We start from the raw sequence: 112,312 nt of genomic DNA on the forward strand, positions 1-112,312 counted from the left end.
ACAACGACAACGTAGTTATTGTGGGGGTGGAAAGGAGCCCAGACAGCAGCCAGCCAGGAAACTCGAGGCATCGATTATTTGTACTTGCGGTGTGATTACATTACTGTCCGTGTCAGTATGGGAGGTCGCTTCTTCTCCCATGTTGGCCACACTGTCTGGAGCTCCCTTGCCCCAGCCATGCGTGCTATCGACTCCCTCCCCACCCCTACTTGAGTCTTCTCTAGACTGACTCCAGGGAAAATGCGTCCACAGTGGACTGTGCTGCCTCTTTCAACATCAGTTCATGACGTTACGCATAAGGATTATCATTTGTAATCAAACTTCATTTTATTCAGCACCCTTCAGAATAACATAGTCACAGAGCGCCTCACATGTTAACATAACATTACATCATTAATATTTGAGAGATACACAACGTAATAAATTAACAAAATTAAGAATATGTTAAAGAGATTATAAAACACGTACTGTATTTAGTGGCGCTGGCGTAAATGCCTTGGCAACTCGCCTTACATCACAGCCCATCTCAACCAATTCAACGCTTAGCGAAAGTGCAGCCAAGGGAGCCTTCACGTAACGCCAAGCCGTTTAATGTTTGTATCCCACAGTCTAAAATAATAATGATGATGATTATAATTTAATTTCCTATAGAGTCATTCATGCTAATTGCATCCCACAACGCTGCACACAAATTATATCTTAGGGCCAAATGATAAGCAGTTGTGTTTGTTAGAGCCGCGACCTCTTAGAATGCTTCCCGCGTGACTTGGATCACATCGCATCTCAAATATTCGAAAGGGCACCCCCAGCGGCAGCTATCCTTGTGTGTCACAAGGTGACCCGCAATCGGGCGCGAGTCTCCAGTCGGTGTGGGGGCGATGGTCGCTGCCGTGTGTGATCTCAATGAAGTAATCTGCGGTGGATTTTTTTTCAAACTTTGGACCGGCACACATGGAAAGGCCTGCTCTCGTCGAAGGACTTCGACAGATCTTGAACGTGCACTGTCGAGCAGACGCGACGCGTAGTATTTGTGTGGTGAAATACACCGGCAGGAATAACCAGGGCGGCCGCCGAGCCAGATACCGCGAACTTTTGCAACATGCACGAACGCGCTACCCCTGGGCCATGGCACAGCGCCCAGGGCGAGGTGAGGAGGGGTTCCGTTTTGAAGGGGGTAGCAGTGCACCATGGTGGTGGTGGTGGTGACGGTGGAAGGTGTGGGTAGCGGCAGTGTCGTGGTTAGCGTGCCGCGCTACGAACCCGCCCACACGAGTTCGATTTCTGCTCACGGTCAACAATACCAGTGACGGTTATCTGAAGCGGGCCTGGGACTCCCCTAGGTCGACTCAGCCTCAAATGAGTAACTAGTGCTGTGTAAACATCGCCACTGGGGGAGACCAAGGCGGTCGGGCGTGGTGCTGGCCACCCGCCCCCTCGTGTGCCACAGGTGCTACTCGCTAACAGCACTTGCCCCAAGTCTGTAAAGGCTACACGTGGGGTCTTTGTCTTTGGTGGGAGGTATGTACGGGGAGAGAGGAGGCTTTTGTATACGAGACCCGGGGAGGTAAAGTGAGAGAGGGAGTGAGTGAGATGGGGGGTGTAGGTGGGGGTGAGGGTGCATGGAAACCAAATGAACAGAGCTCGGATAGAAACAAAACAAGAGGGAGTGTAAGACAGAGTGAGCTGGTAAAATAAGATGAATCATCATTAACATCCTTATCCGATATGATCAAGCCACTGCTGGATGAAAACCTCCCCTAAGCCAATCGTCATATCCCAGGGTCCTGGGATGTAACAATCCCCCCTAGTACCTTGCACACGAGCCGGATTCATCGCTCCATCTCCACGGGTATCGAACGTCCTCTCGGACGCGATGCCTTCTCTGGCTGCCACTCCGTTGTTAGTCTCGACCACGGGACACCATCTCACTCTATCGCCACGCGCCCTGCCCACACAAAGCCACTCGACGTCTCCTGACGGTGCTAGCCATGCCGGGAGGGTTTAGGGTGACTGTCATACAGGACACTTGTAAAACCAGTGAGCGAGGGAGAGTGAAGAAAAACAATTGAATGATTGCAGAGGGGGAGGGATCAAGAGCTTAGAGAATACAGCTTAGAAATAAGCGGATTTAGCGTTGTGTGTGTGTATATATACACACACACTAGTGGGGAGCGGTAGTGTAGTGCTTAGCGCACTGCGCTACGAACTCGGCCACTCGCGTTTGATTCCCGCTCACGGACAGTGGCGAATATTTTTTACCAGTTCCTGGGCCTTCCCTTAGGTCGACTCGGCCTGAAATGAGTACCTGCTGCGGTGTGTAAACATCGGCACTGGGAAGACAAAGGCGGCCCAGCGTGGTATTGGCCACCAACCTCATCGTGTGCCGTCCCAGTCTTCACGAACAGGACTTGCCCCAACAGTTTGTTGGAGGCTATCCAGGGGATCTTTGTCTTCGTCAAACCAGGGCATCGGGTTTGGATTTCCAGTCCCGGCTAACACTGATGGCGAGTGTTCTCAGAACACATCCTGAGCTTCTCCTGGGTCGGTGCAGCCTTAAATGAGTATATGGTGCGAATGAAAAACAAAGGCGGTCGTGCGTGGTCCTGGCCAGCACCGCATTCACTCCACACGTCCCTGCCCACAGCACTTAGCGACAGAGAGATCTTTGTACGCAGCGGAGTGCTTAATGTGTGCTTGCATACACACGCACACACTGTGCGTATAGTGTATAAGTGAGTAATAATAAAGGCAAGGGTTTTGCCAGGCAAGCCTCACAAAGTCTTAAAAGTGTGTGTTTTTCCCCAGAAAGGTCATGCATTGGGATGTTTGGGCAATGTCAATGACTAGTGTTTTTTTGGCTTCGTGGCGGCCTTTCGAAACCAAGTGTCCGGGATGGTGGCACTCAGTACTGTCTACTCCCGGCTACACCTTGTAGCAATCACACCTCCTCTGCATGTGCCTACGCGTGTGACGCAATGGTTGTGTGCGTGTGTCTTTGTGCACGCATGTGTGAGTACAGCGTATGCGTTTAGTAGATTTGCAGAGCATCACCATCATGGTTTGTCTAGAGCCACCCTAATAACAATCACACACACCACAAAGCGCCACAGGAGACAAAGGCCCTCCGTACAGACATTTTAACAGAGCGTTAGGGCTGTTAGCGAGCACCTATTAAAGCCGGAACGGCACACGAGGGAATGGGTGGCCAGCACCACGCCCAGCGCTGATGTTTACACACCGCACCAGGTAGTTATTTTAAGGCGTAGTCGATCTTCAGAAAATCGTCACCGACGTTGGCCAAGGCGACCCCACGCGCGCAGCACGGAGTGGACGCGCGCCCTCCTGCAGAGCGACAGCTGCAATCGCCGCCGGTTGCTGCGGTGATGCTCGCGTGACCGTGAGCGTGGCTGTGCGCACGGGGGGGGGGGGGCGCTTGGGGAACGAGACTCTTTGGCAGCTCGAGGAAAGCCGCCCTCGGAACCAACGGAGGAGCGTAGGGGAGCGGCGGGCGGATACAGCACGGCGAGGTGACGAGCACAGGGCGCAGGGCGCGTGCGCTGCATCTGACAGTCGTCGCAGTCGTTTCACGCGTAACACGTTGGGCCATCTCGTGACCTCCTTCCAACGAGTTTCGACCCTCCACGTGGCCTCGAAGTGCAACTAGCCTGGCACAAGCGCTGTCCATGGAGGCGTCACCACTACCACCTCCCTATATTGGCGAATTGCGGCTGCTGTATGTTAGAACATTTTCCGTGCCATTCCAGCCTTAATAGGTGCTCGCCAACAAAGCTCTTGCATCGACGGTCTGAAAGAAAACTTTACTCGAGGAATATTTGTAAACATGTATCATGCGCGTGGGCATGCACGTGTGCGCGCGCCATTGTGAGCGCATGTGTATAGGAGTGAGTATGTACAAACGAGCGAGTGTAGTGCATGTGTAGAGTGCAGGGAGTGAGTGCGTGCGTATGTATCAGTGAGTGCGTCGGCCGATGCACACCATATCCTTCATGAAATGAAAATTAAAGGCAGAAGCCAGAGGAGTGCGCTTGTGGCCATGCAACCGAAACGTCGGCCCGCACAGTGAACCCACGGTGGTCTGCGATCCTTCAACGGGAGAGGAAAAACAGCAAAACGACACGAACTCTCTCTCTCTCCTGAAGCTCTCTTGTCGTGGCGAGCAGCAGACCTCGATGTTGACATTCAGCCCATGAACACATAATCATTTTAATAGGGAGTACATTAGGTGCAAGTGAGTGCCGTGCATAGGTGGGAGTGAGTGCGCGCGTAGGAATAAGTAAGTGCGTCGATGCTCGTTGTGGGGGAATTCCGGGGAGGCATGCAGGGGGAGCGAGGGGGAGCTTGAGGGTGGGGATGGGGAGGAGGAGGAGGAGGAGTCCGTAGGATTTACTCGAGAAGAGTGACGGGCGCGAGCCACACTGCCCGATGTTGTTCCGTTGTAAAATAACTTGGACGTCAAAGGAATGAACACAGTGATTCATTGACGCGTGGAAGCAACGGATGTTATGTTATAATCTATAACCGTAGCACTTGCATTCACATTGCGCCCGCAACATATCGAAGTAACGTCTCGGAGCGAATTTGTTTGCTTTGTTGAATGCCCGGGGGATGGCATGCGGTCCCGGTGAACTGTCGGGCTGGGACTGAGGCTGCAGAGAAGCGGGGCCGGAATGAGCACGGAGAGGATTCTCGACGGAGACTCGGACGACGGCGTCCTGGTGCACGGTAAGTGCGCGGGGTCGTCACGCGCCACTCACGTCGCGCGTGTGTGTGTATGTGTGCATGTGCATGTGTGTCTGTATTTGTGTGTATATGTGTATGGTAGTGTATGTGTGTGTATGTGTATGGTAGTGTATGTGTGTGTATGGTAGTGTATGTGTGTCTGCATGTGTATGTATGCTAGTGTATGTGTGTGGAGCGGTATGTAGCGGTTAGCGCGCTGCGCTACAAACCCGGAGATCCGAGTTCGATTTCTGCTCACGGCCAACATCAGTGACGATTATCTTAACCAGTCCTGCAATGAGTACCTGATGCAGTGTGTGAACATCGCCACTAGGGAGACAAAGGCGGCCGGGCGTGTTCCTAGCTACACACCCCGTCGTGTGGCCTTCACAGGTGCTCGCTGACAGCATTTGCGCCAACAGTGCGCTCAGGCTACACGGGGGATCTTTGTCTGACTGCACAGTTGCAATGCTATCCGAACCTGCTCTGGGCAACGTTCTAGGACAGGTAAAGTTTTTTCAAGCTCCAGTCGTAGCGACGCCACCACGGCGACATCTGCTCCACTTATAACCAAAGTAGCTGCGTTGAATACCAACAGACGAGACACGTGCACGCTCGACGGCTGCGTCCGTGCGTAGAGACGGGTCACTGCGGCTCTGACCTCGAGTCACCAGCATGCCGCTGCCCTGCAACAACAACAACAAACTCATCACATTCGTCAATAACACTATTTTAATAATATTTAGATATGTTGTAGTAAAATAATATTTTTTTGTATTTAATGTACTAATAAGAAAGGTCATTACTGCAACGTCACCTACTACTTTATCTATCAAATATATACATACCTCTTAAGGCCACCGTGTTCTTGACCAATGTTTTGAGTTTGTGTTGTTATTGGTGCTTTTGCACCACTACTACTGACGCAGCCAGCAGCAGCACCACTACACGTTGTCTTCAGTATTCAAGAGAGTAGTTCCTTAAAGCTAACACAGGTTAGTGCAAGTCACACGTCCACTCATGTTTGTTGTCCTGCCCCCGCATCTCCTATTATCACGGTTGGTTACATATGGTGCGGAAAAAGTTCAACATACATACGTCATCCCTCCATCAGATATACAACTTACATTTTCCTCTGACCTCACGTCACTCTCTCTGATTCCCATTCCCTGTCCACTGAACCCTAACCCCCACACAGCCCCCACCACCTCCCCTCTTGCTCCCACACATTTACGGACAGCTCGACAAACAGAGCGAATGTATTTGTGACGGTCCTCCAAAACGCGGCTCCCACATTATCATTCCCCCTCGACGCTGAAGTCGATCGCTGCGTCTACTTGACCTAAATGACCCCGAAGTGTGACGATCTGTCCTTGGTGGAGAGCGAAGAGGTGACAGGGATGAGGGGTGGGGGAGAGAATGGCAGAGGGGACCATGGGGATAAGAGAGCATTTCAGAGAAGGGACGAGAGGAGAGAGCTGTGGGTGAAGGATGGAGCTGTGTGTGCAGAGAGCTGTGGGTGAAGGATGGAGCTGTGTGTGCAGAGAGCTGTGGGTGAAGGAGGGAGCTGTGTGTGCAGAGAGGTGTGGGTGAAGGAGGGAGCTGTGTGTGCAGAGAGCTGTGGGTGAAGGAGGGAGCTGTGTGTGGAGAGAGCTGTGGCTGAAGGATGGAGCTGTGTGTGGAGAGAGCTGTGGGTGAAGGAGGGAGCTGTGTGTGGAGAGAGCTGTGGGTGAAGGAGGGAGCTGTGTGTGGAGAGAGCTGTGGGTGAAGGAGGGAGCTGTGTGTGGAGAGAGCTGTGGGTGAAGGATGGAGCTGTGTGTGCAGAGAGCTGTGGGTGAAGGAGGGAGCTGTGTGTGCAGAGAGGTGTGGGTGAAGGAGGGAGCTGTGTGTGGAGAGAGCTGTGGGTGAAGGAGGGAGCTGTGTGTGGAGAGAGCTGTGGCTGAAGGAGGGAGCTGTGTGTGGAGAGAGGTGTGGGTGAAGGAGGGAGCTGTGTGTGGAGAGAGCTGTGGGTGAAGGAGGGAGCTGTGTGTGGAGAGAGCTGTGGGTGAAGGAGGGAGCTGTGTGTGAGAGAGCTGTGGGTGAAGGAGGGAGCTGTGTGTGCAGAGAGCTGTGGGTGAAGGAGGGAGCTGTGTGTGGAGAGAGCTGTGGCTGAAGGAGGGAGCTGTGTGTGGAGAGAGCTGTGGGTGAAGGAGGGAGCTGTGTGTGGAGAGAGCTGTGGGTGAAGGATGGAGCTGTGTGTGGAGAGAGCTGTGGGTGAAGGAGGGAGCTGTGTGTGGAGAGAGCTGTGGCTGAAGGAGGGAGCTGTGTGTGGAGAGAGCTGTGGCTGAAGGAGGGAGCTGTGTGTGCAGAGAGCTGTGGCTGAAGGAGGGAGCTGTGTGTGGAGAGAGCTGTGGCTGAAGGAGGGAGCTGTGTGTGGAGAGAGCTGTGGCTGAAGGAGGGAGCTGTGTGTGGAGAGAACTGTGGGTGAAGGAGGGAGCTGTGTGTGGAGAGAGCTGTGGGTGAAGGATGGAGCTGTGTGTGGAGAGAGCTGTGGGTGAAGGATGGAGCTGTGTGTGGAGAGAGGTGTGGCTGAAGGAGGGAGCTGTGTGTGCAGAGAGCTGTGGGTGAAGGAGGGAGCTGTGTGTGGAGAGAGCTGTGGCTGAAGGAGGGAGCTGTGTGTGTAACGGAGGTGCAATGAACGGACTGGAGCCCTGACCTGTCTCGGCATGTTGTGAGGAGAGTGTCCGCTACACATAACCCATTCCATGCTCATACAATCTTACAATTGAGTACCTGGTGCGGTGATTTTACCGCCCATTCTCTGTTCCCATACCTGCCCTGTCTCCCCTGCCCCGAATGTACCGAACCCTCTGCTACCGTCCCACATCGCCTGGCCTAGATCCCGGACTGACCAACGTGGGCGTCGTGAATGAGGGAGCAGACATCGTGAGTGAGGAGCAGGGGGAGAGGGAGCCGGAGCAGAAGGAGGTTGCGCCCGTAGAGTTGCCTCGAGGCCTGCCGTCACCTCAATCTGCGCTGCCACGGGTACGACGTCATGACGCCGACGTGTGACGTCACTAAAGACACATCTCGAGTTGCGCTGCGTCCACAATGGCGATGGAGAACAAGAAGAAGAACCATTGCCCCCGAAACTCCGACTCTTATTTTTTATTTTAAGGCTACAGAGTTGGCCCTGCGAGGTGCAGCGTGTTATTATTATGATTATATTTTAATATGGTTATAACATTCCATTGTGAGTGACATGGGGAGCCTGTGTATACTGCACAGCATACAAATTAAACGGTTAACTTCGTGGAATATATTGCCGATCAGAAACCATGCCATTGATCCGTAAAACTGAGTCACAGTAGCAGTGTTATTGGAGATTGAGATCGGGAGTAATGAAAGTGCAATAGATCATGGAGTCTTTGTGATGAGGAAATAATACTCCAATGTTATAATGCCTTTAGATGAAAGGTGATGGCTGATTCTGTGAATTTTGCTGATGTACCTGAGAGAGATGTGGGTTTTTCGTAATGTTTATAAATACATTTGTGTTTGAAGGTGAAGCTACAAGTGAGCCCGTGGCCTCGTTGTGTGTAAGCCGCATTCACATCACACGAGGTGTTGTGACACACGGCAGGGAGCGGTAGTGCAGTGACGATTATCTGAACCGGTCCTGGGCTTCCCCTAGGTCGGCTCAGCCTCAAATGAGTACCTGGTGTGAAGTGTAAACAACACAACTGAGGAGTCAAAGGCGGCCGGGTGTGGTGCTGGCCACCTACCCCCTCGTGTACCATGCCTGCCTTCATAGGTGCTCGCTAACAGCACTTGCCACAACCGTCTGTTGAGGCTATTCAGGTGATCTTTGTCTTTTTGTATTTTAGGGTCCTATTTTGCCTCTCCAAAAGGACACTGTCTACTTCCGCGATGGGATCCGTAGAATCGACTTCATTCTCGCTTACGACGATGAGAATAATTCTCAGGGGGCCATCAAGAATCAGGTAAGACTGCCTGCTCCCATCGTCACCACCTCCCTCCCTCCCATATCCGCCAGCACACGCATCCTGCACCATCACCCAATCAGTAACTTGCACCCACCAAACCCTCTCTCTGACTCTAACACTGAGTTGTTATAGTTTTAGTTCCCCCCCCCCCACCCCAGTTTTATCCCAATTGTGCTGTCAGTGACATGTCATGAGATGGACACTAAAATATTTCAGATGTATCTGCATTCCGTCATATGTTAAAGAACAGCCCGCGGAAGTGTATATCACAGAACTACCTCCGATATCGTGATCCCTGGTCGACACAGTGGAGGGAAGCATAGTTAAGGTTGCATGAGTCAATGCTGGTGAATTGCCAGACGTTAAAGGCTCGGGCCCTCTCTTCAAGATATAAGTCTAAGTTCGATTCAAAATTCTATCACACATATCATTGAGTTATTGCGGAAAAATAACAAAGTTGATCAATAGAAGATGTCTTCTTTACATACATACCTCTCCTTCCTATATCCGTCTCTCCACATGGGTAGTATTGAAGTAGTTTAGTGATGTTACGCTCCACGAACGTTGTCAGCTGTGACTCGGAGTACGGGAAATGTATTCACCTCTTGACTCGCACAGTGACAAGAGAACGTGGTTTTTGATATCACATGAGACGTGGTATAACATCAAGTGCCGGACTTTGTTTGGCAGGAGAAGAGGTCCAAGTATCAGGCGAGTTTAATGAAGATGGGTCTGGAACTGGAGATTGAGCCCAAGGAGGTACGTTGCCTTTGTCTCTGAGCTAAATAGTATAGATACAGTACAGTAAGTCCTCGTTTAGCATGGTACATGGGTTCCTGAAAAGTGCCACTTGAAGCGAAAAATGTGCTCAATAAGGTAAAGTTAAATTTTGGAGACATGCGATGTCCACACACTATACAATGGTGGGACAAATAATTGAGGGTTCATAGCCGCGCTACCGTACCATTCCGCGTACTATGTCCTACCGCTCAGCCGCACAGCTCAAGGAAGTAGTTCATCCTCAACCGCTCTGAAACCGCGTTATAACGGGGCGCGTTCCGCATTACAACAGGCGTGTTCTGTGTTATACGCAAAAAGTGTTACAAAAATAGAAGAACCAAGTTATAGCTAAAACGCGTTGTGTGAACACACTTTTTCATGAGAACTTTACCATTTACTGTAGCCTTGAATTGCGTATTCGGGAAATGGATTGTGATTTTACGCAGTTTTAGTCATATCTTTCAATTGTGATATAAGAAGCAATATAAATAAAATAGGCTACGTTTGCTCTCTTTGACAGGAACGCGGTTTAATTTAGAAAGTGAATACTACTATTTGTTTTTTACCAGGCAAGGCCCACTGACCTATAGAGCTATTTTTTAGAAGCGACTTGGCCATAAATGATAGCTCAACGAAGTGGGCTTATCGCGTGGGCATTTATAGCAGCCAAATACTCTAAAAGCGTGATGTTGATCCTAAATGTGGAGGGGAAAACCGGAGGACCCGGAGAAAAATCCACACGACCACGGGGAGAGAGAGAACCTGAACTCCACATACTCCGAACGTGAATTAGCCCCGTAGTTGAGTTTTATACGGCACGACCGCGGCAAGCCACGCGCACCGATGCCGAGTTTTGACGCTGACCTTAAGTGCCGTTCACCAGGAGTCGGTGAGCGGACGCACCACCTACGTGAAGGTGCATGCGCCGTGGACCTCGCTGACCACCTACGCCGAGATCCTGCACATCCAGGCAAGGCGCCGACGATGATTGTGACGATGATTGTGACGGCGATCGCGATGGTGATTGCGGTAATATTTATGATGATATTTGTGATGATGATTGATGATGAATGTGACGATGGTTTCGATGATTGTGCAGCTGATGATGGTGATAACAACGTCTCGCCTCGCACGTTGTTGACAAGCCTCAGGCCCGCTGAGGCTTTGCTACTGCTTCTATACGTCCTTGTGACTCACGGAATATGTGATCATTATTGACTCGCAATAACTTACTGTATTGTCGATGTGTATTCTCTGTTAATAGTCTCCGCTGCCTTGGGTGGAGACTAGTTGTGATGATGATGATGATCAAGATGATTTTGATTGTGACGATTCATAATGAGAATCATAATCTTTATTTATCCTGGAGAAAGCGAATGAGCTAGGAAGCTCTTCTTTCACAGATGTCCAGTGGGGGTGGTTCAGAACGTTGCAACAACAACCAGGACAAAATACGATTGGAGTGCAAAGCATAGGCAAGCTAATCAAAGCACTAAAAATAAACACGTTAAATAGATAAAGTATGTAAGTACAAATTGAAAATGTATATATTTCTGCTTCTGATAATTGTGATGATGATGTTATGATGATCATGATTGTGATGATGATGATGATGATAATAAACGTACCGCATGCTGGGACATCGAAATACATAATCTGGAAAGAGAAATACAAAGCTTAGAAAGAATACGCATATTAGAAACATCACGTTGTCTGTTCATGAAAGTTAGTGGTCGAGGGCAGAACGCGTCGCTAGAAGGGGCGATGGTTGCTGGCCGAGACTAAAGGTTGAGTGGCAACCAACAGAGAGACCACTCCTAAATGGATGTCCATCGTAGAGATGTAAAGATGAGACTGGCTCATGTGCAGGTGCCCATGATAGGAGCATCTCGTTAAGGAGCATAAACCATCACGCAAACTCCGGTCATCCTCGCAGCAACTTTTGGTTCACCATTTAACAAAGATGGTTACTGCATCGCACGCTTTCAGATGTGCTTCTGCGGCCATCTGGAACGCTCTTCCTTCCGATATTATGGAAGCCACTGGCGCTATGCACTTTTAAATCTAGACTAAAAACTAATTTCTTTAGAAGTGCCTTTTATGTTTAGTTTGTTGTCCTTCCCCTGTACCTCTGATTACCACGGTTGGCTACATATGGTGCGACAGAAGGTCAACATACATACATAGAGGCAAGGGTGAGGCTACGTGAGTATTTGGCATGGAGGCAGAGGAATAAGCTGTTGGCAGATGCATTGCGGCAACGTACGGCCGTGGCAGATACCTCTGACACTGAGATCTTCAGTGGCAGTGGATTGATCGTGGCTGATAATGATTACAATGATGAAATGTAAAACAGACGCATTATCATGCCACGTGCTCAAAGCAAATGATTTAACAGATTTAACAATCGAACAGGTGCCACTCAAGGAGAGCGACCTCACCCGGGTGTCGCGCTCACAGCATGGACTTCTGGACTACCTGAGCAAGCCATTCCGCCTGAAGCCAGGAGCCGTGCCTGAACAACCCGAATACTTCACGTCGCCGTTCAAGCATTCGCAGCAGGACTTCTACTCCATCACAGACCATGAAGTCCTCATCCCGCCAGCCATACGTAGCCAAATCGTACGCCCAACACGTGTCAAGTTTGCCCGGGGTTAGGATTTAGCTGTCAGGTTAAGATGTGGTCCTGTTGGGAAAAAATTCAAATTTCCGGGAGGCTCAACCATGGCACGTGGTGAGCTAGAAGCCATTATCTCCGTGAGCCCGGCCTATGCCCACTCAATAAATCAAACCGAGAATGACCGATCTCGTTCTGATATCAGCCCTTTTTACTCTTCTGTCAACCCCTGCAGACACAATACACAGTGGAATCTGTAATCCATGGCTCACCCAGCACTGTGTATGATGCGTGCTCATGCAGGTCTACTACATGCTGCTCCAGTGTGGCGTCTCGCAGGGCAGTAAGAAGACGTTCAACTATAACCAGATGATGGACAATGGCTGCTACACCGTTGCCTACCCACTGCACGATGTGAGTCGGGAGTCGGCGGCGGTGGTTAAACAAGGTCATGCGGCTAGGGTTGGCTGGTTCCATTGGGGAACACTTTTCGCACAACACGGAACGCGCATCGTTATAATGCGGAGGGCGCCCCGTTATAATGCTGTCTCTGAGCGGTCAATGATGAAGTACTTTTGAGCTGCATGGCTGAGCGGTACAGTGATACAGTACGTGGAATAATGCAGCGACGTGGTGGTGTACCCTCAGTTATTTGTCCCGCCTTCTCACTGTGAGTGAGTAAGTAGTACCTCGTGTCTTGACACACTTTATCATCACCTATGGGGACATGTTTTCACTGAACGTATTTTTCACCGAATGCAGGAACTTTCCAGGAAGGCATCTGCTACCACGTACGACGAGGACTTGCTGTGCTCGCTCACCGCTGCAGCTGTGCCTCAGGGTCACAGTCATTGATGCCCGTGAAATATCTGTGCAACTTATAAATCGCATTATCGTTATTGTTATTTAGAGAATCCGTCGAATAGATTTCCATCCTGCTCTACCCACAATACCTGCCAATTGGCTACCTGAGGAGGGCCCATTCATATCGCCGGGTGGACAGATGTGCGTTGGTGATCACAGACACTTGCTCCATCGTTTCAACTGCCACACCAGTAGACCGAACCGGCCACCTCTGCATTTCAAGTCCATTGCGGCACTAACCATGCCTCCACGGCCAGGGTTTACTGTGGGGCAGTGGGGGGTGAGTTGGTCATTAGTGAATGTAGTGTGCACCGTGTGCCCGTGTGTATGTATGCATGTACAACTTCTTTCGCACCGTACGTAGCCAACAGTGCTGCTAATCGTAGGTGTGGTTAGTGATTGTGATTCCCGTGTCAGAGTCAGTACGAGTACCCGCCAGAGGACTCGAGCGGTCGGGGCGACCGCAACACGTTGTGGCGCGAGTGGGCGAGACCCAGGCGCTTCTTCAAGGAGCAGCCCCTCGACCTTGTGCGGTGAGGTCACGCGCTATCCACTGCTGGGCGAAGGCCTCCCAACGCCGTCTCCCGTGACGGCCACAGTGGAGCTTAGTCTCGACCAACGACCATCATCATAATCCATTTTGGGGACGTGGGCCCACCTCTCTTCACAGTCAAGATTAAATACAAAATTAGATGCATTTAAATAGCATTGTTTGATTCGATTAGTGTGTGACATGTGTATATGAGAATAGCGTGTAATGGGATTCGGTTTTATTATTCGTCTAAATACAATTGCATCTCAAGATAATGTTCATAAACATATGTACAGTATATTGATTTTTGCGGCACAGGAGCGGTAGCGCAGTGGTCAGCGCACTGCGCTACGAACTTGGCCACCCCAGTTCAATTCCCGTTCAAGGCCAAACCCATTGACGATTATCTGAACCAATCCTGGGCCTGCCCTAGGCAGACTCAGCCTCAAATGAGTACCCGGTGCGGTGTGTGAACATCGCCATTGGAGGGGCAAAGGCTGCCGGGCATGATTCTGGCCACTCCACCCCCTCGTGTGCCATGCCGGCCTTCATTAGGTGCTACTCGCGAACAGCACTTGCTCCGAAAGTCTGTGAAGGCTATAAGGGGGATCTTTGTCTTTTGTCGCCGGCACAGCTCGTACTTTGGCGAGCAGGTGGCTCTGTACTTCGCGTGGCTCGGCTTCTACACCAAGATGCTGAGCGTCGCTGCGCTCGTTGGCCTCGCGTGCTTCCTCTTCGGAGCGGTGAACAAAGAGCAAAGCTTCTCCAAGTATTCGCCAAACACGCGCGCATTAACAAACGCACGCAAGCACGCACGCCCATGTACACACACGGGTGCAGATACAGAACACAAGGGTACAGCTCTCCTGCGTGGCAATGCGCACTGTGAAATGAGTGACAGCGAGCACCTACGAAGCGTACATATGCAACGTACATATTATGTAATGTATGTTATTTGTATTTTAATGGGATGCTGCCGTGGTGTAACTGTTAGGACACTGGAGTTGCAATCCAAAGGTCGCTGGTTACATTTCCCAGCATCGCACTTTAAACAATTGGCAACATTTCTAGCTCCCCGGCTTTGTTTGCCAAGCAGTATACAATACATGGAGACGCCACGGCTATGCGTTGGCATGTCGCTTGTGGAGTGGTAAAGTTATGAACTCTTCCAAGACGTTGGGCCAGCGTGGAAGAGTAGGCCTATATCCCTCGAGAAGGGCACTCTAGTTTCTCTGCTCGGGTGGAGGTCTTTCCAGGAGCAGTGACGCTGAGCAAGCAATTTCAAGGCTGCACCTTTAACTTTTCCACACTAGACGTGCATAATGCACATACATACAATGCATGTGTAGTTGATACAAACGGGAGGAAACTTTCTTTGAGGCAACACATTTATTATAACATTAACGCGTATAGAACACAAAGGGGTAATGGCCCCTTCCACCCGATACGCTTGGGAGGTATCTCCTCTGGGCGAGAGTGCCTCTCTCTGGCTACGTTCTAACCCTACACCGGTGAAGCTTGAGTCGTCACTGGTTAAGCTGGAGCCGACCCTAGCCACGGGGTTCGGCTCTGCTCCTTGGGCTCTTCTCTTCGAGTCTTCAGGAGGCTCTTCAACTTCAGGCGGACTACTGCCGGGACTGTTCAGAGGTCCGACTTTTATACCGAGCCGTGGCTGACTCCGTCCCCGGCCACACCTTCCTTCTCGATCCTTCCAGCAGGGCCTGGGGGTGACGTCATCCCCCAGCCCCCCTCTTGGGGTCTGCACCAATGGGCATGCCGTTCCTTAGGGGTTTCCGTTGGGCCACGTGGGCCATCGTCCCTTCACACTGGGGCTCAGCCCTCTTGCGCCCCCTATTGACACGTGGCCGGTACTACCGGCTGAGAGGATTGGAGATGGCGCATCGCGCCCAATAATATCCCTACACATGTATACAATGTGTGTGTGTATACAATGTGTGTATGTATACAATGTGTGTATGTATACAATGTGTGTATGTATACAATGTGTGTATGTGTGTATGTATACAATGTGTATGTATACAAAGTGTTTATGTGTACAATGTGTGTTTGTGTACAATGTGTGTATGTATACAATGTGTATGTATACAATGTGTGTATGTATACAATGTGTTTGTGTACAATGTGTGTTTGTGTACAATGTGGGTATGTATACAATGTGTGTTTGTGTACAATGTGTGTATGTATACAATATGTGTATGTGTACAACAGAGGTGTGGACTCGAGTCATGTGACTTGGACTCGAGTCAGACTCGAGTCATGAATTTGATGACTTCAGACTCGACTTGGACTTGCATAACAATGACTTTGTCCCACCTCTGAGGTGTGGACTCGAGTCATGTGACTTGGACTCGAGTCAGACTCGAGTCATGAATTTGATGACTTCAGACTCGACTTGGACTTGCATAACAATGACTTTGTCCCACCTCTGGTGTACAATGTGTGTTTGTGTACAATGTGTGTATGTGTACAATGTGTGTATGTGTACAATGTGTGTATGTATATAATGTGTGTATGTATACAATGTGTGTATGTGTACAATGTGTGTATGTATACAATGTGTGTATGTATACAATATGTTTGTATACAATGTGTGTATGTATACAATGTGTGTTTGTGTACAATGTGTGTATGTATACAATGTGTGTTTGTGTACAATGTGTGTATACAATGTGTGTATGTGTACAATGTGTGTTTGTGTACAATGTGTGTATGTGTTTATGTATACAATGTGTGTATGTAAGTTGAACTTCCTTTGCACCGTAGGTAGCCAACCGTGCTAATCGAAGGTGCGGAAGGAGGGGAAAGACAATCTCCTAATGACGTAAAGATATCCTCATCCAGCAGTGGATTGACAAAAGCGATGTTCACATTCCTGCAAGACATGCATACAAAGATGACACACTTCTGATGCTAACGAAAATGAAAGTTACAATCACGTTTCTTGGGTTAGATCGCGCAAGCGTGAATGTGTCGTAAACCCCCCTCTACACTCCGGTGTGCTGAACTCGTACCTCATTTGCACTTTATTTTTGTTTACGTGTCAAACCAATTCACTGTGTCGGGTGGAGGTAGGTTCACGACACATTTATATTTACGCGATTTTTAGCCAAACAACCTTATTTTGAATAGTATTGGTGGCAAAAGTCTACGTGTTAAACTGAATACGAAACTGTTTGCTGCACGTCAGCACCGTATTACATTGGCAAATGCCAGAAGGTGGCACCGAGCCTGTGGCCTGACCTTGTTTCAAGGGAGGCGCACCAACATCCAGGGGGAGGGGGCAGCCCCAGTCGGTGTTCGGCGCTGACGCTCGCCCACGTTCAACTCTCACGCGCGCGCCCGTCGGTCGTGTGCCTCGGTCGTGTGCGTCGTGTGCGAGCGCAGCGACGAGTTGTGTGACGACGCGCTGAGCGGGGCCCTCGTCATGTGCCCCCAGTGCGACAAGACGTGCACCTTCTGGATGCTGAACAGTACCTGCGAGTCTGCCAAGGTGTGGCGCGCGCCGCAGGCGTTCCCTGTGCTCTGTCGATTGGGGACGCACGCTGGTCATTGGCGCTGTACTCCACCAGGAGAAAAGAAAATACAAATCTGTTGAGATTGTAGCATCATTAGCAATAATTAAATTGTAGCACATCACGCTCTTTATGTAGGTGTAAAAACTATAACGAACCTCCTGCCAGCCGCACAGACGCTTGGGGAAAGTTCTGTCAGCGAGCACCTACTATGGGCAGACAGGCACGCGAGGGGGTGGTGTGGCTAGAGCCACTCATGACCGCCTTTGTCTCCCAAGTGCTGGTTCTTTAAACGACACTCCAAATACTCAGTCGACCAAGGGGGATGCCCAGGAGAGGGTCAGATAATTACCATCGATGTCCAGGAATCAAACTCAGGTAGCTGGCTTCATAGCGCAGTGCGCTCACCGCGATGCCACCACTTTCACTGGGCGTTAAGGGGACGTCCATAAATGACGTCATGCACCGAGGGTGGGGGGGTCAGACATTTGTGACGATGTGTGATGAGGGGGGGGGGTATATGCACTACATTGACAATAGTTTAAAGCGATTTGAAGCATGTGTCTTTTTTTTGGGGGGGGGGGGCAGAGCTTTGTGACGTCATATTTGAGGGGGGTCTGACTTTTTGTGACGCCGTGTGACTTAGGGGGGTGGGGGTCAAAAATCGTCCAAAATCGCGTGACGTCATTTATGGACGTCCCCTTGTGTTGTTGCAGAATTCCTACATGTTTGACAACCCGGCCACCATATTCTTTGCAGTGTTCATGGGACTTTGGGGTGAGTGATGCTGAACACTGGCACACGTTTCACGGACACAGTGCCACGTTTCAACGTGTTTGTGCTGACGATGATGAACGGCATACCATCGTGTCTTGCAACGTCCTTATCCAACGGCCACGTGTATGTATTGGCCCATTTGTCAATCCACTGCTCGATGAGGGCTCTCCCACACCTTTAAGGCGTTGGGGGCTATTTTAATATACGTCCCTGCGTGGCGAGTGCGGGTTGGTGAGGGTTGGGTGCAGGGTGCAGCACACCGACGTTTCCCCTGCGCGTCTCTGCTCTGATCACCCGTAAAGCGCAGCCTGCAGACGACTATGACAGCCGAGCGTGTTGAACACGTCGGCTTTCGCGACCAATAGTGTTCATACAGGTTTTGGGGTTAGATCGCGTACATATAAATGTGTCGTTAACCGACCACCACCCGACACAATTAGTAAGGTGTGTGACGTAAACAAAACGTGCCAATGAGTGACTACTTCAACACAACTGTGTGTTGGAGAGTAAACCCACAACATTTACAGTCAGAGTACGACGTTTCTATGGTGATTACAACCAGCTCCATCAGGCGAATTGCCAGAATTCTGAAGAAGTCTTCCTGCTTCTGAAAGGCATGGCAGCAACCACCAATGCGAGCGCTTTCCCGACTCAATTCTGCCGAGTTTCCGAGTTCCGATGAGGCACGTCGTGAGTGATCCAATGACCACAGCTGAAGGCTCCGAGTAGTCGTGATCCCTGGTGCCCCGTGCCAATCAAACTGCGCTTTGAAAAAGACACATGCCAGAATGCGTTAGGAAACATCTAAAACATCGAGCATAGTCGGTAGAGTTACGTGACCGTTGAAAGTGAGCCCTCCTGGCAGCCATGGTGTTCCTGGAGATGTGGAAGCGCTCCCAGGCGTCGCTGGCGTTCCGATGGGACCTGACGGCAGCCGCGCAGAGCGAGCCGCCGCGGCCCGAGTACGAGGCTCGCTGCTCCGGCAAGAAGCTCAACGTCGTCACCATGGTAACTCTTCCTTCCATCACCACGGTGACCACCTCATCGCACACACCTCTGTCTTGTGCAATTGCAAGTGTTACAATTATTTTCAATTTAAAGCTTTCGTGACTGCAATGATTCATATTCTTGGTTCTTTCGGTAAAGTCACGTAGAAGGGAAATAATTAAATAATAATAATAATAAAATGTCGTTAGATATAAATGTGTCTCCACAAATCTGGCTGTCGCCTGATGAAGCTAGTTGTGATTACTGGCGAAACATCGTATTCAGATTGTAAATGTTGTTGATTTGCTCTCCAACACACCGGTGTGCTGTACTAGTGACGATCTGGCATGCTCTGTTTACGTGACAAACTTCACTAATTGGCTGTGTCGGGTTGTGGCGGGATTAACGACACATTTATATTTGTGTGCTCTAACACAAAAAAAACTATATTATGGATGTACAATTCTACTTTTTTTCTCTTCTTCATACTTTTCTGACTTTTCCGCCAATTTTATTCTGGTTTTGCTATCGGCGTCTTCTCTGAACATTCGCAGAGCAGTGCATCAATGACCCCCCTTCGAGATTGGTCCTTTCGCAGTAGATATTTCAGAGTTACTGAAGATCCCTTTCAGTGACCTCTGAACATACACTAGGGGGCAGCACGTTCCCACCCACCCGCCTATTTCCTCCAGACGGTCAATACGATACCGTATAATACAAGTCTTTTGGGTTTGATCGCGTAAATATAAATGTGTCGTTGGGTGGTAGCATGTTTAACGACACATTTATATTTAACCAAAGAAAAACCTGTGTTATGGATATTGGTCGCGAAAGCCTACGTGCTAAACGGACGGCACCGTATGTATCACGTGACAGCACACCCTGATATATAGTTTATTTATTAAAGCTGAAATGTAGTCAAAGGACGACTCGTGTAGCCAAGCTTAACGGGTGCGCTCAGTAATCAAAGACAAAGACCCCCCCCCCCCCCCGCATGCAGCCTTAGCAGACGTGCTGGGCAAGTTCTGCTCGCGAGCAGCACCAATGAAGGCCGGGCACGGTACACCAACCCCGACCGCCTTTGTCTCCCCAGTGGCGATGTTTACACACCGCACCAGGTACTCATTTGAGGCTGAGTCGACTCAGTAACCACACTCAACGTGACGGTCTCCCCTATCCAAACTGGGTTCTCCTCTCATCTGTGTGTGCACTGCGGGTACAGGAGGAGGAGCCCCACGTGCCCAAGACGACCCTGGGGCTTCGCTACTGTCTGTCCGGAGTCACGGTGGTCTTCTGGGTGAGTCCACCCATCCAGCAGCAACACTTACATTGAACCAATCCTCCTGATGCAGTCACATAATGACCAAGTCAACTGCAATGCTCTCGAATCTCATCAGATGTCGGAAGCTTATCAGCGTTAAGCCTGGGTGCTGCGTGTGATGGGTAACCATCGTGCACAAAGCTGGTGTCGTAGGCTCCTGCGGGGCTGTGTGGTGGACAGCAGAGGGCAATGGAGCAGAATCTGTACTTGTACTGATCAGCATGCTGGAGAATGGGCACGTGACCCCCACGACCCACACAGGTGTGGGGAGGCCGTCATCCAGCAGTGGATGCACGGCTCTTACTGTACATGTGTACTTGACCCAACCCCAGCAGACACACTGTTCTCTGCCATCAGGGTTGGCACTCATACTCCCGGCGAACCTCTGCATGACGATGACACGTCAGGGTCTAGAACTCTGAATGATTATATAATTACATTCCTCTGTCCATCTAATCAACTGAAATATCCACGGCTGGCCCCAAGGCAATGAATGGCGCGACGTTTTGATGATTTGTGGTTGTGCCGTTTATTGAGTTGTCATGAGCCGTAACTTATCCTCAAAGCTGAAATGTCGTCAAAGGACGACCTGGGGCGCCACGGTGCCGAGATGTTAACTACCTCGCCTGATGTACAGGAGGTCGTGGGTTCGCTCACGACCCTGACACCTGTCAATTTAGAGTTTGCATGTTCTCCCTCTGGTCGCATAGATTTTTCTCCGGGTCCTCCGGATTTCCCTCCACATTTAGAATCAACATGCGTTTAGAGTATTCGACTGCTATACATTTCCACACGATCAGTCCCTTCGTTGATCTGTCATTTGTGGCCTGGTCGCTTCTGATAAAAGATCTATATAGCTGAGTGGCCCTTATCTAAAAAAAAAGAAGTACTAGTTTTATCCGAGCCTTGACCTGAAAGGCTTCCGGCCTTGGATTGGGCTTGTGGATTTTGGCCTCAGCCTCGTGGATCCCGGCCCTAAATCTGACTGTGTCATGCCGAGCCAGAAGTGAATAATAAAACTTTGGCATCACAAGACATCTAAAGCTGGCTTGGGGCCAAGCAGAGATGAGGGGGAGGGGAGAGTTAATGATTGATGCCATACGTTGTGCCAGTCAATCTAACTGGGGGGGTGCCAGCGTCATACATTAATTGCGTCTGCAGCATGGCTCGGGTTCTGCAGTGAAAAAAACCAAACTGGCGCTTCCTGAGCTGTCCTGGCACAGCTTCAGCGTGGCTTGGTTGTACAGCGGAAAAACCCAGGTACAAAGCTAGGGTCAACTTCACCCACTCCCGGATTCCTCGTGTTCCTGGCAGATGCTCCTGATCATCGCGAGCATCCTGGGCGTCATTGTGTACCGCCTCTCCATCTTCATCATCTTCGCCTCGAGTATTCCCAAGCAGGTGTCTGAAATCAAGGTGATCGGCACGTTGCTCACGCCGCAAATGGCCACCTCCATCACGGCCTCCGTCCTCAACGTCATAGTCATCATACTCCTCAACAAGTGCTATGACAGGCTGGCTCTTGTCCTCACCGACCTGGGTAAGTTGTATCTCCATCGTGGTTTTCATCAGAAGTTTATTGTCTGACTGAAGCCCTTTGAACTATAAAGATTTTTTCAAAGGCGACTCGGATGGCAGGCAACATCAAAGCATTCCACTATTACATATTTATACGAGCAATTATATTTTTTGTAGGTTGTCTGTTATCATCGCCTGTTTAAATAGTGACTGTTTTATGTCAGTATCTTGGGTTTAATCGTGCAAAGGCTTTCATGGCAGTTACATCGCTGTGAGATGCCATGAACTAACCATTTCCATTTGTATGCGCCAGTAGCGGACAACTTTTTTTGGAACAGCGCCCCCCCCCACCCCCCCACCCCCACTAGTCTCCACACGCCCCACCCCCCGCCCAACTGAACATTTTTTTACTTTAAAAGGTAAGGCCCACTGAGTTATACAGCTCTTTTTCAGAAGCGACCTGGCCACAAATGATAGCTCAACGAAGCGGCCTATCATGTGGACATTTATAGCAGCCAAATACTCTAAATGCATGATGTTGATTCTAAATGTGGAGAGAAGATTCCACGCGACCACGGGGAGAACATGCAAACTCCAAATATACAGCAGCAGGCATCAGGGTTGGGATTGAACCCACAAGCGGCTTGATATACCAGGCGAGGGAGTTAACATTTTGCCAGCGCGGCGCCCCTACTACTGTACGGCAATTAAAACTCTCAATTGGTGTGCGTGGGTTGCTCAAACATATCGACCGAACCACAGTGTAAATTCTCTCTGCTGTTCGTCCCTCATTTAGCTTGCCACTCAATTGTTAGTCTCTACTGCTGGCCAACATCCCTTCTAACGACGCGTCTTGCTGAAGCCCACTTTACCTATCGTTCAACATCAAGCATCCCTTAATGTGTTACCATCCTAGCTTAAAAGAAAATACTTAACCATCTCTGGAAAGTACTCGTGAATGATTGGAAGGAGGCACCTATCTACCAGTTATTGCCCATGGGCAGTTTTCACCAAGAACCAATCATAATAGGTTAACACTTAAAATGGCAGCAGCAGCTGCTGCAGGTATTTAAAAAAAGTCTATAGAGTACATCATATTCCGTACAACAGCGGCATACAAAACTTCAAGTGTTGGTATGTCCCTCTGACCCATTCCCGCCCCTACTGGACATCTGTAAAAATAACTTTATAGGTCATCGGATTCCTCCAGTCTAACTAAAAATTATTTTTCTGAAACATCTTGGAGATTCACTCCACATCTCCTGAGCTGTTTACTGGCTATCTAAACATGTTACACTCTACAATGTTGCAAATCCTGCATATTACATCATCACTCATTTTCTCAGCCTATGTATCAGTACAAAAATAAACACCAATGTGCATTTTGTACCCCTGTTGGGTTCACGTGTCCACGTGTGACCTTTGTTTCCATGCCCGCAGAGATGCCCAAGACGCAGGCAGACTTTGAAAATCAGCTGACGCTCAAGAAATTCCTCTTCCAGTTCATCAACTACTACTCCGCTTGCTTCTACATCGCATTCTTCAAGGGCAAATTCATCAGCTACCCCGGGGACTATGTGTACCTCGGCATATGGAGAAACGAGGAGGTGTGTGGGTCAGTGGTGTTGGGCCACGTAGTTCCATGCTGTTTGGGTCACATTCAACCACATTTTTTATGTTGTAAATAAATTAGAGCCACAAAAACGTCTTTGTGGGAAATTGGAGTGTGGCAATGTATGCCTGCGAGACATAAACTATATTGTGGCACCACGGTGGTGAGATATTTACGACCTAGCCTGGTATACAGGAGGTCGTAGGTTCGATGCCAAACCTGACGCCTGTTGTATATTTGGAGTTTGCATGTCTCTCTCCCTGTGGTTGCGTGGATTTTTCTCCGAGTCCTCCAGTTTTTCCCTTCGCACCAAATGTTTGAATAAAATAAGACGATAATTAGAAATGTATTCAATATCTTTAGTGCCCATACTCTTTGGTTCTTTCGGTGATGTAACATAGGTGAAAAATAATAAATAATAAATAGAAATAAATCAATCACGACGTTTCAATTGCAACACAAGCAATCATCATCAGTGTTGAAATTGAAAGTCGCGATCTATTTATTTATTTATTTCCACCTACGTGACTTTACAGAAAGAACCAAAGAGTATGGATCCTTGCAGTCACGAAAACTTCAAATCTAGAATCTTTAGTGCCCTTGTAATGCCTTGCCATGTTTCACTACTGTAGACGTTATGATGACTAATTATTAATGGACCAATATTTAGTGATAACTTTTTAGTTTGTTCTTTTTAGTCTTGGTGCCACTTCTTAATTTGTTCATTATTTTTTGAGTTCACTTGTATACATAATTTGTATACATAATTTGTATACATAATTAATGTACATCGTTATGGGATGCTATTAGCATGAATGACGCTATATAAAACGAAAGCATTATTAAGGTTGCTCTTAATCTACTCTACATTCCCTACAATCCATCTAGTGTTCCCCAGCCGGATGTCTCGTTGAACTAACTACTCAGCTCACCATCGTCATGGGCGTCAAGCAGATCTTGGGCAATTTCCAGGAAATCATCCTCCCGTGAGTAGTGCTTTCGCTTGAGCCGGGATATCTGATCGTTTAAGCGAGTGTACTTCACTCATTGTCAGAGGGGTGGGGGGGGACACTTTCGCAGAGGACGCCAAAGGGCTTTTTGGCGTCCTCTGGTCTACCACAAACATCGTGGTTAATGCAGACATGATTCCTTGTAAAAGGTTTCAGTTTGGTGTTTTAACATCTTAACACCTGTTTTGTTGCCAAAAAAAAGGGGAAAAACCTACTATCATATTTTGGTACTGGCAAAGGAGATTCCATGATGTAGATTCTGATTCTGCTTCTGGTTTAGATACCACTTGCCACTAATCCGTGCCCAGGAAATAAAGAAGTCACAAAGGTTCAGAGCACCATGTGAGAACCTCTGTGGACACTGCTTACAACAGGGTGATCAACTGATGTAGCGCCTTTAGAATCATGAGGGCAGCGTCCATTCCAGATGCCACACATTGTTTAAGTGTGCTCGGGAACACGCTTGCAAATTGGCTGGCATGAGTGATGCTTCACCCTGCGTATGCCTACTGCTGCCAAGTACTGAGAGGAACAGAACACTGCAGTACTACGCAGTTTTCAGCAGTAAGAATGATAGCCACTGCAAATTAATCATCAATTAGTTACTAATTTAAATGCTCAAAGGGGTGTGTGTTATATTTTGTCCCTTCCAGACACACTCTGCTAAATTTAACTCTAGTCAACTGTCCTGACAATGTTGGTATAATGGGGTTGTCGTGCCAATCAGACACTTGCTGGGCATTCAGGCAGTTCCATCGTTTTGAACTCGCAAAGCCCGTGACCGACATGGGGAGTCCTCCACCCCACAGTGGGTTGACAGAAAGTTGTCCGTTACATCGCTACTGCGTCGGCTTTGAGTGGTTGTTCTGGAGATCTCCCTGATGTGGATTTCGGGCTGTACCACGTGTTATTCAGCGTAACGTCGGACGTTTCATTGTACGTGCTGAGAGCTTGAAGATGCGGTAATGAGCTATGGAACAGCTGACCGAATTTGTGCACTGTATGCGTGCATTACGCGTGCCTGGGTGTGTGCGTCCTCCCTTCGCCAATCTTCAGGTGGTTCATGACTTGGTGGGCCCAGCGTCGAGCTAAGCAGCGCCCGCAGGATGTCTACACGCGCTGGGAGCAGGACAAGGACCTGCAGCCACAGAGCAAGCTCGGGCTCTTCAACGAGTACCTTGAGATGGGTACAATGAGCTCACGGGAGCACACCTGCCGAGCCAGTGTGGTTTTTTCTCCCTAATTTCACCTGAAAGCAAAACGATTGGGTGTCATTTGTATTAAACGTCGAGTTGGTGGAGGAAGGGATTTTGCCGCGCTCTCCACTATCCCGTATGTCGAACTTCTTTCACATGGTACGTAGCTCACCGTGCTAATCGTAGGTGCGGGGGGAGGACAACAAACTAAACACACAGAAAATAAGAACAGATACTACACTTGATCTTAGCCAAAAGGCAGATATGGCAGTACAACTGTTGTGAAATCGCCCATGCAATCACTATCCAGGCTCAAACCTACCTTGATTCCAAGGTCCAATTAGATTGAGTGCATTCTGGGTGATTTCGTTAAAGGCACAAATCTATGCATTATACACCGAAATCGCGGGTTTTCCTAATTGTGGAATGTGACCATTCGCATCAAATTTATTGAGGTAGTTCACTCGACCGTTGACGGTTGACCGCGACATTCCTGTATAGTACGCTTCTTAACTCTACTGCTCGCGATGATGCAGCCGCAGATAAATACACACGGCATCTTGTCTCCATCTTGTCTCCCAAGTGGCCCATCGTTGGGTCCCAGTTCACGTATATTTTTTAAATGTCAATATATTTGAAGGACTCCTTTACTAAAATTACATTGAACCAATTAGATAATTGGTTTTGCTTTTAATAATATCCCCCCCCCCCTCCCCCACAATTGTATCCCAGTCATCCAGTTCGGATTTGTGACGCTCTTCGTGGCGTCGTTCCCTCTCTCTCCACTGCTCGCGCTGCTCAACAATATCATGGAGGTTCGCGTCGACGCCTGGAAGCTGGTCACGAAGACGCGGAGGCCCGTCGTGTCTCGAGCAAGTGGCATCGGAGCCTGGGAGGACATCTTGGGCGTCGTGGCCACCCTGTCCGTTCTCACCAACGTGAGTCGCACCGATCGTCCGCTCGCCACTTCGCTCGTTCTCTCTCTCTGCCCTTTCGGCAAGCTCGTGAGTGTGACGTGGAGCATGAGCAGCGGGACATCCGCAAGACTGTCACTTGGGGCAGTTGATGGACAGCCGCGAGGCTGTCAGTTAAGGCCGTTAAAGCTGTTATGGCGGTTAAGGCAGTTAATGGAGTTGAAAAGCAGAAAGAAAGGGGTGAAATGGCAATTAGGGGGAGTTGAGCCTGGATAGGAGAGGGAACGGCTGGCTTGTGAGAGCTCTACATGAAGTTATAGAATAATAGGAATGATAAGAGTAAAAGTGTTATATGTTACCGATTGTTCCAATTGTGGAGCAGTAGATTTTTATTAAATTATGCTACCCATTTGGGTTCAAACATACACCATTCTCATAGTCTTCTCTTACTATTTATATATCTAGTAAAATTTAAGCGACTCGGTGAATGGGTTAACGTTGGGGCCCCTAGACCGGTTAAGATATCACCCACCAGTGATGTTAACCTTGGCTGGGTATTGAACTCGGAACCACTGCGTCTCGGAGCCCATTGCCCTAACTGATGTGCCAACGCTCCATCCGTGGCCGGGAATCAAACTTAGACATCCCGCAGTACGCTCGTCACTGTGTCACTGAATCAACTGCAATGCCGGGAGATCAAACCGGCGACCTCTGGATTGTAAGTCCTTGTGTTAATCATAAACGCCGTGGCAGCATGCCCCAAAATTGTACTTGCGACAGTGTATTAAATTACTTCGGGTGAGTTTATGGGGTAATGGACATTGGGAATGGGTGGTCAAGTCGTAGCATAGCTAGGTGACATCGCTGACGCTGCATGTACACGTGCAAATTCCACAGGTGTGCATCGTGGCTTTCACGTCGGACATCATCCCACGCCTCGTGTACTACTATGGCTACTCGGCAGGGCACGGCACGGGTTTTCCCACCATGCGCGGGTACAATGAAAACAGCCTCTCCGTCTTCAACATCAGCGACTTCCAGGAGCAGAATATTCCCGACGAGCTGCCGCCCTGGTTCGACCTGGCGATCCACACCACCTGCAGGTGGCTGCCTCTAGGCGCCCTCCCTGACTTTGGGGTGTGCTCTCCTATCCGTCGTGACGTCACTTCCGGGTGTGCTGCTCTATGGATGTCGCAGTTGATTAATGCCCTGAAGCGTGGTCAAACATAACCCCCACACAGCCGTGGGAAGGCCTTCATCCAGCAGCCGATTTGAGAATGAAATGTGTGCGTAAATGTGCACAATTGTACCTTTTCAAAAATGCTCAGTACAGCCGGTGCGTGCTTGCTTGTGGTTGCGTTTGTACGTGCGCAGATACAGGGATTATCGCTACCCCCCTGGCCATCCTCAGGCATACTCCCTCAACATGCAGTACTGGCACGTACTAGCGGCCAAGCTAGCCTTCGTCATTGTCACGGAGGTATGTATTTGCATACAAGACACAGACAAAGAGCCCCTGTATAGCCTGAATCGACTGTTGGGGCAAGTGCTGTTAGCAAGCACCTAAGAAGGCCAACACGGCACACGAGGAGGTCGGTGGCCAGCACCACGCCCGGCCGCCTTTATCTCCCCACGTGCACATTTGCATATCCCTTACAAGTTAAAGGTGCAGCCGAGCAATTATTTGCTCACACTGCTGCTGGTAGAAGGACCTCCATTTGGGGGAACTCAAGAGAGACCTTCTAAATTGTATTTGGCTTGCTCTTCCACACTGGCCAGATGACTTGGTAAGAGGTACGATTACTCACACTTAATCACACCGAATGCCCACCGACCTTCTGATCCACTGGTTGGGGTGTACCTATTCATACTATAAAGACCGATGGTCGAGTGACACCAATGTAAACTCTACAAGGACGAGTGACATTAGCACGTAAACTTTAGAGACGCATTATCTCGTAACACTAATGTGTAGACTGCAGAAACTCACAGAATACTGGCACACAATGCGTTTTCACTACAACGCGGCTCTCCCATGAGGGAACACTTTTCGCACAACGCCGAACGTGCGCACCATCATAACCCATAAAGCGCACCGTTATAATACGGAACGCACGTCGTTATAATGCGGAACGCGTGCCGTTATGAAGCGGTATCTGAGCGGTAGACTGAAGAACTCCTTTTTGAGCTGCATGTCTGAGTGCTACAGTGACACAGTACGTGGAATAATACAGTGACGCGACGGCGTACCCTCAGCTGTTTGTCCCACCATATCGCTGTGCATGCGTCACTACATTGTTTACTTGGAAATCGTCGCTTAACGCGTTTTTCTCTTCACGCGGTACTTTTCACGTTTAGCGCATTTCCAGCGTAAAACGAGGACTTACCCTGTCCTGTACATGCAACTTCTTAAGATTACGAAAGATCCTTTTTCCGCGTGACGACGATGATGCGTGCCTGCGTGTGCGCAGCACGTCGTATTCCTCACCAACTCCTTCATCGCCTACGTCATCCCGGACATGCCGTCGCACGTGCGCGCGTGCGTGCGCCGCGAGCGCTTCCTCGTGCACAAGATCCTGGAGCAGGCGGAGTTGGGGCGGCTCCGCGACTCGCTGCTCGCCGACGCGCCCGGACCCTCGACGCCGCCGTCCACCCCCAGACCCACGCGGAGGGTCAGCAGATGGAGCCGGCCCCGCTGCTCCGCACTCATCGGAGGGAGGACGAGATCCGGACAGGTAGACGAGTAGGGCAGAGAACAGGAAGGCAAATTGAAAGTCCACCTCCCCCCAAAGAGATGTGAGGAGGGACGGACGACGAGGAGAGGTTGACTTTATTTGCATCTTCTCACTGGAATTCCAATCTCAACAAACTGGTGTAGAGCAGGTGGTCGACCTGCTCGCCGATTTCCATGTGGACAAAGACTCACAAAGGACCAGGACAACAATACCTCGTAAAGCCTTAACAGACTCTAGATTTGAAGCTTTCGTGACTGCAATGATTCATATTCTTAGGTTTTTTCGGTAAAGTCACGTAGGTGAAAAATAATAAAATTAATAAAAGTAAAATAAAATAAAAATTAAATAAAAATCACGACGTTTCGGAGGCAACACAAGCTTCCGTCTTCAGGTGGAACCGTCACAGCACGCTTGCTGTATCAAGTAACAGACTGTAGGAGCAAGTGCAGTTAACGAGCACCCATGAAAGACAGCATGGCATAGTGGCGATATTCACACATCGCATCAGGTACTGACTTGAGACTGAGTCGACCTAGGGGATGTCCGGGATCGGTTCAGATAATCGTAGTTGGGGGTGGCTGCGAGCGGGAATCGAGCCCGGACGACCAGGGTTCGTAGCGCAGCGCGCTAACCACTAAGTTACCGCTCGCCAACACGCATGCACATGTACACACGAAAATGCAGAGATACGTGGAAAAATACACAGACACACGAGTACTCTGCACATATGCACCGATACATACACTCACATACACTCACAACACAGACACAAACATTAATACAGAGGCACATGCACACAGATTCATGCACATACAAAGACAAACACACTTGCACACATATATACTCAGACCCGACGCAGAAACGTGCGTACATGATACAGAATCCACACAGAGAGATATGAACCCATAAACCACGAAAACCACGCATGCACACAACAGACACAAATATGTACAAACACAACAACTTTGCTTAACACGTAGGCTTTCGCGACCAATTTTATTCATAATAAAAGTTTTTGGGTTAGATCACGTAAGTATAAATGTGTCGAAACCCTCCACCACCCGACACGGCCAACCAGTAAGGGATTTGTCACGTAAACAAAACGCCAAATAGTGACTACTTCAGCCCACCGGTGTGATAAAGAGTGAATCCACAACATTTACAACCTGAGTACGACGTTTCGCTGGTAATAACATCCGGCATCATCGGGCGATTTTCCAGAATATTCTGTCGTGGATTCACTCTTCAACACACCGGTGGGCTGAAGAAGTACACTACACTATACACTACTATACACTACTATACACTACACTATACACAACACTATACACTACATTATACACTACTATACACTACACTATACACTATGCTACACACTACTATACACTACACTACACACTACTATACACTACACTATACACAACACTATACACTACACTATACACTACTATACACTACTATACACTACACTATACACTACACTATACACTACACACTATTATACACTACACACTGCTATACACTACACTACACACTACTATACACTACACTATACACTACACACCACTATACACTACACTATACACTACACACTACCATACACTATACTAGTAACTATTTGGCGTTTTGTTTATGTGACAAATCCCTTACTGATTGGCCGTGTCGGGTAGTGGAGGGTTTCGACACATTTACATCTACGCGATCTAACCCAAAAATCTTTATTATGAAGAACAACTATGCTGTTAGGGGTTGGTTGTGGCCAGAGCTATAACTACACCCCCACATTAAGCTGACCCTTGTTCCCTGACGGTGGTCGTCCGGACCAGATAACACCGGGTATAAAAACAAGGTTTAGTTTTCAGAAGTCTATTGTCATATGCGTGTGAGTGTTCATTGAGGTGTGTGAATGTTATGCTTGTGTACGTATGTGCGTTGTTAAAAGGCTTGGCACTTGTTGAGCCAAAAGCCTCTGCGCCTAAACCTGCATAATATTTATATATGTTTATTATCACTATTCTTGGGAACAAATATATATGCATCATTGTCACTGTTTATATCAGCGAACTAGTGTTTGAGAGTTCCATTGTGTTATTGTGAAAGATCTGAGCCCCTTTATACTGTGAGCACATCACACAACTGCTCTCCTGTCTCTGCACTGGCCACCAGTCCAGTATCGAGTAGACTATAAGCTCCTGCTGCTGCTGCCGCTGCTGCTGCTCCTGCTGCTGCTGCTCCTGCTGCCCTTACAACGTGCTCAATGCGTTAGCCCCACAATACTGGCAGGAACCGATCCATCTTCATACTACAATCAGGTCCCTTCTTCTCAGGACTCCGAGAACAAGGCTCTGTTCCTGCAGGGGTCGTCAGGATATACGATGGGACAACGCTTTGGCAATGAGACAATCGGAGTCGTTGGCTTTGAGTCCCGAGTTCTGACCGCTGACCCTGGTTCTGTTTATTTCCTGCTTTCCCTGACATGGCGCTTTGGGGCTACGGATGAAATGCAACTTACAAGTGTAAATTAGTCTTATTCTTATTTATATTAAGCATTGAAAGTTGCATGCAGGTAGAAATGGAGAGGTAGAAATGATCTTCTTGGTTCTTTCGGTAAAGTCAAGTAGAAGGGAAGTAATAAAATAATAAAAATAAAACATAAAATAAAATAATTCTCACGACGTTTCGGCTACAACGCAAGCAGCCGTCTTCAGGTGAAGAATGAGACACTGACCAAGCTAGGTAGAAATGAGTGAACGTGGATTCGAGAAGAGACGCAGGTTAAACACACCACATTGACTTGACATAAAGCGTAAGTGGGCTCAGGCAGGGCTCGTTACCAGTAAGGCAATATAGTTACCAGTAAGGCAATATAGTTACCAGTAAGGCAATATAGTAACAACGGACTGGGAGACAAAGGGGAAGACAGATGTGAGGGTGCAGGTCATGAGTGCAATGACCCAGCAGTTGAGCTGGGAACGATTACCCCGAGAGGACGACGGACCAAAGACAAAGATGCCCCGTATCGCCTTACGCAGACTTTTAGGGACAAGTGCTGTTAGAGAGCAACATCGAGGGGGTCGGTGGCCAGCACCACGCAAGGCCGCCTTTTTCTCCCCAGTGGCGATGTTTACTACACAGCACCACACCAGGGGCTCATTTGAGGCTGGGGCAACGCATCGTAGGTCGTACAACCCACATTTACGGCCCCACAGCACTCTATCTATCTCTCTCGCTGTTGTTTAATGAGTCACCACACCTACCCCCTCCAGCACCAACAGACGATCCACATCCACCCCCCTCGTTCACATAGCGACGGCTGTTCTCGCGGTGCATGACCTTACCCCTGGCCATACATCACAGGTGAGGAACACCGACACGGTGACGCTGAGTAATATATATATTTTTTACAAGTAAGATTTTTAAAAGTGGATGGTGGCTCCGAGACGTTAGACTGATGAGCTGGCATTGCAGAGATCCTGGGTTTGAATCAAGGCATGATGCGTGTAATTACGGGTTCTCAAGTAAATTATAGTGAGTTGATGATCTCAGCTCTGTCACCGATGGCTGCACCAAAAACACCCCGTTGTAAATTTGGTTAGGTGGGCCAAATTAAGATCTGAGAAATATCGAGTTGATCGTCGTGTGACGAACACTACTCTCATGTGCGGAGCGCGTGGGCCAGTGCTGCCCCATACGACGACTGTGTGAACTCGAGGTCACCTGGAGGGATCTGGGAGGTAGCTTGGCGCGGTGGGTCGCACTGCCCCGTGAGCGATCCGAATGGACACCAATATCCACTCTCAGGATAACATTGAGAAAAGTAAACTTATAATACCACGAGTCAAATGAGCTATTGATTGAAATCGTACGGATGCAACATAATTAAAAGTGTCGTTATACTGCTCACATCGACATGTGCAGCTCGTTTCTGTTTACACTGCTGGATGAGGGCCTGCCTGCGCTGATTTGACCATTATTCGCCATGCTGGTCAGTGTGAGTTGAAGGCGGGCAGCATATACATGTTAGCTTAGAAATACCGTGCAACAATCTGTGTATCTGGAAGTATGCTGCCTACAGCAGTAGCACGCGCAGCCTCTAGCACCAGCTTCATGCACGGTAGTTCCCCATCAAAGCACTATGCAGGCTCAAACCTGCTTAGCTTCCGAGATCGGATGAGATCATCCATATTTATGTTTATATGGTTATAGGGACAAAGCGAACAGAGTCTATTAATTACAATAAGACAACACACGGTGTGGTTCATTTTTATTATTTAATCATCCAGGAAAGCCTCACTGAGCCTAAATACCCCTTTGCAGGAGGGTCCTGCCTGGCTTACCTAATTAAATGTTTTGAATACTTTATATTTTGTAGAAAACCACTTGGCTCAATCAACTCTTCAAATTCCAGTAGTCAGTGGATGGATGTTGGGGGATGACAACTCCAAGTCCGTCTACCACGGATTTAGCACCAATGAAGATCAATTGTACTGTGTGGACAGTGGCAATTGTGGTAATAATTGCACGTGTTCATCAGCTGGTCTACCATGTACTGAACAACGTGCACGTCTAAATTTTGTGGAATGTAACAGGATCACCATACCAAACCAGAGGACGACGACGGTGATGATGACAATGTCGATTCTAACTATAAAGGTGGTCTCCTGTTTACGACGGTCAGACTGACGACGATCCACATTTACGCCGTTTACATGCCACCGTGGGTCGATTTACGACGCAGAAACTCGACTTACGACATCATTCCACTCGACTTACGAACATATTCGACTCGACTTACGACATCATTCGACTCGACTTACGAACACATTTGAACGCTCAGACTGGTTCCCGATGTTACTTGCCGTAGAGCTTTTGTTATTCTCAAGCCTTTCTTGTGGATTTTACCGATCAAACCCCGTTAGATATGGCTGATAAAAGGACAGATACATCGGCAAGGGATGTTTCTACTGTTCCTGTTGTACATGGGAAAGTAGGGGTCCGATTTACGACTACAGGGTTCCCAGGAATGCATTGCATCGTGAAAGCCCTGTTGCAATGGCATAACAGTGACTGCGTTGGAACTTGTGATGTCAACATCAGTTGCCATCTAAACGTGTTGTCTCTGTCTTTGTTAGTCGATGTAACATGATGTAACAATATATTAAATGTACCAAGTTAATTGTATATATGTGTATATTTTCATTAAACCAAACAGGGTGTCTAAATGCCTGCGGAGTATGTTCTCATTTAATATAGTACTGAAGCTAATGTGGTACAGTGATTGTTAACATCCTTGCTTGCAATTGTTAGCGTTGGATACCAAACCCCATTAGATATGGCTTATACAATTCATTCTGTTTGTAGATGGAACACGAATATTCAAGCTCAGACATGCTGCACTTTCCTCGAGTAATGACGGTTACATCTTTAGAGCTACTGCTGTTCGAAGTTAAACCCTCTGAAATTGTAAAACATCGACATGTTTTACACAGTTTACCACAAACGCAGGCACTGATGTCTCTCACATTGTACAATTTGAATTCCTGACCCCAGAATTTGTACTAATGCATACATTGATTTTCGTTTTCTAAAATATTCATCCTTATATTGTCACTTTATTGACATGCGTATTCACGTTAAAATACATTTTCCATGCAAAGAGTATAGCAATAATGGTCAAGTTCAAACCTACCGATTTTTATGGTTATGCATCATACGTTTGAAACTATTTAAGAAACACAATCTTGTTTTAATTGCAACGTTATTGCAAATTTGACGAAACATATTTCGAATAGTTATTTTTTTTCCACGTTGTTACAAATTTCACTCCAAAACGAAAGTTCCAATATATTTGAAATGACAATACTTGGATTTCTGACTCCTCGAATTAGTTCCATCAGATACTTTATTCAGCTACTTGCAGTGAAATTGAATATTGCTGTTTCCGTCATTGCTTAGAGCCCAGGTTTATAGAGCATTTGAAATATTTTGTTACCATGGTAACTATGCCGTTTAAACGTAAAAGTTCCATTAGTAAGGGGGGGAGGTCGAAACGAACGACGGAATCGCAGCCAAAGGAGGGAAACGGCTGTGTGTGCAGAAGCTATAGATTGCCGAGAGGGCCTTCGCCCGGCACTGGATAGATTATGGCTGCTGACGCTTAAATCGGCCTGTGCGGCACACGTTCCACTAACTCAAAATCACTGAGCCCAGCCAACGACTGAGTCGTTGGCGCAGTCACCGGGAATGTTATCGCAGTGAACGTGAGAGCCGAGCGTTCTCTGAAGCGGGGCCATTGGTGCCAAGGGTGAACGTTCAAGGGTAGCCAATGCATCAACTCGGCTCCTTAAACTGCGGGGGAGGGGGGGCATAAATAGAGCAATGACCCTACCTTGAATGACACCAACGTCATTGAGATGCCATGTGCTAACAAGTAGCGTGGGGGTATCATTTTCCTTACTGAGGTACATCCTTCTTATGCAGTATCTTTACTTTCACTCCTATTACCTTGCATTGCTTGAGAGTTTAATTAAGTGGATTATGCACATGCTAGTTTATGCACATGCTAGTTTCAGTGAGCTCACTATGAACAGATCCACCCATAATGCAGTGTGTACGAACATTTTATGTTACTTTTAATTTAAAAAATGTATATTTAGTCGGAGTACTGTTCGATAAGTATTGATGGGTTTGTCTTTTAATCAATAGTTACAAATAGGTAACTATTCATGTGCCTGTTAAAAAAAACTGTTCAGGATTTTTTTGGATGAATTTAAATCCCAACTGTTGTTTTTGTTTCCACTAAAGTCTACGGTGGCATTTACGAATGTGTTTGGTGGGTCACACATTAGCACCAAACCTAAGCTCTAAACCAACAATTAACGAACAGAGATGATAAACAGGGCTGACCCGATAACTCACCAATGCCATACCTGTGTCTGATCTCCTCTCATTGGCACGTCGATGTCCGGTGGCAGTTTCCGAAGGATATAAATATATAGACACGTGGCAATGATGTTTGCAGTGACGGATATAATACCGTGAGTTTGCAGCTCTTCGGTGCGAAGCTTCACGCGGCCCGGGCCGTGGTGAAATGAAGTCGCGGTTCGCGTTCGCCGCCATCGTGCCGTGTTGTGTGTTCACCCCACACCTCTACTGTAGGAAGTTCACCATCGGGGCAATTGGTTGAGGTTAATTGTTTTTACTGATTGAACAAGGGTCGGCTTAAAACTATTTTTAAAAAGCTTTTAGACACTGTTTTACTCGCATCATCGGCCGAACTTGCTACTCGTTGCTAGCGATGCACAGGGTTTTTGTTCACATTAACTCGACACCTCCGATTAACACGGTAGGCGACGCACGGTGCGAAAGAAGTTAAACATCCATCCATACAACACTTTGGTCACAAACACTGCCTTAAAAATAAAAAGAAGAATGTATCCAGTCATGGGCGACGGGAGGTGGGTGGGGGAGGGGAAGGAGTCCCAGAACGAGTTCAGATATTTTTCGCCATTGATACGAGACTTGCGTTAACCACTTGCGCCACCGCTCCAGTAACACACACACATATTAAGTATATACCTCTTAATTCCCACACATGTCGCTGGTATGGGCTGCTTCTGCCGTATAATGTCTTTACGACGCCTCTCGTGGTTTTTACTTATTTATTTTTATTCTTTATGGCCGGGGGCTGTTAAAGGCTCGACTTGGCCGGGTCCCTTGACAAGTCGGAGGGCAGCAGCGGACGTGCCGGTGAGAGGCCGAGCGCGCCGAGCGAGGCTTGCGATCGGTGGCGGCACCCATCGCGGCTTTAAAGATCCCACGGTAATCATCTCGAGCCGTTCTCGACTAAAGCCACTATCATACAGACTCCCCCTGTGCATCATCAAAATTGTCATTATTTACAATCATCACAATCATTATTAGGTCATTGCTCATCGGTACTGTTATATTTCGTGATTGATAACATATTTTAACGCGTTTGTGTGAGTATACAGCAGCTAGATTATAGCTTTCAGAATTGTTCTATGTTTTATTTATGTAGAGTTATGTTTGTAGTTTAAATGTACCGTTGCCTCATTAACATCGTTCACTTGTGTGTCAATTAGTTAATTCAGTTGGTAAACAAAGTGTGTTAATAGGGACTACACAAATAACGTTTTGATGGGATGTTGTGTTTGTTGTTTGCAAGCACACTGGGCTCTGAGCCTGGCACCTGAGTTGGATTCCCAGCCACGTCGAAAACATTCGCTGCGAGTGATTATCTAAACTCGGCCGAACTCACTCCCTTCAACCAAACAACCCGCACTGACCAGGTGAAGTATGCTCTTTTTATTTTGTTGAGCGCAGACGAATTAAGTGGGTCGGATTAACGAATTGAATTGTTAACTTCATTGTACGGCCATTTGTGCCAACATTCTTGAGTAAAACATTTATAATGCGGATTGGGTGGTACATTGAGTGCAGTGTGTGTGCGCGTGTGCTTTGGAACAGAGTGCTGTGTGTGGCCCTTTTCGTCATCGCCGTGCTTTGTAATCAGCTGCTGCGTCCCATGTCGCCCTGTGCCGGCTGGCGACAGGCGGCCGCTGGCTCGAGTGCTCACGGGAAGAGCCGCGCGCTGTCACCGCGGGAGCCCGAGACGTCGGCAATAGCAGCAGCAGCACCTCGACATGGACGAGCAGCTGCTCGTGCGGCTCAACATCTCCACGTCATGTGTTCACGAGCCGCCCACCACGGGCGAGCTTGTCCGAGGTGAGCCTCCCCAAACACGCGTCACGTACGGACGTTGAACCTCTTTCGCTCCGTCGGTAGCCCACCGTCCGTATCGGAGGTCACGCACAGACTTGCAGCCCCCGCGTCCACGCCACCGCTGAAGGAGGAGGAGGAGGGGGGCATGCACGCGCGCCGTGCGTGTCGCTGGAGTTTGTTTTCACCGTAATCGATCACGCTCGTTCAGCGCGGGTTAGTGAAGGCATGGAGCGTAGCACACCGGTGGATTCTACTGCACTGCCCCCCTGCTGACGACGTAGACCCCCCCCAGCCATTCCGTAGAAGCGGCAGCAGCAGCAGCCGCCTACACAACACGTGGGGTCGCCCATCCAAGCGCTGCAGGATTAGCCCTCGAGACGTGACGCGTGGTTTAGCCAGTAGGCCTTCAAGCGCAACGATCCCCGTTTGTCACCATGCGGACAAGTAGGGGACCGTGGTTTCTCGGGCTGTAGTACTGCCATACGTGTTGATTGGCACGAAGTCCGACGTTTCGTTCCACGTGCTCGGAAGCCAAAACAAGTTCTGCGAAAGAAATCTCTTGCACCGCCGTTGTTGGCTACACGGCGGTCACAATCGACGCTTTGTGAGATTTGAGAATGGATTCTTGGTCTCGTGACAAAATGTTGATTGTCCGTCGGGAATAATGTCACGGGGGGAAAAAAGTGAATGTGTTAAAACATTCCATAATCATGAGCCAATTCACCAAAAACGATGCGCATCGACTGTTTCATCCAAGCTTGATTAATCTGGTCCCATACACTGAAATAGAATATAAATTAAACGTTACTGTACTCGGGTAAACACGTACACATTCATATATACGGATACGTTGGCTTTGCAACGCGCACACAATACAAAATTCTCACCGCTGCATCTTTGCAAAGAGAAGTCCAACTTACAGTGTACCTAATGATAAAGCCTCTCCGGACTTTGAGCAGAAAGGCCGTCTACCTCGTATTGGTCTTACAGCCACCTGCACCATCGCCTCAACGTCTCCATAAATTACGTCCCATACTCGTGGTGCATCCCCCGCAAAGACGCAGATTCTCCCTGCAGGCGCTACACATTGTGTAGGAAAGTGCTGTTAGCGAGGACCTGAAGGCCAGCACAGTCCACAAGGGCAGCCAGCACCACGCCCGATCTCCGTTGTCTCCTCACTGGCATTGTTTACACACTTTACTGGGGTATTCATTTGAGGCTGAGTCGACCTAGGGGAGGCCCAGGACCGGCTCAGATAACTGTCAGCGCATCGTGCTAACTGCTACAATACTGCTACCCACAGTGCGTTAACCAAACACACACTGATATTGTCATGGATGCACTTTTATCGCAACTATGCACTAGTAGAATTTAACTAATCTGTACCGCATTAGGGACCGTCCATAAATGACGTCACGCACCTAGGGGGGGGGGAATCAGATATTTGTGACTATGTGTGACGAGGGGGGGGGGGGTTGAGGAATGTGGTCACAAAAGAAAAGTGTGTGGGAATAAATAGCCATTTTCTATTCTTTTGAGGCATAAGCAATTAGAACATAACACTTACTACTTAGGAACAAAAATTGTGTTACATTCATAATGATAATTAGAAGGCTGATTATAATCAACCATCTATTTATCATTATGAATTAAACACAACATCCAACTGTTGATTTGGCTGTGTTACCTAGCATGGCTTGACTAGTTATATGTGGATATTTTACGGATCACATAGAGGACATGTTGTGACGTTAATGAGGTTGACGTTGACCCAAGCGAGGAGATTAACGTGTTATATTAGCCGGGGAGCCCTGCTGACTTTACCAGCTGAGCTATGGGAGGCTGAACATGCATGGCATTGTAATGATTAACTTGGTCCCCGTGCCGTTCACCCAGAGCTCCAGTGAGTTTTCAAGAGCACGAGTGAACTTTAAACGGAATGCTGAAAATATGACTCATCCTTCGGAAATCAGCATCTCCATTAGTAGTCAGTTATCCGATGTTGTTGTTTTCTTCCCTTGCAAACGCGTATTTCACGTCGTGGATTAAACGTGCTCCTCGTCACAAGGTCACCCGAAACGCAACCGCATCTCGTCAGATCTCGGAAGTTACGCAAGGCTGAGCTTGGCTAGCGCTCTGATGAGTGACCACCATTAAACCAGAGGTGGTATGACGTTAAAGCAGAGGTGGTATGACATGAAATTAGAGGTGATATGACATGAAACACATTTGGAGGTCACTACTGGACAGGTTGGTGGGGTTCTTTGCAAGGGCCCCCAGTGAAGAGAATCTGCCAAAGATATGACGCATGTAGAAAGTCATCGTCCTTTAAAAACGGGGCAGAGATCTAACCCTTGCTGCAAGCTACTGGCCAATATCGCTGGCTCTCAGTTTTGCTTCAAAGGCTTGGAACGTCTGATCCTCCGGTGTACATCACCACAAGTAGAACGCATCCTGAGTGTCCACCAGACTGGGTTCCCACGAGGCCGCAGCATGCATGATCAAGTGCTGGCACTAAGTTCATCGAGGTCGGTTATGACAAGAACCTGAAGACAGGGTTATAGTTCTTTCTCGATCTGGCAACAGCCTACGACGCAGTCGGGCATACCGACCTCCTATTGGAGATGTCTGCCGATAGGTGGTTCATGTCACCGAACTCCTTCTTCGTGACAGGAGGCTCAGACGAGGCCCTGCTCAAGAGGTTTCCAAACCGGCCAAGGCCTCCTGTGTGCAGCAACCCTGCACAGTTGAGGCTTCCGCGCCGTGCGTTGTTGAAGACTGCGTACGCTACCGAAGCCTTAGAGGCGGTCTGAGGACGACACCGGATTCTGCAAATGATGATAAATAAAATGTTTATGGACCCCCATAATAGTTATTCTTGTTACTCTTCTCTGGTTCCCTCACTTGTGTGCGCGTGCATGCAGACATGGACGCGCTCAACTGGGCGATGATCGTCATCTTCACCATCATGACCACCATCATCACAGTCGTCTACGCTGAGGAGGTGCGCTACATCTCCAACAAGGTGCCCTGCTCGCGCAGACGCAAGACGCTGATCTGGGTCAACGGAGCCCCGCCGGTACAGTGATGTCACATTTGAGAGAACATTAAAACAACAACACACAAGACACGTAGAGTCGCCATCTCTGAGGTTACGACAACAACAAAAACGAGACACCTAAAGGAAAGGAAATATCTCACAATGCCGAATGAGATGAGAGATACACGTGAATACGGTGTTCTTAGTGGTGTAATACTGCACGACTGACAAATAACCAGGATTCTTAGTGTCCCTGGACGACTGATAACGATCCTCCCCGGGCAGCTACCAAAGAAGACAATCCTGGGAATAAATAAAAACAGAACAGATGGCAACCCAGCCTACACAGCAACCCTCCTACATAACAACTCCACCCACACAGCAACCCCACCCACACAACAACCCCACCCACACAACCCACCCACACAACAACCCAACCCACACAACAACCCCACCCACACAACAACCCCACCCACACAGCAACGCTACCTACACAGCAACGCTATCTACACCACAACGCTACCTACACAACAACGCTACCCACACAGCAAACAACTCAGCATTCTTTGTATTGAACCTGGAAGGGATTAGCCTTAAGGATATATGTAAGATAATAGTAACTGTTATCATTCATAAATAGAGAACTCAAATTACTCAATTTAAGATTTTTTTTTCTGGAGGACCCTGTCCTAAAATGTTCAGGTTTTAACCTCATCCGTGGATGCGTGGCACAGGTGGTGGCGCTCACCTCGTGCATCGGGCTCTGGGTCCCACGCTCGGCCATGTTCACCGACTTCGCCTCCTCAATGTGAGGCTGCGTCCCCCGCACCCCCCCCCCCGCTCCCCATCCCCCCCCCCCCCCCCCCCCCGCTTAATGCATCTGGCCTGAGGTAGGATGAGAGGGGTAGAGACCCAAATCACACAGATTCACACCCGGCACCATTCCACACGCGGCACCATTCCACGTTCAGCAATACTGATTAGTAGAGCAAGATACACAAAAAGCTAGGCCAATGAAATGTCTTGAAAGGTACCGAATTAAAATATGGAAACACCAAACATCTGAAATCTGGCGAAGTTTTAAATGAATGAAGAGCCATCCGTCATTGGTTAAGCAGCCTCCCCACACCGTATCAGAGTGGCTCAGGCAGGCATCGGGCTTTTTATTTCGTCACTTGCTCTCTTTTTGGCACTTGTATTGGTTTTGTTGTAACTTGCTGAACCGTCCCTACTGGACATTTTTCAAAAAGAACTTCACAGCTCATCGGATTCCTCCAATCTAAATAAACATTCTGATTCTAATTAAAGTATTCTGATTTTACAGGGGCGGGGAAGGGGCGGTGATAATTGGATAGAGAGCCCCATTTCATTCCTTGCACCAGGACCTGATGCCAACCACAGTGGGTACTTCACCGGTATCATATTAAGAGTGATGGACACGCAATGAAGCGTAAAACGAGTGGATGGAACGACCCTAAGCTCGGTTAGCGCAACTAACTCTGCCTTGTCTTCCCTATGCCCCCATTCCCCATGGGTCGTACCGCTCCCGTGGATCAGATATTTCGCCGTGTGCATTCACCAGTTCATGATTATGATCATCGCTGAGTACGGAGGTGAGGAGGCAATGATTACTCGCTTCAAGGGCATCCCAATAAAGACAAGCACCGGGCCCTGCTGCTGCTGCTGCCTGTGCCTGCCCAACACCACCATGTCCCGGTTAGACTCTAAGACTTGTTTTATTTTTGTTTGTCTTTTTTCCACACTGTTTTCCCGATTGTGCAATCGGAGTCACGGTATGAGTCACAGTAACCACTCGGACGTCTCCAAGAGCAGTGCAAACTTTCCACATTAGAGAATGGCCCGAAGATGTGGATATTATAGAGATACTTCTGAAAACTATTTTAAGAAATCTCTGGCCGGCACAGGATTGGGACAGCACTTTTCCATGCACTGTGGCACTGACAGCAAGGTCCATCACGTGGCAGTCAAAACAATATGTAAACATTCTCAAGAGTTGAAAAATTAGCCAAATGTAAGTGCATAAATCATTTAAAAGTGAGGGCTTTTTTGTGCAGTCATTGGTGATGGGACTGAACCCATTAACTCTCTCAAACCCAGGATCTCAGCGGTGCCAGCTCAGCGTTCCGACGTCTGAACCACGCAGTGCCCATTCCATTTTCAGATTTAGGCTTTACCGGTTCTCGGGCTAGGATCCTGGACTGGAGGTAGGAACACCCCAGAGATTAGGTACCATGGACAGGGCCGTCCATAGGGGGTTGTGGGGCCTGGGGCAAATCCCACCGTGTGAGCCCCCGACGCCTTCAAACTAACTTGGTAGTATCACATCTGACACCGTGACGTCGAAGCGCGAGGCCCCCCAAAGCACGGGGTCTGGGGCGGTCGCCCCAATTCGCCGTACCCTAGGGACGGCTCTGACCATGGACATCGAGCCAGTACCTCCTCTTACTAGGGGCTACCCTTATATTCAAGAGTCCAATCTCGTTTTTCACCCTCTTGTTTGTTTTGTTCCTCTCTCTTCTGTCTGGTTTGTGCATTTGTGTTTGCTTTGTGAAACATGACAATATCATAATTGGTTCTTTACCCTTCTATCTGGCAACAAAACTGACAGATAGAAGGGTAAAGAACCAATTATCATATTTTTACTGGCAAATGAGGTCCCCATAGTGTAGATGACAATATCAGTTCACAAATTATTTGCAGATATCACACGCCACTGATGTTAACCGTAGTCAGATGTTGAAGTGCTTGTCAACACTTTTTATTCCATGGCATTCGCTTTCGAGCAGATTTCACTTTATGTTCATTATTTAATTAAATACGCTATGCCCCACCAATTCACACAGGCGGACATTGAGGATTCTCAAGATGGGGACGTTCCAAGTGGCATTTTTGAGGCCGGTTCTTCTCTTTCTGGGTGCTGTGCTGTGGACGAACGGGAACTTCATGCCGGGCGTGGTGAGTGGCGCTCGCAAGTGATTTGATGAGCCTTTCTTGCAATGGCCCTCCATCTTCATTCAGAACTAGAAGTTTTTTTAATTGCATCAATTAATTCGTTAATTACAATAACGCAAGGCCTCTACCACCAAATGGATAAAGGTAAATGTGCAGCCTTGCAACTGCTATGCTCACGCCACTGCTGGCAGAAGGTGCCATGTGCCAGAGTTTGCTCCAGAGAGCTCCTCTGGAGAGAATTTTGGCCTCCTCTTCCGTGTTAAGTCAGATGTCTTTATTATTGTTATTAGGGTTCTGGGCCTAGCTTCTTAGAGTCCGGTCAGGGCGACTCGACCACACTGTTGCTGACCGCATGTTGCAGCGTGAGTTAATGTGGTGCAATGTTGGCGCAGGGCATGGGGGGGGAGGTTAGCTGCTACACCACCGACCCTGGCAGGCACAGAACCTGTTGACCCCCCCCTCCCCCCCCCCCCCCCCCCGTGTGACTTGTCGCACCAGTTTAACTTCTGCAGTGTGATCAACTGCAGAAGCTCCTCCGCGGGGATGCCACAATCGAACGGCGGACAGCTGGCGCAGCTGTGAGGACGATGACCGCTGCGCGATTTCGCTGTTCTCATGAATGCCCCTTTGACTGGCGGTGTGGTCATGGATGATTAACAAAACCTTTGGACCGGGGTCGTTCACGAGTTTGATTCACAGCAGGACAATGACCCTGTTTTGTGCCATTAAATATATTCTTGTTTCAGGAGGGGCCACTCCTGCATGCCAGTCACTCTTTTGACAGCCATATTCTGATGTCTCAGAGCTGGAATCTAACAAAATTAAGTGCTCAACCAAACGTATTGGGCTCGAAACTTGCCTCTCAATCGATCTATCGACTATAATTGTGGACTGAGCTCCACTGCCACACTGCCACCTTCTGGCCAGCTCTCAGCTGCCAGGAAAGCCATGCTGGTGTCTGAACACTTTATCCGGAGGATCCTAATTATATTGGAATATTGAGACCAAACCCAGCTACATTTCATGTTTTTTTCGCTCTCGGATTAAATGAGAGGACCCACAGCAGACCAACGGGAGAACGAACCAACTCCACACAGCCAATTGCCCGTGGTCTGTTTCCCATTCACAGATGACGGTGGACAACGGATATCTCTGGATCACCATCGTCTCTGGCACCGCCACTGTGTTATCGCTCTACCCCATCGGCATCCTCTTCAACCACGCCCGCTTCAACCTGGCTAACCAAAAGATCATCCCCAAGTTCGTCCTCAACCAGGTGATAGAAGGAGCGACAGTGGCGCCCTCGCCCAACCCTCAGCGCTATCAATGTCGCCGTCCGTGACCATTGCCAGTGCCAGCAACAGCGATCGTGAAGGCTGCCATATATTACAATGAAGCCCTCATCGAACGCGGTAGCTGTGTTTCTGGATAGTGCCCCGTTTTGAACGAAATGAGCTTTCAGCAAAACAGAACCAAGATCCCGTCAGGCCAGCAGAGCAGTCTCTAGGGTACGGTGAATCAGGGGTGACTGCTCCGAGCCCCACGCTTTGGGGGGCCCCGTACTTCGACAGGTGTTTAGTTGCAAAGCGTCGGGGAGCCCACACAATGGGATTTGCTCCAGGCCCCACACCCTCAATATGGAGGCCCTGCCAGTGAGTACCGATGTCTATAATTTAGGCTGCTGGAGGCCATGATGCTGGTCATCGTTGGCAGTGTGTGTGATTCTCCACCCAACCGTCTGGACTGCTTTGCCGACCCCGACTTAACTCCCTGTCTGCTGCCCACCCCCTCCATTCTCTCTCCCCCCCCCCCCCTCTGATCGTCCCTGACCAACACAGAGCGTCCTGATCCTGTGCCAGCTCCAAGGCTCGATCTTCACCACGTGTGCCAACATGGGCTCCCTGACCTGTGTGCCGCCATTTTCCGCCAGGGCCCGCGCTTCGTGTGAGTGTCGCTCGCACCGCATCACTCTCACCTCGCCCCGCACGCAGACCAACACACAGCCGCCCCTTGCGCAAAGAGCGAGCACCGATTCAGGGGCTGGAATGGCACACGGGGGTGGCGTGACACCAGCACTACGCCAGGCGACCTTTGTCATCTCCAATGCTGTTGGTGACAAACCTCACCAAATACTCCTTTCAGGCTGAGTCAACCTAGAGCGGGGGAGGGCAACTCCGCTTCAGACATTCACCACTGATGTCAGCCGTCGGTCACGGAAAATGAAACTGGGATAGCCGGTTCATAGTGCAGTGCCAGGGGCACGGGAACCTTTACCTTTACTTCATAGAGATCTGATCGGGCTTCAAATGCATTACCATTGGCGGGCCATACATTAACACGCACTTTAACATATATTAACATACCCATTAACACACAGCTCATACACTGATGTCACTGCAAGAGCCCCTTGCAGTAATAACAGGGACTGAGTGCACTCAAATTAGGTCGAAATTTTCCCACTTCATTACCCGATTAGTGCAGCTAATAGGCTTGCGGGCCGTTTTGTGGTGGTGGGCCTCCTGTGTTGTGGACCGTATCCGGCCTGTGGGTCTTAGGTCCCACTACCTATTCAACCACCACCTTCACAACCACCTCCACAACTACCACCACCACCACCCAGAGCTTTCTCCCTGTGCGACCATGCGTCCCATAACACGTGGCCTTACAGACATGCACCAGCAGCTGCTGGTGGTGGAGATGTTCGTGGTGGGGCTGCTGGCTCGTTGCTACTACCGCAAGCGCTACTGGAACCGAGCTGGTGGACGGTCCTGAGATTGAACTCCTCAAGGCAACGACGGAGACCAACGGGGCCACGGGAGAGGCCACCGCCATCCAGAGGACATAACGACGAGGCGAGAGACGACGGTGGTGGCAGAGATGATGTCACAGTCAAGATGTGGACAATGAAGTCCTTTTTCCATATCGAGCTCATGTTTAGTTGGTGACATGTAACTAACTGAACAACCGTCACTGGTAACTGATGCTCACGTTTTTCATCGCTTCACTTCGTAATGTTAATGTACAGCCGTTTTGTCTACCCACTGCTGGATGATGACCGCCCCCACGACTTTCGAGTCGTGGGGGTGTTATTTGACCATAATTCGCCATGCCGGTCAGTGCGGGTTGATGATGTACTTGTACGGCAGTTGAGCCCGCTGCTTTGTCCTCCTGCTGACTTCTTTCACTTTCCCTTCTCGCCCAAATACTTTTGTAGTATTCTCCCGAGCGCGATCCGCGTCGAGCTGTAACACGGAAGAACTTTACCCGAGAGCTCGCCACGAGCAGCGCGCCACCCTACAATCAAAGCATGATTTGTTTTGTAACATCTCATAGCCGGAATTATTTATTCAATATTTACGTATTTTTATTAGGACCCAGCACGTGGCTTCGGAGCGCCATACAGAGAAAAAAAAAACTTTATTGAATCTAACATATCATAGGATGTAAGTAGGGTTTTAGTTTCTTTATAAATGGAGAATCTCAGCAGCCACATGCAGTTCTTTAGGCAGAGCATTCCAAATATGGGGGCAAAGAACCAAACATTCTGGCGCTCCGAAGAGTTTTTGCCAAGTAAAAAGCAAATTGAATGTGGTGGATCTTTCATCCACTCGTTGACCGCGGGGATTCTCCATTCATAAAGAAACTAAAGAGCTACTCACGTCCTATGATATGTTAGATTAACTAGAGATGTTTGTTTTCTCTGTACAGCGCTCCGAACGAAGCCACGTGCTGGGTCCTAATAAAAACAGAAATAATAAATTAATTACGCCGGCTATGAGACATTACAAGAAGAAAATTATCCTTTGATTGACGTGGACGATTATTATCATTGAAGCAATGACTTCTGACGTAGCCCTGTGACGTCTTCTTTAGAAAGTTTACAGCGATTTGTAAATCTTCGCGTTTTGCGTGCCACGGCGTTTTTTCCTTTAAGCTTGCTCAATGTTTCGTTGGATTCTTGTGGGTATCCAAGCGCCACCGTTTCGCAAGATGTCGAACATCAAACGAAGAGGTTTACAAGCGTTTATAGCAAGGGCGTGGACAGTTTTACTCAACCGAGGTACGAATAACACACGAGTGCAATTTGGTTGGGTCACTCATTAACGCACGCCTGAACAGTTTGGAATAATTACGTGAAAGTAACCTGCGTGTCGACCGAGTGTAAAGAGGCTATTGAAGTGACTGAGAGAAGTGGCTAAGAGCACTAACATTTGAAACACAGTGTTGTTGCCATAGGATTATAATATTCACAAACAGTGCCCGATTAGTGCGGCTAAGATTCTTGCAGTGGCAGGGGTAAATACCACTGGTCGCTTCAAAGTGGCAGGACTTCGTGTATTCATGGGCCGTGTGAAACGAAGTGGCGGGTCATCTCTGGCCCACGGACCGTAGATTCCCACCACACCTGGTCGACCGGGGCTGGCCGTGACTGGATAGAGGTGGGGATGGGTAGAGGAGCCGGGAGTGCAGAGGCGGAGCCAGGATTTTCAGGTAGAGGGAGGCAACCGCTCCAGCAATGAAGTAAGGACTTGTCCCCGGGCGCTTCTGCAGCCATCAATCGAAGGTCGAATTCTAACCATCTGTGATCGTCATCGCGCTCGCTGAAGGTGAATGCCTTCAGGGAAGTCGTGTACTCTATACGCAACTGCGCACAATTCTGAGTCACTTATATAACTGCGTTGTTGTTACTTATTGCCAATTATGGACTCAGACTATTGTCTTATCATCTCATAGAGTCCCTGGCACGTAATAACATGCAACACGGTGGGAGTGGGGGTCGCAAAATGCCGATTTATTACTAATAAACCCCAATGATCCGATCGAAATTAAGGGTTTCGATCGGATCATTGGGGGGGCACGTGCCACCCCCCCCCACCCCCCACTGGCTCCGCCACTGCGGGAGTGTACGCGGAGTTTTAAGGCCCGGGAGACGGGGATCATTGTGATGGACGTGAAGCTTAGCGTTAGTCAAGGAGCAATTCTTCACCCCCGAATGATTCCATGAATTGTCACGATTTGGGGTCATCAATTGATTGATCAGAGTGAATATATTTACTGTGCACACCATTCTTATAACGCAATGTTACATCTATAAATGCGATGTGTGTTTACAAACGGGCATCATCTGTCAGTACAGGGTGATAGCTTCCGATATCTGACGAGGTTTCTAGACAACCGACTTGTCTTTGTCGAGACAATATACATATCGTATATATATAAAAGCTTCCATGAGAGTAAAATACATTTTACTTCGAAGATATATTTTTGAGGCAAGATCGAACTTTCCTGGTACGCCAGCTTGTGCAGCAGCCAATGGCGTAACGATGCATCGGTTCGTCTATTTATATCGATTATCTGAGCTCTCGATACACCAACGAGGTCCCTGCGATCTATCGGATCGCCGCCTTCGTACTTCGAGGTCAAGGCCCATCTCCTGTCGGGGTGATCGGCTATTGCGAGTGCACTTCCCAAGATTTGTACCGCTTTGCCTTTGCTAATTAAGGCAGTCAGAATCGTTAGATATATTTATGTCGGTCTTGAATACTCATCTCTTTAAATTGGCCTCTATCCTATAGTTTCTGGCCCTTTACCCTGCAGATTCTGCTTATTTCCTTATTTCTATAAATGGTGGCGCATTGGGATCTACGGATGAAATGCGCCTTGCAAATGTAAATTATTAATTGTGTGCATACGAATTGGTGTTGGTCTTTAGACTATTGGAGTGAACAAAGCTTGAGAAGTAATACAAATGAGCCAGTAAAAAAACAGGAAAAGAATGATCGATTTCTGGGTCTATTCATCACCTCGAATCAGGAATCTTTATGCCTCGATCATAGGAAGTGTAACTTGCGATATTCAAAACGTTTAGTGTAGTACATTTAATTGTCTTATCTGTTGCCTGCGTTTGCATCGCTTGTGTTGACTGTTTTTTTTAATTGCCTCGATTTATAATTAACATAGCTCAGCCAATTTCACAACTGTGTTAATGAAAATACAATTACCACGCGGCCATTAAAGCTATCGAATTTCTGGGAGGATCAATGAGGACACGTGGTGAGCTGTCTGCTCCTCCCTCCATTAGCCCTACCCACTTTTGCATAGCCACGCCCACACGATCGCTAACACCGCCCACAGAGCGAGCGGATTGGCCCTGCCGACTCCACTTCCAACCCTGCCGACCCCACTTCCAACCCTGCCGACCCCACTTCCAACCCTGCCGACTCCACTTCCAACCCTGCCGACTCCACTTCCAACCCTGCCGACTCCACTTCCAACCCTGCCGACTCCACTTCCAACCCTGGCCACGACCCGGATAGCCCCGCCCACTACCGGGGTAGCCCCGCCCCTTTCTATCATAAGTCCCGAGCATGAAGTCGAAAAATGTGAAGAATAGAAATCGATTCTCACTCATGTTTCGTGGGGAAGAGGGGACAACATTTATGAAACCGGGAAAGTTCCGGCTAAGCGAGCAAGTGTTGTCTAGAACTTTACGGTTGTGAAGGCTGAGAGACAGTATCCTCAAATGAATCCTCTAACCATGGATCGATTTATGGGTTCATATTTTTTCAAGGAGCATAGACCACACAAATTCCAGTAATCCTCGCAGCAGATTTTGGCTCGCAAAGATTGTCACCGCATCACGTGCTTTCAGATGCGCTTCTGCGGCCGTCTGGAACGCTCTTCCTTCCGATATTAGGAAGCCGCTGGAGCTATGTACTTTAAATCATCGAGAATGAGTACAGTTTTTTTTTAGAACTGCTGTTTGTGTTTCGTTTGCTGTCCCTTCCCCTGCATCCTCCGATGAGCATGGTTGGCTATGTACGGTGCGAAAGAAGTTCAACATACATACCTATCAATTCTTCAGGTTTACGATTCCAACTAAGAATTCCAATTCATATATGTTGTGTAAAGGGGGAGCAGTGGCGCAGTTGTTAGCTCATTACACTACCCCAGAATTGTCAACACCACCACATTCCACGGCTTAGCGAGTTGGGGGCAGGGGCGAGCGTAGCTCATTACATATCCAGCAGACTCGTGTGGTTTTGTGAACAGCGTTGCATTAATTTTTTTTTATGAGATGTTTTTGTATGTGCTCGAGATTGAAATTTCTACTCGATACTGTACCAATTAGGAATCCAGGGAGCATCCATTTCACTTAATGCCTTTGACATTAGTAAATAACAAGTCGGAGTAGAAATGCATCTGGTTTCACAGCTGTGTGCAGGTATCCCTCGATTTACAAACGTTCGGTTTACGAAATTTCACGTTAACCCAATTGACAAATTATGGACACCTTCCCATTCTCGAATTTCCGCGTGAACGAAATTTCACTCCGGTCGGGGCCGTGACATCATCGAGCAAGAGGCCACGGGGAGGCTGCGGCATTCGTCCACGGCAGCGTCACGGTATCCCGGCAGTCAACAGCAGTTAACGCCTCCTCACCATCTATCCAGTCATTGCGAAATGCAGATCGTTTAGGGAGTTCCCTAAAAAGGTGAATTAGTTGTTTTAATTATCATTTAATCGTTTTAATATTAATGTTCTTTATTATAATTTTTGTATTGTGAAAAGTGATCTTGGTATATATTTTAGGTTAGGAGTTGGAATGACCGTCAGAAACACATCCCTCGTTAAGTATTCAATTAATGGGGACAGGCCATTCCGATTCACGAAATTTCGTTCGATGCGTTTTTCTGTAGAACGCATTCCCTTTCGTAAATCGAGAGATACCCATATGTATATGATCCTCTAGTGAGTACAGAACTACATTTCCCTGGTGGAGAATAAACAATACAAGTTTGTTGTCCCCCCCCCACGGCCCCCCCCGCATTTGATTGACTTGAGATGTCAGTAATGGTAATAACAGAACCGTGCATCTTGACACAAGCAGCAAACTCGGCAGACACACCGCAAGCTCGCAACACAACGGCACACCACCCGTTCGATCCTTTTATTTGGTTTTAAGTACTGCTACTATTCACTTAAGGGAAAACACAACAGTCCTTAAACCTGTAAATTGTGAAAATCAAAAGTATAGCCAGACCAAACCTAGGTAAACAAAAAAATCAACAATCAGCCGTATAGCAAAGATATATAGACATTTGCATCAAAGTAGAACAAATGATGTCCAGTGGTCAAGATGCTCGTCGTAGGACAAGTGAAATCTTGATTACGTAGCTCCTTGTCTCCACACTGTGTCAGTTATGGGTGTTGTTTAGCCATACTTCACCACGCTGGTCAGTGTGGGTTGGTGAAGGGGTGGCGGCCCATCACACTGATGTTAGCCATAGCCGGGAATCTAACTTGGGAGGTCAGGTCCATAGGTGCAGTACACAAACCAATTTGCTAGCATCGACCCCTTCCTTTACCATCTTAATTCCTCTATAATCTAGGATCAAATCGGTTTCTAGTTAGTTTTACTGTACAGCCTTTATCGCATCAATCTCCACGCAATAGTCCCCATTTCTTTTATCTCTTTATGCTTTTATGTCAAAGGTTACAGAGCACACTTGACGTGAACGCCATTCAAACGATCCTGGTGGCTGCTATCGAGCTCCCGGTCTGTCCCGTAGCCTCGTGGTCTCGGTGTCACCTAAAAAACACTGCCCTCGACAACTGTTTGAGGTCGTCAGGGAGGGGAGAACCACATTCACTGTCATCCCTTTCTAGCGGGGCGTATTATTCTTGGGAGAATGGGGGAGATTTCGAATGAAACAGAAACCGATTAGACTTTTAAACTATTTGTATTTTACCAAGGCCCGCTGAGCTATAGAGCTCAACGAAGTGGCTTATCATGTGGAAATTTAAAGCAGCCAATTACTATATGTTTGTAAATGTGAAGGAAAAAATCGGGTGATCTGGAGAAACATCCACCCGACCACGGGGAGCACATTCAAAACCCCAAATATCCAGGTGTCAGGGTCGTGATCGAACCCACGACCTGCACATTAAATGAGGGAGATGACATCTATGCATTTGCTCTACATTTTCTGCACCATGCATCAGCTATAACCCTCCAGATTATTGTAGTTTTAAAAAGGTGAATTATATAGGTAACAAAATAAACTCAACACATGTCAATAACTGTGGCTTTAAATGTAATAAAAATATAATAGGGCATTTTTGGACAATGGCCACAGAAGAATGCCCTGAAACGTCACGTATTATGGTTTTCCTTTTAAAGCCACAGAGGTCTTATTGACTAATGCGTTAAAGTTTTGCTGTTGCAAGCTGTGCTCATGTCCCACTGTCAACATAGCAGAATCAGCAGCATCACCAACTAATTTGTTGAACGTATCGGTAAAGTCGTGGATTCGACTGATAAAAAAAACCCCAGCACAAACTAAAACAAATTCATGTCGACAATGGAATCCAACGGCTCCATTCCATCAGGTCGCGAATTCGTCGTTGGTGACGACGTGGTGATACTGGGGCCCTGCGGCGCGGTGGCGGTAGACTTTCACTGCGGCCACGCACACGGCAGCGACGGCCAGGGCGGCAGCCAGGGCGTACACCATGCCCGCCAGCGAGCTCAGCACCCCAGAAGCTGCGGTGGAAAGAGGAGGGGCGGTAACACCAGCAAAAAAGCACACAAGCCAGCCAGCATAGAGATGTGAGACTCTTCATCATCATTGTCATCATATTTATCCGTTATTTTACGTGTATCAGTAATACCCAAAGGACTGCAATTGCACATTTGTTCACATTTTACGTGAGATAGTACCATGGTTATGAGATGGGAATTGTAGCGAGACATTTTATAATTTCAAACCGTATTGTACTAAAACTGCCTTGTACCATAAATTCTATCTTAATATCTCTTAATTAAAAGGGTAATTTCTGCATTAGAAATTAGACGAGCAATGGCAATTGCATCATTGTGTTTATCACCATCCCCGACAGCAAGCAGTTCCACGCCTTTCCACTTTAACACGTAGGCTTTCGCGACCAATATCATCCATGATAGAGGGATTTTTTTGGGTTAGATCGTTTTAGATCGCAAAAAAAAAACGTTTACACTTGCTGCGCAGACACGGTTTACAAGTTCATAATTCTTCCCATGGCACATTAGCAAGGCCGTCCATAGGGGATTGTGGGGCCTGGGCAAAATCTCAATGTGTGGGCCCCCCAATGCCTTCAAACTGACCCAGGTAGTATTATTGACACCGTGACATGGAAACGCGGGGCCCCCCAAAGCACGGGCCCAGGACAGTCGCCCAAATTCCCCGTACCCTAGGGATGGCTCTGCATACGAGTGCAGTGTCATATTGGCAGAGGGTGGTATTGTATTGACGATTCGTTTGGTAAGTCAGGAGGATGCTCACCCTGGCGCGCCTTGTGGAGCAGTAGGGGGCCCTGGGAGAGGCCCACGTTGTGCTCGGCGTACTTTTTCTGGCCGGAGAGGTCGCGCACGGACCGTTTGGAGCGCACGCACCCTCGCTGGCACCGCGAGTACCGGTCGGAAGAGTCACAAACGCGTACGGAGCACTCCAGGTACACCTACGAAGGATGTAGGTGACCAGCCGCGAGATGTTTCAAAGCATGTTACCATTAGAATGTTAGTACAAATAATGATAATTTTGTTTACCTGGAAATTAACGAGTGGATATGATTGAAGAACTGACCGAAGATGGCTGCAAAGTTGGGCTCATGATGGTTCAAAGAAAAACACAAAGTCAGGTTGAGCAGGTTCGCTGAATGAGGATAACATTTCCGTTGCAGGGACCCACAACTGGAGCACGGCAGGATACGTGGAGCCTGGCCAATTGTTTGGGGAAAATAAACAAGTGGACGAGAGCAGGATGGGGTGATTTTGGAGTGGTAATTATAAGTGTGGTACCATCATGTCTAAAATGTAGTTCAATTGGTCAGAGTTTAAAACTAATGAGTCCAGGTTGATGTGCTACACTGCCCCTTGCGGACAAGCACTGTTGAACTTGGGCAAAAAGCAGAGGAATGTTGACTTAAAGCTTTCGTGAATGCAGGAATTCGATCGCAACACAAGCGGTCGTCACACGACCACTTGTGTTGCGATCGAAACGTCGTAGTTTTTTGATATTTGTTTGTTCTTTCCTTTGAACCTATCTACGTGACTTTACCGAAAGACCCAAAGAATAAGCAGAGGAATCCCACGTCAACGGTGCTGTTCATTGTTCATAGAGGGGTCACAGTCGATATTTCTCTGCCCCTGTCCAAAAGTTGAGGGGGGACAGGGGGTGGCAAACCCCCCCTCCATCCCCGCCCTCCTCCCCCCGACATCTTTCTGTTTCCATGGGGGATGCACACCTGAGAGCCGGCGAAGAACTCAACGCTCTGGAAGCTGAAGTGCTGTCTCTTGTTGTCACCGCTGTAGTAGTTGTTGTAGGATGGGTCCTCTTGACATCTGCAGTTGGTAGATTCACAATGTAAGTTATAGACAAAGATCCCACGTATAACCTTAATAGGCTGTTGGGGCAAGTGCTGTTCGCGAGCACATATGAAGGCTGGCACGGCACACACGGGTGTGGGTGGCCAGTACCACGCCTGGCCGCCTTTGTTTCCCTCTAGTGGCGAAGTTTACACACCGCACTCGGTATTCATTTGAAGCTGAGTCGACATAGGGGAGGAATAGGATCGGTTAAGATAATCGTCACCGGTGTTGGCCGTGAGCTGAAATCTATCTCGGATCGTCGGGTTCATAGCGCAGTTTACTAACCGCTACAATACCGCTCCACCTTGAGTAAGTCACATACACACGCGTGCACAAAATTGCAGGTTCATCACTTCACACTCCGAGGTCAAGGAATCATTTGATGGAATCCACTCTAACCTGGAGTGGCATTGCTCTCCTTCAAAGCACACAAGTGGAGAAGTCAAAAGGCAAAGCCAGTGCACCAGAACAACAACAACAACACTCAGGGAGGCTCCTCAAAGAGGGCAGCCACCACGCTTGCACTCTGCTGTTCTACGGGCCGAATGCGCGGGACTTGTGTGGGAATGATTAGCTCTTGCAAAAAAGCCGGGTATTTGTGAAAAATAGCTCCATTAAGTCATCGCATTCCTCCAATCTAAGTAAAGATTCGAATTCTTGATTCTGAAGCCGAGTGCCGAATGGCAGCTGCTGATAATCACCGGATAGCTAACACCAACAATTGTGGTCAGACTGTCCACGCTAGTTGGAATCGCCCCACTGGATATCAGGAGGATGGTCACAAGCAATTGCTACATGGCCACACCTCCAGCTGTACGCCGCCTGAAATCGCGGAAACGGTTCCTAACCGTAGCTGATCCACAAAAAAAACCCCACCTACGGCTACACGAATAAGAATATAGCGTGTACACACGGCTCGACACAAGAGGCAAGGGCGAGTCACGACGCACATTGACACTGCCCAAAGCCTCACAGAAAAAGATCGGTCGAACTAGAGATGTATGAATTGCCCCTTCGCACGCGAGTGAGAAAGTCACAAGGTCATAATGCAGATGTAGGGCTACTCTAATAACACTGACACGTTTGACCGCAGTGAAACACGCGCCATGGAGTGTCTAGTCTAAGTACAGATTCTGATAAAGACTCTAAAGATTCGATCTATTGCTCTGGCGGTTCCTGGACGAGCCGTGCACAGCGCAGAGGGCCTTGCTCGGGTTACAGACTGGGCCATATCATCATGTGCCATGGTCTATCCACTGCTGAAGATATCACCATCACTATTATGTTCCTGTTACTGGATAAACCTAGAACTGTGGAGGCAAGGCACGAGAAAAATAAATCAAAAGTATAAAATGTATGGGTGCTTCAGGTTGAGTCGATATGCAACCAATATTTTAACTCGTGATTGTGGACCGAATGAATTATCACAAGAGTGCCATCCATGCTGATCAACAGAGGTGACAAATGCGTGTTGGTGTCTTAAAAGAAAACAAATGAAGCACAGCTTGGGGTTGCCGCATGTACCCGTGTCTAATGATGAAGTAGGAGTTGCTGTCGTCCGCGCCAATGTAGGGGGACGCCTTGCACGTCTCGAGGAAGAGCTGCAGGCTGCCGATGTAGGAGACGAGCAGCACCTTGTGAAGAGGAACAATCGATGCGGGGTGAGATCGCATGAGAATTTGACGGAAGATTTACACCCTGCATTTGGCGCATCACGTGCAGTCATGGTAATGCTCATAGACTCTAAAAAATATAATTCATATGTTTTTATTATTGTTATATTTGTATTACAACAAAACTCGAGCCTGACATACCACGCTGAAAAATTGCAGTAACAGGGTATCGAAATTCGTGATCATCCATTCCGGCACGAAAAATGTAGAAAATGGAAATAAGGGTCCCCCAAATGACATTTTAATTAAAAGTTTAATTGATATGAGAGACGAATAATATTAATGATAAAACTTGTCAAATTATCATATTCAAGTTTTATCCAAAATACTGTAATGTGAAAAAGCCCCCCAGTGATAAAGAGTAAAGCCTTTGCGGCCAAGTCATGATGTCATACAACGTCACATTTCACCAACCATATGATGTAATCTTGTTTTGCACCTCGGTATATAACGTATACTAATTATAGTAATAATGCTCATTCCTTTGTCAATCCAGAAGTAAATTGGTACATACATACGTGGAGTTTTGATAACGAACGATTTGGCAATTTTGGTCTAATTTTATTCAACGTTCATGTCTTTGACACCATTGTATGGAGTGCTCAGATGGTACGGCTCATGCTTGACCACGTGTGATGTAGCAATACATCCAGAAAAAGAGGTCCCGAGTGAGACATACATCTGATCGTCAGGCCGACTTCCTACATATTGCATAAATGACGGTCTTAGGTGGACGGCTATCCTAGTCTGTTTACATTTCTCACTCTAGTCTAAAAACCCCTCCATGGCCTTGCCCCACCTTATCTCGCTTCTCTCGTCTCTTACTCTGTCCCATCTCGTCCTCTACGCTCCCAGTCTCGGCTGTCTCTCTCTGCTACGCCCCTAAATGGGTCGCTTGTGCCAGCAAGAAGGCTCATCGTGATGATGTTTGAGGAGGAATCGCCGTGTGACAGCGATGAACTAATCCTACCCACCTCTGTGTAGATCCGGCTCCCGAGATCCACCTCCAGTGGGTATGAGTAGACGGGCTGCGAGAAGCTCTCGTCCATGTACAGCTGGATGCTCAATTCGAAATTGCCTGAGCTGTACCTGTCGTGCACCCTGTAGTGATCGATACAAATCACAACTTCGCAGTGAGCTTGTTTAAAAGTTTTACAAGAGCACAAGTCATTACCACCAGATAGACATTGGCTGACATTCGAGGAATACCACCACACTTGCAGTGAGTGCAGTCACCTACTACCTAGGCCGTGTGATAGTTGGATTCCAGGAGAGATTGGAAATTGTTGACGCCAAAGCTGCTGCCATTTACCTGGGTGCAAAGCTCGCTACGACGCTGCCAGTGGAGCCGATTTGACAGTGCAAGGGGATGCGCAGTTTCTTGGCCTTGGTACCGGGCACGTAGCCATACGCTGTGTTCGTGTAGACGATGGTGTCGCCCTGCACCTGGGTAGAGGAGAGGGAGCGAGAGAGATATTGAGTGTTGATAGAGCCCTAGGCTTTCAGGATGTTAGGTTTGAACAATCTCAGATATGCGTGTTGTGTGTGCGGTGGGGCGTCTCCAGTCTCGGGTCCCGGACAAATACCTCGGCCCTGGTGCCACAGGCATGCAGATCGCTGTGCAGGACCAGGTACTGCCCTGAGATGTAGCCACTGCACGAGGGGTCCTCCAGGTGAATGGAGTATGGGGAGAGGTGGAGTGAGTTGAGCAGTGCTCAGAGAGATCAGCAGCTCCAGGTACTGCGACGTGCAGTTGAATACCTCGTTTTCTGCGCGCAAGAGTGAATACGCCGCTTTGTTAACGAGGAGCAGAAGATGGCGGCCTTGACACGCAGGCCCCACTCCGTGAAGCGAGACATCACCACGAATCTCATCGTCAATGCCGGCAACCGCACATCGATCCACGGTCTCCATGCCTGACCCTTCAGAGCGTCCGACAATTCAAGCCACCATAAACTGTGCTTACAGGACCAAGAAATACCTTCTCAGATAGGTGCCCCCAACAAGGAAAATTGAGGGGGATCTCGTGAACGTTGTGAAGATGTTTATCATCGACGTCCTCACATCTCCGAGAAATCCACAGGCTACAGTGACCAATAGGACCAGCCGCTATTCATACCCATGGGTACAACCTCACGACTACCATGGAATATGGCCTGGCCCCATAGACGTCTGATTATTATGGTACTTTATTTGTGTAGGACTCGTACTAATGCGACAGCTTCTCGTCTTTCTCGTCTCTTTTATTCACGCATATAGTTCACACCTCCTCCTCGTCATCACTCCATGCCTCTCTGTTCGCTCCAATACACAACCCGCCATCATCATCACTCCACGTCTCTGTTCGCTCGCTCCGCTCCGCAACTTCGCTCGCTCTCTCTCTCTTCCCCAAGGTCCGTCACTCCGCTGCTACCCTACTCTGTACTCGCTCCATCCACTGTGACCCTATCTGTATTCTCTCTATCCACTGCTACTGTACGCTGTATTCTCTCTATCCACTGCTACCGTACGCTATATTCTCTCTATCCACTGCTACCCTATCTGTATTCTCTCTGTCTACCCTTATCGTATCTATTCCTGCTCCCTGCTGCTCCGTCTCTGTCCCGGGCACCAACTACTCCAACTCCGACTCCAACACCAACCAAGACTCCCGTCTCTCCGTTATGCTGTGCCTTTATACCCGAACCAATCAGCCCCAATTAATTATCTCATCCCCCACTTTGCTACTCGCCCCCAGTCCCCCAGCTTCACGTGACCATGTTATCGCCGTCAGCCCGGCGCCAGTCATCAGCCAATCACCGGCCTGCGTCCTCAGTTACCCTTAACACCTGTGGTGTCTCTTAATGACCTCCCCCTTAATGGCACACAACAACAACTGTATCCTCAGTTGCCCCCACTGTACGCTGCTCGCTCCCATAGCAACAGAACGCGTGGCGCGTGACATTTCAAGTCCTATATTTGTAACAATAATGAGATCACTCCTTTGTCAGTCCAACCCTTAACAGAGACCTCGGTGGAGGTTGTTCAACCTTAACCAAAACGCTCAAGAACTGTAAGTATGAACGCTTTATATTGCGTGTTTTTTACAATTAGCTTACACACTTCAAATGTAAGGATATGACACGAACAGAATGATTATTGTGATCATATTTTATTCCAATTAATTACAAGTTCAATTTGTAATGCATCACAGTATTTGCTGAATCCCATAGAGAGGGAACGACTCCGAGTCACGAGGAAGAACCACAGATGGTGGTGGTGGTGGCTATGCCCGTGGTCTGTGATCCAGCACTGTGGAGGCAACGTAGGTTGGTGGATCAAAAAAATATCAAAAGCTTGCGAGAATCCCTTCCTGTGGGTATCGAGGTGCAATACCCTGGACTAATATAATCTTTCCCTTCTGTATGGGATAGTGTTGCCGCTTCCCATGCGTAGGTTTCCTCCCATAAATACTCCCTATAAATACTCCCTATAAATACTCCCTATAAATACTCACTATAAATACTCACTATAAATACTCACTATAAATACTCACCAAGTGCCTAAAAAGGTCTTAATATGTATAGAGCAGCAGATCAATTGTTGGCACCGGCTCACCACCTGGCAGCCTTCCAGCTTGGTCTGTGGTTCCTCTGTGATTGTTAGATGCAATTTGCAACGTCGCTAGAAATGTTTTTTTATCATTATTAGCGACCATCTATGCCAGGTGGGTGATCGGCATCATGCCCGACCACGTTAACCTAGGGGAGGCGCAGGACCAGTTGAGTTATTCATCACTGGCGTTGGTGGTCGTGAGTCGGAATCGAACTTCGGTCGCCGGGATTTCCGTAGCTCACTGTGATAACTACTACACTACCACTCCCCACAGGGCACACAAACACACACATTGTGACGACGTACCTTGCAAGCAGATGACAGAGGCATCCTCATTATGCCCACAGTCGTTACTCCCCCAGGGAAGATGCTGACAGAAGGAGAGCTGAGGCTCGTAGCCTGAGCACTGGACATTGTCGAGCCATATCTGACCATAGCCCTGTCCGAAGTAAGCTAAGGACAAGGCAGCAACAGCGGAGCCACAGCCCAGCTGGCGACACACGACCTGGGCGTGCTGCAGATTCCAGATGTCATCGCACACCGTGCCCCACGTGCCGCGGTAGAACACCTCCACCCGGCCCTGACACGAGGAGCCACCCCCAGCCAGCCGTATGGGCGCATCTGGTTAAAGTAAAAAGACACACAATTAGATATGATAACTGGCGATGATGATTTTCTGCAATACCGTGAAGACGAACAATTTTTTAATCCATATAAACTACTTGATGTGACGAATTGTCGCAGTTCGGAGTGGCGATTCTATGTGATGATTTGATCACGTTTGCATTGTGACGAATGCAGTGACCTCGTGGCTGCAGAGGTCACTGCAACAAATTTCGTACTGTGTACGATACACAAATAGAATATATTCTTGAAGCCACGATTATATGCATGCTGTGAGAATTAAGAATCGATTACTCGTTACGTGATGACAGAAAAAAAGAGATACAGTACAGTCTGTTCTATAACGCGGTAGTTGCGTTGCTGAAGAACATCGCGTTATGTAAAAATCACGTTATAATCTATAATATAGTGGAAAGCACGGTCCGCGATAATGCGTGAAATGTGTATGCAGGCTGAATAAAGACTGAGATGCGTGGGTAGCATCTAGAAGCATCCAGCAGCATCACGCCTTGTATGATGCTCCACCGAGGCAGCTGTACAGCTGCTTATTCCTAAAAGGTGTCAGTTTTGTTGCCAGATAGAAGGGTAAAAAACCAATTATCATATTTTTTACTGGCAAATGAGGTACCAATGGTGCTTATTCCTACTCGCGTGACGTAGTTCCGTTCGCTCAATCACGTTAAATCCAATTCACGTTATGAAAACTACACATTATAGGAGAATAGACTGTGCTGTGACAGGATGGCAACGCAACAGGCAATGGCAACTTCATCGCTAGGCAAGGTGCAGAGAGAGCTGGGTTCGAAGGATGATGGCCTTTACAGGCAACCGTGATGGGGCATGCGAGTGTGAAACTAATTACCAAAACGTCCGGTAGAAATCCATGGCCTGGATGTTAGCATTGAGTCTGGAAGGAAAATACAACAATATAATTATTAAGAGTGCAAGTGTTATTCTATAATAGTAATACTATTGTTATAGCAGCCACCGTAATCAATAAGAGCTCAGATCTCGAGGGAATGCGCTTCCTGATCTGGGTCCTTGAGCAGGTGTCATGACGTCATCAGAACAGCCGTGCAGGTGAATTGGGATCCATGATCTGGCACAGTTGAGGGCACAGGTGGTGCATCTGCCAGTCACCTCAGTCAGTCAACCCATGGCACCTGGGTCGGTCCCGAGACCTCTACAAGCAGCAAGCCTTAGACACTTTCACATGACAGCCTCAAGGTGAACCTAGCTTGGCACAAGTGCCATGGTGATGTTACAGGTGGTTGCTGTAGATGATTGGAGGTTATTACATCTTGATTGGTTGTAATTTACGGCGTTAAAAAGTGGAACAAGGTGAAGCTATTTAATTTGTGCTAAATATAGGATGTCCTTAATTATATCAAGGTGCACTGTGTTGGTTATAATTTACATTAGATATGATCAAGCTGATTCGTTTATAAATAACAGAAAATTACGTGCCGAGGAATAATTTGTCACAGTTATTTCATGTGCAAAAGTGTGATTGTTGTTTCCATATAATCGAGTCAGGTTAATTAAATACACATGTTGATTAAATAATGGATTACTCTAACATAATGGGCTACAGTGAAAAAAATAATAGAAATAAAAGAATAAGATTTTTTTTTACCTCCGTGACTTTACCGAAAAAACCTAAGAGTATGAATCCTTGCAGTCATGAAAGCTTCAAATCTAGAATTAAGGGCTAATACAACCTCAAGATGCAATCGACTCTGCCATCTCTGGTGAGTACTCTGTATTAACTTTACTATATTTAAACTTGTTATATACCGACAGCAGTGTAATACCGATTTCGCCGAAAAGCAACATTTATTGGCACATTCCTCCAGGTGACAACTTGATTTGTCTGGCAGTGTTGGGTGGTGGAGGATGGTGCATAGCTCTAATGGACATTATCCCCTCACAACCATATGACCCACAAATGGATGATTAATTATATCGGTAATTTAAATTTTACTCGTGGAATTAACAGCAAAGTACAATACATCACATTCGGGTCAGCACTCCAAACCATCCAATAAATTAAGATTATTGTTATCAAGTTTTCATGTAAATTAATGGTATATGTTACTCAGGACAGACAGTTAAAATTTGCAAACCACTAAATAGTTATTATGGACAATAAAGAGTCCATGTGTATAACTTGCAAAATGTAAAAACTACATTTTGTCCTTTGGGTATCAAATATTACGGTACCGAGATGTATCAATTCATTTTTCAAAGGGCATGGTTAGCATACGCCTATAAGTTGTTTCAGGTCTCGTATACTGCATAATAAAAATATATATTACAACAATACTGAAACATAATTCAAAAGTCACCAAAACACGTGCGATTGTATTGTCTAGTTTGCTTTGTTCCTACAATAACAATAAAGAACACAGTCAATTCTCAGAAAATGTCCTGCTAAAATCTGGACAGGTGGCAAGCCTCCAGTGGTCGTTCCGACAATGATTCTTATTTGAATATTCACAGGGGGGTCCGTCCACTCAGAGATGCAGATGCAATAGACTGTACTGTGACAGGATGGCAACGCAACAGGCAATGGCAACTTCATCGCTAGGCAAGGTGCAGAGAGAGCTGGGTTCGAAGGCTGATGGCCTTTACAGGCAACCGTGATGGGGCATGCGAGTGTGAAACTAATTACCAAAACGTCCGGTAGAAATCCATGGCCTGGTTGTTGGCATTGAGTCTGGAAGGAAATACAACAATATGATTATTAAGAGAGCAAGTGTTATTCTATAATAGTAATAATATTTTTATAGCAGCCGCCGTAATCAATAAGAGCTCAGATCTCGAGGGAATGCGCTTCCTGATCTGGGTCCTTGAGCAGGTGTCATGACGTCATCGGAACAGCCGTGCAGGTGAATTTGGATCCATGATTTGGCAAAGTTGAGGGCACAGATGGTGCATCTGCCAGTCACCTCAGTCAGTCAACCCATGGCACCTGGGTCGGTCCCGTGACCTCCTGCAAGCTGCGAGCCTTAGACACTTTCACATGACAGCCTGAAGATGCACCTAGCTTGGCACAAGTGCCGTGGTGATGTCACCGGTGGTTGCTGTTGATGATTGGAGGTGATTGCATGTTGATTGGTTGTAATTTACGGCGTTAAAAAGTGGAACAAGGTGAAGCTATTTAATTGGTGCTAAATATAGGATGTTCTTAATTATATCAAGGTGCACTGTGTTGGTTATAATTGACATTAGATGCTATCAAGCTGATTCGTTTATAAAATCACGGAAAATTACGTGACGAGGAATAATTTGTCTCAGTTGTTTCACGTGCAAAACTGTGATTGTTGTTTATTATATTCGAGTCAGGTTAATTGAATACTCACGTGGATTAAATAATAGATTACTCCAACATAATGGTCTACACAGATTGAATGCAACCTCAAGATGCAATCAACTCCGCCATCTCTGGTGAGTACTCTGTATTCACTTTATTATATTTAAACTTGTTATATACCGACAGCAGTGTAATACCGGTTTCGCCGAAAAGCAACATTTATTGGCACATTCTTCCAGGTGACAACTTGATTTGTCTGGCAGTGTTGGGTGGTAGAGGATGGTGCATAGATCTTAATTGACATATCCCCTCACGACCATAGGACCCGCAAATTAATTAATCATATCGGTCATTTAAATCCTACCGGTGGAATTAACATCACAGTACAATACAACACATTCGGATTAGCACACCTATCCATTCAATACGTGAAGACGAGTGTTCATTAGTTGTCGTGTAAATTAATGTTATATTTTATACGATCTAACCCAAAAAACTCTATTATGGATGATATTGGTTGCGAAAGCCTACGGGTTAAAAGGATAGACAGTTGCAATTTAGTAAAACAATGAATAGTTAATATGGACAATACATTGTCCATGTGCATAACTCGTTATATCTAAAAACCTACATTTTGTCCTTTGGGTATGGTTAGCGTAAGCTTCCAAGTTGCATACTGTATACTAAAAATATATATTACAATATCACTAAAACAGAATTCAAGTCACGAAAGACAAGTGCGATTGTATTGTCAAGTTTGCTTTGTTCCTATAATAACAATAAAGAACAAGTCAATTCTCCGAAAATCTGTTGCTAAAATCCGGACAGGTGGTAACCCGACAGTGTAGTTCCAGCAAAGATTCTTACTTGGATATTCACAGGTGGGTCCGGCCCACCCAGGGCTGCAGATGCACTCGTAGAACGGATCGAATGGCAGGTTCACGCAAACTCCCCCATTTTGGCATCCGAACAAATCGCACCAGTAATCTGAAAGCAAAACACATTGCAATATTGCGTGCAAGCATTCTCTAATGAATAAAACATTTTAAGAAGATGACATTTTTTATCTGTCGCTCACAAATGGCCAAAAAGCAGCACCATGGCGATTGTTGATTATTGATGATGGCATTCTGCCACCCACATGGCAAACAGCAAAGAAGGGCAGCAAGACCTGGACAGATGGACTAAGTGCCTGGGGAGGAGGACATGGTATGATGATGGGATAAGTTGAACAAACAGAGTTACTATGGAATATCTTCTAGGTTCAGACATGAAGGTCCAAGACAAGCAAGCAGTGGTAACATTTGGAGAGAGACTCCTTTGGGTTTTAGGACATGTCAATAGAGGATAGAGTGTTTTTATAGAGAGAGAGTACTAGGGCAGAGATTGAGAGGCAGGCCAAGATTGAAATGGTGAACCAGAATATGAACATCTGTGGAGTGAGTGTGGAGGTGACCCAGAGCAGGAATCAGTGGTGAAACGGGACCAGGAAGGTACACCCCAAATGCGTTGGGGTTCTGGGGGTTATGCCAAAAATAAGTCATGTAATTGTCACCACGGCCTTTTTGCCGCCAAATGACAAGAGCATCATCCAATAAGCATACTGGTTTGAGCAAGGAGATACGTGACAGTTGAGCAGAAAAACTTTTTATTCCATTCCTTCGTACAGAAGATGCATGTGTAAATCTGTCTGTGGGGTGTCTATGAAGTGGTTGGATGAGGGTTGAACTGCGGGTGTCAGTGAGTTCTGAGCGCGTGTGCTCCCTGCTGTGTTCTCGGACGAGCAAATTGTGTCTGTGGGGCACAGTCGTAGGCACGCATGTGCTTTGCTTTGGCACGACACCACAATCCGCACATTCGGGACATCACGTGGAGAAGGCCGTGATGGCGGGGAGGAAGCCGTGATACACTCATACATCTTACACTGACTCACTCACACATCATACACTGGGAGTGTCATGCTGCCAGCTATGGCTGCAAGTTTGGTCGTACATGTTATGTAGATCGTTTATTTTTAAATTGGATGTACAAACTTAGTAATCATTGGAAAGATGTTATCAACCACGCAAAAAAGACTTAATTACACTTTTTTGGACCATCTTATCTGACAGGCACTATTTTACTTCACTTTACCGAGTGTTAACATCCCCAGTGTTTAACAGTACTCTCTTCATTGTTCAGCCAGCATTGGTATAAACATGGGCATTTTCGTTCTTTTTCTATCATGTGTATCAGGCCCCCCCTCCCCCTCTCTGTCCAATGCGTTGGCGTGTGTAGCAGCAACCGCGTCAAAGCCGTCGTCCACCCTTTTGGCCCCGCCCCCCTCCCCCTCCCGATGCGTTGTACGTGGCACTCCGTGCCGTTTGAGCCCCGCCCCCCTCCCTCCCGATACGTTCCATTCATTGGCTACCACATTCTGATGAGCTCCCCCCCCCTCTCCTCCCCCCTCAACTTGCTTTTAAGGGATTACATCTTGAATCATTGCCTCACTTGATGCAGCTAATCCGGCTGTGACGGTCCCACCTGATGACGGAGACTTGTGTTGCCTCCGAAACGTCGTGATTTTTTTTTATTTTCATTAATTTTTATGTTTTACCTACGTGACTTTACCGAAAAAACCTAAGAATATGGAATTACAGTTCCTATGATTACTGTTGTTACATTGTTTTTATAGCTTTATTTTGGTGATTTCGAAAACATATGGTTAAGCCATGTTTCTTAATGAAGTGCGGAGTTGGCCTGATAACTTTTATCTAAATTGTCTTATGGTTGTTAGTGTTAGACTTGCATCACACTGGGATTTTTTTTGTAATACGGTGTTTTTTTTCTGGAAGATTTGCTGGTTTATCCAGGATGTTTCTGTTGCGCGTCGTAGCTTTAAGATGTTCACCGTTCATATTTTGTTTGTTCCGGTTGCACCCGACTTAAGAGCAGCATGGCTCACAGGGCTATACCTAATACATGAAACCTGAAACTTGAATCACCGCGGTGCAAAGCTTCTGAGTGAGAGGTGACGCTTACTGGCGATGAGTAGATTCGTAGCTGCTCCGGAGAACAGCGGCGGAAGACATAAAAAACAGACAAGAACATACCACAATTAACATACAACAATACTTGAAAAAATAATAAGGGTCACTCCAGATGATCACCTATTACCAGGGTTCAGTCTCAGGGCAAATTAACGTGTGCATGGTGGATGCTCAGGTGTCATGCAATTCTGCGTTAGATTCATAAAATAGGAATGTTGAACATCTTTTGCACAGTACGTAGCCAACCGTGAATGATGGTTATAATAGTAATAATAATGCTCAATTGTTCACTCAGGAAAGCCTCAATGAGTCTGAAGAGAAAAAAACTTTGCCACGATCCATTGTGCCAGCAACATTTTGTAATTTTACTCTTAATATAAAAAATTAAATTTCATAGTAATACTTTACATTTTTTAAGAATTTGCCTGGAACTCAATAGCTACTTTTCGTGCCACTTTGTATGCCAATTTAAAAAAATGGTTATCAAAAAATTGCTTAGTGCGTCACGTGGGACGTATTTAATCATCATCGGGCACGTGCAACGAATCAAAAGACTTGTTCAGTTGGTGACATTGCACAATCCCAAATGTTCAAATCACCGACTACACGTGTGTGGCCAAGAAAGAGGCGAGTGAGGAGCTCACACAGCAACGGTTCACTCGCTATGTGCACCACGCTCGTGGTGGCAACAGCAGCAGCAACAACAACAACCCCTCGTGTGAGTGAAAGCGATGACTCACTCGATGGGGAAGGTGTTGAACCTGCTCCACGCGACGACGTCAGCAGTTGGGAGAAAGGGAATCACAAGCGTGACGTTATACAGTGGATATTCATCCCTGAGGCAATCGCTTTTAACGGAGACAAAATCTCACTGGCCGAGGTGGCGATGAAGTCCCTTTTCATGACGCGGCTCTGGCGCATTCTGCCCTCGCAATTCGGGAAGTATTTGTCGCCGGAATGATTGAGTGGACAATGGATTGGAAGAGGATCTGATGTGATGTGACCGCTCCGATGCCCAAATATTTCAACAACAACAAGAGCACGTGGAAATAATTCCCTTAAGTGTTAAGTGTTCTCCTTGATAATTCCCTAAGGAGGATACTTCATACTCCAGATCGACACGTATCGACAAGCTGGAACTGCCCTGAGGGTCCGCAGCCATCACCCAGACAGCATCGCTCTGCTACGAGATGTCAGTCTCTCGGAGACTGTGGCCACATTCAAAACTCATCTCAAAACTTTATTTATACAATTACACGCATTCAAATGTCAGCTAATTCGGCAAACGGCTTTTAGCATGTATTTCATTATTTAGCTGTTTTTCTAGTTACGAGTTGCCATCACGCTCAATGTCTGCTGCTTTGTCTTGTATGGCGCTTTGGGCTCCCTCATCGAATCCGTTTTAAAAACAAGTTTATTATGATTAATACTGTCGCTTACAAGCTGCGGGGTCATTCAAAATGTGCTCAAATGACCTGCAGTCTTGAGACGAAAAGAGGGGGCGAAGGTCACTGATAATTACCCGACCTGGAGACACGGCACGGACCCTGATGGCCAGGATTTCCCAAACTCCATTCCTTGCGGCCCACCTCCACGCCGACTTCTTTCTGCGTTCACCAATTTACCCCTCCACATTCAAATTAACTCGTTCCACGCTGTACGCGCCAGATAATTGTTAAACACGTCCCACGTGACGCGCTAAGCAATTAAAGCTGTCTTTATTAATCGAGACAATTCACATGAACATTGAGAATGTCCATGTGCGGGCACATGTTTCACGTGTCCGTGTGTGTGTACACGTGTTTCACATGAACGACACGGCGTTAATTGCTGAGCGCGTGGGACTTATTTAGCGCCGCGCATCGGGCGCGTGCAGCGTGGAACGAATGAATTTTCATCTGAACGGGGAGTAAATTGGAAAACGCGGAAAGATGTCGCGTGTAGGTGGAGTCGCGAGGACTGGAGTTGGGGAAACCCTGCGCGTCGCCACTTGGAGTTCAGTTGGTGACATTGCACAATCCCAAATGTGAAAATCACCAGCTACATGTGTGTGGTGAAGACAGAGGTGAGTGAAGAGGAGCTCACAATAACGGTTCACTCGCTCGGTGCACCACCCTCATGGTGGCTCTGACAATAGCAGCAGACACAACAACAGCAACAACAACAACCCCTCGTGTGAGTGAACGCGATGACTCACTCGGTGGGGGAGGTGTTGAACCTGCTCCACGAGACGACGTCAGCAGTTGGGAGAGAGGGAATCACAAGCGTGACGTTATACAGTGGATATTCATCCCTAAGGCAATCGTTATTAATGCAGACAAAATATCACTGGCCGGCGCATTCTGCCCTCGCAAATTGGGGAAATAGTATAAGCAGGAATTGTTGAGTGGAAGCTGGTTCGGAGAAGATCTGATGTGATGTTGACGCCCAATGCCCAAACCTCACTGGCCGGGGTGGCGATGAAGTCGCTTCGGATGACGCGGCTCTGGCGCATTTTGCCCTCGCAATTCGGGAAATATTTGTCGCCGGAATGATTGAGTGGACAATGGATTGGAAGAGGATCTGGTGTGATGTGACCGCCCCGATGCCCAAACATTTCAACAGCAACAACAGCACGTGGTAATAATTCCCTTAAGTGTGAAGTGTTCTCCTTGATAATTCCCCAAGGAGGATACTTCCTCCTCCAGATCGACACATATCGAGAAGCTGGAGACAGCAGCGGTGTGCAACTGCCCTGAGGGTCCGCAGCCATCATCCACTTGGAAGAATCTGTCGAGGGGTACTTGGGTACGAATTCCAGCTGTGTGCTGAGAATCGAGGGTAACACACGGAGCCGCCCGACTCATGGTGCATTGTTTTTTGGTTTAATGCAACGGGACTAATACGGTGCGCATGCAACTTGAATGCGAAAGAATAGACAAACGGTGCTCACCAGCTGTAGCGAGACGTGTAGGTTTGTCACCGAAGGACATTGGGGACGTTCAAGACAGCAAAGATTAGACAAACGCACCGTTGTCAATGTCGTATTCATTTACATGGCATTGGTCACAATCGCTCAAAAATGCAATCGGCGTTAAGGGGTCGCGATATTGTAAATTGCATCTGAATATTAAGATTCTGATCCCATAATCAACTATTAAACCACCGATATTGGCGAAGTCACGTAGACTTCTTCACGTTGACACAATTGTGTAACACTCCACGCTGCCTTAATGTGAAATGTATTATGACTAAATAAATAAGAATACAATATATATTCTATTAAAAACAACATTCTTACACATCCCATCAGCCGCATGGCCCTTCTGAGAGTACATCATTTCAGCAGCGCCTGCTCAAATTCAAGAAAACTCTGGACCGGTTTTGACATTCACTGTTTCATCCGCAGCAGCAGGTAGGATGGAAACATCACAGTCAGTTAAGACTTTACCTGGTTAATAACGTCCATCCAATGATTGCTCAGTTTGTACCCATCAAACTGAGTTGTGGTTGTGGCAGACGTTACATTGAGGTAACGAAAAGACATGTCTCGGACCGCGTTCGTGAACACAAGGCAGATCTGAAACACGGTAGGACCAATACCATTGCCGTTGCCGATCATTGTTTTAACGCTGTGGGCTCACACGACATTGATTTTTCCAAGACGGAGGTACTCTGCAAACCTACCGGCTACCTTCAGAGATATGTTCATGAAGTCATCCAGATATATAAACACAGACACAACTTCAACCGAGAGGATGGGTACAAACTGAGCAATCATTGGAAGGACATTATTAACCAGGACAAAGTCTTAACTGATTGTGTTTCCATCTGACCTGTCAATGTCAGCTGTTATTCCCGACTCTCTGTGTCTCTCTCTCTCTATGCCACTCTCTTAGATCTCTCATGCTCACATGTCCTTTGCATTGCACTCTCAGGACTTTGGATTGCACTCTCATGCCTTCGGATTGCACTCTCATGCTCACATGTCCTTTGCATTGCACCCATTGGGTTGCACTCCCTTGTCGAGGAGGCTGCTCTACTCCTTTTCTACAGTTACGGGCTAATTTCTCAGATTAACATCATGGTAATTTCTCACATTAACATAGCCACTTCCGTGCCCTTGTCGAGTAGGCCGCTCTCCTCCGATCTTACAGTTGCATGCTAATTTTTCACATTAACATCATGCTAATCTCTCACATCAACATAGCCACTTCTGTGCCCTCGTCGAGGAGGCCGCTTTCCTATCTTGCAGTTACATGCTAATTTCTCACATTAACATCACTAGCCCCGGCCACTTCTTTATGACCCTTGGGCTACACCCATTTCAAACCTTTTAAACAGTCTGCCTCATCAGCAGACCATGCTTTCCCACCTGATGACGGACGCTTGTGTTGCGCCCGAAACGTTGTTATTTATGTTATTTTATACCTACGTGACTTTACCGAAAGAACCAAAGAGTAGGGACAGACAGTTGAAATATAGTAAAACAATAGTTAATATGGACAATAAATTGTCCATATGTATAACTCTTTACATATATAAACCTACATTTTGTCCTTTGGGTATGGTTAGCATAAGCTTCCAAGCTGCTTGAAGTCTAGCATACTGTAAACTAAAAATATATATTACAACAATACTAAAACAGAATTCAATTCATGAAAGACAAGTGCGATTGAATTGTCTAGTTTGCTTTGTTCCTACAATAACAATAAAGAACAAGTCAATTCTCAGAAAATCTGTTGCTAAAATCCCGACAGGTGGTAACCCGACAGTGTAGTTCCAGCAAATATTCTTACTTGGATATTCACAGGTGGGTCCGGTCCACCCAGGGCTGCAGGTGCATTGGTAAAACGGATCGAATGGAAGGTTCACGCAATCTCCCCCATTTTGGCATCCGACCAAATCGCACCAGTAATCTGAAAGCAAACACATTGCAATATTCCGTGCACCCACATTTTCCAAATGGCTTAATAATTCTCTAATGAATAAAACAGATGTAATTTTGTATCTGTAGCTCACAAATGGCCAAAAGCAGCACCATGGCGATTGTTGATTATTGATGATGATGACATCGTGCCGCCCACGTGGCAAACGGAGCAAAGAAGGGCAGCAAGACCCGGACAGATGGACTAAGTGCCTGGGGAGGAGGACATGGCATGATGATGGGATAAGTTGAACAAACTGAGTAACTATGGAATATCTTCTACATTCAGACATGAAGACCAAGATAAACAAGCAGTGGTAATATTTGGAGAGAGACTCCTTTGGGTTATAGGACATGTAATGAGAGGATATAGTGTTTATAGAAAGAGAGAGTACTAGGGCAGAGAATTAGAGGCAGGACAGGATTGAATGGTGAACCAGAATATGAACATCTGTGGAGTGAGTGTGGAGGTGACCCAGAGCAGGAATCAGTGGTGAAATGGGACCAGGAAGGTACACCCCAAATGCGTTGGGGTTCTGGGGGTTATGCCAAAAAATAAGTCATGTTATTGTCACCACGGGCTTTGGGCTGCCAAATGACAAAAGGATCATCCAATAAGCATACTGGTTTGAGCAAGGAGATACGTGACAGTTAAGCAGAAAAAGTGTTATTCCATTCCTTCGTACAGAAGATGCATGTGGAAATATGTCTGTGGGGTGTCTATGAAGTGACTGGATGAGGGTTGAACTGCGGGTGTCAGTGAGTTCTGAGCGCGTGTGCTCCCTGCTGTGTTCTCGGACGAGCAAATTGTGTCTGTGGGGCACAGTCGTAGGCACGCATGTGCTTTGCTTTGGCACGACACCACAATTTACAAATTCGCGAAATCGCGTGGAGAAGGCCGTGATGGCAGGGAGGAGGCCGTGATACACTCACTCATCTTACACCGACTCACTCACATCATACACTGACTCACTCACACATCATACACCGACTGACTCATCATACACTGACTCACTCACACAGCATACACTCACTCACACATCATACACTGGGAGTGTCATGCTGCCAGCTATGGCTGCAAGTTTGGTCGTACATGTTATGTAGATCGTTTATTTTTAAATTGGAATCACAGTTCCTATGATTACTGTTGTTACATTGTTTTATAGCTTTATTTTTCGATTTCGAAAACATATGGTTAAGTCATGTTTCTTGCAGAAGTGCGGAGATGGCCTGATAACTTTTATCTAAATTGTCTTATGGTTGTTATTGTTTGACTTGCATCAAACTGGGATTTTTGCACACGGCGTTGTAATACGGTGCTTTTTTTCTGGAAGATTTGCTGGTTTATCCAGGATGTTTCTGTTCCGCGTCGTAGCTTTAAGATGTTCTCCGTTCATATTTTGTTTGTTGCGGTTGCACCCGACTTAAGAGCAGCATGGCTCACAGGGTTATAGCTAATAAATGAAACTTGAATCACCGCGGTGCAACGCTTCTGAGTGAGAGGTGACGCTTACCGCCGATCAGATTCGTAGCTGCTCCGGAGAACAGCGGCGGAAGACATTAAAAACAGACAAGAACATACCACAATGAACATACAACAATACTTGAAAAAATAATAAGGGTCACTCCAGATGATCACCTATTACCAGGGTTCAGTCTCAGGGCAAATTAACGTGTGCATGGTGGATGCTCAGGTGTCATGCAATTCTGCGTTAGATTGATAAAGTAGGAATGTTTAACTTATTTTGTACAGTACGTAGCCAACCGTGAATGATGGTTATAATAGTAATAATAATGCTCAATTGTTTATTTAGGAAAGCCTCAATGAGTCTGAAGAGAAAAAACTTTGCCACGATTCATTGTGCCAGCAACATTTTGTAATTTTACTCTTATTATAAATGAGTTACATTTCATATTAATACATTATATTTTTAAAGAATTTGCCTGGAACTCAATAGCTACTATGGGTGCTATTTATATGCCTAATATTAAGGAAATGGTTGTAAAAAAACGACAAATTCTCATTAGGCCGCATTGTGTTAAGTGCGTCGTTAATTGCTTAGTGCGTCACGTGGGACGTATTTAATAATCATCGGGCGCGTGCAACGAATCAATTTGCATCTGGGGAGTAAATTGGTGAATTCGGGAAGACTTGTTCAGTTGGTGACATTGCACAATCCCAAATGTGAAAATCAACGACTATACACGTGTGTGGCCAAGAAAGAGGCGAGTGAAGAGGAGCTCACACAGCAACGGTTCACTCGCTCGGTGCACCACGCTCATGGTGGCTCTGACAACAGCAGCAGACATAACAGCAACAACAACAACAACAACCCCTCGTGTGAGTGAAAGCGATGACTCACTCGATGGGGGAAATGTTGAAGCTGCTCCACGAGACGACGTCAGCAGTTGGGAGAGAGAGAATCATAAGCGTGACGTTATACAGTGGATATTCATCCCTAAGGCAATCGCTTTTAACGGAGATAAAAAACAGAATCTCACTGGCCGGGGTGGCGATGAAGTCGCTTTAGATGACGCGGCTCTGACGCATTCTGCCCTCGCAATTCGGGAAATATTTGTCGCCGGAATGATTGAGTGGACAATGGATTGGAAGAGGATCTGGTGTGATGTGACCGCCCCGATGCCCAAACATTTCAACAGCAACAAGAGCACGTGGTAGTAATTCCCTTAAGTGTGAAGTGTTCTCCTTGATAATTCCCCAAGGAGGATACTTCATACTCCATATCGACACATATCGACAAGCTGGAACTGCCCTGAGGGTCCGCAGCCATCACCCAGACAGCATCGCTCTGCTACGAGATGTCAGTCTCGCGGAGACTGTGGCCACATTCAAAACTCATCTCAAAACTTTATTTATACAATTACAGGTATTCAACTGTCAGCTAATTCGGCAAACAGCTTTTAGCATTTATTTCATTATTTAGCTGTTTTTCTAGTTACGAGTTGCCATCACGCTGAATGTCTGCAGCTTTGTCTTGTACGGCGCTTTGGGTTCCCTCATCGAACGCGTTTTAAAAACAAGTTTATTATGATTAATACTGTCGCCTACAAGCGGCGGGGTCATTCAAAATGTGCTCAAATGACCTGCAGTCAGGAGACGAAAAGAGGGGGCGAAGGTCACTGATAATTACCCGACCTGGAGACACGGCACGGACCCTGATGGCCAGGATTTCCCAAACTCCATTCCTTGCGGCCCACCTCCACGCCGACTTCTTTCTGCGTTCACCAATTTACCCCTCCACATTCAAATTAACTCGTTCCACGCTGTACGCGCCAGATAATTGTTAAACACGTCCCACGTGACGCGCTAAGCAATTAAAGCTGTCTTTGCTAATCGAGACAATTCACATGAACATTGAGATAGTGTCCATGTGCGTGCACATGTTTCACGTGTCCGTGTGTGTGTACACGTGTTTCACATGAACGACGCGGCGTTAATTGCTGAGCGCGTGGGACTTATTTAGCGCCGCGCATCGGGCGCGTGCAGCGTGGAACGAATGAATTTTCATCTGAACGGGGAGTAAATTGGAAAACGCGGAAAGATGTCGCGTGGAGGTGGGGCCGCGAGGACTGGAGTTGGGGAAACCCTGCGCGTAGCCACTTTGAGTTCAGTTTGTGACATTGCACAATCCCAAATGTGAAAATCGCCAGATACACGTGTGTGGCCAAGAAAGAGGCGAGTGAAGAGGAGCTCACATAGCAACGGTTCACTCGCTCGGTGCACCACCCTCATGGTGGCTCTGACAACAGCAGCAGACAACAACAGCAACAACAACAACCCCTCGTGTGAGTGAACGCGATGACTCACTCGGTGGGGGAAATGTTGATCCTGCCCCACGAGACGACGTCAGCAGTTGGGAGAGAGGGAATCACAAGCGTGACGTTATACAGTGGATATTAATCCCTAAGGCAATCGCTTTTAATGCAGACAAAATATCACTGGCCGGCGCATTCTGCCCTCGCAAGTCGGGAACTAGTTGAAGCAGAAATTGTTGAGTGGATGATGGTTCGGAGAAGATCTGATGTGATGTTGATGCCCAATGCCCAAACTTTTCAACAACAGCACGTGGTAATAATTCCCTTAATGTGAAGTGTTCTCCTTGATAATTTCCTAAGGACAATAATTTACACTTCACATCGACACATATCGAGAAGCTGGAGACAGCGGCGTGGAACTGCCCTGAGGGTCCGCTGCCATCATCCACTTGGAAGAATCTGTCGAGGGGTACTTGGGTACGAATTCCAGCTGTGTGCTGAGAATCGAGGGTAGCACACGGAGCCGCCCGACTCATGGTGCATTAAATTTCAGATTCACCATGGAAGTCGAAAAAGATGGCAAGCTACCCTTTTTGGATGTCCTAATCAAAAGGAGACCTGATGGTTCAATGAGCCACTCTGTCTACAGGAAAGCCACCCATACGGATGCTTACCTAAAACCGGATTCCCACCACCATCCATCCCAGAAGAATTCCCTCATCAAGACTCTATATCATAGAGCCCAATGCATCTCCGACCAGGAACACATTTCCAGTGAACTCAAACACGTACGCCAAGCTCTTAAGGCTAATGGTTACTCCGACTACACAATCCGCAAAGCCATCACTCCAACCATCAAGAAGGATCCTGTTGAGGAGCCTTTCAAGACCATCACCTTACCCTACATTGCTGGGGTCACAAAAAAGATCTCCAAAATCCTGATTAAACACAAGATCCAGGTCCGATTCAACACAGTACATAAAATCCGTGATCTGGTACCGTCTGTAAAAGATGTGGTTCCAGACATACAGTACCCTGGCGTCTACAAACTAAGTTTCCTCTGTGGTAGCAGTTACATTGGGGAAACCAAACGACATGTCTCGGACCGCATCCGTGAACATAAAGCAGACCTGAAACACGGTAGGACAAACACCTCAGCCGTGGCAGATCACTGTTACAACTCAGTGGGCTCACATGACATTGACTTCTCCAAGACAGAGGTTCTCTGCAAGCCATCTGGCTATCATGAGAGATTCGTTCATGAGGCGATCCACATATACAAACACAGAGACAATTTTAACCGAGAAGATGGATTCTGGCTTAGCAATCATTGGAAGGACGTAATAAACCATTTCGGATCTTAACTGATTGTGTTCACGTTTACGGTGACTTTCAGACCGCGTTCCACTCACTGGCATGGTGCAGTGTGCAGAGTAATGTATGGTGTCGTAATTGTATAGTAAATATATAGCAGTGTGATACACATTAGGGTGGGTAGAATAATACATAGTGTTATATTAAAAATGGATAAGGCAGCAACTGCAGCAGCAGCAGCAACTGCAGCAGCAGCAGCAGCAACTACAGCAGCAGTAGCAGCAACAGCAGCAGCAGAAACTACAGCAGCAGCAGAAACTACAGCAGCAGCAGCAACTGCAGCAGCAGCAGCAACTGCAGCATCAGCAGCAGCAACTGTAGCTCCCTTTGATGCTGTTAATCCTGCATAATGCACATGCATATGCAGTACCAATCACATTCCTGCATTTCCCATGAATATGCTAAATTCATCTTGATATGCAAATTCCTTTGTCAATGCGCCCAGCTTATATATATGCTCCAAGCTCGTGTGCTGTTTCATTCAGACTCTGTCGCCTCGACGGACCTGGTTTTCACCTGAGGACGGCTGCTTGCGTTGTGGCCGAAACGTCGTGAGAATTATTTTATTATGTTTTATTTTTATTATTTTATTACTTCCCTTCTACGTGACTTTACCGAAAGAACCAAGAAGAAGAATCATGGTGCATTGTTTTTTGTTTTAATGCAAAGGGACTAATACGGTGCGTATGCAACTTGAATGCGAAATAATAGACAAACGGTTCTCACCAGATGTAGCGGGACCCGTAGCTTCGTCATCGAAGAACATTGGGGACGTTTCAAACAGAAGAGATTATACAAACGCACTGTTGTCAATATCGTATTCATTTAATGGCATTGGTCACAATCACTCAAAAATGCAATCGGCGTTAAGGGGTCGAGAAATTGCAAATTGCTTCTGAATATTAAGATTCTCATCCCATAATCAACTATTAAACCACCGATATTGGCGAAGTCGTGTAGACTTCTTCACGTTGACACAATTGTGTAACACTCCACGCTGCCTTAATGTGAAATGTACTATGACTAAATACATAAGAATACAATATATATTCTATTAAAAACAACATTCTTACACATTTCATCAGCCGCACGGCCCTTCTGAGAGTACATCATTTCAGCAGCGCCTGCTCAAATGCAAGAAAACTCTGGACCGGTTTTGACATTCGGGCTCGCTTGAATGCAATGCTGGTGAACGGCCTCGAGTTACGCCATCGAATCCAGGGTGATCCGAAGCGACATGAGAAATCATCAAATGGTACCTCACGGATTATTGTTGTACATAGATACGTACAGCAATGTCAAATCCGCTACTGGATGCCTGCCGGTCGTGGGGGTTTATTTGGCCATACTTCAGAAAACATATATTGTGATTACAGTACTTTACAACATTTGAATTTGCTGTACTGTCCTCTGCTGCCCACAGTGTAGCCTCGCAGCCGACAGCCTGTAGCACCTGTTATGCATGGTGCTCTCCCCCACGATCACTACAAGCCAGGCTCAACTCAACCTCGCTTTGCTTCCAGGATCTCGACGAGATCGGGGGCATTCCGAAAACGCATGCAAATTCCATTTTCCATATTGCATGTTGCATGTTATGTAATACAAATTTAACCCGTCTAGCCTGAACAGGCTGTTGTGGCAAGTGCTGGTAGCGATCCCCGATGAAGGCCGACACCGCACACGAGGGGTGGTTTGGCCAGTATCAACACCCCGCCGCCTTTGTCTCCCCAGTGCTGATGGTTTTTTTACGCACCGCAACCAGGTAATTTATTTAAGGCTGAGTCGACCGAGGGGAGGAGGTCCAGGACAAATTCAATTATTCATCACCGATGCCGAGTGGCCGGGTTCGTAGCGCAGTGCGCTAACCACTGCACTACCGCTCCTCAAGGTTATGTATACACACAAAACAAAAATCCCCGTGTAGCCTTAACAGACTGTTGCGGCAAGTGTTGTAAGCGAGCGCCTATGAAGGTCGGCACGGCACACGAGGGAGTTTGATGGTGGCCACCACTACTCCCATTTGTCTCCCGAGTGGCGATGTTAAAACATTCCACCAGATGCTCATTTGCGGCTGAGTCGACGTAGGGGAGGCCCAGGACCGATTGAAATTATCACCACACAGAGGCTCACACGTACGCTCCTTTACCTGCCACGGCCTGGAACATCAGCAGAGAAGTGAGCAGCCATCGTACGACGCAGGAAGTGTCGTACAGCATCATCATTGTTCTGACCACGCTGTGATGTTTCGAACACAGGCGCGTCTCCCCAAGAAGCGAGTGCGTGAAGGCGTGGGTCGCATCCTTTTTATGCCCCTCGCCTTTCAAATGTGCCTCTGCGGGCCCCCGAGCATTATTATAAATGTCGAACGTTCGGGAGAAATGTAATTCGGTAAGCAGATACTTCACATTTCACAATGCGTAGGCAACCCGCACAAAACTTGTTTTCTAGACAACAGTTCATCTTCGTTTGCCATGGATACATTGCACGGATTTTATAAATCGCCCGCGGCTATCAGCAGCACTATTAATCTGGCTACCAGCCTTGAAAACTCGTCAACGTGACTTCATGCCAACAATAGCAGAAGGTAATCACTCACCCGAGAAAAGGGGTCGGCAAACAAAAGAACAAGTAGGGACTTTTTTCAAAAGTCGGTAAAAATGAAACCCCTCTATTTCCAGGGCTACAATGCACGTCGTGAATACGCGACGATGGTCCTTAGGTTGCCGACGCCTGCCCAAGAGGGACCTCAAGCGACCTCGCCTATGCTGCACATTTGGAGTTTGCGGTGCCTCTCTCCCCGTGGTCGCGTGGATTTTTCTCCGGGTCCTCTGATTTTTGCCTACACATTTAGAAACATGCGATGAGAGTATTTGGCTGCTATACATTTTCACGTGATAAGCCACTTTGTTGAACTATCATTTGTGGTTAGGTCGCTTCTGAAAAAGAGCCATATAGCTCAGTGGGCCTTACCTTGTAAGATAAAAAAATTTACTTTCGTCTCATTGTTGGAGCTCACCAGTAGTTCTATTAGGAGTGTTTAGGGCTAAGAAATGGACGGGTGGCTCAGAAGTCAGGGTGCAGAGCTGATGACGATTTTGAGCCTGGGTTTGAATCCAGGCACGGGCAGCTGACTGAATCCACTCAGCTGCCCGTGGTTAAACCAACTTATCAGTTGCAGAGTTGATGGTCTCGGTCCGGCCACCAATGCCTGAACAAACAAACAAACCCCATCACGTAAAATTGAGATCCGGGCTTAGTTTGTTTGGCTGAAGTCCAGCTATGAGAATTAATTATATCTCGAAGACTGTCCGCGCGACGAACATTACTGTCAGGAGCAGGACGGAAGGAACATACCGTGTGAGACTGAAGGTCACACTGGAAGAGATTACAAAGGTAGTTCTGTAATATCTGCTTCCACGAACCATTCTCTAACACGATAATGTCAGAAAACAAAAGTCCAGAACTTAGGCTCTGGACCTCGAGAAGCACCCTGCGTAATCAGTGTTCAATGCTGTCGAAGCAGTGGAGGAATGTGTTTACCTGGGATCTGCACAGATACCACTGATGGACGATGTAGACCTGATGTCATGCGCCAGATTGGCCTGGCCTTAGGGATAATTAATGTTCTGAACCGCATTTGGTCCCAGAAACGGTTAAGTCTGGGTACCAAATTGGGAGGATACCAGTGCTGCGTTTATGTCAGTTTTTTTCTGTACAGTGCGGAGCGTGGACATTGCTTAAAGCTGATTTGGATCGGTTGCAGTCCTTCCACATGCAGTGCCAAAGATGCCTTCGTCAGAAATGTCACCATTGCATTTGTAACCAGTCTCCGAAGTGGTCGAGAGATTAGTTGGAGGGGACTGCTGTAACTTTGTGGACACGTCGCCAGTCTTGATGGGCAAACTCCTGCAGCAAATCGCAGTCACTTCAGTTGGCGGTCGACGTTCGAAGTGAGAACTGCGACCCTCAAATTGACGCCCCCCCCACCCACCGTGACCCGTGGATCAAACACATCACTCGAGACGCCGCTGTATGGCAGCGAGAGCAGTTCATGCGCATGCTGTCGCAAGAGGTCACACGTTTTGCGCAACAGTCCTTCGCTGACTCTACGTGATGGTTGAATGAATTAAATAATCTTGCGCTGCAGTTTTCGAGACATTTACATTGAATCTTAGTCTCAGCACAGTTGCCACGAATTTCTGATAAAGAAAAGAACACTGTCATATTTAGACTTCCCTTGGATGCAAAAACCACTCTGAGGCCCTAATTTATTGATATTATCCATTACTACATTATTTTGTGACATATATTCTCGTTATACAGTATACATATTCTCCACAACGACCATTATTATTACTGTTATTATTATTATTTGTGATACGTGTTATGTTGTTTTGGGACCTTGCCTTCGTAGACAGAAGCAGCAACGCTGTAACCTTGAAGAAACTCCGCAGGCACATCTAGACGACAACAGTTCGAAGAATAAAGTCCAGTATGGCTGTGTAGACGATTCAGTCATTGATTATCGTCAGCAGCCATGGTCAATCCACTGTTGTATGAAGCCCCCCCCCCAATCCGCCACCACCTCTCATGATCCACCACCTCTCATGATCCACCACCTCTCATGATCCACCACCTCTCATGATCCACCACCACCTCTCATGATCCACCACCTCTCATGATCCACCACCTCTCATGATCCACCACCTCTCATGATCCACCACCTCTCATGATCCACCACCACCTCTCATGATCCACCACCACCTCTCATGATCCACCACCACCTCTCATGATCCACCACCACCTCTCATGATCCACCATCTCTCATGATCCACCACCTCTCATGATCCACCACCTCTCATGATCCACCACCTCTCATGATCCACCACCTCTCATGATCCACCACCTCTCATGATCCACCACCTCTCATGATCCACCACCTCTCATGATCCACCACCTCTCATGATCCACCACCTTGGGGTGCCGCGGTGGCGAGATGTTATTTCTCTCGACTGGTATGGAGGAGGTCGTGGGTTCGTTCCCTATCTTGACGCCTGCTGTATATTTGGAGTTTGCCTGTTATCCCCGTGGTCGCATAGATTTTTCTCTGGGTCCTCCGTTTTTTTCCTCCATATTTATAAACATGCTTTTAGATTATTTCGCTGCTATAAAATGTTCACGTGATAAGCCACTTCGTTGAGCTGTCATTCGTGGTCAGGTCAATTCTGAAAAAGAGCTGTAAAGCTCAGTGAGCCGTACCTGGTAAACATTTTAGTGATCCTGCCTGGACACCCTGCAACATGAACTAATTTGAGACGCCTTTAATTTATTTCAGGATTGGAATGCGCTAATGTTTATACTTTAATTAACGATGCGTATCCTGTGTCTGTATCCGGAAGTATATTTTGGCATTCGCCGTCAATGTCGATCGTTCACCGTTTTTTCGCCCTGTGAACTAAAATCGCACGGTTCGAATGCTAGCTCGCTGCAAACATAAGTCCCGGCAATGGTGGGCACTGCACCGTCGTTGCCGGGTGTGAACAATGGGTGCCACGCTGATGGGTGAAAGCACGTTAGAGTCTTAACAATTCTGGAAATCGCCTGATGAAGTTGGTTGTAATCACCAGCGAAACGTCGTAGTCAAATTGTAAATGTTGTGGGTCTATTCTCCAGCACACCGGTGGTGCTGACGTCGTAACCAGTTGGCACGTTTTGTTCACGTGACAACCCTTATTGAGTGGCTGTGTCGGGTGGAGGTGGATTTACAACACGTTTACATTTTCGCGATCGAGCCTATAAATACGTTAGTCTGAAGAAGCATACCTTCTTCAGGAACTGGTGATTCTTTTTGCATAATGCACAAATTACCAAGTGCTGTGGTTACTTGTTTTGCATGTGTTGTTTTAAACGTATATGGCTGTCCGGCCAGCGCTATAGTTTGCGGTTATGGTGGTGCATGGCTTTGTCCTCGCCATTTAGTTGATTGATGAGACGTTGCCCGTAGGGCAGAGAGCCTTTTCAAAAACAAATAAAACTTCAATAACGCAATGTCTCCCTTTTCGAATGCCAAGCTATAAACAATATTGATTTGAAGCTTCCGTGACTGCAGGAATCCATACTTTTTGGTTATTTCGGTAAAGTCACGTAGGTATAAAATAAATAAGTTAAACAGTCTGCATCAGCAGCAGACCATGCTTTCCCACCTGATGACGGACGCTTGTGTTGCACCCGAAACGTCGTAATTTATTTTATTTTATACCTACGTGACTTTACCGAAATAACCAAAGAGTATAAACAATATGTTGCGCCACAAAATGTTCGCGGCTATCGCTTGTGGCTGCCACCCACGTGCTCTGCGTAGCTTTGCCATGCGTCAGTGCACGTACGATGACATCTTCTTAAATCGTCTTCGCCCGGCTGATGTTGATGGAGAGCAACAGCTCTAAAGTTACACTGTGGCGGTTGAGCCAGATTATTGCGTCAGGATTAGTGGACGGTATCCCTATTATGCCCACTTTGTACAGGTCTCTGTGGGAGTCTATGGGTCTATGTTTCCTTCCCAAGGCGGGTGTTGACGTAAAACAACAACTTTAAATTAACATTGAGGTGGTTGAACCAGATGGTTGTCAGGAAAAGCAGAGCGGTGAATCATCACTGTAACAATGCCGCCGCCGCCTCTTGAATGTTTGTTAATCGAGCATTGAGTCTCAGTTCTGTGTTTCATGACTCTGCTCTGGGTGGTGACCACGGTCTCCGCACACTCACCGGAGAGCGTTTTAAATTTCTGTCTGCATCATTTTCATCAATTATCTGCATCACCTGCTGATGCTGCTGTGGATTGTGCAAATAATGCGGTTTAGTGTTGTGGCCCAGAAGATTTGCATGAGATCGAAGGTAATTTTCAGAGTCCAACGATATCAGGTTAATATTTTTATCTCAGATCTTGCCCTTGTGAAGATATGAGGATGTTTATTTCTCGAGTGGACAGGATGCCCATGGCATCTGTTCAGCACCATTGGCTGTGCTGTACCAATGCTGCTGAAATTACGTACTCCCAGAAGGCCGTGTGGCTGATGGGTTGTTAAATACTTTATACGCATGGACAAATATGTAAAGGAGGCGTAATTTCTATGTATTTGTTTTGTAAATTATATTCTCCACAGCGACGCAAATTATTAGAATGTAGTCACTTGAGTTTCTTGACTCAATTAATTGATATTCTACCACCAGTATCGCCCATCAGTCATCATCCCTTGTGGTCATGTATCCTGTCTATGCCCACTTTGCTTTAAATCGAAATGTAGCAGTGTTGGTTATTTGATTTTGTATCTGATTGGCATGTGTTGTCTCTCAGTGCCATTCCAAACATGACACCTCTAGATTGTTGCGAGATGAGATGTTTTTGGTCTTCTCCATTCATCATCTGGTACAGACGACTAAATCGTTTCGTGCAGTGACATTTGGAGAGTGTCTGAAGAAGAAAACATCACGATTCAGAAACAAGAATGTGGGCCAACTCTCAAAATAAACAGCGTTTCACAATAGATACAAGCCTCAAGGAAGGCAAATGCTTAAACTAAGATCTAAAGGATTGAATTACTCAAGAAGGTGTCTGCAATATGCGAGGCGATACGTGCAGTGTCCTAAGCAACGACCGCGACCAGAGCCACTGTTTGGTTACAAGCGTCGAGACCGATTGGCTGCTTGTCCTGCGCGTCGAGATGTCGATGGCTGGGCTCCAATTGGTGGTCGGTAGGGCCGTCCATAGGTTGGCATGGGGGGGGGGGTACGGAGCCCGTAGAAAATCACGGTGTGCGGGCCTCCCGACGTCTTACAACTAACTCACAACTATCTCACAAGTGTAGTGAGTCCAGCTGAGTCGCAGACGTTATCTTGGGAGCAACACTTTATTAACATAACAATACGCAACACAACACAACCTACACTCGGGTCTCGAATGCCCATCTCACCACGCTACGGCAGATCTAGACACGGTTCGCTATCCCGGCCCGGACCACAAGCTGGGTCCCGGACCGCGTGGCTAGAGGCTTCTTCTCCTCGACGTGGATCTTCGAACACCAACACTTGAAGAACCCCGAGCTCCTCACGGGGCTCTCGTTATATGCTCCCGGGCTGGGGCTGGCTCCGCCCTTAGCCCCGCCCACCTTCCAGGCTTCTCGGGCCCCTTCTCGAATGTTCCTGAGAGCTCTTCGGGACCACGTGACCGCCCCTCGGCCCCCGTCCACCGGTGGCCCCCCTCCAGTATCGTTCAGTCTCGTGACAGCAGGTCAGCCAGAGCGTCATGCCCCAGAGTGACCCTGGCTGGCTGAAGCTCGCTCTCGCTCCCTCACCGGGAGCCGACACCGCACGCTGCTCGCGGTGCCTCCGCGCTAACCAGCGCTCACCCAACCACCACGAGTGTTGGATCTGCAGCCCGCAATGACAACATTACCGGCCGTGACTTCGCAAGTCCCGGCACCACACAGTGACAAGTACAGTCACTGCACAAGTATTACATCGGACACTGTGACGTCGAAGCGTTAGGCCCGGGATGGTGACCCCAATTCTCCGTAACCCTAGGGGCAGCTCTGGTGCTCTGCAAACTCAACCCACTGTTGCAATAAAAAATACCACCACAGGCAATTAGAGTAGTGCCACCCGATGTGAATGTCAAGCGAAGCTGCTACATATAGAACTATGACGACGGTCAAAATAAAAAAAACACACACTGGTTGCAAAACTATATTTTATAGCTGTCAATCACCCACCAGTACCCGACCTTATTAGAGGACAATTCAGACCTTATTGGTCACCCCGTACCCCTTAAACTTCTCAACGTTCATCCTACAAAGTTCCATCATAAGAGAGAAACGCAAACAAATAGACAAAATCCATAATAGAGGTTTTTGGGTTAGATCACGTAAATATATTAAAGTGTCGTTAAAGCCCGCCACCACCCGACACAGCCAACTAGTAAGGGTTGTCACGATAACAGAACGTGGCCAATTCGTCACTAGCTACAGCTACACCGGTATGTTGGAGAGCCAAGCCACAACATTTACAATCTGAGTACGACGTTTCGCCAGTACTTACAACTATCTTCATCAGGCGACAGCCAGATTTGTGGAGAAGTCTTACTGTTTCGTTCCTGGCATAGATGTGTTGACCACCCTTCTGCGCTCTTGCACAATGTGGGGGGGGGGGGATTACTGAGGCAACGTACATGATGCATGTGCATTATGCGAGCCCTTTCAACGTGTCCTTCTGTCTCTTGTGTTTATTAAAATAGCCCTACCAACGGTAATCCCTATTGAAGTACGCTGCCCTTTGTAAGCATGTATTTAAATAATGTATTATTTGATAATTCGCTTCCATGCAGCACTATATATATTTACCCGTCTGGTTGGGCGTTGTGCTGAAAATGTCAGGATTACACCTGAGGCTTTACCGCGAGCGTAGTGACGACGGCATACGTACGACCACGCGGTATAAAAGCCGCGGTTTTCAATCCGGATCGGCGTTCTTCTCTTGCCTTCGTTACTGAGACACACACCGCGTCTCTTCAATCCGATGGCGGCCGCCCGCTTCTACGCCGTTCGCTGGCTGCTCGTCTGCACCATTTTGTGCGACGCAGCAATCAGAGGTAAACCCATACACGGTTTACTTCATGGCTGCGGTATAAGACTCGCGCAGTTAATATCAGTCATTCGGGCTGAAGTATCTGTTACCAAAAATAATCCACTCTGAAAATGTATATTTTCTTAATCGCTAACCCTAAAGTTCTAAACTTCAGAATCGGATGAGTGCATGTCGTTGTCTGCACAGGTGTGTAAATCGTTAAGTAAATATGTGCAGTAGTTAATTAATTTCAATGCACCTTTCACAATTGTAATCAACTGTCGCGGCACGGTCGCGCAGTGGCAACATCGTTGTGTTCTCACAGCAAGACGACGGCTTTGATTGCCGACTCATGGCACCTTTCTGTGTGAAGTTTGTACGTTCTCCCCCGTTCTGCATGGGATTCCGCTTGTAACTGCTATTGCTCAAGATTCGATCTGCAAAACGCTCCGTTTGAATTACACGGAGCAGCAGCATCGCCCCCTCTACTGCAAACAAAATGTCATGTCTCAGCATCGTCCTAAAGAGAGTTGCTGAGACTTCCCCGGGTAAACAATGGACTGGAGACGTTTTCAGAATTGAGCAGAGCAGCTTACCGAGTCAGGCGGCCAAGTGAAAACCTAACGCCAGATAATAAACAAAACTATATTTTGTATTTTACCAGGTCAGACCCACTGAGTTATATAGCTCTTTTGCAGAAGCGACCTGGTCACAAATGATAGCTCACTAAAGCGGTTTATGTGAAAATTCATAGGAATCAAATACTCTGTACGCATGATTCTAAATGTGGAGGGGAAAACCGGAGGGTCGGGATGGAATCCACTCCCTCCTGCAGACCAGGCGAGGGAGATGACATCTCTCCACCACGGCATCCCAAGGATACTGTAAGAGCAGATCTTGAAGGACGAATAGTAATATTACCAATAAATTGATGTCTGTCAGAAATAAGAAAGCGATGGAAACGTTGATGTGACTGATGGTGCATTGTCATTGAGTTGTGCGCCTTTTGGCGTCATCTGAGTGCGCCTTTTGGCGTCATCTGGTCCAACACCATGTGAGACTAGGCTCTAAAGAAAGCTGTCTCGGGTGTGGACCAATCAATTTCAAGGACAGTGCATACATTATCAGGGTTATGTGTTTTGTTTGCATTCCGACTGCAGGTATTGTGGTCTATGCAAACATGACTCCTTGTAAAAAAAGGTGTCAGTTTTGTTGCCAGATAAAAGGTAAAAAACAATTATCATATTTAGCTACTGGCAAATGAGGTTCCAATGGTGTAAATGCTCAAGTACTAAACGAGTCGACACCAATGCATATTTGCTTCATTTAACATTGGGTTTTGGGAGAGGGGGGGGGTGATTGTCATTCAAACAATGCTGATCGGAGTGTCGTGGTTTTTTTGCCCATTTTAAATGCTTTCAACGACCGCATCCTACAACAGACACCGGTAAGATCGTGTTTATTTCATCCACATTACAGCTCTTGCGAACGATGCACATCTCATGTTCATTGACATTATCATTTTTTACCCGTCGATGCGGAATTGTTTTCCAGTTAGAACTGAATATTAACAACGCTGTTTGTTTTCCCATTTTATTCAACGTCATCTGAGGCAGCTTCGATTCCTCCTCCACGTGAGAACTTCTACGCACGCACACATCACTCATTTACAATTAACACGATGGAAAAGTGACAACCGTGAGTCTGGTCGTGCCTAAGTATATGCTAATATTGTATCATCCTATGTTAGTTTTATGTATTAGTGTAGGATAGTTAGAAACATCACAAGGAGGTAGGACATGTGATGAGACAGATGAAACATGAATACGCATATAGACAAACAAGTCCAAACTACAATTGATTGTGCATATTGTGTATATTGTATATTGTGTCTATTGTATATTGTGTTTATTGTATATCGTGTCTATTTTATATTGTGTATATGTTATATTGTGTATATTTTATATTGTGTATATTTTGTGTATATTTTATCTGGTGGGTGCTGGCTATGCGCATGGCGTGTAAGCCAGCAGTGTGGAGGCAGCAGCGAGGGTTGTTGGATCACCGCACAGATGGGGCTGTGGAACTTCCTTCTCGCGGGGGTCGAGGAGGCGCCGCACCCCCTGGCTCGCCAGAAGGCAGTCGAGCAAATGTAGACTCCGCCTGTTTCGAAAATAAGAATATATTTTACCCTTTCTGGCAGGTTTAAAGCTTTCGTGACTGCAGGAAATGCTCTTTGGTTCTTTCGGTAAAGTCACGTAGAAAGAAAAAATAACCTAAATAATAGCATACGACGTTTCGATTGCAATCGAAACGTCGTATGCTATTAAGCTATTATTTAATTATTATTCTCTGTCTGCGTGACTTCACCGAAAGAACCAAAGAGGTGTTAAGATGTTCAAACACCGAATAGAAACCTTTTGCAAGGAATCAAGTTCGTATTAACCACACGTACTTGTTGTGAACATGGGAATAAACATGCTCTGATAATGCATGCTCTGATAATATATGCATTTGTTTGCATGTTCACCACAAGTACGTGTCGTTAATGCGGACATGATTCCTTGCGAAAGGTTTCTATTTAGTGTTTTAACATCTGAATACCTGTTTTATTGTCAGAAAAGGTAGAAACTATTCTTATTTTTTCATACTTTGCTACTGGCAAAAAGGTCCCAATTTCCACACGTTTCGTCTGTATGGATTGGAGTGTTTCCCCATCGCACGTGTGGTTTTTTTCCGGGTTTCTCCCACATGTAAACACTCGTTAATTGGCCGGTAACATCTTAATACATAGAGGACCGCAGAGCTTGGGCAATTGTTGGCGCTGGCTCACCGCGTGGCTGCCTTCCTGCGTGTCTGGCTCTTCACGCCTCTACGAGAGCCGCTCTCTATCTACGAGAGTGAGCCAATACTGCGCGGTGGGTTACAAGTTACATTGTTATCGTCATCATCGTTAAATGCATGGGATGATGTAAGGCACAACATTAACACAAATTACAATAATGTACATTGATGAGTATCATACACTGATTGTTGCATGTTTGTGTCTGTCTCTTTCAAATGGTTTAGCCCCTACAGCAGTTCTCGTCACTACATCAAGTGAGTCCTTGCTCAGTGGCAAATGAAAACGTTAATCGGCTCATTAAGGTTACATATTTATATCCTAGGAGAAGAGTCGTTAATCTGCAACTGAGACCGCTGTAATTTGCATTGTTTTCTCACAATCCTGTACCTGTAGCACTAAAAGTAATCTGATTGTTTACGTTATACATCTAGGATTTAGAGAATATTCTGGCGAAATAATCATATTAATAGTCGCACAGATAGAATGGTTAGAGCTATTTTAAATGAACCGTTTCTGTGTTCGTTACACCCCACCTCTTCGGTGTCGCTATATATTATTGTCTACCGAACATCGTCTTCCACGCTTTCAATTCAACATCATGTCTTTTTATAAAACACATTACCCCTGGAAAGGCGCTGCATTTGAAATAAAAATAAATTAATTACATTTTACATTGAAAAAATAAACTGCTGAAAGGTATCAACAATCTTAATTTGATAGATAATTTGCTTTTATCCAAGTTGTCATAGCGTACACAATGAAGGCATGGGTAATGAGTGTCAGAGTGCACGTGTAAACCGAAGTATTAAAACACATTTTACCTCGATCAGCGTATTGGTTTGTGGGCTCAGAAATGAACGGGGATTATTTATCATCCATCATGTTGCTGAACAGTATTTGTTTTCTTTTTTCTCCTTTTAAATGTCTCCATATACTCTATCAGCAACAGAGACTACGACCACTCGTAAGTGCATCATGCATTCATCATTAGTCATTACATATACCGCATACGCATCGGACGATCTCTTTTCTCCAGTGAACCACACGTCACTGTAATGGTGTGGCCGGAAGGAGGTTGCATCAACTCCCCTTGTCTCTATGTAGATGCCACTGGCTTAGTCTATAGGCTCATCTGCCTCTAGTAAGTGGTAGATCCCAGCAGAAACCATTATCCCTCTTTCGTTGACTTTTTGTTAATATTATTCCATTTACACGTCTGTGAAATAAACACATTTTATTTCCCAGGTAATAAATTGTCCAACCAATAAAACATTGTAACTATTCTATGGCATGGTTTTTGTCTTTACAATCTCTTTAACATCACCTGGAGCTGGTCGCAATCAATGTATTTAAACATTGCATACATCGCTCATGTAAATAAATACATTAATCACATTTGAAAAGTTACGTTGCCTAATTTAGCATTACCACGCGGCTTTGGAATACGTGATCGAGCAGCGGATTGATCGTGGCTGATTGTGAGCATGGTGCTTTGTCGAGTGACAATGATGTTCAATACTTCATCGAGCATCAATGCAGAGGCCTTTTTTCATTATTCGACAACTTTGAATGTAAATAACTAGAGCCTGTCTGGTGGTGACTCATTTGGCTACCTATTATTATAATGTATAATTACTGAACTGTCTATTACTGCTCTAAGATGAATGTTGATCGTCGTGACCCACCCCACCACTACCCACTGTCCCCGCCCTCAAATCGTATTATGCATATTTCTTGCGCTCAGTAATAATACCATATAATACTAAGGCTGTGTTATTAAAATACAGTAGTATTCATAGTATGCAAAGTATTGATAACATGTCATTCTGCTTTCACATGTGATCATTGCTTGGAGCAGCTATTATGGATTATCCGAGTAAGTGACTTCTCCCTGACGTCTTGTGGTAGGTAATGGTGGTGGCATGTTGCTGTAAGTCGTGGTGAGTGGTAGTCCCGGGCGGTGGTGGCTATGCACGTAGCCTGTAATCCAGCACTGTGATGACAATGAGGGCTGGTGGATCACACACATGTTGCAAAACTCCCTTCCTGTGTGAGGTCGAGCCATGGTGGCTTGCCAGAATGCAGTACAGCAAAATGTGGACTCCACCTTTTCCATCTTTATGGGATAGACTATTTCCTCCTCACATTCATGAGTTTTCTCGGGGTGCTTCAGTTTCCTCTGAGCTCTCCTTTGTCTAATGGGGTATCGCGAGCATAATTGAGTGCCTTGCCCACTGCGCCATAGAATATCCATGGCAAACGATCATGGGTCTTTTGCCCATGCTTAACTTTTCTTGATTTTACAGAGCCTTGAACAGGACCATAGGTTAACTATAATGGGTTGTTTTGCTATTCCAAATCTATCCTTTACCCACTATAGATCTACATTGATTTGATTATTTGAGCCATACTTTGCATTTATTTTCAATTGTGATGTTTAAAGTTTAGCTGTTGTGTTAACGTTTTCCTTGTTCAAATACGAGTATCCGAGATTTATCCTCGCCTTGGTGGTTTAATAATACCTGCATTTCCCCATTACCTAGGAACACTCCGTAATCCTTGATGACTATCAGTGTGTTTGTATTGTGAAAACCCAAAGTGATTTGTTCACCTTTGCCTTTAATATTTTCCCTTTAAACTGCCGTTGTCTTGACGGGTCTACTACAGTATACCGATTCAGGCAAGACGAGCGTGCATTATAGCTTCTGATTTTATTTATGCAGTATATGTGTATATCCTGTTTGATTTTGGATTGTGTGTAAGAGAGAGAGCGTCCTGAGGACGAAATTAACACTCGGCGAGACCAGGGGTGTGAATGGCCTTCATTCACAGCGATACTGCGGTTGTCTGCTGTTCATGGACACTTTGGAGGAATGCGTTTAGGGCATATGGGGGTGGCACACACATTTGTCTGCATAGGAGGCGATAGCCGAGACTGAACCTCACAATGATGTAATTCAGTATATTTGTTGTTTAAATGCATACCATTTACGTCTGCATGTATCCGTTTTCCTTGCATCCGTGATGAACGACGCATTGACATTTTGAGCGAGGCATTTGCAGAAAGTCTCTCGAATGAACACGGGGGAAGCAAACACCAACCAGCGCATGTGCATGCCATCACAATGAAGTTGTCTCATCCTGCAGATTGGTGCTGGGCGCAACCATGTCTCCATGGGACGTGTGAGCCGTTATTTGACTACTACTACCGCTCCGACTACAACTACCGGTGCATCTGTAGTCCAGGATGGTCCGGACATAATTGTGATAATGGTAAACATGTTTATGTTGTGTTCTTGTGTAAATAGGAGAGAAATAACAACGCTCAAGTAAACGTTGAAGTGCTTCCCTGTTCGAAGGAGCGAATCAAGCTCCCAAACAGGTTTTCAAATGGCTGTTGTACAACCCTCTCATTGGCAGGGGTCGATGTGAACTGAGATCTGTTGCAGGCGGCGCTTCCTAACTCCACGTGGCATCTCAGGAAACTACCGAGTAGATTGCCAAACTAGACATCTCATTGTCAGGCTCTGTCATACGGATAAAGAAGATTGTTAAATTATACAAAATAAACAATTTCAGGCGTTTGCGTGAACATGGACGTCTGCGTTAATGTATAGGTCAGAGGTCTGGCCATTGACAATCACAATTCATCTGGCAATGCTTTTGAATTTTAAACATTTGAACAAAAATGTATGGCCACTAGCTGTACTACCCGGCTTCGCCCGGGACTTGTATCCACCACGGCCGGCCGCCTTTGTCTCCCCAGTGGCGATGTTAATACGCCACACCAGTTACTCGTTTGAGGCTGAGTCGACCTATGTGAGGTTCAAATAATCTTGATCGGTGGTGGCCATGAGCGGGAATCTAACTCGGTTCGCCGGGTTGGTAGCGCAGCGTAGCGTTAACCACTACACCCACCGCTCCTCACACACACAGACGCACACACACACAGACACACGCAGAAACACACAGACAGACACAGACAGACACAAAGACAGCACGCTAACCACTACACTACCGCTCCCCACACACCACACACGCAGACACACACACAGAACACACACACAGACACACAGACAGCACGCTAACCACTACACTACCGCTCCCCACACACCACACACGCACACACACAGACACACACACAGACACACACACACAGACACACACACACAGACACACACACACAGACACACACACAGACACACACACACAGACACACACACACACACATAGACACAGGCAGTACGCTAAGCACTACACTACCGTTCCCCCTACACAACACACGCGCGCGCGTCCATAGGTACACATACACGCGCTTGCTGCAGACACACACATACACACACATACATAACCGCACATACACACAAACACATACACACACATGCATACACACAAACATACACATACATACAAACACACACATACATACACACAAACACATACACAAAACACACACACATACATACAGACACACACATACATACACACAAACACATACAGACACATACATACACACATACATACAGACACACAGACATACACATAAACACATACACACATAGTCATGACCCGGCTTTGCCCGGGACTTGTATCCACCACGCCCGGCCGCCTTTGTCTCCCCAGTGGCGATGTTAATACGCCACACCAGTTACTCGTTTTGAGGCTGAGTCCCTCCCTCGCCACTCTGCCTCCCTCGCCACTCTGCCTCCCTCGCCACTCTGTAGAGGACGTGAAATTTGTATGAATTTACCTCAGAGTGGCGTGTTGGGTGTCGAGGCCTAGCACCGTGCAGAGCCTCCCGCCTTGCCTGATTTTCGCACCCGGCGAACGCTGGGTACGGGTGCCGGTCCCCCCCCCCCCCCGCCGCGCTATTAAAAATGGCGTCCACCCCGCGGAGAAAAGTTGCTACTCGTTGCCAGGGGCAACCGCCGTCCAATGAAAGTGCAGTCCACACACACAGACACACAGACATGAACGATTTTATATATATAGATGTAGTGCAAGAAAATGGAAACATTAGGGCAAAAGTTGGGAGTTATTACGACTTAACAATATTACACGTATTTAGTACCGTTGACGGTGAAGTTCTTCTTTGAAATGTAAACAGAGAAAATCCAACATTTTGAAGACTTGCAGCTTTTATTTAAACACATACGTTACAAAGGGGGGTGGTTACACATGAAACTAAAGTATTTCTATTACAGCTATAATTAATAAATTGTCACAAAATAACTAACTCCTAAAGGCAATGATGGACTCATACTTTTAATGTTATTAGTCAAACCGTAACACGTCGTTTATTTATTTCTTTATTGGAGTGAAATTGTTGCATTTGTCATCCTGGTACCCAAGGGAAGAGCTCACGGGCAAACGATTAGATTGTATTGCAAGGGCAGACCTTGGCGATCGGATGTTGATTACGCTGGGGGAATCTATCGCGAGGTGGGAAGTAATGAGAATGTGTAGTGGCATCCATACGATTGTAATTATCATTGTACTGATCATCATAACGGTCATGAAATTGGTTCATTTCTCGCATATCATCATCTCTTAACAAAAGCTTACCATGGTAACCTGACAGTGAACATGAATGTATGTCATCGAGCGTATCGGTTATTTGACTCAACACTTAACATTGTAGTTAAGACATTGCTGCACTAAATATTCTGAATGTGTTTTTTTTTGTCTCTTTTAAATGTGTTATTCTACTTCATCTGCAAAAGAAATTCCTGGTAAGAAAGTTGAATGACTTAATTGATGCTTTAGCTCTTGTAAACTACGCGTCATTTCTTGGGCGACACAATTAGCCATTGATAAAAAAAAATAGAAATTAATTTAAACGACGAATAAAGTTATAACGAGGCTGTTTTTGTCTTTCAAATCTATTCAACGTTAATCTGGGGCAACTTGTAATCTCATTACGGGGGACGCATTGTGTACACATATATATAGTATACACACATTTCGCATGTAAACTAAGTAACATTTAAAATGTGATCTTGCATAACTTCTCAACAGAAGCCAAAAGGAATAATATATAATTTAGTAATCATGATGATTTAAGCAATCATTGTGCTTGTGTTTGGTCGTCATGCTTGGTTATACGGGCCATGGCGAGGTCGCCACTTTCTTATAAATATTCAGATTTTGATTATTGGTGAATGGCTACAGCTGTTGTTGTAATGTTTAAAATGTGCACTGCGTGGCAGATGTCTATTGGACACGGTGGTATGACCGCGATGACCCATCTGGAAATGGAGACTATGAAACCCTGCAGCAACTGAGACAAGAATATCCTGGTGAAATCTGCCTCTCTCCTTTAGCGTTAGAGGTGAGAGGAACGTTGCTTGCAAGCGTCATTAATTTTTTTACTTAAAGGCCAATGAAAATGTGCAACACACACAGTGGATAGTTAAATGTGCAACATACACAGTGGATTATTAAATGTGCAACACACACAGTGGATTATTAAAATCAATCATATGTTTTTTTTATTCAAGTCTCACAAAGGATATAAACGATTTTCGACGTTTCGGCAGCCTGACCTTCAGAACATATTTACCTTTACAGAGATAAAATGTTGAAATAGTTTATGTTTGAGGTGTTGGTATATCAAAGCCTGTCATTATTATTTTTAAAGTAATTCATTATACATGTTTAGGGAGGCTGAAGAGCACGGTCACCAAAATTCAGGCCTCACTGCCCACCCCAACTCTCCTGCATATTGAACTACAAATTAACTCGTTCCACGCTGCACGCACCCGATTATTGTTAAACACGTGCCACGTGATGCACTAACCAATCAAGACTGTCTGCAGGACGTGTTCCACTTGTACGCACACACAGAGTACGTGTATATACACACATGTAGAACACGTGTGCTGTACATGCTCAGACACTGAGATATCGATCTTAGTATGAATCGGCTATGAATGCTGGCAGCGTTCATTTCTTTGCGCGTCACGTGGGACGTGTTTAACAATTATCTGACGCGTGCAGCGTGGAAGGACTTGACTTGAATTTTTACGGGTTGCTCGGACTGGAGTTTAGAAAATCCTGCTGTAGAGGGTAACCGAATTAATCATTTAAATGGCGTACTTGCACCCCGTCTGTTTCAATACCTGTCGCTTGAATGCAGGCTGCTCAAATTCCGATTGGCCAAATAGGGGAGGGGTGAAGATAAAAAGGGCGTTCTAGGCACCTTTGAGTGGAAGAGGAAGTTTCTCAGACTGCGTTCCTGGCTCAATAAAGAAGCCCTTACGTTACACCTTTGGCATGGACTTCTTCACTTTATAGTTAATACGTTCAACTGTGGTAACGAGCTCGTAACTTAAATGCGCAATGTGTACACACTCTGGCGACAAACAGGCGATGACGCTGGACTGGACTCCTGCCGATCAGACTGGGACAGGTCACCGTGAATAGCACAACAGTCGGGTTTTATTGCGTGAACATTAGGCAAGTGGACAACGAATGCCTGGACTACCAAGTCCGTTTCCTCTGCCAGGCAACCGGTGAGTCTAGAATGCTTGTGCATTACGCAGTGGTACCCATGTCACACACGTGGAACACTTTCTTTTTTGTTTCTATGTTTGTAAAAGAAACGTAGAATGGATTCATACCACTAGTATAGTGAAAGTAATTGCATATTGTAAAATATGCCATTTTTATGTTGCATGAATGGATTCATTGTATTAGTTTATGCGAGTAAGAAACTTTCAGCCTTCAGTTGTTTTACAAGAAGGACCCACGGGATGGCATTGCTGAAAGGTCCAATTCACTACAGGGATTTCTTTTTTGGGTTATTTAGTTTGGAAGTTTTTAACATCAACACCAAGAAGACGTAGTAATTTAAATGCACTCACGCCACCATGATGCACAACAGGAACCTCTCATCAAGACGCCCGTACATCGGGCAAACAAAGCGTCAGATGGTGAATGCCTGAGGAGTGAGCTTAAACCGAGTGAAACAAGCACTGCAATTAAATAGATACCACAATCTAAGAATTAACAGGACACCTAGTGTTAGAAACAAAGTGGGTAATACAAACGGTGAAAGTGAAAATGTAATCAAAACAATCAAACACCCGTATATTGCAGGAATTGGCTAGATATTTATAAACTTTGATAAAAATGGGAGTGAGACCTGGCATGGTACAGCACAGAATACAACACCTTTTGAATCGTACCAAAGAATACTTTAAATACCCAAATTAGGACCCGGTCAGTCTACCTGATTATGTGCACATGTGGCAAATGCTATATTAGCCAGACGGGATGAAATAGCAACACGAGAGTAAAGAACCCCAAAGGGTCATCGAATACAGTTAAAGGACATCCAATCAATTGTGATAACGTTGATGTTCTATATGAAACTTGTTATTGGCAGACTACTTAGAGAGTAGATTTGAAATAATTGAGCAAATAACAAATTACATTACCCACATCTGAGGGAAGCTCATGTTGTGGCCGAAACGTCGTGAGAATTGTATTTTATTATGTTATATTTTTATTATTTTATTTTTTCCCTTCTACGTGACTTTACCGAAAGAACTAAGAAGATGAAGCTTATGTTGCTTTTGTCACTGCAGGAGCGTTTGATTTCTATCATTTGGCATGTTCCTCAGCACTATCTTAGAGGTAGATTCATGTAGCCTGTGGCACATCACAAATATAGAGTTTCAGGCCACAACTAGGTCTGAAAAATAAACTGGGGTGATTGCACAACAGATGCAAAGAAGTGCCAATGTTACGAATCTAGTGGAAAGTTATCAATATTTAGTTAAAACTAGATAGTTTAAAAAACGAGAGTGCTTCTGATGTCCTGATACTCTTGCGACAGAAGCCTTCAAATGCGAAATATTTTGAAGTGATGTAGGGCTCATAAACTACACGCACACTTTGCGATGATCAGGGTCCACAACAACTCTGCCCATCCGAGGGCCAAATTACTGAAAAAGCAGAGTCTAAATTACTCGACGGATGATTCGGACCTACTCTAATTCAATATTTATCTTGACTCTTTATTTTCTGTAAACGTGTCGCAAGCAATAAACGCCCAGAATTCCTTACGGTTATAGTAATTAATAGATGTGGAAAATGTGCCAACATTTTGTTGGTTTCCGGATTGAAAAAATATCAACCTGACTTTCATCACGTAACTTTGCAGAGTCGCCACAACTAAACTGCACGTCTCAATATCCTCGAGCTGAAGATCCCACTGGAAAAACTGAGCTCACTCAACCTCTCACCGTTGGACGTCCACCTGGAGGACGCCTCGTGTCGTGGCTTCTTCACGCAGCAGTACCTGATCCTGCACAGTGACCTGCAGTCCTGTGGCACCACGGCCGAGGTATGCCGACCGGGACCCCGCGATCTGAGAACTCCACACACACACACCTGAGTGTGAGGGATGGAGGGGGCACGTGTGCTCTATGTTGTTCTCCCTCTCCCCAAGGCCCACGGCGACACCATCGTGTACTCGAACACGGCGTATGGCTTCGTGTCGGGAACCACAGCCAAGAAACTGCGCATCCCCATTCACTGCTCCATCGATTCACAAGGGAATGTCGTAGCGAGCTACTTGCCCAGGTAATCCAAGCCACATTCCGATATAAATGTAGTTGAAACGAATTTCTTAACTAGGTCGAAAAATCATGCATATGCATGGGTTCTGTAACACTTTCCAACTTTACAAATCAATTTAGGGAACATACGTGGGTTAAATACATGAAAATTATTCGAAAAATAAGCGGGCTTGGGTGGGACACCTTGAAAGGAGGCGTGGTCACTAATGGTTAAGAATAGTGATGGAGCAGGAGCTGAGGAATGGACGCCCACCACAGAGATAGAGCGATGAAATTGGCTCCTTGTTCAGGCGCCAGGGGGGTTGTTACATCGGATGAGGATTGTCAGAGATTGCGACTTGGGCTGGGCCTTCAACGACTTGGGCTGGGCCTTCATTGATGATGATGTATAACGTTAGCGTTCGAGAACGATAAGGTGACATAATGTGACAAGCGATGTTGTGAAAAGACGTCTCGTAATGACGTCATCCAATCTGTGAGCATGGTGTGTGATGTCATCTCTAAGGGAATAATGGTAAGCTAAGCCTTTATGTTTGTTTAATTCACAGCTGCCCGCAATCGTAAAAAACTTTTCATTTAATTACTTTATATTGCATCATCTTTATCCATAAGTTATAGGGACACCTCCATTACCAGAAAACAGATGAACAAAGGTACTGAAAAGTCGAGATAGATTTCTTCCTCACTGTCAGTCCTAGAATACAAGTTGATGATAATTGGCTTGAGTCTGCAAAAGAGGAAGCTGCATTAATCTTATCACAGCTACCAGTCATGTGTATATATATATATAAATTATTGTGATGAAAGTCATCATCCACCATCTATCCACTATTAGATGAAGGCCTTTACAAGACTGCCCAGTATCTCACGGCCTTGCAATTTATCTGACTCCTGCACACGAGTTTAATTCTTTGCTTCCACATCCACGATAGACATACTCCTTCATTTGGCCTCCACTCAAGTCGTTAGTCTCTATCACCAGACATTCATTCTTCCAAAGCCGACTTCTCTTGATAGTATATTCTCTAATCCATGCATCCCTCTGCATGTGTCTCAGTCTAAATTACAGGAATCTCCCGTTCTCTCTATACACTTTTTAGCTTTTGTCCTCAAGAGGAAATCCTTGTGCACGAGTGTCTTTTGTAAGATTCTCCTTCTTAAATGTTGGGACCCTCTCTTTCTCGCACTGCAGAGTGCATGACAAGTACAGCTCGGGCACCTTTGACCTGAGCATGGTGCTCTACATGGACCAGAGCTTCAGTCAGCCTATCTACTCGTACCCATTCGAGGTGGACCTCGGAGCCCCGATCTACGCGGAGGTGGGTGAGATGAGCTCATGATAAGACAGTGATTCGGTATCATGTCATGTCACAGTTAAAACATGTGCTACAGACCTATGTATCAGCTCAACCTTGAACAATACAACCTCGTCACTGATGAAGAAGCTTGGACAGCTGACTGGAGTTCACAAGAAGTCACAAACAACAAACACGTCCTCGTGAGAGACACGACAATGCAGAAAGATCCCTTGCTTTGATCTTCCATGAAGCTTCTGGGCCATGACCACTTACATCAACATCCACCAATAAGACAAGTAAATCAAGAAAAAGTATTTTTATCGTAAAAGCGCAGATGTAATGATGTCTGTATTGATCACTCCACACATATCAAGGATACGTGGTACTTTTAGAGACGCTCCAGAGGCCGTGGTATTCACAACACTTAGAATCTATTCCATAGTCAATTCAAATACACATTGACCTGCTTGTAACTGTTGCTACCTCTCATCTACTTCCTCTTCCATGGAGCCCCCCCTCCTCCAGGAAGAGTTCATCTGTGCGTTTTCTCACCAGGTGCTTCTCAACTCCCCCACCAACGACCTGCTGCTGTTTTTGGAGACGTGCAGAGCCTCCCCCTTTACCGGTGCCGACGACAGCGACTCCTACTTCATCATTAGAAATGGGTACACGGCTGACTTGGCTCTCCGTTTGTAAGGTTGAAGGCCTAGGGCTGGGATAACCCAAGCGCCAGCCATCGCACCTCATCACAAATCTACCGATCCCCAATCAACAGCCATCTTAATTGCTTAACGTGGTGACCTGGACACGGGTGGGTCACAAGGACGGGAGTTTAGGCAAGCTCCTTCTTCGGTGGCCCAGAACTGGTGAGAGGCCTACTCCAGGCTGTTAGATTAAGGCTGAATATGGTGGGAACGCTACCACGTGTATTGACGATTATGCACACACTAAATATAATTGAGATATGTAAAGCGTGTTGACGTTATTCTCATAATAAATTAATCTTCACTCAATTTTAAATTGAATCGCATGTGATACAATGTGTGTGCAATAAATACATCTCGTTCAATAAACAGGACTACTTGGCCTGAGACATGTCACCTTTAACACCTCCTCTATGTCGCCTGTCGCACGGAAATGGTGGACCTTCCCTGGCTGCCCAACACATGGCGGCAGGAATTGATGCAATAGTCCGTGAGCACGAGCGCACAGAGAATGAACACAGATAACTTGAATTTGTTTGTGACGGCACGTGTTCGCGGGGCTGTAGATGTCAAGAGGAACCATCCTACGTCAACTACTTCAGTGGCGACAACAAGAGGCAGCATTTCAGCTTCCAGAGTGTGGAGTTCTCCAATGGCTTCCAGGTAATATTTGTTATCCATGATCCGAGATTTATTTCATTTAACCTCGGTGGCCTATTCAAGATCGTGCAGGGACAGGTTATGTTTTGTTCAGAAATTGTATCACTTCAGACAATTTGCCCGAAGGCGGCGACCCTCTAGGTAGACCAATAATCTAAACTACAGGTTTTACGGTATGGATATGTTATCATAACCTTAAGCACTAGCCTTGGTAATTATCACTGTAAATTCGTGAACAACTAGCAATCGAGAGCAGAATTAACAGCGGCAATAATAGGATCAGAGGGCAGCTGTACTTTAATCACTTTAATTTTGACGTTGAAAATGTTCAAAAAATATCTCGCATCAATCGGTTCCATCCTCATTTACCTTCTGTAGTTGTTTTAAATGTGACAGTTTAACAAAACATAATTATCAATGCAGCTGGTCGATCCTTAGTGGTGGAAACAATGTGAGAAAAAAAATCTATTTTAGCAGTGGTCATGGCCAATTTATATTGTTTTATATGGGACGTAAAGATGTCAAAGTTAACAGGGCCCAGATGCCCCTCAACTTTAACCCCATACTTGGAATACCAGGGAAAAGCAACATTCAATATGGATGCATTATAGGAATGTCACAAACTGATAAGAACAACCCATTTTATTTATCACAGAAATGGTAATCAGTCTGGTTAACAAAATATGAAGTTGATATTGGTCTAAATGCAACAGTTAGACAAACGGCAGTGGAAACTAAAAACCAATTCAGTAATTTCACAAGTAATCGCCAGGTAAATAGAACACTTGAGTGTAATCTGGCCAGGTGGCTCGGCAAGTGGCACGCAATTGAAAAGTAATGAGTTCAAATCCTGGTTAGGGGTTGACAGCCCATGCATAAAATTGTTATTGTTGTCATTCCATTCAACCTTTTTGATGGTGGTTACTTTTGTGAAGAAATGACAATGGCGATATGTTTACCGATGTTCTTCGCAGGTCTACCTGGAGTGCTCTGTACACATTTGTCACATTTCCAACCGGAACTCGACATGCCAGCGAGGGTGCGTGCGCGCCAAGCGGTCCGTGCGTGACCTCGTCAGCCGGGAGAAGCGTGCCGAGCACAACGTGGACCTGTCTCAGGGCCCCCTGCGGCTCCGCAAGTCAAGGCAGGGTGAGCATCCTCCTTACCAGTCGGCCAAGCTCCATTGTGCCGTCTGACATGGCACCATGGCACAAATCTGGTTCGTAAAAGTTAGGATTGGGTAGCAGACACCAGATTTTTTGGAAAACGAGAGTTGCTCTCAGGTCAGACCTTGATAACTCAAGAGACCAGGATCGTCTCATTTGCAAGAGTGGCTTCGGGCATTAGTCTGCCAGAAGAGGGTGATGATTGCAACATACATAATGCTAATTGAGTAATTTGTGGATATTATACAAATTTGGACCTCAATGCTGGCACACGATGGCCCACTCTTGCGAATGTCATCAGGGGCTCTTTAACGTTCAACTGTGAAGCAAACTTTCCGTAATATTGCGGCTATTACACAGTCATAATCCAGATGGCCGCTAGATGTGAACCTGTACAATGTCACATCACCGTCAAAGGTCAGAAGATTAGCGCTTACACAGGAAATGCTAAATCAATGAAACAATAAGGATCATGCGAACATCGTGAGATATTCATCCAGCAGTGGATAAACAATGGATAGTGATAAAATTATAAAATTTTCATTATTAATAAAAAAAAAATTACGTGGAAATGGTCTTTTTGATTAAGAGACGTGAAGATACATTTCCTGCTACAGGGCAGTCTTTAATGACAGTAAGTGCAGTTTTAAGTTATAAAATGTCTAGATACAATGCCTTCATGTCAACCATGGTACCATTTCAGGTTTAATGTGAACAAATATGCAATCGCAGTCCACAGGTAAAATATCTGAATCTTTATTTAGACTGGAGGAATCCGATGAGCTATGAAGCTATTTTTCACAGATGTCCAGTAGAAGAGGGTCGGCAAGTTAAAACAACAACAAACACAAATAAGATGCTCTTTGGTTCTCTCGGTAGAGTCACGTAGGTATAAAATAAAATAAATTAAATCACGACGTTCAGGGCACAACACAAGCGTCCGTCATCAGGTGGGACAACCACAGCAAGAAACAATAGCCCCTTTTGCCCACTTCAGTAATTATTTCTTTCTGTGGTTGTCCCACCTGATGACGGACGCTTGTGTTGTGCCCAAAACGTCGTGATTACATTTTATTTTATACCTACGTGACTTTACCGAAAGAACCCAAGAGTATGGAACACTACAGCCACGAAAACTTCTAATAAAAAAAAGATGGAGAAGAGTCTCACTTACACCTCTCTGTTGGCCGGCTTGTGTGCTTCCGCTGGCGTTTCCGCGCCCTCCCATCTAACCGCAGCTTCTGGGGTGCTGAGCTCGCTGGCGGGCATGGTGTACGCCTTGGCCGCCGCCCTGGCCATCGCTGCCGTGTGCGTGGCCGCGGTGAACGTTTACCGCCACCGTGTCGCAGGGCCCGAGTATCACCACGTCGTCACCAACGATGAATTCGCTACGTGATGGACACGCTTTTTACACTTTACTACTTGCCATCGCTACATAGCCTCTTGCATGAATCGCTTATGGATTGTGTAAGTGATTGAGTTTGTTTTAAAAGGGCTTTTACAAGGCTAAGGTGAATTTTTCTTTATCGGAACCGTGAGATTAATCAGCAATGTGGATACTGCATGTGCTTTATATATTTTTTATGAACTGCAGTAATGTTGAAATTCGTTAATTGAATTATTTACTTGTCGAATATCTTCATACAGAATAGATACTGCATTTTTAAATGAAGACTATTACAATAGTTTACATATTTGGCACACGCAATGAAGACGATCTGTATGCTCTTTGGTTCTTTCGGTAAAGTCACGTAGGGTAGAAACAAAAATCACGACGTTTCGATCGCAACACAAGCAACCGTCATCAGTCAGAAAGGCACAGCAGCAGTTCTGTCTTTTTGCCTGATGACATCCACCCTATGTCCTTCCTTGTTGAAGAGATACGTAGATGACACTTTCCTCATTTGGCCACATGGCCTGCAAGCATTGAACCAATTTCTCAACCACATTAATTCCATGCACCCATCCATCAAATTCACCATGGAAGTGGAGAAGGATGGTAAGCTACCATTCCTGGATGTTTTGTTTGAGAACAGACTTGACGGCTCGTTGGGACACTCTGTCTACAGGAAATCCACCCACATAAATTCCTATCTGAAATCTGATTCCCACCACCACCCGGCACAGAACAATTCCCTCATCAAAACACTACACCATAGGGCCCACTACATTTCTGAGCAACACCACCGAGCCAGTGAACTGGAACACGTACACCAGGCACTCAAGATGAATTGGTACTCGGATCGCATTATTCGCAAAGCTGTTACTCCAACCATGGAGAAACAGCCCTCTGAGATGCCAATCAATACCATCACGTTACCCTATATAGCAGGTGTTACCAAAAATATTTCCAAAATCTTAAACGTACACAAGATCCAGGTCCGATTCAATACAGTACACAAAATCCGTGATCTAACCCCATCTGTGAAGGATGTCATTCCTGACATGCAATATCCTGGAGTCTACAAAATAAATTGCACCTGTGGTGTGGCTGTTACATTGGAGAAACGAAACGCCATATCTCGGACCGTGTTCGCGAACACAAAGCAGATCTGAAACACGGCAGAACCAATACCTCTGCCGTAGCTGACCATTGTTATAACGTTGTGGGCTCACATCATATTGTTTTTTCCGAGACCGAGGTACTCTGCAAACATTCGGGCTACTATCAAAGGTTTGTTCATGAAGCCATCCAGATATATAAACATAGACATAACTTCAACTGAGAAGATGGATACAATTTGAGCAATCATTGTAAATATGTTTTAAACCAGGTAAAACCCTAACTGGTTTGTATTGGTTGTCGTCTATCATATCTGCCGGATACTACTACACCACGCAGCGCTCGCCCTCCCCCTACCCCACGCCCCCACCCCTCCCTCTCCCCCCTTGCTCCTCCCCCTTTCTTACCTATATAACCTCTTACCACGGCAACTCTCTCTCCCACTTCGGCAAAAAAAAATATTGCTCTGGTTTTCCCACCTGATGATGATTACTTGTGTTGCAATCGAAACGTCGTGATTTAATTAATTTTATTTTATATCTACGTGACTTTACCGAAAGAACCAAAGAGTATGGTTTCCTGCAGTCACGAAAACTTCAATTCAAGACGATCTATATGCTTTGAGAATGAGATCATTAGTATAATTTATGTGACTTTTGACTTCCAGGGCCTGATTAATACATTTCTCACGTTTGTTAAAAACCTTAACTCATTCCCGCAAACATTTACTGTTTTCCTTCGTAGGAGCACAATTGTGTATTTGCAAAAATCTATCAATGATAAGATGTTTTGCGTAAAAATTGTCGAAGTCACATTGCTGCTTCTGGTCAACGAATTATATGATGTAATACTTTATAACATGAACCGGTATAGCCAAATGCAAATGGAATCGCAAATGCATTTTTGTATGCTGACTTCAAAATTTAAGGGCACCATGGTCTTATTTTTAATGGTTGTTATAATGACTCATTGAAAGACAATTACATATTGAGGACTTTACAATGATGAACATGATTGCTTCCTACTCTTGTAACAAATAAAACAATGGTATTAAACAAGTGCCCGTTATTCATAGTCTATCGTCCCATCATCAGCCATGATAATTCACTGCTGAATGAAGGTCTCCCCAAGCCATCGCTATCCCTCACGGTCCTGCGTGTATTTTATGCTTGTCATTCTGTTACCAGTTTTGTCCACCAATGTGCCTTGCCCAAGCCAACTTTATTATCTCAAGGGATTAGAGAAATTACATGAAGTTTATTCTTTTCTCGTGTTTGCAGCCAACATAGACATGCGCCTACAGTAACTAACATTTTCTTGGTTCTTTCGGTAAAGTCACGTAGAAGGGAAACAATAAAATAATAAAAATAAAACATAATTTTTTTTATTGCTTCCCTTCTATGTGACTTTACCGAAAGAACCAAGAAGATGAATCCCTGCAGTCACGAAAGCTTTAAATCGAAATTTAACTAACATTTGTTTAACCGAACGGATCTAGGAAATTGACGTCGTGAGTTTAGGAATGCGATTTACTTGATCAAAATGGAAAACGACTTTGCTGGAGACGTTTATTTAACAAATTCAACACTGGAAGCAAACACGACCTGGTGCAGTGCAAGTTGCACTTCAACATAGCCAAAGATATGGGCAAAATTGTCCTAAATAACAAAATACTTGTTTTTGGAGTACATTATGCAAGGGGCACTTGTGAAAAAACAGGGCATGGATGCAGTGCATTGTGGGGATAAACTCAGTACATAACTGGGTGAAGCTATTGCCATTGTTGGAGCAGCCCCACTGCATTCTGGCCAAGAGCGCACTGCATTTTGAGTTGGGATGTGGTGCATTGTAGGTGCGCTACGAACCCGGTGAACCGAGTTCAATACCTGCTCAAGGCCACCATCAGTGACAATTATCTGAAATGGTCTTGGTCCTCCCCTTTGGTCGGCTCAGCCTCAAATGCGTAGCTGGTGCACTGTGTAAACATCGGGCATGGTTCTGGTCACCCACCCCCTCGTGTGCCGTGCTGGCCAACATCAGTGTTCGCTAACAGCACTTGCCCCAACAGTCTGTTAAGGCTATATGGGCGATCCTGGTCTGGTGCCATGTTGGGAAACTGCAGTGGATTGCTGAGTGAATACAATACACGTGTAGGACTTGAAATGACACGCGTCTGGTTGCGCTAATTAAGGGGTGAGGTCGTTAAGAGACGCCGCAGGTGTTAAGGGCAACTGAGGACATATAGTTGTTGTTGCGCCAATTAAAGGGGGAGGTCATTAAGAGACGCCACAGGTGTTAAGGGTAACTGTGGACACAGGCCGGTGATTGGTCGAGAGAGTAAGTGTCTACGAAAACAACATCACGTGACATCACGTGAGGCTGGGGGCCTGGGGGCGAGCAGCGAAGCGGGGGATGACATAATTAATTGGGGCTGATTGGTTCGGGGATAAAGACAGAGCGTAGCGGAGAAACGTGAGTCTTTTGGGAGCGTTGGAGTCGGAGCTGGAGACGGTGCCTGGGACAGAGACGGAGCAAAAGAAAGTATAGTATAAGGTAGCAGTGAATTAGAGTGTATAGTGTAAGGTAGCAGTGGATAGGAGTGTATAGTACACGGTAGCAGTGGACAAAGATAATACAGTACAGTAGCAGTGGATATATAGTACGGACAGAGTAGCAAGGACGGAGCGAGTACAGCGTATCAAGCAGCAGAGTAAGAGACCTGAGTGGAGAAGAGAGAGAGAGAGAGCGAAGCGGAGCGAGCGAACGGAGGAACATTGAACGATGCTGTCGGAGATGTGAACTATATGCGGAATAAAAGGAACGAGAAAGACAAAGAAGTTGTCGCGTCAGTAACAGTCCTACACACGTCTAAAGGCCTCAAAAGTGCGCTGTAAAATAATATCAGACACCCGACATAATCATGAACATATATGCCCCCCATATCTTGGCAGAAAGTAGGCGTGGCATTGCCCGAGTCGAGTTCTATTGCATCAAATTCTGCTCAGTCGATCCGGCAGCCATCTTGAAAATTTCCGTGTTTACCTTCGCTTACATTCTGTGGTTCACAGAGCATACAAAACCATACCAATACCTTCCATTCGCCACTAAGTGACGGTGATGTCACCACGACGACTGTGACAGGCCAGGTGCATTTTGAGGCCATGTGAAGTGTCGAAAGCTCGCTGACAGAATGTCTCAGGATTGACCCAGGTTCCTTGATTTGGCTGACTGATATGACCGGTAGATGCATCAGCTGTACCCCACTGTGCCAACTTGCTGCATTTTAGTCACCCCGTGCTCCGCTCGTTGTGGGCGTTGTTCCTCTGCCCTCCATTGTTGCTGGAAGGTGACTGCTTCCAACTGCCCAGCAGCATTCTTCACGAGCCTCCATAGAGGCCGATCTTGACATTGCTGGTACCAGTTGTCGGAAACTCCACTCAGCTCCACATCCTCACGTACTGCATCAGCCCATTTCTTCTCCAGCCCATGTCTTTCCCGTTTAGCCCCCTTTATGCGGCCAAACAGAAACTGATTGGAAATGTGGTGGCTGGGCATGTGGGCTACATGACCCAGCCAACGCAGCCTTGCTCTCCAGAGGAGCTCACTGATAGGAATGTGTCCAGATCTTTCAAAGGTGTTTTGAGTTTATCACGCAATCCAGCCTGGTTAAACCCAGGATGGATAGTAGGCAATGCAGGCTGACTGTTTCTAACCAGTGCAGATGTTCCATTAGAGGGGTCCACGTTGCACAAACATAGAGAAGGGAGTTCATGACTGGCTGAGAAGACCGGAATATTCTCTCGGAGCGACAGACCAGGTAGCTTCCACACAGCATTGTGCAGCCGATGAAAAGATGCCGCTCGACTGATTCGGAGTGAGACCTCTGCTGTCAAACCGGAGCTGGTCATAAGCACACTGCTCAGGTATGGGAAACTCTCCACTCTATCCACAACTGCTCCATCACCAATGGTGAGCTGAGGGGCTGGAGTTTTTGGTGGCACAAAATACCCGGGCAGGTGCTTAGTTTTGGTGGGGCTGATGGTATGACCCCACCTCTTAGTGGTACACTCCAGGTTCAGCAGCAGCACCTCCAACTCCTCCTCTTGAGTGAGCAGAAATCCCTAGATCGTCAGCATACATGACATGGTTGAGCAATAGGGAGCCATCTCTCGGCCGCACCCAGGCATCGATCAGCCTCGCGTATCTGTACCAGATGGAAATTCCTCCGGGACAGTCATGGAAAGCTTCTCGAACTACGTGGTCAAAGATGATGTTAACTAATGTGGGAGCCAGAGGACATCCCTACCGCACCCCTAGTTGAACAGGGAATGGCTCCGACTCCTGGCCACATAGCTTTACCTTCGTTTGCCCACCATCATGAAGGCCCTTAATCATTGTGAGCAGAGAGTCGGTGACTCTGAAAGCACGAATAACTGCCTACGGCCCTGACTTGTTGATGGTATCATAGGCCTTGACCAGTTCAATAAAGCAGAGATGTAGGTCTTGTTTGAATTCCCTACAAGTTTGCTGTAGCAGACGGACAGAAAATATGGCATCTGTGCAGGACCGCCCCGGTCTGAAATCACATTGGGGCTCCGCAAGCCTCAGCATCCCTGGCCAGGCCATGTTGAATAATCCTTGCCAGGACCTTTCCCGGCACACTGAGAAGAAAGATGCCCCTATAGCTGTTTCAATCTGCGCGGAACCTGTCCTGTGGTCCAGACAGTTGTGATGATGTCATGTAGGGCAGTCTGCACACAGATGCCACCCTCCCTCAGCGTTTTGCTTGGAAGATCATCTCTGTCTGGCGCTTTTCCTGGTTTCAGACTTCGGATCACCCATCGCACTTCCTCCACAGATGGCACCTCAGCCAACCATTCAGAAGGAGTGGTTACTTCTGCCATTATTTGAGGCACTGCAGCCCTAGCAGGGTCGTTCCCACCTTGCCCCTTGATGTTGTTTGAGCTGAGGGAATTGCCCTCCCCCAAGACCACACAAAAATGCTCTGAAAACCTGCAGACCTGTTCCTGGGGGTCGGAGATCGGATTATCATTCTTTTCTTTAAAGATGGTGATAGGTGAGGTACTGCAAGTTACTTTTGTGATGGAATTGAATCATGATTAGTGATCGTGGGCTACTGAGACAGATTCCATCTCCTCAGCAAACCACCCCCACCACTAATCCTTGCAGCACCGCACGGCTCTCCGAATCTCCAATCGAAGGCTGCGGTAAGCCTCCTCATTCTCAGATGTTGGATTTTGTAGACGATGGGAGTGGGCCTGTCGTTTTCTCTCAACCAGCCGGAACACTTCCTCCTTCAGCCGGGGTCTGTGGGGAGGTCTGTACCGCACACCCAATGCAGCCATTGCAGCTGCATGAGCCACAGTCCTGAACTTCACCCATTTTCCTTTAGCATCAAAAGGAGGGGGGACACAATGCTTACACCAGCTGCAAGCAATGTTGAAATTTTTGTTTGCAACTATCTTCAGCTAGCTGAAACCAGGCCACTGTGGGTTTGAATGGGGTCCTAGATGAACACCCACCATTGGAGTGGAAGAATGGCCAAGCGCATCTTACAGATGACAAAACCGATGGTCAGTGGGCAGATCAGCTCCACGGTAGGTCCTGGTGTCAAAGACATGGGCCCGCATCCGCTGGTCCGTAATGATATTGTCCAGCAGATGTTCTTGCTTGGATCCAGTGTACATCCATGATGTTTTGTGGATGCGCCGATGCCGGAACAGTGTGTTCATAATTACAAGCCCATAGGCTGCACAGAAGTCTAGCAGCCTCCTTCCGTTATTATTGAGCTGATCTGGTCCATGTCTTCCGATTACGCCAACCCAGGTGTCTGCGTCATGACCCACTCGGGCATTAAAGTCACCTAACAGGATGACTTTATCCCGAGGGGCCACTTTAGCGAGCACCTGGGACAGGAGGTTATAGAAGAGGTTTGACTTATCGGCTTTGTCTGTATCCATCCACTGATGTTCATCTTCGGTGTGGACATAAGCAATCACCACTACCATTCATCACCTCTTATTGATGGGAAGGCGAGCCCACAGTAGCCTGGGACTTACAGCTTTCGACACCTCACAGCCACGCTCCTACACCCCGTTCATTCTTTTATTCAAAAGAAGTGTCACTCCCTGCTGTTTAACAGTTTCCTGCCCTGAGTGGAGAACTGTCCACCCCTCATGATGACTAGAGCCAGAATCGGTCCACCGGACCTCCTATATTTCACAAAGGTCCAGGCAGTATCGGAGTGGCAGCCTCTCTTCCACAAAGAGAGTCCAAACATTCCAACCTCAGTGTTTTCTTGTCCCTGGCTCTGTCAGATGGAGTTTG

The 112,312-nt window shown here is 46.6% G+C and overlaps 4 protein-coding genes and 1 long non-coding RNA gene across 7 annotated transcripts; 3 read left to right on the plus strand and 2 right to left on the minus strand.

Moving 5' to 3' along the window:
• The first annotated feature begins 4,425 nt into the window (after positions 1-4,425).
• On the plus strand, positions 4,426-34,346 carry LOC133340785 (anoctamin-5-like). The gene is made up of 21 exons (XM_061549176.1): positions 4,426-4,743; positions 7,619-7,764; positions 8,607-8,723; positions 9,417-9,485; positions 10,390-10,476; positions 11,922-12,128; positions 12,427-12,537; positions 13,405-13,520; positions 14,154-14,288; positions 16,925-17,030; positions 17,769-17,829; positions 18,695-18,837; positions 20,039-20,113; positions 21,452-21,677; positions 23,096-23,262; positions 24,156-24,253; positions 25,334-25,464; positions 26,206-26,411; positions 27,285-27,490; positions 27,762-27,867; positions 28,859-34,346. Exons 1-21 carry the CDS (start codon positions 4,689-4,691, stop codon positions 29,132-29,134), a joined length of 2,844 nt encoding a protein of 947 aa, XP_061405160.1. The 5' UTR covers positions 4,426-4,688; the 3' UTR covers positions 29,135-34,346.
• Positions 34,347-36,818: 2,472 nt separating this feature from the next.
• On the plus strand, positions 36,819-49,776 carry LOC133341113 (organic solute transporter subunit alpha-like). Its single transcript, XM_061549599.1, has 10 exons — positions 36,819-36,943; positions 37,311-37,434; positions 37,698-37,870; positions 40,792-40,946; positions 41,642-41,715; positions 42,465-42,623; positions 43,772-43,883; positions 45,010-45,156; positions 45,719-45,824; positions 46,549-49,776. The coding sequence occupies exons 3-10, from the start codon at positions 37,789-37,791 to the stop codon at positions 46,650-46,652; spliced, it is 939 nt and encodes a 312-aa protein (XP_061405583.1). The 5' UTR covers positions 36,819-36,943; positions 37,311-37,434; positions 37,698-37,788; the 3' UTR covers positions 46,653-49,776.
• Positions 49,777-51,773: 1,997 nt separating this feature from the next.
• LOC133341318 (CUB and zona pellucida-like domain-containing protein 1) lies at positions 51,774-58,667 on the minus strand. Its single transcript, XM_061549848.1, has 7 exons — positions 58,550-58,667; positions 58,276-58,409; positions 57,938-58,064; positions 56,815-56,924; positions 55,167-55,263; positions 54,206-54,380; positions 51,774-53,427 (listed from the first exon to the last, which is right to left on the minus strand). Exons 3-7 carry the CDS (start codon positions 58,010-58,012, stop codon positions 53,270-53,272), a joined length of 615 nt encoding a protein of 204 aa, XP_061405832.1. The 5' UTR covers positions 58,013-58,064; positions 58,276-58,409; positions 58,550-58,667; the 3' UTR covers positions 51,774-53,269.
• Positions 58,668-60,850: 2,183 nt separating this feature from the next.
• LOC133341354 (uncharacterized) lies at positions 60,851-65,495 on the minus strand. The gene is made up of 4 exons (XR_009755033.1): positions 65,365-65,495; positions 63,856-63,900; positions 62,044-62,088; positions 60,851-61,178 (listed from the first exon to the last, which is right to left on the minus strand). It is a non-coding gene; the product is annotated as an uncharacterized LOC133341354 (long non-coding RNA).
• Positions 65,496-96,270: 30,775 nt separating this feature from the next.
• On the plus strand, positions 96,271-106,944 carry LOC133341193 (CUB and zona pellucida-like domain-containing protein 1). 3 transcript variants are annotated; one of them, XM_061549657.1, is made up of 9 exons: positions 96,271-96,377; positions 97,415-97,560; positions 99,216-99,398; positions 99,504-99,637; positions 100,826-100,952; positions 101,487-101,596; positions 102,202-102,298; positions 103,270-103,444; positions 104,700-106,944. In XM_061549657.1, the coding sequence occupies exons 5-9, from the start codon at positions 100,866-100,868 to the stop codon at positions 104,855-104,857; spliced, it is 627 nt and encodes a 208-aa protein (XP_061405641.1). In that variant the 5' UTR covers positions 96,271-96,377; positions 97,415-97,560; positions 99,216-99,398; positions 99,504-99,637; positions 100,826-100,865; the 3' UTR covers positions 104,858-106,944. The 3 variants fall into 3 exon arrangements, with proteins under 3 accessions (XP_061405641.1, XP_061405634.1, XP_061405649.1); XM_061549650.1 differs by having other exon boundaries at positions 99,216-99,637; XM_061549665.1 differs by lacking the exon at positions 99,504-99,637.
• The last annotated feature ends 5,368 nt before the right edge of the window (positions 106,945-112,312 follow it).

The sequence above is a fragment of the Lethenteron reissneri genome, chromosome 2 (genome assembly GCF_015708825.2).
Source record: "Lethenteron reissneri isolate LAM-NWPU_2019-01 chromosome 2, ASM1570882v1, whole genome shotgun sequence".
In the NCBI taxonomy this organism is placed as follows: Eukaryota; Metazoa; Chordata; class Hyperoartia; order Petromyzontiformes; family Petromyzontidae; genus Lethenteron; species Lethenteron reissneri.

Excerpts from the sequence above, each read along its gene's own strand:
- LOC133341113 (XM_061549599.1), top strand. The coding sequence starts at position 37,789 with ATGGACGAGCAGCTGCTCGTGCGGCTCAACATCTCCACGTCATGTGTT. Across the intron at positions 42,624-43,771 it reads CCCAACACCACCATGTCCCG|GCGGACATTGAGGATTCTCA; the intron begins GTTAGACTCTAA and ends CAATTCACACAG. Across the intron at positions 43,884-45,009 it reads GGAACTTCATGCCGGGCGTG|ATGACGGTGGACAACGGATA; the intron begins GTGAGTGGCGCT and ends TCCCATTCACAG.
- LOC133341193 (XM_061549650.1), top strand. The coding sequence starts at position 99,459 with ATGGAGGGGGCACGTGTGCTCTATGTTGTTCTCCCTCTCCCCAAGGCC. Across the intron at positions 100,953-101,486 it reads GAGCCCCGATCTACGCGGAG|GTGCTTCTCAACTCCCCCAC; the intron begins GTGGGTGAGATG and ends TTTTCTCACCAG. Across the intron at positions 102,299-103,269 it reads AGTTCTCCAATGGCTTCCAG|GTCTACCTGGAGTGCTCTGT; the intron begins GTAATATTTGTT and ends TGTTCTTCGCAG.
- LOC133340785 (XM_061549176.1), top strand. The coding sequence starts at position 4,689 with ATGAGCACGGAGAGGATTCTCGACGGAGACTCGGACGACGGCGTCCTG. Across the intron at positions 17,830-18,694 it reads AGTGTTCATGGGACTTTGGG|CCATGGTGTTCCTGGAGATG; the intron begins GTGAGTGATGCT and ends CCCTCCTGGCAG. Across the intron at positions 20,114-21,451 it reads GAGTCACGGTGGTCTTCTGG|ATGCTCCTGATCATCGCGAG; the intron begins GTGAGTCCACCC and ends TGTTCCTGGCAG.
- LOC133341318 (XM_061549848.1), bottom strand. The coding sequence starts at position 58,012 with ATGGACGAGAGCTTCTCGCAGCCCGTCTACTCATACCCACTGGAGGTG. Across the intron at positions 56,925-57,937 it reads GGAGCCGGATCTACACAGAG|GTGCTGCTCGTCTCCTACAT; the intron begins GTGGGTAGGATT and ends CCTCTTCACAAG. Across the intron at positions 53,428-54,205 it reads GCTCCACAAGGCGCGCCAGG|CTTCTGGGGTGCTGAGCTCG; the intron begins GTGAGCATCCTC and ends TTTCCACCGCAG.